General features: G+C 47.7%; 8 protein-coding genes, 1 long non-coding RNA gene and 2 pseudogenes across 18 annotated transcripts; 4 read left to right on the top strand and 7 right to left on the bottom strand.

Moving 5' to 3' along the window:
• The first annotated feature begins 12,878 nt into the window (after nucleotides 1–12,878).
• Nucleotides 12,879–18,080, top strand: STX4 (syntaxin 4). The gene is made up of 11 exons (XM_045849314.1): nucleotides 12,879–13,167; nucleotides 13,368–13,469; nucleotides 13,581–13,680; nucleotides 13,801–13,875; nucleotides 14,414–14,484; nucleotides 15,893–16,001; nucleotides 16,074–16,150; nucleotides 16,385–16,522; nucleotides 17,461–17,571; nucleotides 17,647–17,745; nucleotides 17,841–18,080. The coding sequence occupies exons 1-10, from the start codon at nucleotides 13,138–13,140 to the stop codon at nucleotides 17,725–17,727; spliced, it is 894 nt and encodes a 297-aa protein (XP_045705270.1). The 5' UTR covers nucleotides 12,879–13,137; the 3' UTR covers nucleotides 17,728–17,745; nucleotides 17,841–18,080.
• Nucleotides 18,081–36,693: 18,613 nt separating this feature from the next.
• On the bottom strand, nucleotides 36,694–48,966 carry ZNF668 (zinc finger protein 668). The gene is made up of 3 exons (XM_045849247.1): nucleotides 48,867–48,966; nucleotides 42,642–43,310; nucleotides 36,694–42,090 (listed from the first exon to the last, which is right to left on the bottom strand). The coding sequence occupies exons 2-3, from the start codon at nucleotides 43,286–43,288 to the stop codon at nucleotides 40,875–40,877; spliced, it is 1,863 nt and encodes a 620-aa protein (XP_045705203.1). The 5' UTR covers nucleotides 43,289–43,310; nucleotides 48,867–48,966; the 3' UTR covers nucleotides 36,694–40,874.
• A 66-nt stretch (nucleotides 48,967–49,032) lies between these two features.
• Nucleotides 49,033–58,561, top strand: ZNF646 (zinc finger protein 646). 4 transcript variants are annotated; one of them, XM_045849316.1, is made up of 4 exons: nucleotides 49,033–49,438; nucleotides 51,284–56,652; nucleotides 57,507–57,656; nucleotides 57,967–58,561. In XM_045849316.1, the coding sequence occupies exons 2-4, from the start codon at nucleotides 51,366–51,368 to the stop codon at nucleotides 58,077–58,079; spliced, it is 5,550 nt and encodes a 1,849-aa protein (XP_045705272.1). In that variant the 5' UTR covers nucleotides 49,033–49,438; nucleotides 51,284–51,365; the 3' UTR covers nucleotides 58,080–58,561. The 4 variants fall into 4 exon arrangements, with proteins under 4 accessions (XP_045705272.1, XP_045705271.1, XP_045705274.1 ...); XM_045849315.1 differs by lacking the exon at nucleotides 49,033–49,438 and adding an exon at nucleotides 49,615–49,919; XM_045849318.1 differs by lacking the exons at nucleotides 49,033–49,438; nucleotides 57,507–57,656 and adding an exon at nucleotides 49,615–49,919.
• Nucleotides 58,562–58,685: 124 nt separating this feature from the next.
• On the bottom strand, nucleotides 58,686–64,879 carry PRSS53 (serine protease 53). Its single transcript, XM_045849320.1, has 11 exons — nucleotides 63,514–64,879; nucleotides 62,529–62,549; nucleotides 62,260–62,422; nucleotides 61,676–61,941; nucleotides 61,381–61,535; nucleotides 61,007–61,226; nucleotides 60,134–60,284; nucleotides 59,817–60,061; nucleotides 59,589–59,734; nucleotides 59,140–59,356; nucleotides 58,686–58,899 (listed from the first exon to the last, which is right to left on the bottom strand). The coding sequence occupies exons 1-11, from the start codon at nucleotides 63,569–63,571 to the stop codon at nucleotides 58,850–58,852; spliced, it is 1,692 nt and encodes a 563-aa protein (XP_045705276.1). The 5' UTR covers nucleotides 63,572–64,879; the 3' UTR covers nucleotides 58,686–58,849.
• Nucleotides 64,880–65,022: 143 nt separating this feature from the next.
• On the bottom strand, nucleotides 65,023–67,352 carry VKORC1 (vitamin K epoxide reductase complex subunit 1). 2 transcript variants are annotated; one of them, XM_045849321.1, is made up of 3 exons: nucleotides 66,998–67,257; nucleotides 65,958–66,067; nucleotides 65,023–65,486 (listed from the first exon to the last, which is right to left on the bottom strand). In XM_045849321.1, exons 1-3 carry the CDS (start codon nucleotides 67,168–67,170, stop codon nucleotides 65,278–65,280), a joined length of 492 nt encoding a protein of 163 aa, XP_045705277.1. In that variant the 5' UTR covers nucleotides 67,171–67,257; the 3' UTR covers nucleotides 65,023–65,277. The 2 variants fall into 2 exon arrangements, with proteins under 2 accessions (XP_045705277.1, XP_045705278.1); XM_045849322.1 differs by lacking the exon at nucleotides 65,958–66,067 and having other exon boundaries at nucleotides 65,381–65,486; nucleotides 66,998–67,352.
• Nucleotides 67,353–70,058: 2,706 nt separating this feature from the next.
• LOC123825480 lies at nucleotides 70,059–79,675 on the bottom strand. Of its 3 annotated transcripts, XR_006786916.1 has the most exons (4): nucleotides 74,026–74,217; nucleotides 73,424–73,552; nucleotides 72,678–73,005; nucleotides 70,059–70,939 (listed from the first exon to the last, which is right to left on the bottom strand). It is a non-coding gene; the product is annotated as an uncharacterized LOC123825480 (long non-coding RNA). The 3 variants fall into 3 exon arrangements; XR_006786917.1 differs by lacking the exons at nucleotides 70,059–70,939; nucleotides 74,026–74,217 and adding an exon at nucleotides 78,998–79,675 and having other exon boundaries at nucleotides 72,573–73,005; XR_006786915.1 differs by lacking the exon at nucleotides 70,059–70,939 and having other exon boundaries at nucleotides 72,573–73,005.
• Nucleotides 72,439–76,766, top strand: BCKDK (branched chain keto acid dehydrogenase kinase). Of its 3 annotated transcripts, XM_045848889.1 has the most exons (13): nucleotides 72,465–72,565; nucleotides 72,941–72,998; nucleotides 73,159–73,504; nucleotides 73,629–73,697; nucleotides 73,792–73,902; nucleotides 74,227–74,274; nucleotides 74,355–74,474; nucleotides 74,551–74,649; nucleotides 74,850–74,923; nucleotides 75,282–75,410; nucleotides 75,504–75,593; nucleotides 76,066–76,224; nucleotides 76,317–76,766. In XM_045848889.1, the coding sequence occupies exons 3-13, from the start codon at nucleotides 73,310–73,312 to the stop codon at nucleotides 76,459–76,461; spliced, it is 1,239 nt and encodes a 412-aa protein (XP_045704845.1). In that variant the 5' UTR covers nucleotides 72,465–72,565; nucleotides 72,941–72,998; nucleotides 73,159–73,309; the 3' UTR covers nucleotides 76,462–76,766. The 3 variants fall into 3 exon arrangements, with proteins under 3 accessions (XP_045704844.1, XP_045704845.1, XP_045704846.1); XM_045848888.1 differs by lacking the exon at nucleotides 72,941–72,998 and having other exon boundaries at nucleotides 72,439–72,565; XM_045848890.1 differs by lacking the exon at nucleotides 72,465–72,565 and having other exon boundaries at nucleotides 72,971–72,989.
• Nucleotides 79,613–89,078, top strand: KAT8 (lysine acetyltransferase 8). 2 transcript variants are annotated; one of them, XM_045848886.1, is made up of 11 exons: nucleotides 79,613–79,903; nucleotides 81,237–81,311; nucleotides 81,390–81,565; nucleotides 85,032–85,085; nucleotides 85,180–85,344; nucleotides 86,097–86,186; nucleotides 87,709–87,849; nucleotides 87,947–88,040; nucleotides 88,139–88,289; nucleotides 88,438–88,640; nucleotides 88,905–89,078. In XM_045848886.1, the coding sequence occupies exons 1-11, from the start codon at nucleotides 79,693–79,695 to the stop codon at nucleotides 88,967–88,969; spliced, it is 1,425 nt and encodes a 474-aa protein (XP_045704842.1). In that variant the 5' UTR covers nucleotides 79,613–79,692; the 3' UTR covers nucleotides 88,970–89,078. The 2 variants fall into 2 exon arrangements, with proteins under 2 accessions (XP_045704842.1, XP_045704843.1); XM_045848887.1 differs by having other exon boundaries at nucleotides 79,615–79,903; nucleotides 88,486–88,640.
• A 71-nt stretch (nucleotides 89,079–89,149) lies between these two features.
• PRSS36 (serine protease 36) lies at nucleotides 89,150–105,416 on the bottom strand. Its single transcript, XM_045848816.1, has 22 exons — nucleotides 105,380–105,416; nucleotides 105,053–105,088; nucleotides 104,803–104,838; nucleotides 104,394–104,556; nucleotides 103,718–103,998; nucleotides 101,131–101,297; nucleotides 99,271–99,520; nucleotides 99,033–99,162; nucleotides 98,417–98,673; nucleotides 98,171–98,334; nucleotides 97,493–97,730; nucleotides 97,241–97,382; nucleotides 96,694–96,959; nucleotides 96,495–96,616; nucleotides 95,954–96,226; nucleotides 94,321–94,366; nucleotides 93,018–93,305; nucleotides 92,783–92,806; nucleotides 91,045–91,207; nucleotides 90,474–90,745; nucleotides 90,221–90,387; nucleotides 89,150–90,094 (listed from the first exon to the last, which is right to left on the bottom strand). The coding sequence occupies exons 1-22, from the start codon at nucleotides 105,414–105,416 to the stop codon at nucleotides 89,783–89,785; spliced, it is 3,834 nt and encodes a 1,277-aa protein (XP_045704772.1). The 3' UTR covers nucleotides 89,150–89,782.
• Nucleotides 105,417–116,368: 10,952 nt separating this feature from the next.
• On the bottom strand, nucleotides 116,369–119,652 carry LOC123825440 (annotated as a pseudogene).
• Nucleotides 119,653–129,162: 9,510 nt separating this feature from the next.
• On the bottom strand, nucleotides 129,163–129,653 carry LOC123825596 (annotated as a pseudogene).
• Nucleotides 129,654–132,828: the final 3,175 nt, after the last annotated feature.

The following is a 132,828-nucleotide window of genomic DNA, read 5'->3' as shown; positions in this document are numbered from 1 at the left end:
CACATCAACTCCTCCACTCCTGCAGTGGGGCCCCAACAGGCCTTTAACCTGTTTTTGCCGAGTAACCAGTGACCTCTTTGATATCAAATCCATCAACATTTGTCTGTCCTTATCCTCCATGATATGTCAGGGACATATGACTCTAATGACCTCTCTCTTCTTTAAATCCTTCCTTCCTTGGTTCCCAATCTGCCTCCTGTCTCTACACCCCACCCCCCAAAATCCTCTGGATGTTGTTTCCCAGTTCCTTACAGACCCCCTCCCTTTACCCACAACCCCTCAACAGCAGGGTTCCCTGGGCCTGATCCCGGTTTCTCTTCTTTCTTTACCCTCTTGTTTCCCCAGGTTCGGCCGTGTGTACATGTCTGTGATATTCACACCTATACCTGCAACTCAAAGGCAGCACCTACTGTGTGCCTGAGTGCCAAGCTGGGCGCCAACGGCACAGAGACAAAAGATGTGATCAGAGACGTAAGTAGATCCATGACTGTAGTGAGTGAGGCCAAGGCTTTGATGTTGGAACTGCCACAACTGTGGGGGCCTCACCTTCCCCCACAGCGCTCCTTCCTGTATTCTCTGCCAGAGACGGCACCTCCATCCACCCTGACACTCAACGCAAACACAAAGCTGTTCTTGCCGCCTTCCCATATCCATGAGCATCCAGTGTGTCCAGGTGCAATGCTAAGCAGTTTACATAATCCTCCCAGCTCCGGAGCAGCTACTGCTGCTGTCTGGACTGCACAGATTAGGAAACTGAGGTTTAGGATGGTTACGTAATGAATCCAAGTTCGCAAGGTTAGTAAAGAGTAGGGCTTGGGCTCTCACTTGCCTTAATTGATTTTAAAGCCCATTTTTATAAAACCACAATGTTATAGCTCCTCCCTCAGTGGCCAGATCCAGAGATGCCTCCTGGGTCCTTCCCATCCCCACCACCTTGGGTCAGTTTAGGCCCTCATCTGCTTTTGCCTGGAGCATCAGAACAGCCTCCTGTCTGGTTTTTTCAACTGTAGCACCTTTCCTTCATGTCTCCCTTTCTCCACAACCGCTAGGGTGACTGCCCCCTAAACTAGTGTGATATCAGTTCACTGCAGTATGCCCCAAATGCCTCCTGACTGCACTCAGTAGCTGCTCTGGCATTTGAATCACAACACCATGAGCTCGTTTCCCTTACTGCTGCCTTCCCTGTGCCGCCAACACGAGGCCCTAACCACACTGAAGATTCACAGATCCCAAACACCTTGGAGTCTTTCATTGAGCCATTTCCTCTGCCTGGTACATTGTTTCATCCCTTCTCTGAAGGTCATTTTCAAGGCCCAGTTCAGGCCTCTCCCGGAAGTCCAGGCAGACAATGTTCCAAGGTGTGGGCTGAGTCTACTTCCCCACTAGACCAGATTGGGTCTGATTCATGTCTGCTTCTCCCCAGCAACCAGCATGAGGTCAGGTACAAAGAACATGTTCAGTAAAAATCTAAGTGTCTAGCCCTGGCTGGTGTGGCTCAGTGGACTGAGCACTGGTCTATGAACCAAAGGGTCACCAGTTTGATTCCCAGTCAGGACTCATGCCTGGGTTGTGGGCCAGGTCCCTAGTAGGGAGCACATGAGAGGCCACCACACATTGATATTTCTTTCCCTCTGTTTCTCCTTCCCTTCCCCTCTCTAAAAATAAATAAATACAATGTTTTTTTAAAAATCTAAATGACTAAATGAGTAAGCAAATGCCATATTCCCTCACACTTTTACCCAGGAATAAAGACAAAACAATCTCCATGAAGGTGAGGATTTAAATTTTTTAAAAAACACATGTTTATTGATTTTAGAGAGAGAGAGACAGAGACAGAGAAACATTGATGTGAGAGAGAAACATTGATCAGTTGCCTCCCATATGCACCCCCACTGGTGACACAACCCACTGTACACAACCTAGGTATGTGCCCTGACTGGGCATCGAACCTCTAATCTTTTTGGTGTACAGGACAGTGCTCCAACCAACTGAGCCATACCAGCCAGGGCAAAGGTTGGGATTTTTGTTTGTTTTGTTTAATCCTGGTTCTCCAGTATCAATATGACACTTGGCACACGGTAGGTATTCAATAAATGCATACTTGTTGAATGAATGTGTGAGTGAAAGGTGTGAACTCAAATCTGGCTATGGTTCTAAAGGTGGACACAGATGCACAACACATGATGCAGCAACAATGGTAACTCATCTCATTGCTCAGTGATTTTGAGCTCACCACATCCATGATCACTTGAACTATACCCCGTAGCTCTATGAGGTGAGTTGCCTGAACCACACACCCACCTCCTGGGCAGTCTCCTTTCCTGAGTGGTCTTTCTAAAACATCGGTATAACCAGCCTGGCCTCTGCTCTAAACCTCCGCAGTTCCCTCGGCTCTGACTTCCTAATCTGACTCCACGCTTTTGCCACACCATCATCCCTCATACTCTCTGATTCCAGCCCCGAGCTAGTCCCTGCGTTTTCCCACTTCCATGTGTTTCCTCAAGTTGTTCCTGATCCCTGAACACCCTATCCTCTCATATTCCGAAGTGCAACACCTACTCTTCTTTTTATTGATTACTTTTAGAGAGAGAAGGAGGGGGTGAGAGAGAGCCAGCAGGAGAGAGAGAAACACTGATTTGTTGTTCTACTTATTTAAGCATTCATTGGTTGCTTCTTACAAGTGCCCTGACCGAGGATTGAACCTGCAACCTTGGCATATCAGGACAACGCTCTAACCAACTGAGCCACACAGCCAGGCCCAAGGTGAAATCTCGGTTTTTAACAATCACCTCAGGCAATTCTTTTTTTAAAAAGTTTCATTTATTTTTTAGAGAGAGGGGAAGGGAGGGAAAAAGAGAGGGAGGGAATCATTTATGTGTGAGAGAAACATTGATAAATTGCCTCTCACACACCTCCAACTGGGGACCTGGCCCGCAACCCAGACATGTGCCCTGACTGGGAATTAAACCTGTGACTTTTGGTTCACAGGCCAGCGCTCAATTCACTGAGCCACACCAGCTGGGGCTCACCTCTGGCAATTTATATCTTCAGTCAAGTATGGGAGCCACAGTTTATCAGGTAGGCAAGGCTAAGGCTAGGTTATGCTGTGTAAGAAACATCCTTCTAATCTCAGTGACTCAACACAGCAAAGCTCTATTTTTGCCACAGCTGGGGTTACCTTCCAGAGCACCTGTCCTTCAAAGAAGCTCAGTGCTTCAGACAGAGAAATTTATACACAGCTTATTAACATGCTAGACTTTGAGTGCCTCATATTCAAGGACCCCATCTCATTAATCTTCACCTCCTCATGGCACCTGGCACAGGACCTATGACCCTCGCTGTGCTCAGGAACAAAATAAAGAATACCCATGTGACTTATTCATCCATTAACTAGCATTTATTGAGGCCCTACTCTTTGTACCAGGATTATGCGCTAGTGCTAGAGACACAGTGGTGAGCAAAACAGACATCAACCTGCCCCATGGAGCCAGTAACCTAATTTCTCTAAGCCCTAATTTCCAAATCTGTAAAATGAGCTACATTTCTCACCCCTCAGGCACAATGTGAGAGGATTTACTGAGAAAACAAGCATGGCCCTGGCTGGTGGGGCTCAGTGGACTGAGTGCCAGCCTGTCAACCAAAGGGTCTCTGGTTCAATTCCCAGCCAGGGCACACGCCTGGGCCAGGTCCCTGGTTGGGGGCGTGTGAGAGGGAACCAATCAATGTATCCCTCACACACTGATGTTTCTCTCTCTTTCTCCCTCCCGTTCTCTCTTTCTAAAAGCAAATAAATAAAATCTTTAAAATATATTAAAATGAAGAAAACAAGCATGGAAGCCATTTGTTACTTGGAAATCTCACTCTAAGCAGAGGTGAGTGAGAGCTGTTATTCTGGTGGGTGCCTCTATCTGCTCTTCCGCCCCTTCCATCCAGTTTTCAGGTTTTATTCCATAAGCCCCTGGAATTTGGTAGCATGTCCCTGTCCTATTTCCACTGTCCTTTCAACTCATCACAAACCTGTAGGGTGAATGTAATAATAATAATAATAATATCTAATTCTTCTATATCTATATCTAATATAGTATCTATCATGTGCAAAGCTCTATTTTAATTGTTTTATATCTATAATTTATTTAATCCTTACAATGGTTATCTGAAATTACTGCTATCATCTCCATCCATAAATAAGGGAACTCAAGCACAAAGAGTTCAAGTAGTTTATTCAGTGCAGGGGCTGGGATCCAATCCAGGCAGAAACCCTGGACCATTGAAACATTCTCCTGGGAAACTGGTCGTCTGCCTCCTGGGAGGCTCAGCCCAGCCCTTCTCACCAAAACCAGATTCGACGTCAGGCAGCAGAGCCTGGACCGTGGCACTGACTTTGTAGATATATTGATGCCATTACAATATTGAGTCTCTTATCCATTTACATGGCTATCTGTCCATTAGTTTAAGACCTCTTTAAAATCTTTCAATAAAAATTTAAAATTTTCTCTCATCAAGGATATTAACATCTTTTTAAAAGATTTACTTAGGTACTATATATTTTTGTCAATGGTGTTTTTTACATTTCTTGTCTGTTGCTTCCATATATTTGTTTGTTTGTTTGTTTGTTTGTTTGTTTAATTCCCTCCATCCCTGTTACTGTGATTTATAAAGGAAATTTATTTTTGAGATATTTCTCTTATCAGCAAACTTGCCTAAGCCAGAGCCAGAGTCCTGGGAGTGATCTAGGACCCTCCTGCATCTCCTCACCATGCCTTCCAATCTGCAGCTGTCTGATAGACTGCCTCTTTAGTGCAATTCCATCTCCACCTCCAGGCCTCAGTTTAGGTCTCATTTTTTGGCCTAGGGTGATTTTTTAAAAGATTTTATTTATTTATTTTTAGAGAGAGGGGAAAGGAGGGAGAAAGAAAGAGAGAGAGAGAGAAACATCAATGTGTGGTTGCCTCTCACATGGCCTCCACTGGGGACCTGGTCTGCAACCCAGGCATGTGCCCTGACTAAGAATCGAACTGGCGACACTTTGGTTTGCAGCCTGTGCTCAATCCACTGAGCTACACTAGCCAGGGCTCTGGCCTAGGCTGATTTTTAACTGATCTGCCAATCAACCTTAACATAGCCAGGCTACTGACAACTCTTACTGTATCCATGTATAAATAGAAAAAGTGTCCCTTCCTCATGACACTCTGTCAGATAATTGTTATAATAAATATTCAAATATATGGTGTCTTCAATGTAATTGGTGCCCTTCCTGTGCTGTGTCCTGTATAGTGCAAATAGGCACAGCCATCGGTGGTGGCCCTGTACATGGCCACCAGAGGGACCTTTGTAAAATAAAAGTTTGTCCATAGCATTCTGTTATGGGCTGAATACCCATCCTCCCACCCCCAATACGAGTATTCATACGAGTTTGTCGAAGCCCTAACCCCCAAAGTAATGGTATCAGAAGGTGGGGCTTTTGGGGAGGTGATTAGGTTTAGATGAGGACACTAGGGTGGAGCCCCTGATGGGATTAGTGACTTTATAAGAAAAGAAAGAGACACTAGAGCCGTTTCTTTCTGCCACATGAAGAGACAACAAGAAGATGGTCATCCACAAGCAAGGAAGAAAACCCTTACCAAGAATTGATCTTGGAATTCTCAGTCTCCAGAGCTGTGAGAAATAAATATTTGTTGTTTAAGGCACCCAGCCCAGGGTAGTTTGTTACAGCAGCTTGAGCTGATTAAGACATATTCCTTTTCTTAAAGTTATTCAAAGGTACCTCTGCCCTGATCGGTGTGTCTTAGCTGGTTGAACATCATCTTGCAAAGTGAAAGGTCACCAGTTCAATTCCTGGTCAAGGCACATGCCTGGGTTGTGGGTTCAGCCCCTGGTAGGGGCATGTTGGAGAAGCAACCCATCAATGATTTTCTCTCACATCGATGCTACTCTCCCTCTTTTTCTCCTTCCCTTCTCCTCTCTCTTGAATTAAATAAATAAAATCTTTAAAAAATGTAGCTCTCTACAATTCTTTCTTTGATATAGTAACTTAAAATAGGCAATACTTTAACATGATTCAAAAATCTAAGTAACACAAAAAGTTTAGTGAAAACTCTTACTCTAACAACTCACCACCTTGTTTTCATGAGTCACCGATAGGGAACCACTTTTATTAGTTTCTTATGTACTTTCCAGGATTTCTTTATGACAATACAAGCAAACACACACACACACACACACACACACACACACAATTTTCTTCTAGGACTGTAGCATGACACACTCCTTCTACACCTTGACATTTAAGCAATAATATATTTTAAAGTGCTTTCACATTTATATATAATGAGCATTCTCATTCTTTTTGACAGCTGTATACTTGCTGATGGACAAACTTCTGATCTATTGCAGATAATATTTAATGAAGAACATTAATGTATGTGTCATTGCATAATGTGAATTAAAATTCTATTTCTTCACCCTTTGCAGTGTGTGTGGACTTGTGACATGCTTTGACGAATACAATATGGCAGCAGTAATGTGTAACTTCTCAGCAGTGCCTCAAGAGACCCTGTAGCTTCTACGTTCACACTCTTGAGGCCATTATGCTATGAAGAAAACCAGGATGAAATACCACAGAGAGAGAGAGGCTCAGCTGTCCCTCTCACCTAGCCATTAGAGCTAAGGTCCCAGACATGGTATTGTGAGAGAGATTATCATGGGTCATCCAGCTGCAGCAGAGGTGCCAGCTGACTGTCACCACCTGAGTAATCTAAGGTAAGACCAGCAGAAAAACCACCCAGCCATCCCTAGAATCTGGAGAAATAATAAATCATTGTTTTATGCCTGTGAGTATTGAGGTGCTTCCTTATGGAGCAGTAGCTAACTGATACAGCAGGAATACTTTTCAGATGAATCCAGAAGAGGGATTGCTGGTTCAAACTGTATGCATTTATAATTTTTTAAAATTTAATTTAATTTTATTTATTTATTTTTTAAAGAAATGGTGTTCTTTTGTGTTTTTTTTTAAGATTTTATTTATTTATTTTTAGAGAGGGAAGGGAGGGAGATAGAGAGAGAGAGAGAGAGAAACATCAATGTGCGGTTGCTGGGGGTCATGGCCTGCAACCCAGGCATGTACCCTGACTGGGAATTGAACCTGCGACACTTTGGTTCACAGCCCGTGCTCAATCCACTGAGCTATGCCAGCCAGGGCAATTTTTTAATAATGATTAGTATATTATTCTTTTTTTAAAGATTTTATTTATTTATTTTTAGAGAGGGAAGGGAGGGAGGAAGAGAGAGAGAGAGAAACATCAATGTGTGGTTGCTGGGGGCTGTGGCCTGCAACCCAGGCATGTGCCCTGACTGGGAATTGAACCTGTGACACTTTGGTTTGCAGCCTGTGCTCAATCCACTGAGCTACGCCAGCCAGGGCCATTTACAATTTTGATAAATATTGTCTGGGTTCTTATTTTGCTTTCCTACCAACAATGGGTGAAAGTCCCTGTTTCCCTCACAATCCTACTAAAAGAGTGTTTTATCAAACATAGGGGGTTTTGCTAATGCGATAAAAAATGTTATTTCAGTTTTTCCTTGATTGCCATTTCTCTTATTATATGTGAAGTTGAACATCTGAATATGTTCAAATCCTTATGATTGTTCTGTGATCTTGTTATGTTTTTCACATAACACTTGGGGGCTCTTTAATTTTTTTAAAGATTTTTATTTATTTTTAGAGAGGGAAGGGAGGGAGAAAGAGAGAGAGAGAAACATCAATGTGCGGTTGCTGGAGGTCATGGCCTGCAACCCAGACATGTACCCTGACTGGGAATCGAACCTGCGACACTTTGGTTTGCATCCCGCGCTCAATCCATTGAGCTATGCCAGCCAGGGCTACTTGGGGGCTCTTTAATTAGCCCTTTGTATATGATAAAAATTATGAATGTTTTTTCCAGTTTGATATCTTTCAATTTTGCTTTGATGTTTTTGCCAAGCAGAATTTGTTCATGTAGACAAATGTAGTTTTTATTTTACAGCTTCTAAAGTTTTTGTTTTAATTTTTTAGCCCCACCCAAAGACATTTTTATTTTCATTACTTTTAGAGAGAGAGAAACATCAATTGGTTGCCTCTTGTATCTGCCTGGACCAGGGACTGAACCTGCAACCTTTAGGTTATGAGACAATGCTCCAACCAACCGAGTCACACCAGCCAGGCCTACAGCTTCTAAATTTTAAATGTTGCAGTAGAATCGCCTTTCTCATTGCAAGAGTTATAAAATATTTTACCCATAGTTTCTTCTAGTATATTTTGGAGTATATCCTGACAATTGTTTGATCCATCACCTTTAGAATGAAGTTTAAGGCCAAGGTTATGGCATGGGTGCCCTTCTGTCACCCATGTAGACAGGAAACAGGAAAAATCAGAAGCTGGGTTAGGAAATCCTCAGGGATGGAGGGAATGATGCATACTCTTTGGGATACGTTGAATTCAAGATGCCTGTGGGACCTCCAGAATGTCTAGGAGGCAAGTAGATTCTGGGATCTGGAACTCAAGAGAAAATTTTGAGTTGGAGATGTGGATTTGGGAACTAACACGTGGATGTCAGTTAAAGCTGTGTGAATATATGTGGAGTGTGAAGAGGAGAGGTTCTCAGGTGAAGCTGTAGGGGGTGATCAAGGTTAGGCCCAAAGCACATCATGAGGAAAGAGTTGTGGGGGCTTCATCTCTGTGGCCCTTGGGGCTTGGCACAAAAACAGCCTCATACACACTTGTGGGGTGAACAGAGGACCTTTACTTGAGACAAGTATGACACGTATCTTTGCCCTTGGCACACACAGCTAACCGTGAGCAAGAAAAGGACCACAACCTCCCTGGCTGTCAGCCCCAACTGACAAGATAGACCTTGTGTCAGGGGAGGGGTGAAGGTTCAGTCTTGCAGGCAGTCTACCCCCTCCTCCCCTCAGATGATCCAAAGCAGGGCATCAACTGGCAGCAAGTCCCCAGGGGTGGATGCAACACCAGGAGCCATCTCTAGTTAGTATTTTCCTTGGGTCATAGTGTAATGGTTAAGACCACAGACTGTGGAGCTCACTCCGAGGTTGAAATTCTGGCTCTCTTATTTACTAATGTGTAACTTTGGGCCAGGTACTTAATATCTCTGTGCTTTAGTTTCTATCTATCTCACAGAATTGATATGAAGATTAAATGAGTAAATATTTATAAAGTACTTATATTGGTGCCTGGTACATAGTAAATGCTATATAAATTTTATATTAAAATAATAAATGATATATAAATTTTATATTAAAATTAAATTGTATTCATTTATGAATATTTAACGATCAGCTACTATGTTCCAGGCACAATTGTAGGTGCTGGGGACACGGCAGTGAATAATGCAGGTGAAAATCCCTGTCCTCATGGAGTTTACATTCTAGTAGGGAGCGGAGAGGGGATAAAGGCAGGCAATATATAAAATAAATAAGCCAAGCCCTGGCTGGTGTAGGTCAATGGATTGAGCATTTGGGCTGTGAACCAAAGGGTCGCCAGTTCGATTCCTAATCAGGGCACATGCCTGGGTTGCAGGCCAGGTCCCCAGTGGAGGCCATGTGAGAGGCAACCACACATTGATGTTTCTCTCTCTCCCTCTCTTTCTCCCTCCCTTCCTCTTTCTCTAAAAATAAATAAATAAAATATTTAAAAAATAAATAAGCCAAATATATGGTGTATGAGATCCAAGTCAAAGCATGAGAGACCTGCAGGTGTTAACAAGGCCACTAGCCAGGATGTGGCACACAGTGGGGATCAGGAGATGAAAAGGGGGAGGAGACCCTGGACAAGCAGCAGAATGGGGTCTCTGGCAGAGACATCAGGGCTGCTGACATCCTCAGCGTAACAATCGTCATTACACTGGCATATAAAGCAACAAACATTTATATTGCACTTATTCTGTACCAGGCATTGTTCTATTCACTTTATTTATATCACCTTATTTAATCCTTACAACAGCCCTATGAGGTTGATACTGTTACTGATCCCATTATTTAAATGAAGAAACTGAGGCATAGAGAGGTTAAGTAACTTGCCTTAAAGGGTTATATAGTAGGTGAATGAGCTGGGATTCTAAACCAGGTCATCTATCTCCAGTGTTGGTAGGATGGACCTACATGTGGAAGAAACAGGGCAGGCTGCCACGCCTCAGGATCGGGTAGGACCTGACCTTTATACATACTGAAAGAAAAATACTTATACATCACCGATACCCACACATCCAAGACCCAATATATTTAATACACACTTCACAGTTTCTCATAGGGCCTGAGTAACAAAGGACCATGAAACAAAGAAAAGGGTTCAACTCTGGAAAGCCCCATCCCCAGAGCCATTTTCCCTAGATGGTTCCTACTCCTCATTCCCTCCACAAGCCTTTGAGCCCAGTCTCCTGGGACTTTAAGTCAACATCCCAAAGCTCTGTGATCCTACCTAGAGACCAGAAACAAAATGATGAATATCAGCCCAGGCTGGTGTGGCTCAGTGGATTGAGTGCCAGCCTGTGAACCAAAGGGTCGTTGGTTTGATTCCCAGTCAGAGCACGTGCCTGGGTTGTAGGACAGGTCCCCAGTGGGTGGCATTTGAGAGGCAACCACACACTGATGTTTCTCTCTCTCTCTTTCTCCCTCCCTTCCCCTCTAAGTAAATAAAAATCTTTTACAAAATTGTGAATATCATACTCAGGGCTATTTAACAAAGGAAGCAACAATTTCAAGTCACAGCTGGGAACCAAAAAGGCAAGTCATCAAAAGGCTAATAAGCAGAGAAAGGCAGGTAGTACTGCTGGGCCCAGAGAGTGCTGAACTTGCAGCAGTAAAAGCCCACAGAGGGGAAACACTCAACATGTTCCAAGACCCTCTCATATCTTCCTGACCTCACTGAATATTGTTCAATTTTTTTTTACCTTAAGCAACACAGAAATTACCTGACCAAGTTGTCCAATGGACCAAGTGAGTCCCAAAGAGGAGCAATGAATTACTCAAGATAACACCCAGGACTAAGAGTCAGAAGTCCAAAATCCCTTCCACTGTACCACACAGATAGAGTATAAAGGAGACAGAGACAGAAAAGGGAAGAGGGGCAGGGAGGTGAGGCTGATATAGAAGACCCAAGAGCAGAGAAATCCTTCCTTGTGATCTCCAGGAGATCCTGCAAGACAGGGCTTGGCCTCCTGAAACCCCTCCCACTTTTCAGTTCCCCTGTGATCAGAGGAATCCTGATCACAGCATCCTCATCTCTTCATTCTTGACTACAGGTAAGCTAGGTTCTAAAGGGAAGAGGAGAAGGTACAAAGCCCCTCATATAGAATCAGACAGCATTGGACAGTTTCCAAACTCAAACCATTGAACTTCACGGCAGGGAATACCCATAAAGATTATCCCCCCACCCCTGTACTGCCACCCATGGTATATAGATGGGAGATTGAGGCCCAGAGACAAACGGCTTTCTAGAAGGCCACACTAACTCAGTCATAGGAATCTAGGTTTCCTTACCAGGGCATACTACAGAGGGGTCATTCCTTCTCTTGCTTGAACCTTCATATAAACTCCCTGCAAAGAGATGCGGGATCCAGGAGACTCGTTCATTCCAGGTATGCCCATACTCAATCAGTGGCTTTGGGACTCCTATTGAATGTAAGTTCCACAAGTGCAAGGCATTTTAATCTGTTAGGCCTTGATGTATAACTTATCCCTAGAACAGTGGCCCATAGTAAGTGCCCGATAAATACTGAATTAATGAACATCTAGAGGACCAGGATTATAGAGAGGTGTCATTGTGAAAGCCTGAAGCGTAAAAGAGAAAACCAAGGAACCATGAGTTTTATCTTCAGACATACGAAAGGCTGAAATTCTGCCTACAAATATTACTGTGGGCCCATTGGGTACGGAACTAGGGGCTGGGGATTCAGGTAAAACAAGACAGTCATTACGCGACTTCAAGAGCTCACAGTCCACTATAATGTGGAATGTGTGCAGATTTTGGTGGGGTGCGGGGGGCTCCGGAGGGTAGAGCCCGGTGCAAGGCAAACTGCTCAGTATGATTCAGACACTCTTCTGAATCTGAGCTGCCCTGAAATGGTCTCGTTGCTCATCAGGTGGTGAGTACAGCGGGACTGCAGTGTTCAAGCAGGGCGCCCGCCGCCCACCTGTCAGCGGCTGCGCCAGAAGTATGCGGGAGAAGAGATTTCTGCCTCGGATGAGGTCATTTCCCACCCCCAGATTCTCAGCCTTCAAAACCCTGCAATTCTGACGCTGGATCTTATTATTTCCTTAATTTCAAGGTCCCATGATGCTGACAGCCCCAAATTCCGTCTTCAGTCTGCCCACGCCCCTGGACCCAAAAGAAGTAAGAGCCGAATTCATCAAGGGTCCTACCACCCACTGCCTCAAAAAGTCTCTGGCGTTAGTCAGCGCCCTCTTCCGCCCCGTGAGAGCTGGAGGGGCGTAGCTCGGGCACCCGGCACCTCTTGGAGAGAGGGGTGCTCCGGAGACGGAGTTGACAGAAACCAGGACACGTGACAGTCATGGCGTCACGTTCCGTGGTCCGGAAGGCCAGGACAGGGCCCTGCACGGTCCGTCACGTGACGCGAGGGTGCACCATGGGGTGATGTGAGATGCAGGGCATCTCAGATTACGTAAAATGACGCATTCCCACCCCTTTTGGCAACGAGATTGCTGTTGAAAGATACGACAGTTCCGGTAGAGGGGGCGGGCTCTCACATCCTTGCAGTTTTGCTTCTGGTGCGGACGCTGCAACTTCCGACCTCCGCCTTTCTCTCGGGCGGGGAAGAGACGCGAACTCGTGCGCATGCCCGGAATCATCCAAAAGGGGGAGGGCCTAGGTTGCGGGAGCGGGAGGGGGGGGGAAAGAAAAGGGAATTCCAACCTGTGGAATCTTGGGGGGGTCCCAATTGCTAGCTCCTTTCCAGTGATTGTGGATGGTGTCAGGGACGGAGCCTCTCGCAGCTTGTGGGGTATTTAGGGGCCCGCAGGGTGAAGGCGGAGTGGAGTGTCAGGGTGTGAGGGGAGTTCGGGAGTTCCAAACTTAGGATCTTGAGGCCCTCGGGGCTCAGGTGCTGGGGAGAGGGAGCCCGGGCCGCCATGCGGGACAGGACCCAAGAGCTGAGGCAGGTGAGAAGTCGGGGCAGCAGGGTTGGGACGGGAGGACGGGGTGGGATCTGACTGGAACGCCGGATTCCTGGTCTTCGGGGCAGGGAGGGGTGGCTGAAGTCTAGAAAGGGAAGACCCGGAAGCCAGTAAGTCCTGCCAGTAAGTCCTGCGGGGAGATAGCGACAGCAAGGAAGTGATGCCAATGACCCCGACCCTGGCAGGGGGATGACAGCTCGGATGATGAGGACAAGGAGCGGGTCGCGCTGGTGGTACACCCGGGCACGGCACGGTTGGGGAGCCCAGACGAGGAGTTCTTCCAGAAGGTATGAGGCTGGGTCTCTGCCTGGATTCACGAGGGGGCTGGAGGACCTGAGGAGCAGCGCAGTCTGGAGTACCCTCGTATCTCCTTCAGCCGTCTCGGTCACCCTCCCCAGGTTCGGACAATTCGGCAGACTATTGTCAAGCTGGAGAATAAAGTCCGGGAATTGGAGAAACAGCAGGTCACCATCCTGGCCACGCCCCTTCCTGAGGAGAGTGAGTTGAAACCTGGGTGCAGAACGCATGCTCAATCAAAGGGATTTTTGGGTATTGTAGTTCCAAGCAGGTGGTAGCAAGGGAGATTTGTTGATGTAGGGACTGCTTTCTCTTGTTTAGGCATGAAGCAGGACCTGCAGAATCTGCGCGACGAGATCAAACAGCTAGGGAGGGAGATCCGAGCGCAGTTGAAGGGTGAGCTCCTAGGACCTGAGAGAGATTCTTCCCTCTGTCCCTGCCAAGCTCCTGATATATCTGGGGAGTGTGCGGCCTAGAGAGGCCGGTGATATATCCAGGTTACACAGCAGTCTAGAATCTCCATCTCCAGGCTTCCAAAAGTCCATAGCACTTTCCACAGCACATGCCTGCCCCCCCGCCCCCGGCCCACACACCCCCGGGTTCTTTTTTGAACTATGAAACCATCCAGTCCTAAAATTCTTGCTGCCCAGTGTGCATTCTTTCGTCAGGTATTTGGGGGTTTTGTTAGGAGGCCTCTGCATACTTGTGGGAATTATCTGATGTATTGTAAAGAAAAATATACTATCTCCTGTCAGAGGCTTAGAATTAGTCATTTAATGATCAGTTGTATTTCCTCCCGAAATCGTATGGAGATAAGCACCTCTGTATTGTATGGCTGGGGTATGGCCCTGTCCGGATGCCCTGATCTCCAAACAGTTTTCAGAAGCCACAGGTCAGTCCCCCTCCCCCGCATTACCCTTGTGTCTTCCCACAGCCATAGAGCCCCAGAAGGAGGAAGCTGATGAGAACTGTAATTCAGTCAACACGAGGATGAGAAAAACCCAGGTGGGTTTGTTATTCCCAGAACTAGGACATTTCAGCAAGTATTTTATAGATTATTTGATGACAAAAGTAAGAAGGGGGGAACTTGGAGATCATCCAAATGGGGAAACTGAGGCACAGAAAGAGAAAGGACTTACTCAAGATCAAGAATTCAGGTCTCCTGGTTCCCAATCCATTATAACTCCCCACCTTCTTTTGCATTCAGTGAGAAGTTGCTGAGTCCCCAGATATGACCTGGGCTCAGCTCTGGGAGACAGGTGACAAAGACCTTACTGAGGTGGGACTTGTTACCTAGTGGCTCTGCCCAAAGAATAAGAGGGAGCAGTTGTAAATGACTGGGAGGTTTCCTTCCCAGATGAGGTGGACATCCTCTACCCCAGGGGCAGAATTCGAGAAGTCAGGAGGTGGAACTTCCCTGGAGGGAAGGTCACTGAATCAACATTTCAGGAAGGGGATTTGAGGTAATCTGACCAGCCCACTCTAGGTGCCCAAAGAGGAGGGGTTTGGAATTCTTGGAGGTCAGAATTGGAGTGGGTGGTCCCAGAGCTCAGCGAAGAGCCCAGATTGGAGATGGAGCAGTTTGGGCATCTTGAAAGGGTACAGCTGAAACCAAGAGAACAGTTGTGTCTCTGAGGAAAGTACTCCAAGGAATAAGGCATCAGGGAAATGGACACGGCCAGAGGGCATTTCAAAGGGAGCCTGAAGTAGTCCTCAGTGTAAGAGGCCTAGGGCCCAGCTGGACCTGTAAAATCTGGCAATAGACTGAACTCCAGGCACATCTCTAGTCTAAGCAGTGAGGCAAGCATTCAGCAAGTATGTATTGAGTGCCAGCTGTTTGGGCTACAGCAGTGAACCGAAGATCCCTGTCCTTATGGAGCTTACATAAGTAAATTATTTCAGAACATCGTTAAGTATTAAGGAAGAAGGTGCAGGAGAAGAGGGATTGAGAGTGCTCAGAAAAGGCAGGTTGCAATTTCAATGAAGCGGAGAACACTGCATTTGAAAGGTAATATTGAGGGGGGAAAGGTAATATTGGAACAAAGACTTAAAGACCTTTGTGTGGCAGGAGCATTCTAGGCGGAAGGAGCTGTGAGTGCAAAGACCTGTGATGAGAGTGTGCTTTGGTCAGGGAGGAGGAGAAGCCCACTGTGGTTGGAAGAAATAAGGGAGGGGGAGTGGGAGGAGGTGAGGTCAGAGGGAAATTGGGGAGGGGCAGGTCACATAGGGCCTTGTAGGCCCTGGTAAGGGCTTTGGCTTTTACTTTGAGAGAATGGGGAAGATTTCATGGTGGTAAAACAGCAGGCACCTATAAGAGCTCATGTTTTTTGCTCATTGTACTGATGGGGATGCTGAGGCCCAGACTGGGCAGGGATCCTCCCAGGGGTGCCCAGCCTGTGTTCTCTATCTGTAGCATGGGATCCTGTCCCAGCAATTTGTGGAACTCATCAACAAGTGCAACTTGATGCAGTCCGAATACCGGGAGAAGAATGTGGAGCGGATTCGGAGACAGCTGAAGATTAGTGAGTTGTGGTGCCTGGCCCACAGGGTTGGGTAACCTGACCCAGCTCTGAACCTGGCCTTTTCCTTCACAGCAAATGCTGGAACGGTATCTGATGAGGAGTTAGAGCAGATGCTGGACAGCGGGCAGAGCGAGGTGTTTGTATCCAATGTGAGTGGCCACAGCCAGCCTCCCTCTGCTGGGCCTTCCATCTTCTCCAAGCTCTGGCCCTCTTTGATTGAGGGGATACTGAGGCCCAGAAGGGAATGAATTTGCATGCCTGGAGTCACTCAGCCTAGTCCTGGCCCAGTTCTAGACCCAAGGGCTGCCCCCAAATCAACGGGAACTTCTGACCTGCTGCTGGTTTCCCTGTTACCTATCCTTTTATTCCTGTCCACTCCCCAGATACTGAAGGACACTCAGGTGACTCGACAGGCCCTAAATGAGATCTCCGCCCGGCACAGTGAGATCCAGCAGCTTGAACGCAGTATTCGTGAACTTCACGAGATCTTCACTTTTCTGGCTACTGAGGTGGAGATGCAGGTGGGCACCTCAGGGAGCTGGCTGAGCTTGACCCAGACCCCAAATGTGAAACTATGTTCAGTCAGAACCCTAGCCGTACCTGTTAGTCCATCTCCATCCTTAACCTCTCTTCCCGATCCATTCTGGGCCATTTCCTCAAGTTTGGCCCTACTTCTACCCTTAGCTGTGCCCCAGAATTGCATTCACCTCTACAGCTACTAAGATGGCCACTCTTTTATACATAGTATTCCCAGCCCTGCACTTGAGCCCACCCCAAGTATAGCCCCAACCCTGGCTCCCCCTCCATCAATAGAATCTACCTGTACACATCTAAGAGCTCTAGTCAAACTTGCCCCCTAAAGGGCCTGCCTCCTAAAATCTGTACAAGGTTGGGGTGGGAAGTGTTATTCTTGCCCTGGCCCTGGTTGTGTGGGGGTGAAGTGAGCTTTTAGCCCTGTCCTGGAGGAGCTGACCCACTAGTCCTGTGGCCAATACCCTTTTATAGCTGGGAGCCATGGGGAAGGGGTTTCACTCAGGACTGCCAGAATCTGCACGCTGGTGATGCCATGAGGAGGCGGGAGTAGGAAGAGCTTTACAGCTGGGAGACAGGCCTGGGAGAATGGGTAAATTCAGACAATTTTGTGAGGGGACAAACGTTCACACTCTGTGAAAACGTATGAGCTGTTTAAGGCACTTGGCTCCAAGAAACTGCTACAAGTAAAGGTTGTGTGGGGTAAGGGGGCAGGGAGGAAGGCACCACATGATAGAACAGGGCCTGGAAGCCACCCTTGGCGTGTGAACTGTGTCAGATATGGTCCAGTCTCCATGCCTTTGTTAGTGCAGTGTTTTCTGCCAGGAATGTCCTTTGGTCATTTGGGACCGGGGTGGCCAGAGTGGACTGCTGGGACCTCCTGCCCCACTCACTCCTACCTGCCTGAACTTCCACCTTCTCTGAACAGGGGGAGATGATCAACCGGATTGAAAAGAACATCCTGAGCTCAGCAGACTATGTGGAACGTGGGCAGGAACATGTCAAGATCACCCTGGAGCACCAGAAGAAAGCTCGAAAGGTGATCCTCTCCTCCCCTCCCCTGGGTAGCCCTCCCTCCTCTCCTGAGTTTCCCTGATCCTCTCCTCTCTCACAGAAGAAAGTATTGATTGCCATCTGTGTGTCCATCACTGTCCTCATTCTGGCGGTCATCATTTGCGTCGCCATACTGGCTTGATAGCATCGTGCATTCTCGGTGAGATATTGTGGGCCTGCCCCCCAGCCTGCCCCTTCCCTGGCCCCCACCTTGTTTCGTCCCCTTAGACCCTCTTCTCCCTCCTTCCCTTGCAGGCACTAAGAGCACCAGGGACCCAGGGTCTGCCTTCTCTGCCTGCAGCTGGGGCAGGGGCAGCACAGTGCCTCCAACCAACCCCCCTTTCTCACACTGGCCCTGTGCAGAGGGGCAGGTGGTTCTTCTGGGGTTGGCAGCCACTTGTTCATGGGGACCTCTCTCCTTGGGCCACAATGCCTGGCGGAGGGCCTGTAGTGTCCTGTTTGGATGGGACACGTGGTTTTGTAAGAAATTAAAAAGAGGTTGGAGACTTCCCTGTGCATGTGTGTTCCTGGAAGGGCTGGCACAGGGCCTCCAGGAATCCAGCCTTCCCACCTCCTGGCCATCCTGCCAGGCCCAGCCTAGACAAGCTTAAGTCAGATTGTTCTAGGCACTGTGACCACAGCAGGCTGGCACTACAGGAACATGTCTGTCTCTCACAGGAACATGTGGGGTTGGGAGGGATAATACCCATGCCTGGCTCAGTTCTGTCCCTGGGGAAAGACCACTGTGGCTACGTAACCCTGAAGCAGTGAGGCTGGCCAGGCTAGTCTGGGACATAGGTGAGATGTGTGTGTGGGAGGGCGAGGCATCTGTGGGCATTCCTGCAGCCAAGAAGAGGCATTGTGAGTAACTGAGGCTGTTTTTTGGATACAGTGGTCACGGAAGGGCCTGTTCCAGAGGGGGTGACATTTGAGTGGAATGTTACATGAGGAGCCAGTTATGGGAGAGGTTGCAGGCAGTGTCTCACAGGCCAGGCCCTGTGCCCAGAAAAGCGCACTGCCTTTTACCCAAGCGTTCAGCCTGAAGACTAAGCCATTTGTGATCAAGCATGCCATTTCTAAGGGGTTATGTGGCTGAAGCAGGTAGAGGAAGCAGAGGAGCCTGATCTTGGCACTTGAGCTCCAGGCCCTAACTCTGTATTTCTGGGAATTCTGAGAGCAGGTGCCTGGTTTCTTGGAGCCGGGTGTGGCGCCTGTCCTCTGTCACCTGGTTTCAGGATGAGGGTGGCCCCTGGTTCTGAAGCTTGGTTGGTGTGGGGTGGTGCCTGACCCCATCCAAGATCTAGTGGCCTGGTTCTGGCTGTCCTGTCCCATCCCACTTCCGATCCCACAGGCCCCTGCTGCCGCTTCTGGCTGCCCAGCCTGTCTGGCCACAGAACCAGTTGCATCAGCCACCAAATGGGGGGCACACAAGTGGGTGCCGTGGAGGGCTCAATGTGATACCCTTGGTGCTGTTTCCTGGACCTAGGATGGGGGAGGGGCCAGAGGGTGGACTGGGTCCCCAAAACAGGACCCTTGCCTTCTCTGCCTCCATCTGTGGCTGGACATCCACCTGTGGAGCCTTCCAGTGGCCCTGGAGCCACAGTTGAGGTGGCTGTGCCTATGAGGAGCAGTGTATGAGATGTTGAGATGGTGGCTGTGACTGGAAAACAGCTAGTGAACCTGAATGGTGTTCCTGAACAGCATTGGGATTGGTCTATAGGGCAACCTGGAACTGAGCATGTCAGTATTAAACCCCAGTTAGATATAAGGACACTGTTATGGGTGGGGCCTCTGACTCCACAGTTACACCCAAAAGTGATTGGATCACAGAGCACAGGGGGCATGATCAAACCCGAAAAAAGAGAAGTTTGTGGGCTTTGCAGAGACTGGCAGGAATGGCGATTCAAACCCTTCATAAGAGAAGTCATGTCTGAGTTCCGCTCCCTTGCCGCTGAGCTCGTACCTGCCCATGTCTGGGAGAGTACCCATGCCTTCGTCTTGCCTGAGATTATGTGCTGTTTATAGAGATGATATTCTAGACCCCTACAGGAAAGAGCTCATTCTCAGCAGTGTGCGAGAAACCTGATATCCACCCGATGGAAAACTGCAGGGCCACCAGATTCTGTCCCAGTAGAAGACTGATTGGGACAGGGGGTCTCTGGGTTTCCCTGATTCTACATCTCTTCCCCTGCAGTGGAATACTGTCCTGCTGGTGTGCTTCTTCTACACTTTCACGTTTCTGCCTTCAGAATAAAACTGCATCACTTGTGACACCTACTGGGACCCGATAAAGACTGTCAGACCTATGCAGACATTATGCTACATTTATGCAGCCAGGTGTCCATGTGGGGCATGTGACTTCTGCCTGGCCATTTGGACAGTGCCAGTCCTGAAAGGCTGCTTACCTGTCTCACTCAGGAAACTGTCTAGAACCTCTTGAAAGAGGTGGCTAGGTGGCCAAGTCGAGGCCTGGAGGCCAAACTCAGTAGTTTAAATTTGTCCTGTGGGCTAGGAGACCCATGGAAGGTTTTTGAACAGGTGAATGGCAAGTCTCAAGCAGACCTAGCAGACAAGCGGACATATGCACTTGAGATTTCACAGGCCCCCTTGTGTATACCCCTTTCTTGTGGGAAACTGACCTGAGTAAGGAGCTAAGGGAAAGTTTTGGACTGAAATCCTATCAGCTCAACTTTCAGAAATCAGGGTCTTGGTTAGTTGTGGCTTATCCAAATCCATCTTGCATCACAAACTTTCATCTGCATCTCTCTCTACCTATTGCCTCGTTCACTCAGTGTTCATGGTTCAAATTCCTAAGCAAAGTAACCTGATTGGTCTAGGTCAGGCTACATTGACCTGCCTATGATTTGTCTGTCTTGAGTCAAGGCACTTTATCCTTGGCCAAGATGTGAGGTTACATGATATAAAATGCTGTAGCAGAGTATATATGAGCTCAGTAATTGACATTTCTGGTACAGCTCTGTGGTGTGTGGTGGTGGTGGTGGTGGTGGTGGTGGTGTGTGTGTGTGTGTATGCTATCATTCCTACTAGGTTCCTCACTGTAGGAGAGCTATATATTCATGTTCCGTTTACAATAGGCTTGGCTATATGATTTGGTTTGACCAATGGAATGTGAATAGAAATGTAAATATTGGGTGGGCCAAAAAGTTTGTTTTTTTTTTTTCTGCAGAATTGCTCTAGTAGCACTTAGTTGTCTTTAACTTTATTCAGAACAGTTTTGTTAGATTGTATTGTGACCAATTGTCAGATCAGTGTGCCACAATACAGTTTTTTTGAAACAAAAAACTTATCAAAATTGCTGAATTTTTGTGTAGCCATTTTAATACTGAAGATGGAAGAAAATATGCAACATTTTCAGCATATTATACTTTATAATTTCAAGAAAGGTAAAAATGTAGCTAAGATGCAAAAAAAGATTTGTGCAGTGTATGGAGAAGGTGCTGTGACTGATCGAACATGTCAAAAGTGGTTTGTGAAGTTTCATGCTAGAGATTTCTCAATGCATGATGCTGCACAATCAGGTAGACCAGTTGAAGTTGATAGCAGTCAAATCGAGACATTAATTGAAAACAATATTCTACCATGTGGGACATAGCCAACATACTCAAAATATTCAAATCAATAAAATTATTGGTGAAAATGAAAAATGTGCTTTTTATTTTACAGAAAAAACTAAATGGATTTTTTGGCCTACCCAATAGAAACTTTAAGCACCAATGAGTAGTCTGGCAGCTTCCCTTCTTTTTTCCATCTGCCACAAGCCTGGTAATTGCTAGATGAAGACTTCCTCGGCCTAGATCACAGGAGAGTTCATTGGAGAGACCCATAGGGTCCTAGAACATATACAAACCCACCCACCTGGGAGTAAGCACCAGAAAGGCCCAATTTGATTGTGGGTAGTGGAGGAAGTAACTGAAAACCAGGAGAGAGTGGAGCAAGTAGCACTGTTCCCTCTCGGACCCCTCCCTGACGTAACAGCATAACAGTGCAGCTGCATGGGTTGCCCCACCCTGGTGAACACCTAAGGTACCACCCCTTACTACATAACAGGCGGGCTGAGATTAAAAAAATGGTCCAAATGAAAGAACAGATCAAAGCTCCAGAAAAACTACAACTAAGTGACAAAGAAATAGTCAACCTATCAGATACACAGTTCAAAACACTGGTTATCAGAATGCTTCAGGAACTCACTGGGTACTTCAACAGCATAAAAAAGACCCAGGCAGTGATGAAGGTTGCATTATGTGAAATAAAGAAAAAACTATAGGGAACCAACAGTGACAGGAAGGAAACCAGGACTCAAATAAATGGTTTGGATGAGAAGGAAGGAAGAAAGAAACATTCAACCAGAACAGAATAAAGAAGCAAGAATTCAAAAAAAAATGAGAGGATCAGGAACCTCTAGGACATCTTTAAATGTTCCAATATCTGAATTATAGGGGTGTCAGCAGGAGAAGAGGAAGACCAAGAAATTGAAAACTTACTTGAACAAATGATGAAGGAGAACTTCCCCAATCTGGCAAAGGAAATACACTTCCAGGAAGTCCAGGAAGCTCAGAGAGTCCCAAAGAAGCTGGATCCAAGGAGGAACACACCAAGGCACATCATAATTACATTGCCCAAGATTAAAGATAAGGAGAGAATCTTAAAAGCAGCAAGAGAAAAGGAGAAAGTTACTTACAAAGGAGTTCCCATAAGACTGTCAGCTGATTTCTGAAAAGAAACCTTGCAGGCAAGAAGGGGCTGGAAAGGAGTATTTGAAGTCATGAAAGGCAAGGACCTACATCCAAGATTACTCTATCCAGCAAAGCTATCATTTATAATAGAAGAGCAGATAAAGTGCTTCCCAGATAAGGTCAAGTTAAAGGAGTTCATCGTCACCCAGCCCTTACATGAAATGTTAAAGGGATTTATCTAAGAAAAAGAAGATAAAAAATATGAACACTAAAATGACAAGAAACTCACAGTTATTAACAACCACACCTAAAACAAAAACATAAACAAACTAAGCAAACAACTAGAACAAGAACAGAATCACAGAAACGGAGATCACATGGAGGGTTATCAGCGGGGGAGTGGGAGGGGGAGAGAGGGGGGAAAGGTACAGAGAATAAGTAGCATAAATGGTAGGCAGAAAATAGGGGGAGGTTAAGAATAGTATAGGAAATGGAGAAGACAAAGAACTTATATGAATGACCCATAGACATGAACTATAGGCAGGGAATGTGGGTGGGAGAGGGTGTGTGGGGTGGAGGGGAACAAAGAGTGGAAAACGAGACAACTGTAATAGCATAATCAATAAAACATATTAAAAAAAAGACTTCTTCAGCCTAGAACCCAGAATTAAGATGACATGAAGCCACCTGTAAAGTGATGTGTAATGTAAATGAGAAATACTTTTGCAGTGAGCCACTGATAGTTGGAGATTGGTTGTTACCACATCATAATAAGTGTAAACCAACTGTTACAGAACTAGTACCCAGAAGCAGGGTACTGCTACAATAAAAAATAAACCTGAATTATGTGACTTTGACCTTGGATCTGGACAGTAGCTGCTGAGGAAACTATTACTGGAAGTTGGAAAGATGGTGATAGGTGTTGTGCAGTGGTGAAGCACTTGGTTAAACTGTAAGCTGGAAATAACTAAGAATATAAATTCTGTCCAAATGAGCTTAGGGCTTTAGGCAAAGACTTAGGGAAAGAGAATATTAGTAGCATGCTTTGGTTGCTATTGGGTGTTATTGATAAGTTACTATATTAAAGAGTTGCTTCAGAAAATAATTGGCCAGTTTTTAAGCAGAAATGGAAGAGAATATAGAAACTCCAGGCAAGTCATCTGCATTTTAACCAATGAAAGATACAACTTACCAGGCTCTTAAGTCACAAAGTTTGATTAAAACTCATCTTTGTGACAAGGACCATATCAAGTGTATGGTTCTCATACCTTTTATTTAAAAAAAGCCCTATAGATCAGTTAGAGTGGTTCCCAATAAATCCTTCCAGTTAAGATGGTTCAAAGAAAAAAAATAAAAAGTAACTCCCCCAAAGAAGTCTGTAAGACTCATCTGCCTACAATTAAGTCTAAAAGGAGACATGTCTGAAAAGAATTGTGGATTTATCAATAGATGTTGGCCCATGGGACTGACAGGAACCAAACAGGTAAAAAGCTCTCCCCAGAGTTTCGGCCAATATGGAGGTATAGGTAGATATGCTTTTCCTCCTCCCACAATAAAAAAAAAAGGAACAACGAATTTAAAAACAACCAGAACTGCCAGAAAATTAAACTGTATGGAAGTCTGACAACTAAGGAGTTAAAAAAGAAATATTCATCCAGACTGGTGTGCCAAGACAAAGAAATATGGCCCAAATGAAAGAATAGCTCAAAACTCCAGAAAAATGTCCTGGCTGGTATAGCTCAGTGGATTAAGTGTGGGCCTGTGAACCAAAGAGTTGCTGGTTCAATTCCCAGTCTGGGCACATGCCTGGGTTGCAGGCCAGGTCCCTGTGGGCAGCGCGTGGGAGGCAATTACTCATTGATGTTTCTCTCCCTCTCTTTCTCCTTCCCTTCCCCTCTCTCTAAAAATAAATAAATAAAATGTAGACAAACAAACACACAAACAAACAAAAACCCTCCAGAAAAACAACTAAGCAAAATGGAGATAGCCAACCTATCAGATGCAGAGTTCAAAACACTGGTGGTAAGGATGCTCAGAGAAATGATTGAATACAGCTACAAAATAAAGAAAGAAATGAAAGCTATACAAAGTGAAATGAAGCAAAATATACAAGGAACCAACAGTGAAGGGAAGGACTCAAATCAACAATTCGGAACAAAAGGAAGAAATAAATATTCAGCCAGAACAGAATGAAGAAATGAAGTTTCAAAAAAAAATGTGGACAGGCTTAGGAATCTCTGGGATAACTTTAAATGTTCTGATATCCAAATCATACGGGTGCCAGAATGAGAAGAAGAATAGCAAGAAATTGAAAGCTTATCTGAAAATATAATGAAAGAAAACTTCCCCAATCTGGCCAAGGAAATAGACATACAAGTCCAGGAAGCTCAGAGAGTCCCAAAGAAGTAGGACCTAAAGAGGAGCACACCAGGATACATAATAATTAAAATGCCAAAAGTTAGCCCTGGCTGGTGTGGCTCAGTGGATTGAGCACCAGCTTGGTAACCAAAAGGTTTGCCACTGGTTTGAGTTCCAGGTAGGGCACAAGCCTGGGTTGTGGGCCAGGTCCCCACCTGAGGGAGTGTGAGAGGCAAACATTTGATATATCTCTCACACATCAATGTTTCTCTTTCTCTCTCCCCCTCCCTCCCTTCTCTCTAAAAATAAAAAATATTTAAAAAAGAAAATAAAAATAAATAAAATATTTTTAAAAATAAAATGCCAAAGATTAAAGATAAACAGAATCTTCAAAGCAGCAAGAGAAAAGGAGAGAGTTACCTACAAAGGAGTTCCTATAAGACTATCAGTTGATTTCTCAAAAGAAACCTTATAGGCAAGAAGGGGCAGGAAAGAAATATTCAAAGTCATGAAAAGTAAGGACCTCCATCCAAGATTACTCTATCCAGCAAAACTATCATTTAGAATGGAAGAGCAGCCCTGGCTGGTGTGGCTCAATAGATTGAGCACCAGCCTGAGAATCAAAGGGTTGCTGGTTTGATTCCCAGTCAGGGCACATACCGGGATTGCAGGCCAGGTCCCTTGTGGGGGCTGCATGAGAGGCAACCACACATTGATGTTTCTCTCCCTCTCTCCCTTACCCTCTCTCCAAAAATAAATAAATAAAATATTTAAAAATTAAAAAAGAAGAATGGAAGGACAGATAAAGTACTTTCCAGATAATGTTAAGTTAAAGGAGTTCATCATCACCAAACCCTTATTATATGACATGTTAAGAAAAGAAGATCAAAACTATGAACAGTAAAAGGACAACAAACTCACAACTATCAACAATTGAACCTCAAAAACAAAAACTAAGCAAACAACTAGAACAGCAACAGAATCATAGAAAAGGAGATTACATGGAGGGTTATTCCCTAGGGAGGGGGAGGGGGAGAATGGGAGAAAAGGTACAGGGAATAAGAAGCATAAATGGTAGGTACAAAACAGACAAGGGGAGGTTAAGAATAGTATAGAAAATGGAGAAGTCAAAGAACTTATATGGACATGAATGAAGGAAGGGGGATGCTGGAGGCAAGGGGGGGTACAAGGCAGAGGGGGATAAAGTGGAGAAAAATGTGACTACTGTAATAGCATAATCAATAAAATATACTTAAAAAACAAAAGGCTCCCCCCACCAAAAGCCATTAGCGTGGATTTTTAAAAGTGGTTCTCTCCACCATCTTTCCATGGCGCCATAATGGCGCACATGAAAGTCCTGCCTGTTGCTCTTGAAAGTATTGACAATGCTGAAAAGAGAAGCAATGTCAGGTTCTTAATAGGCTGTGCTTCCAAGTCATTGTCTGCTTTATAACTGTGATGACAAAGTATGGTTACATTGGTGAAGTTGATATTATTGATGGTCAGAGAGCTGGAAAAACTGTAGTGAACCTCACAGGCAGGTTAGACAGGTATGGAGTAATCAGCCCCAATTTGATGTGCAACTCAAACTGAGTTGCACAAAATAGGAAAATGGAAGAGCAACCTGCTCTTATCCTGCCCATTTGGTTTCATTGTACGGACAACCTCAGTGGGCATCATGGATCATGAAGAAGCAAGATGAAAACACACAGGAGGGAAAATCCCGGGATTCTTTTTCCAGGGATGTAATACATACATGCAGATAAAATGCCTCAATGGAACCCCCCCCCAAAAAAAAAAAGACCATGACTGTTCAAAACTTAGTATGTCCTTGAGGGCTCCCAAATTTGTAGGAGCAAGAAGGAGATTGAGAAAGCTGTTCCACCTCAGAAAGCCATAACCTCCAATATCTTCTCAAATGTGGCCAAAGAGAGTAAGTGGAAAAGGAAGGGCCACTCTAAGGGCAGAGCAATGACATGGAGTAAAATGAAACAGGGAACTGGCTCTAGAAAGTAGTCCCAGTCCCAGGGAAAGGTGGGGAGGCCTTCTCAATGTCTGCCCAGCAAGATTTTAGAATTACTATGGACCAGTAAATGGTGTATGTCTCCCATTCTTCTTTCTGAATGAGAGTATTTACTACTATTATTCTGTCCTTGTTCCACCTCATATGTTGGGTGGGGAGACCAGAGAAAACTTGTTTTACTTATTTATTCTGGGGATGGGCTTCATATGTCTCTGGATCAAAAGAGCCACACTTGGACTCGATATAGAGACTATTAGAAGTCCTGGATTCAAGTTTGATGCCATAACTCACTGGTTCATTTGGGTGGTCTCTCTTGGGAAGGAAATGCATTTATTTTGCATGTGGGGGAAAAACACAGACAGTCTTTGTGGCAAAGAGGACAGACTGGCAAAGATTGTACAATTCTTTAAAAATATTCATTGGCCCTCCCTACAGGGTTCCACCATATCCATATATATATATATATATATATATATATATATATATATATATACCCACAATCCACTAAAATCAGCTCTGGGCATGTAGCTTGCTGTAAGCAATGAAACTTGAGTATGACTAACATGTTCCACTTCTGAGTTTTTAAAAAGTATATTTTATTGATTATGCTATTACAGTTGTCCCATTTTCCCCCCTTTGCCTCCCTCTGCCCAGTACCCCCATTCCCTCCAGCCACCCCCCACCCTTTATTTAATGTTCATGGTTCATGCATATAAGTTCTTTGGCTTCTTTATCTCCTATATTATTTTTAACATCCCCCTGTCTATTTGTAGCTACCAATTGTGCTTCTTAATCCCTACACTTTACCCCCCATTTCCCCCCTTCCCCCTCCCAGCTGATAACACTCTATGTGATCTCCCTTTCTATGATTCTGTTCCTGTCCTAGTTGTTTGCTTAGTTTGTTTTTGGTTTTTTTTTAGACTCATTGTTGATAGTTGTGAGTTTGTTGTCATTTTACTCTTCATAGCTTTTTATCTTATTTTTCTTGGTAAGTCCCTTTAACATTTCATATAATAAGGGTTTGGTAATGACGATTCCCTCTAGCTTTACCTTATCTGGAAAGCACTTTATCTGCCCTTCTATTTGAAATGGTAGCTTTGCTGGACAGAGTATTCTTATTTGTAAGTTCTTGCTTTTCATCACTTTGAATACTTCCTGCCAGTTCTGTCTTGCCTGCAAAGTGTCTTTTGAGAAATCAGCTGGTAGTCTTATGGGAACTCCTTTGTACGTAACTCTCTACTTTTCTCTTGCTGCTTTTAAGATTTTCTCTTTAACTCTAAACTTTGGCGTTTTAATTATGATGTGTCTTGGTGTTGTCCTCTTTGGATCCAACTTCTTTGGGACTTTCTATGCTTTCTGGACTTGTATGTCTATTTCCTTCACCAAATTAAGGAAATTTTCTTTCACTATTTTTTCAAATAAGTTTTCAATTTCTTGCTCTTCCTCTTCTCCTTCTGGCATCCCTGTGATTCGGATGTTGTCATGTTTGGTGATGTCCCAGAGTCTTCTTATTATTTCCTCATTTTTCTGAATACTTATTTCTTCATTCTGTACTAGTTGAATGTTTATTTCTTCCTTATATTCCAAATTGTTGATCTGAACCCCAGTTTCCTTCCCTTCACTCCTGGTTCCCTGTGGATTTTTCTTTATTTCACTTGGTATAGCCTTCATTTCTTCCTTTATCATTTGCTGTACTCAGTGAGCTCTCTAAGCATCCTTACCACCAGTGTTTTGAACTCTGCATCTAATAGGTTGGCTATCTCCATTTCGCTTAGTTGTTTTTCTGGAGTTTTGATTTGTTCTTTTATTTAGGCCATATTTCTTTGTCTCCTCAATTTGGCAGCCTCCCTGTGTTTGTTTCTGTGTATTAGGTAGAGCTGCTTTGACTCCATCTTGTGCACCTGTTACATCATAAGTAGTGGAGCCTTAGGTATTCGTGTGGCAAACTGCTTCACAACTTTGTGGCAGTGTATGTGGGAGATGGCTCAGTGAAGGAACAATACCACTTGTTAGGCTCTTGCCCCATTTCCAGTCATTTCCCTGTATGCAGCTGGCACCTTTCTAGCTGCTGTCATGGTGCTGCATCCCAGAGTAGGTGGGTTTATATACATTCTGGGGCCATGTGGGTCCTTTAAATGGACTCTCCTGAGAAACTGGCAGTGTCTTCCACTGACCTAACCCCTACTGGTTTTTACAGCTAGAAGTTACAAGGCTTTATTTTCCTGGGGCTGGAAGCATGGGTTGCATAGTCTGGCCTGGCACTGGGATGGCTTGCTCCCCAGGTGTCCCTCCTGGTTTTTATCTGCCACACATGAATGTGGGACCACCTGTTCTGCTGGTCACTGCTGCCACACCACATCCTTCCTCTCTGTCTTGGCTTCCCGCCTCCACCCCTCCTACCTGTCTGAATATTTCTTCTTTAAATCTTTGATTGTTGGACTTCCATACAGTTCAATTTTCTAACAGTTCTGGTTGTATTTTGTTTTGAGATTAGTTGTGAACCTTCCTGTGGTTGTGCAAAGAGGTGAAGCATGTTACCTACACTTTCATCTTGGCCAAAAGTCCACCACTTCCAAGAACTTTTAAGAGCTGTTGTCTGGTCTGCCAACTTTCCTCCCTCTTATATCTTGAGATTGAACATTCCAGATTCAGGCTGTCTTTTCAGACGGGATTCTGGAATGGAGATGATGCAGCACAGAGCCACAGCTGTCCCGTGGACAATATGGGTTATGACTGAGAAACACAAATGTGTTATTGTGAGCCACTGAGATTTTGGGGTTGTTACTGCAGCATAACTTGATCATAGCTGACTGATAAAAGTTCCCTCCAACAAGTGCCCTATCACCTTTGCCCTGAGAAACTCACCAGCAAGGCTGAGTGCATGGCTGAAGAGTGCCCAGGGCTCTTTGTCAGTGAAGTCTTTCTGAGAGTTTGACTCTGGAAGATGGCAGGACCTTCATTCCAGGGCAGGGAAACAATGCCTATTTGTTCCCTGGAGTGGCTCTGGGAGTCACCACCAGTGTGATCCAGCACATCCTAGATGAGATCTTCCTTCTGAGAGCAGAGAAACTTTCCCAGGAGGTCACTGAGCAGCACCTGTCCCAGGGGAGACTATACCCACCACCCACCACCATCTGAGACATGTCTCTGAGAATTGCCATCAAAGTTCCTTTTTTTTAAATCCTCACCCAAGGATATGTTTTTATTGATGAGAGAGAGAGAGAGAGAGAGAGAGAGAGAGAGAGAGAGAGAGAGGCGGGAGAGAGGGAAGGAGGGAGGGAGAGGTGAATATGAGAGAGAAACATCAATTGGATGCCTTCTGTACACACCCCAACTGGGTATTGAACCCACTAAGGTATGTGCCCTGGTCAGGAATTGAACCTACAACCTTTTGGTGTATCGGACAATGCTCCAACTGAGACACCCAGCCAGAGTGTCATCAAAGTTCTTAACTTTGCCTACAAACACAACCTGGCCTCCTACTACCTAGAGTCTATGGACAGGGAAGCTTTTGTAAGATCCCTGGTCTACACTCCAGACTATGACTCTACACTGGACAGCTACACCTGGCCCAGGGAAGCCATTAGTGTTCAGATGATCTGATGCAGCCCCAGAGGCTAGTGTGGGGCTGGGTGAAGCCCAGAGTAAAGTAATGCTGACAATATAAATGGATTCCAAAATAGTAAAAACAAAACAAAAGAATCCCTGCCTCCCTATATGTTGCAGAAGCTGTCTAATCTATTCATTCCTCTCTTCCTATCACCATGACAGTTGGTATATCAGAATGAGCTGTGGTGACACTGTGAGTTCTGAGCCTTTGCTTTACATTCAGAAATACTTACCCTCAGGTCCAGTGAGCCTTCTTGATTCTTGCTGGTTCTTGGCAATTAGTAGTAGCTGCTCATGAAAACCAGAAAAAAAAACACCTATGAGGGGGATGGGGCCCAAGAACTCCTAGCACCAAGTTGATGCCTACCAAAGGTCAATTTCACATACATCCTAAGACCACAATGGCACCATTACAAAGGAATTGCCCAAAAGGAAAAAAAGAGATAAAAAATTAAGCCCAAACTTGCCTTAATTGAATGTATGTCCACACTTCCAAGAAGCCCCAATTTAAGGATAGATAATACCCCTGGCAGGTGTGACTCTGTGGATTGAGTGCTGGCCTGCGAACCAAAAGGTCACCAGTTCAGTTCCCACTCAGGGCATATGCCTGGGTTGCAGGCCAGGACCCCCCTGGGGGTGTGCGGGAGGCAACCAATCAAAGTATCTCTTGCACATTGATGTTTCTCTCCCTCTCTTTCTCCCTCTTTTCCCTTCTCTCTAAAAATAAATAAATAAAATGTTTTTTAAAAATGAAACATAAAGGATAGACAGTAATTGGAAATTCTGCATTAGTTAATGTGTGGACATACATTAACTAATGTGTGGACATACACTAACTACAGCTGCATGAAACAGAGACCAAACTAATAATTTATTAAACAACATAGAAGTTTATTTTTCTGTTATAAAAAAGTCTTAGTTAGCTCTGGCTGCATAGCTAAGTTGGTTAGAGTGTCATCCCGATGCACCAAGGTTGCAGGTTCCATCCCCAGTAAGGGCACATAAAAGAAACAACCAAACAGACAAACAAAAAGAATCACCCAATGAATGCATAAATAGAATGGAACAACAAATCTATGTTTCTCTCTCTCCCCATTCCTCTCTCTAAAATCAATGAATTAAAAAAAATTTAAAGCCCAAGATTTTATGGTGGGTCTTTGCTTAAGCCATCAGGACCCATGAATAATGAAATTATTTTATCTTGTTGTGGTTCCATCCCTGGGGTATTACCCTCACACACATGGCCCAAGATGGTCCACCACCACTTCCACAGTCAAGCCCCTGTGAAGCAAAAATGAAGAGGGTGCTTACCCTTTTCCCTAAATTGTAGTAGTTGTGCAGATAATTTTTGATCTTCTGCTCTAATCCTATTGGCCAGAATGTAGTCACATGGCCACATCCAGCTGAAGGGGATGCTGAGAGATATAATCTTTAAAAACCTGGGAAGGTTTTTGCCCAGATAACAATTCTAGAACTAGAGATCTATTCCCAGGAAGCACTCCCACTCTGGAGGAATAAATATTGAGGAGCTTCCAGCAATTGCAGCTACATGCTATGAATGTTAACCCAGCTCAACTGGACTGATTTCCTATTATGGCTGTCACAAAAATGCCACAAACTTAGTGTCTTAAAACAACACACATTTATTCCTTTAGAATTCTGGAGGACAGAAATCCAAAATTAGTTCCACTGGGCTAAAGTCAAGGATCTGATAGGAGTGGTTCCTTTTAGGAAGAACCATTTGCTTAAACTTTTCAGCTTCTGATGGATGCCTGCATTCCTTGGCTAGTTGCCCTCTCCTCCATTTCAAAGCACATCATTTCATGTCTGCTTCCATCATCACATTACCCTCTCCTCTGACTGCTCTTTCTGTCTCCTTCTTATAAGGACTCTTGTGACTACCTTGGGCCCATCCAGACACTCCAAGATAATCTTCCATCTCAAGATCCCTACCTTAATCATATCTGCAAAGTCCCTTTTGCCATATAAGGCAACATTCTCAGGTTCTAGAAATTAGGACATAGACATATGTAGGGGGCCATTTTTCAGCCTACCATGCCACCCCATTCTTCACTTAATTAATTCACTAATTTATTCATAAAATATTTATAGAGTAAGACATGCTCCAGGCATGATGGCAGGTGCTAGAGAAATACATGGTAAAAATACAGACAAGTTCTCTGCTTTCATGGGTATATGTTGTGGTGGAAAGGATAAGTAAAGAAATAGCTAAGATATTCCAAAGCCATGACCATATATATATATTTATATTTGACTCCAGAGAGATAGGAAGGGAGTGAGAGAAACATTGACTGATTGCCTCTCCCTCCAACTAGGGATAGAAACTATAACCCAGGCATGTGCTCTGACCTGGAATTGAACCCACAACCTTTTGGTTTACAGGACAATGCTCCAACCAACTGAGCCATACCAGTCAGGGCAATATATATTATTAAAAGTTAAGCAGCATGATGTGACAAAAAATGACGTGTTGGAGATGGCTGTTTTATTTTATTTTTAAAAAATTTTTATTTATTGATTTGAGGGATGGGGGAAGGAGAGAGAGGAACATCAATCTGTTGTTCTACTTAGTTATACATTCATCAGTTAATTCTTGTATGTGCCCTCACCATGGATCAAATCTGCAACCTTGGTGTATCAGGTTGATGCTCTAACCAACAGAACTACCTGGCCAGGGCAAAGATAGTTGTTTTTATTAGTATTCAGGAATGTCTTCTTAGGTAAAGTGACTGATCCAAAGATTAGAACTGAGAGCTCAGAGAGCACAACACAGCCATGGAGGATTATTTCTAGGACTGGAAACCTAAGGGAATTTACACAGCTGGATTTTAAAATTGCTTTGGACTACTGACTCCTTTTTACCTTCTATTTTGCCCCTTTTTGAACCAGAATGTCTGTAACTATTATTTTGTGCCTGTCTCACTATTGCATGTTGGGAGAACATGACATGTTTCTTTAGTTTCACAGGTCCACAGATGAGAATTGTGCTCCAGGATGGGTTATACCCAGAGCCTCATTTGCATCTGACTTACATAATAAGATTTGGGCATTTTGGTTTGATGAGATTTATGAGATTTTTGGACTGATTTGATGCTGTAATGGGATGGGACTTTTAGGGACCTTGGGAGGAAGTGAATGTACTTTCCATATGGGACAGATGTGAATTTTTGAGGGCTAGAGGATAAACTATAGTAAAGAGAAAAATAGCCCCCAAAGATTCCATGCCCTAATCTCTAAGAATATGTTACTTTACATGGCAAAAGGAATTGTGCAGATGTAATTAAGTTTAGTAATCAGTTGACCTTAAAATAGGGAGATTATTCTAAATTATTCAGGTAGGCTTAGTGTAATTAACATAAGTTCTCTCTCTCTTTTTTTAGATTTTATTTATTTATTTTCAGAGAGAGTGGAAGGGAGAAAGAAAAACATCTATGTGTGAAGAGATACATAGATCTGTCAGCTGTCCCTTGCATATCTCCAACTTAGGACCTGGCATGTGCCATGACCAGGAATTGAACTGGTAACCCTTTGGCTTGCAGGCCAGTGCTCAATCCACTGAGCCACACCAACCAGGGTTAACAGAAGATCTTAAAGGTAGATAAGTTTCTCTAGCTAGAGGAAGACAGAACAAATAGAAATTTGAAGCAGGAGGATTTGCTGTGCTATTGCTGACTTTGAAGATGGAGTCGCCTCCAGGAGGAGTGGCCTACATCAAGGAATGTAGATGGCATCTAGAAGCTGAGAACAACTTATGGCTGAGAACCAGCAAAGAATTGGGAATTTTGGTCCTATAGCCAAATGGAACTGAATTCAGGAATAACCTGGATGAGTCTAGAAGTGAATTCTACACCAGAGGCTCCTGAATAGAAGTCAGGCTGGCCAAGACTTTGACTTTGGCCTTGTGAGATCCTAAGAAGGGGACCGAGCTGAATCAGCCTGGACTTCTGACCTACAGAACTATAAGATAATAAATGGGTATTGTTTTTCAGATGATAAGTTTGTGACCATTTATCATGCAGCAGTAGAAATCACATATAGTAAGATTTGAGCTGAGACTTAAAGAGAAAGAGTATCACGAGCAAACCTAGGGCTCTGGGTTCCAGCTCCAGGGAAGAGCAAGTGCAAAGGTCACAAGACTGGGAAGAAACAAACAGAAGGCCAACATGGATGGAGCCTGCTGAGTGGAAGGAGTAGATTACAGATGAGGTCAGAGCTGGGGTAAGGACTGAAAGGAAGGCAAGCTGAAGGGTAAGGATTTCTGTTGAGAGTGGGCTGTGTGAATGTAATTGAGAATGAACCTCTAAAATTCTTGCTGAATCCAGAATGACTGCCACCCCTACGAAGCCTGCTGCCTTGCCCTACGTCCACCTCAGCCCTCGTTCTATAGCATTCTCCTACAAGGAACTCCAATTTATCCAGCCATTTGTCTGAGGAGGAGATGACGACTGCAGTCCACAGCATAGATTGAGGTGTGATGCCAGGTATTGCCCCAGCAGCAGGGCCTACGATTTTGGCATACCTAGGATGCATCCACTGCCTGGGACAGTCCTGATAGACAGCCAGGGAAGTAAAGGAAATTGGAGAAGAAGAAGAGTGAGAGGTAGAAGTCAGACTGTCTAGGCATTATCCAGATAACAAAACTGGACACAGATATCACAAGAAAAAGTACGGAGCACTATTTCATATGAATACAGATGTAAAAATCCTCAACAAAATTCTGTTTTCCTTGGCAAACCAAATTCAGCAATATATAAAAATGTTTACACAGCATAACCAAGTGGGATTTATCTCAGGAATGCAATGTTGGTTTAACATCCAAAATCCATTAATGTAATACAGAAAATAAAGTAAAGAACAAAAATATGATTATCTCAATAGACACAGAAAATACATTTGACAAAACCCAACATTCTTTCTTAATAATATTTTTTAAAAACTTAAGAAACTAGGAATAAAAGGGAACATCCCTAACTTGCTAATTATCAAAGAGCATCTAAGAAAATTTCACAGCTAACATCATACTTAAATGATGAAAAACTGGATGTTTTGTCCCTGAGATCAGGGTGTCTGCTCCCACCCCTTCTATTTAGAATTGTACTGAAAGTTCTAGCCTGGGCAATAGGAAAGAAAAGGAAATAAAAGTCACCATACTGGAAAAGAAGCAAATTATCTCTATTTACCAATGGCATGATCTTGTATATAGAAAATCCTTAGCAATACACACACACAAACTATTAGAGATAATAAACTAGTTCAATAAGGTTGGAGAATACAAGAAGGTACAAAAATCTGCTGTATTTCTCATCACCAGCAATGAACAATCCACAAATGATACAAAGAAAACAATTCTATTTAAAATAGCAAAAAAAAAGAGAATAAAATACTTAGATATAAATTTAACAAAAGAATTGAAAACTATAAAACACTGTTGAGAGAAATTAAAAATCTAGATTAAATTTTAAGACATCCCATGTTCATAGGTCAGAAGATTTAATATAATTAAGATAGTAATGCTCCTCAAAGTAATCTATAGATTCAATGCAATCCCTATAAAAATCCCAGCTACCTTCTTTTTCTTTTCTGTTTCATTTTTTTGCAAATGTTGACAAGCTAATCCTACAATTCATATTGAAATGCCAGGGATCCAGAAAAACAAAAATAATCTTGAAATAGAAGAATGAGATTAAAGGTCTCACAAGTCCTGATTTTAAATTTTACTACAAAGCTGCAATAAGTGAAACAATGTGGTGCTGGCATAAAGATATACAGGTATATCCAGAGGATAAAATTGAGAGTCCAGAAATAAACCCTCATATTTACAGTTTGCTTATTTCCAACATGGGTGTCAAGACAATTCAATGGAGAAAGAAGAGTCTTTTCAACCAGTGGTTCAGGGACAGCTGAATATCCACATGTAAAAGTTGGACCCCCCCATCACAAACCACATACAAAGACTAATTCAAAATGGATCAAAGACCTAAATCTAAGAGTTTTTAGTCATAAACCATTTATAGTTTATTTAAAAGTTTATAACTTTTGCCTGGCTGGTGTAGCTCAGTGGATTAGAATGCCAGCCTGCGAACCAAAGGATTGCTAGTTTGATTCCCAGTCAGGGCACGTGCCTGGGTTGCAGGCCAGGTGCCCAGTAGGGGTTATTCAAGAGGCAACCACACATTGATGTTTCTCTTCCTCTCTTTCTCCCTCCCCTCTCCTCTCTCTAAAATAAGTAAATAAATAAAATCTTTTTAAAAAAGTGTCTTCATTCAAAAAAGTTTATAATTTTTAAACTTGCAAGTTTATAAAACTCTTAGATGAAAACGTAGTAAGACATCTTCATGACCTCGGATTAGGAAATGATTTCTGAGATATGGCTGTAAAAGCACAAGCAACAAAAGAAAAAAATAGATAATTGGACATCATCAAAATTAAATTTTTTTCACTTCAAAAGACACAATGAAGAAAGTGAAGAGACAATGGGAGAGAACTCTTGTAAATCCTAAGGAACTTGTATCTGAAACTCTTAATATACAACAGCAAAAAGTCAAAGAACACAAAAAACAGGCAAAGGACTTGAATAGACATTTACTCAAAGATGATATACCAACAGCCAATAAGCACACAAAAAGATGTTCAATATTACTTGTCATCAGGGAAATGCAAATTAAAACCATAAATTCACACCAACTAGGATGGCTATAATAAAAAAGACAGATAACAACACCATTGGTGAAGATGTGGAGAAATCCAAGCAATCATACCCTGTTGGCGGGAATGTAAAATGGTGCAGCCACTTCAGAAAACAGTCTGACAGTTCCTGAAATGGTTAAACAATAGTTACCTATGACCCAGCATTTCCACTCCTAGATATATACACAGAGAATTGAAAAACATGTCCACACAAAAACTTGTACATGAATGTTCATAGCATTATTCACAATAGACAAAAATGGAAACCCAAATGCCCATCACTAATAAATGGATAAACAAAAGTGGTATACCCATAAAATGAAATATTATTTGATAATAAAGAGGAATGACATACTAATCAATCTACAACATGAATAAACCTTGAGAATGTTATGGTAAGAATATTAAGAAGCCAGTAACAAAAGACTAGATATTGCATGACTGCTACATGAAATGTCCACAATAGACAAATCCTTAGAGACAGATAAGATTAATGGTTGACTAGGGCTGAGGAAAAGGCATTGGGGGCAGGAGAAGATCAATAGGCGTTGACAGCTAATGGCTATGGAATTTCTTTTAGGGAGATGAAAATATTCTAAAATTAGATTGTGATGGTTGCATAACCCTGTGAGTGTTCTAAAACCCAACGAATTGTACACTTCAGATGTATTAAGCACATGGTATACAAAGTACGTCTTAATGTAGCTGTTAATTTTTTAAGAAGTCAACTTGTTTGAGTCCTCTGGGGTTAGGGTTGTCTGAAGTGTCAGAGAAGGTGAAGGAATGAGTGTGTTGCTGGGCTCAGAAAGGGAGCAGGAGTTGTGGATCCCTTCTGAACATCCATAGGACTCACTTCTTCCTTCATTGTAAATACCCAAGTATATCTGTTGATTAGTGTATATGGAATCTTTATATCAATTTCTTTTTTTAAAGATTTTATTTACTTATTTTTAGAGAGGGGGAAGGGAAGGAGAAAGAGGGAGAGAAATATCAGTGTGTGGTTGCCTCTCATGTGGCCCCCACTGGGTACCTGGTCTGCAACCCAGGCATGTGCCCTGACTGGGAATTGAACTGGTTAACCCTTTGGTTCAAAACCCGCACTCAATCCACTGAGCTACACCAGCCAGGGCTGTATCAATTTCTTGCTCATGGTCACAAATCAAGTCAGTAGTAACCAAAGTCCCCCTGTTGCAACCCCAGTTTGGTCTGCTCCTTTCTTGGACCCCTTCTTTCAGACTTTGGTCTTAGCCTGAACAGGCAGGAGCCCTGACATCAGTGTTGTCCTGCTCTGCAGGCACGGGGATGGGTAGTGAGTATCCTTGGCCAAACAGGTACCCTCATCCTGTAGCCATGACACCCTGGTGCCTGCTGTTGCTGCATGCTCCCCCTTGTCTGCTATGGAGAACAGGAATGAGGGCCTGTTCCAAAGCCTGGGCATGACAATGCTGAGTTAGGCCCCTGACATCAAGGGAATTCCTACTACTCATGCTCCTGGTGCTGCCTGGTATACCAGTCCTGGTGTAGGGCCAGCTGCTGCAAGGCCCTCTTGACTGGCACATGGGTCTGGAGATAGGCCACACACTTACGTCCTGAATCTGCTAACTTGGTAACCCCCAAGTCTAGAAATAAAAAGGCATGGAAAAGAGGATCTGGTCCATTCTGACCTTTGGCTTTGTTTTGGCTTATAAATGGGGAAAACCCTAATGGCTGGAATTTATAGTTCAGAATCAGTTCTTAAGTATCCTTCTAGAAATATTCTATATTAATATCAATAACTTGAGTACGTATGCATAATGTGTTCCAAATAGGAGCATACTAACCACACAGCTTTGGACTTTTATTTCACTTGACCTATATTTTGGATATTGTTTAACAATAGATTGGTATGCCTCATTTTTGAAATAGCTGCATTATGTATTTTATAGTGGCTAATGGTAGTCCTTTGCTAATTGACATTTAGGGTGTTCCCAGTATCACAAATTTTGCTGTATTAATATTATCTTCAATTTTACCATTTAAGTGGGAAGAAATGAGGTGTAGGTTCTTTGAGGTATATTTGCTGAGCCAAAGGGTATGTCCATTTCATTTCTTGATAAATATAATCAAATCACCTTCCCAAGAGGCCATACTAATTTACACCTAATGTGAGCCTTTTTTATTTTTTCATTTTGGTCTTTAAAAAATTACTTAAAAAGATGTGTAATCTTTCAGAGTACAGATATAACTGTAAAGCTACTTAACAGCTCATCCTTTTCCCACTGATTTGAATAACCATACTTATCACAAACTAACTTCCCTCAAGTGGTTGGGGCTCTTTCTGAACCCTCTCCCCGACTCCACTGATTAATTTATTTTTGTGCCAAAATATCCTGTTTTTCCTCTAGTGCTTTGTTGTCTGATTACCCAGTATGTAAGTACATTGCCCCCACTGTTTTTAAAAAATGTATTGTATAGGAACTTTGGGTTTTCAAGTTCTGTTAAAAAATCCTTTATGGGTAGCACTGAATTTAAGTATGAAGCTGGGAGAATCAACAGCTTTTAATAGTGTCTTTCCATTTAGCTAGGTCTTATATTCTTCAGGATAGAGAGATCATTTTCTTCATGTAAATTCTGCATATTTCTTGTGAGGTTTACATTTTGTAGTTTGTGGGTTTTGTTATTGTGAATGGGACCCCCTTTTCAAGTATATCTTCTAATTTGTTACTGCAGTATACAGGAAATATAAGGGGGACCCCCCCAAAACCCAATTTTTTAAATAAAAAATTGTATTTATTCGTACATGTTTAAATTCCAGTCACCTTCAGAGTGCTCTCCATTTGATGAAATACACATATTGAGACCTTTTTTCCACTGCTCAAAACATTTTTGAACATGTTGATTTTGATGCCTTTTAGTGCTCATGCTGTTTTTTGTTTCACCTCTTCCATGTCAGCAAAATGTTTCCCTTTGAGGACATTTTTCATCCGGGGAAACAACAAAAAAAAGTTGCTTAGGGCGAAATGAGGTGAATAGGGAGGGTAGTGTGTGGGAAGGTGTGCTCTCAAATCACCTACCATGAAATGGGCAAAGGGGTTGAAGGAGTCTTCAAAAACAATTTCACTGATGCTGAAGGCAGCCTCTCACAACACCACCAACTGGCACACTGATACAGATGGGTTCCTAGAACACTCACCTAGCAGGGGAAGCCTGTACTACAAGGGGCCTGCCCTCCAGAAGATAATTCCAGTTTTTTGGAGGTCATATACTAACTTTGGGTCTCAGTTTATTCTCTATAAAAGGACAGAAGTAGAACTACTCAATAAAAAGTCTCCATACTTAAATAAGTATGGGATAAACAAAGCTAAATAGATTTGTCTGTTGCAGGACTTATAAATGAATTTAATACACTTTTGATCAAGAATCCACAAGAAAGGCACAGGGAATTTCCTCTACTTAATTGATCATGAAACCCTATCACAAAACATTTGGACACATAGCTTGAAAAAAATGCACCCAATAGCATAATCAACAAAATATAATTTAAAAAAATAAAGCAGAACAAAAAAGTACCCAAAGACCCTTCTAGTTTCTAATCTGTCAATCTAGGGGGTCTCCAATGAACCTTACTTATCTGATGCCCACACCCCCTCCCTTGCCCCCAGCCACAACACAGAAGACAACCCAGTGTCAAAGCGAATGCTTTAATGAGTGTTACTCAGAGAGCCATGTCTCTCAACAGTGGGTGCCAGCCCCCACTGCTCCAGACCTTTTTGTTGGGAAGGTAAATGGGCAACCCAGTGGTGGGTGGGGGGAGGGGGGGCAGGGATCTGGAGTCTAAAGAGTAAGCTGGGGCCAAGGGAGGTTTGGGAGGCACCCTATGGGGGGCTGAGCTGCTAGAAGTTCAAAGGGGCATGGCCCTCAGGCTGGCCCCTCTTCAGGCATTCCTAGCAAAGCCACAAGGGGCTCAAGGGGTGTGGGGGTGCTGATAGGCACAGGGTGGGTGCGTTCGTGCTTGCGTAGGTCACTGGCACTCAAGAAGGCCTTGGGACAATGGGGGCAGGTGTAGGGGCGCACAGAGCTGTGTGTACGGCTGTGCTTGCGTAGCCCAGCCCGGTCTGAAAAGCTCTTGCCACACTGGGTACAGGGAAAGGGCCGGAGCTCTGGGTGTGAGCGCTCATGCCGTCGCAGCAACGTCAGAGTGGTGAACGTCTCCTTGCACTCCCGGCACACAAACTGTGGTGGCTTCTCATCAACCTCCTCACCCCCCACCTCGCCTGTCCCCTCCAAGGGACCAGAAGGAGCCTCCCCAACCCCAGCATCTTGGCACTCCACATGCTCCACCGTCATGCCTACCACTTGCCACTGGGTGGCCATCACACCGCCCGATTCCGGGGGCAGCCCTAGCAGCCCTGCTGGAGGATCCGCTAGCCCTGCACCTGCTGCTGGGGCCACTGAGCCCTCGCCTGCCATGCTGACAGGTAGAGCTAGCCCCACTACCAGCTCCTGTTGTGGGGGAGCCCCTGTGGCCTCGCTATTTCGGTGGGTCCGCTCGTGCTTCCTCAGGCTTGACGATACCACAAAGGATTTTCCGCAGGCGTTACAATGGAAGGGGCGCTCACCCGAATGCACCCGGCTGTGTTTAGTGAGACTGGCTCTCTCGGCGAAGGCTCGCCCACACTCCTCACAACGGAAGGGCCGCTGGCCTGAGTGCACCAACGCGTGGCGTTTGAGGTCCCAGGAAGCCACGAACGTCTTGTCACACTGCAGGCACTTGAACGGCCGGTCGCCCGTGTGCACCCTCCGGTGCATGGCCAGATCCGCTGGCTGCCGGAAGTCTTTGCCACACTTCTCACAACGGTAAGGCTTCACGCCCTCGTGCGCCCGTTGGTGGCGCCGGAAGCTCGAGGGGTCAGAGAACATGCGGCCGCAGCGGGGGCACAGAAAGGGCTTTTCACCAGAGTGAGTGCGCTCATGGCTCTGGTAGGAGCTGAGCTGTGTGAAGCCCTTGCCACAGGCTGGGCAGCGATAGGGCTTCTGTGCGGCATGGATCCTCTGGTGGCACGTGAGCGAGGATGAACGGGAGAAGCTTTTCCCGCACTCTGAGCAGAGGAAGGGGCGCTCACCAGTGTGGGACCTGTAGGAGTGTGGGGGAACCCGGCATGAAGGTGAAGGCCCATCACCTGACCCCTGCTGCCTGTCTGCACTGTAAGTTAGAAGACCTTAACACCCTGGAGGTCTTGGCCCAAACCCTTAAGAGCCACAGAGCTATACCCCAGAGTAAGGGGCGTCTAGATTCCAGAAAAGACCCCTTTCTGCTCTCCAAAGACTTAAACAAATCAGGCCCCACTCACACTTCCTGTGCACCACCAGAGACCCTCTGAGTAGCCCAACTTTAAGCCCTGACCCTTTCCTGCTGTCCAGGAACCCTGGCCAATCAGACCCCACTTACATGGGCCCCATCCCAAACCAGTATGCCCCACCCCATCAAGCCACCAACCAACCAGGATCACTAGCTTCCCCCACATACACACTACCCACTACCCACAGCTCCACCCCACTCACCTTCCCATTGGCTCATTTCGCTCCTTAAGACCCAAGCCCAGGCCACCCTGGTAATAGAGCAGCCACTGTTGTCCCACCTCCACCCCACTGACCTGCTCTTCCTAACCCTTCAAGCGCCCTCACCGCTCATGGTTGCGCAGGTCCTTGAGCTCGGCATAGGCCTTGCCACAGCGCTCACAGCCATAGGGCCGCAGGCCAGCATGTGTGCGCCGGTGCTTGCGAAAAACAGAAGGGTCAGCAAAGCTCTTGCCACAGTCTGCGCAGGTATAGGGCCGCTCACCCGTGTGACCACGCTGGTGGATCTTGAGCTTGGAGAGCGCGCCATAGGCTTTGGGGCAATGCGCGCAGCGGAAGGGCAGCTCACCAGCGTGTGAGGCCAGGTGCACACGCAGACACACAGGCTGCATGAAGCGGCGGCCACACTCGGGGCAAGGGAAGGGCTTTTCGCCTGTGTGGCTGCGTCCATGACTGCGCAGCTCTGGAGCTGTTTTGTAGGCCTTGGGGCACAGCGGGCATGCATAAGGCCGAGGCTTAGCCGCTGCACCTGACACTTTGTCCCCACTGGCATCCTCTGCTTTAGGTTCTGTCTCTGGCTTCAGCTTCACCTCTGCCACCTCCTCTGTGCAGTCTACAGGCCCATGTGTGGCAGCGTGGCGCGCTGCCCTGGGCGCATTTGGAAATGTCTTGGTACAAGACAGGCACTTGTAGCGGCGGCCGGATCGCTTGTAGCCGGGACCTGGGGACCGGGCCTCCGCAGACTCCACCTCCATGGTCTCGATGCACAAAGCTCCTCTGCGAGAGAAGCAGAGTTAGACAGAAGCCACATTCCTTTGCCATTCTCCAAGGACTCTCCCCTCATCAAGGCCTTCGTGAGGCCTCAGTAGGATCCCTAACTTCGCTGCATTCCCCACCCAGGACCTCCACATCCTTCCTTTTATTCCTGGCTCTAACACTCTGCTCAGGTTTCCTCTCTGGTCTGTTCTCTGATAAAAGGAGTTGGACTGGGTGACTTCAGAGGGCCTAAGGGAGGAGGTTGAGGTCATCAAAATGTCCACCTGCACTTCCCTCCACAGCCTGAACTTTTCCAGACCCTGTGGCATTCCTAGAAGGCCCTGGTTCCATCCATCTCACCATCTTCCTTCTTCAGCTCAGCATCCAAGGCCTGTGCCAGGATCCAGGGTCCTATGCAAAGCTGCAGACATAGAGGTACCCAGATGTGGGTCTGGCCTGAAGGTCTCTAAGTTCCCAGGGAAGACAGAGGTGGGTCCGGAGGACGGTAGAACCAGTGGACTAAACATGGTGATTGGTATCATCTGTCTGGAAGTGATAGGTCCCCAGCATATTTATTTTGTTTTTCCCCTGTTTGGTTAGCTTTCAGAGGCAGCAACTGTTCACACAGATTTCTGGACTTGCACAGCTGTAAGGAACTCCACTCCAGACAGGAATCTTGGTCTACCCTCTACTCTGGAATCATTGTGGGCTCCTGCTCCCAATAGGTCTGGTAATGGGAAAGCTCAGTCACTCTCAAGGCAGTTTGAACCACTGCTAGCAGTTAGAAGCCTCTGAGTCATAATCAATGATTCTGACCTAGCCTGGCCTCCTGAGACACCCACTCTGGTGGAGGCCCCTTCATTCTCAGTTCAGAGCCCAGACACCCTCCACACAGCTGTTCTTATGGATCGTGGTTGGAAGGAAATAGGATTAACAGCTGTATTAGTTTTAACACCAGCTCATCCCCCACAGGGGATGAAGGGAAGAGGATTATGGCACATCCACTTAAGGAGTGCTCAGCAGCAGCTGCTGGGGTGGTCTGGGAGGGGGTGAAGATATGCTACAGAGAAGGGAGGGAAGCCTGGTGTGCCCAGAAGCTAGGTTGGGGGGTAGGAAGCCTAAGTTCTCCTGCTCCTTTCTAAGTCTGTTTCCCCATCTGTACACCTCAGGGGTTGATGGCTTCTAAGTTATGACCCAGGGACCAACCCCTTGAGCGAGTGGTAGAGGCTCATCTTTAGTGTCAGTATCCTTCTGCCTGGTGGACCTGCCTCAGGCCCCCACCCCTACACATACAATCTAACATGCACAGGCAGCCAGCGTATTCTTCTTCAAGTACCAAGTGGCACTCAAGAACTTTCCATGCCTTCCATCATACCATGCAAGTGCCCAGGTCCTTCCTGGCTGTTACAAATCCCACCAATCCTTCTTTTGAGCCTCACTCCCCCCAGGAAGTTCTTCCTGCATCTCCCCTTTGGTTTTTTGGCCACAATGCCACATATCTCTGTTTCACTCTCAGCTTGTTCCCCGCCCCCCCGCCCACTTTTCCCACTAAATCCTGAGGCTGGAAAGTGAGTTAGAGGGCTTAAGGACCAACTTTCTCCAAGGCTCCAATTATCCCTAGAGTTTCCAGGGGATCCCTCCCTGTCTCTGAATAAGGCATTCACTATCTCCCTTCCAGATTATCTTTGGACAGTCTGACTGATAAAGTTTCTCTTTTAAAAAAAAATTTTATTTTAATCATTGCAAAGTTTCTCTTTAATAAAATATGATAACTCATATTTACAGAGCACTTGCTAAATAATAGGCAGTATTCTAAGTTCTTTTTTTTTAAAAAATTTTACTTATTTATTTTTAGAGAGAGGGGAAGGGAAGGAGACAGAGAGGGAGAAACACCATTGTGTGAGAAACAGTTGCCTCTCACATGCCCCCAACCGGGGACCTGGCCCACAACCCAGGCACATGTCCTAACTGGGAATCAAACAGGAGACCATTCAGTTCGCAGGCTGGCGCTCAATCCGCTGTGCCACACCAGACAGGGCAGCAGCCTAAGCTCTTTACATATATTAACTCACTTAAATTTTGTGTTGATACCAAAGTGCTATTATTAACTATTCCCTTTCACAGATAAGGGAACTGAGGCCCAGCAAAGCAATATGGTATTGTGCTTAATAACCAGCCCATGGTCACACAGCTAGCAACTTTGCAGTTGGGAGCTGAATGCAGCTGTTTAACTTGCCTTGAGTTGCTGGGCACTTGCTCAGTGATCTGGGCCCTCCCAGACTTATCTACTGCCCTGGCCAGCCCCACAGTGGCCAGACTCTGAGCTCAAGTCACACCTTCGTTTTCTCTCATCCCTGCAGAGCTACCTTGAGACCTGAGCCAGCACCCTTTATGTCTGTTTCCCTCTCAGGGGTCTGGACCCTTGGGTTTTGAGCTCTGGGCTTCAGTCTTCCTATCCGTGAACTAGAAACCAGATAGCTAGATTGGTAAATCTCTCCAAAGGTACTTCCCAAGGGAAAAGTTGGGTGTACCCAACTTTTGGGTTGAGTTGATTCCAGCAGGCACCCAGCTCCATGAAAAGCAGAGGGCCACACAGGCTCGGCGCCCGTCTAAAATTGCACCATTATCTCCTCACTTCACAGTTCAGTGAGGACCCTTCCACCACCACTTCCTATGTTTCTCCGTCAGGCCTGTGAACCCCACACATGAGAACAATCATGCAGGGAGTGTGGCGCAGGACTCAGAAATCTTTACTGTGAGCATGCTCTGGCTCATTCCAACCAACATTCAGTGCTTAGGAATAAAAGACACATCCTTAGGGTCTTCCCAAGTTTCTAGGAGAGAGGCATTTTTACTACACCCTGTGCAGACTAAGCTCTATAAGGGAAACAACCTGCACAAGAACATAGTCAAGGAGTTAAGGCTATGGTTAAGGCATTCATTTAGTTAAGGCTTATTAGCCAAATCATTAGATTTTCTACTGCTCCCACGACAGACCAGTATCTTTTTCATGGCCAGCAAGGTCCTGAATCATCTAACTCCCTCCTACCTTAACTCCCACTCTTCTTCCCTGGCTCATTAGGCTCCAACCACACAGGCTCCCTGTCTTTTCCTCAAAGAGCTAAACTCCTTCCCACTTAAGGGCCTTTGCACGCAGTTCCCTCTGCCAGAACCACTGTTCCACCAAGGATCTTTGTGAAGCTATCTCTTTGATTTTATTTGCACTTCAGATCCCTGTCACTTTCTCAAAGAGGGTTTTCCAGACCACCTTTCTTAATGCTATCTGGACCCCTGCTAATCACTTCCTATCCTCCCCTCTCTTTAAAATTTATTTATTTATTTTTAGAGAGCAGGAAAGAGAGGGAGGAAACATGGGTGTGTCAGAGAAACATCAATTGGTTCTCTTGCACACCCTCAGCCCCCAACCAGGGACCTGGCCTGCAACCCAGGTGTGTGCCCTGATTGGGAATCAAACTGGTGACCTTTTGGTTTGCAGGACTATTCTCCACCCACTGAGCCACATCAGTCAGGGCCTCCCCTCTTTTTAGTTTCCTTTATGCTGCTCATATGGCTAACATTCCTTGCAAGCTTACCATGGGCCAGGTATCATTGTAAGAATTTTATGGGTACTACTCAAGCTAAGCTTTGTAACTGCCTAGAAGTTTGTTATAGACTGAATGTGTATCTGCACAGAGGAAAGGCCATGTGAGGACATAGCCAGAAGGTGTCTGTCCACAAGCCAGGAAAAGAGTCCTCACCAGGAACTGAAATGGCCAGCATCTTGATTGTGGACTTCCTAGCCTCTAGCACTGTGAGAAATAAATTTCTGTTGTTTAAGCCCCTAGCAGGTGTTTTTTTCTGTTACGGTAGCCTGAATAGGCTACATTAAATGGTATTATTTCCCCCATATTACAGACAAGGACACTGAGGCACACAGAAATGAAGTAGTCATGGTCATAGCCCATATTCAAAGCCAGGTGGGCTGCCCCCCAAACTTCTGCTCTCTGTCTCTTGATTATTGCTTTGGTAGCACTTATATATTTTATGGCTTGATTATTAATTCTCTGTCTCCAGTGCAAGGGTCCATGCTAGTGAAGAGCCAGCAGGAACCTTTATTATTCGTATCCACTATACCTAGAACTGTGACTGGTATCCCAAAACAAATGGAAAGAATCGACCTCTGAGACGGAATTCAAACCCAGGCCTATAACCTCTGCCTCCCCCACAGTAAGCATTTGTGAGAATGTCCATCAACAACTATTGAGTAACTGAATTTCTCTGCCTGTCCAAGTTCTCAATGTCCAAATATCACCCCTATTTCCCACAATGGCTTAATTGCTCTAGTGAGGGAGGCTTGTCTTTGCTTCATTACCGTTTAGAAGAGGGATGGAGTCCTGCTGTCTGAACAGGCTCTTTAGCCAGGGATGGAGAGATTTAATTCCCAGAGAGTGTAAGCTAGAACCCTGCAAGCAGGGATGAGGTGAAAAAGGAGCCACTATTTATCCACTGCACTTTAATTTCCCATGTCTAAACAAGTAGTCACCCACAGGCCTCAAAGACTTGGTGAGATGGTGGATGGGGAACTGTAAACCGTGCAGAGGTGAGAGTTAATTATCTCCTAAACCTCCAATCTGGTCAGTTCACAACCTAATCCTAATCTATTTTTCCAGCCTCAGCTCCAGCAAGTTTCCCCGCCCTAGAGCAACCTAAGCTTCAGCCACAATTCTCAAACTCCCCCACCTAAATGCATCTCCACATGTACTGCCCTCTGTCTCAGTTGCCTGCCTTCTCCAATGGGAAAACTCTTTTGCATCCAAATACCGGCTTTCCCAGTGCTCTCAGGAACTGGCAGAAGTAAGGGCACTACCGTGATCTAGGCCCCAATTTTCTCATCAGTAAAATGGGGCCTCTCAGGTGTGTGGGAGTTTGAAGAGCGTTAGGGCCTATCACACACACTGAGGAGGGCCCAAGAGTCGCGAAAACACTGCGCTTCTCGCTCCCCGCAACCAAGACGTATCTGCGCTCCTACCACACAGCCCCGCAGAGCGAGACTCTGAGCGGACGCGTCTTGGAATAAGCCCTGGAAAAACGTGGTAAGGAGTGAACGAAGAATCAGAGAATGAATAAATGAATGGGCCGAGGGCCGCGGCTGGACAAAGACCTGCAAAAATGGCGTTCTTTAGGACCGCGGAAGGGGTGGCTAGGACCTCCGCCGGGGAGGGGGGCCGTAGGCTCCGGGTCCCTAGCTGGGCGGGCCGCGCGCCTGGGACAAAAGCTCTCAACATGGAGGACTCTAGGACCCCTGGGCCCGCACCGCACGAGGCGGGCAGCTGCGCCGGCAGAGTCCAGGTGTCCGCAGCAGCCGGCCCGCGCGGACGGTCGGCGGGTTCTAGGACCCGCTGGGCCTGGAGCGCACCCGCGCCTTCCCGGGGCCGCACTCCTCCTGCCCCGCCCGCGCTGATCGCGCCAGGCCAACCCCATCCGCTCTCGGCACCCACAGGAGAATAGGTTCGCTCGGATTTCGTCGGTTCTGGGGGCGCCCGGGGGTTCCCGCGCCTTCCTGACGGTGTTTCCTACCTGAACGGACTTGGGTTGGCTCCGCAGCGTCAGCGACAGCTCCTCTCACCAGCAGAGCCCCGGACACTGCCAGGGAGAGGCAGGCACTAGGACCCAGAGTGGGGGAAGGGGGAGGGTGGGGAGGCGTGGCCGGAAGGCGGAAGTGGAAGGGAGCTTCCGCGGATAAGAAGAAAAGCAAAGTTTACCAGAGTACCCCTGGCAGAAGGTGGCGGAGAAATAAATTGCTGGGGGTTTCTGTGGGTGCTAAAGACAGGAGACGCCGGACAGTCTTACTGTGTACACCGGGCTCTTAACTTGGGGCCAGATCACCAAGAACTATAAGACGGGAGGACAGAAAGGCCATACTCAAGCTGTGTAATGCCTACATCCTATTACATTCCACAGCATTTCCCTTAACAGGGAGGAGTGCATGAAGCTCCCTCCATCTGTCTTGAGAAGTTTTGCAGGGAGCGTCACGAAAACTGTCACCAAAGTACGGAAACTATGGGTTCAGAACCCTTTTCCCCCTCTTCTGCGCTCAGCCAAAGTGCGCTACATTAATTCTAGCTGCTCTTGCCGGAAGTGTGGCTAAGGTTAGTACTAAATGACGTCGCGCTTTGACCTATGTGGGCGGGGTCAGAGTCGCGTTTTAGCTACTTCTGGCTTAGCGCCGGAAGTGTGTTTATGTAGAACGGGTGCTTGAAGGTTGGTCAGGAAGTGTTCTCTAGGAGGAGGTTTCACCGGGAAGCTTTTGCGGCTAGAACACTTCCTGTTTCCTAGTAACAATAGGAAGTGTCCGCGAAGCTGGGGGTAGACTCCTGGCTCTTGCCAGCTGCGCCCAGTCTGCTCTACCTCCTTCCCTCTCCCCCTTCGTCTTTCCTTCTTCCCCACCTCCCACATCCTGGGAGCCCTGGCGGAGTGTGCGTGTGTGGGAGCGCGAGAGCTCCAGCACAGCCACCCCTTGGGGCGCGCGGCAGCAGTTAGGGTGAGGGTCCCAGTGCGCAGGCGCGCTCCCGTTCGCGGTCCTCAACTGACGCACCCGCGGCGGGAACGAGAAGGGGCCAACTGTGCGAGGTAGGGGTCCTAAGAGGAAATTGGCCTAGGAGATAAGTGAGACGAGAGGACTCAGTTGGTCAGGAGATCGTACGATCAATAGAAGGAATTCAGTCTTGAGGGACGGGCTTTGTGAAGTGAGAGTTCGGGGAGCAGGTTCAATGAGGGGGTTTAGTCGGGGATGGTTGTTATTGGGGTCCGATGGAAGTGAAGAATCAGTCCGAAGAATCAGTCATAAAGCCAAGGTGATTTAGAAGGCACAGGGTCCTGCTATGGAGAGGGCAAAGGCTTTTGGAAAGATTACCTCAATCAGTGGTTTTGCTCGTGTGTATACTGGAACAACAGGCTTTGCTGTGTTGCAGAGACTAAGTGACACAATGAATATTCTTTATTTAGTACAGTGCCCAGCACATGGTAGTGCTCAATTAGCATGCATTGCTGTCATCGTCAGTATTATGAGAGGATATAGAGAACTGAGAAAGGGTCAGTGGTGAGGCTATAGTGAGGAGGTGTGGGAAAGAAAAGGTGGGGGATAAAGAACAACCAGAAATGGGATGGAATTTCCATGATGGAAGATAGTTTGGGTTCAGGGGAAGTAGGTGAAGGGAGTGGCCAATAAAATCTTTTAGGAAGGAGACTTTGTGACTCTAAAAGGAATAGGGGATGTGGGAAAACTAGCCGGCCCCTTTTCTGGAGGGGACCCCTAATTTCATCTCTCAGGCCTTCATCTGTCAACTGGAGAAAGGCTGCTTTTTCACTGCCTCTAGGCTACTCTGTTTAGTTCAGGGGTGAAGGAGGGAGGATTGGACACCTCTTATTGAAAATTCTAGAAAATGTTCAGGTTTCCTTTAAACATGTCACAGGAGATAGATGGTTTATTTGTTTCAGAATGATAGAGAGCTTTGGCTTGGTAGCTCAGTCAGTTAGAGAGTTGACCCGATGCCTCAAGGTTGTGGGTTCAGTTCCCAGTCAGGGCACATATGAAAACCAACCAATTAATACATAAATAAGTGGAACAACAAATTGATGTTTCTCTCCTTTTCACTAAAGTCTTTTTTTCTTTTTAATTATAGAGAGAAGAGAGGTAGGGGCAGTAGAACTTTTTAGGTCTGGTCTGAAGAACAGGTTAATAAGTCTGTGATCAGGGGTCGGTTACATTCCTCCAGACTGTCCTCATCTATACCTATAGGGAAGCTCCCATATTTGGGGAACTTATGTACAGGGTGTCCTTAAATGATGGTACTCCTAGATTAGATCCAGTAGAAAGCGGGTCCCTGGGCATTGTTGTTTGGGGAACCTCTCTGTGACCTCTGGTGAACTTGTTACTTATAGAACCAAGAGGCAAAGTTAATTCAGGCCTTCTAACCACTGCTCCTTCTTCCTAGGCCGTGGCCCCACCACCAGAGGAAGATGCTGCTATCACCTGCCTGTTCTTCCTGAACCTCCAGGTTTCTGCCACACTGCTCCATGGAGGATGTGCCCACCTCACTCAGCTGCTGTGACTGTCAGCGCCACTTTTCTAGCCTCCTGGAACTGTCAAGGCACCGCGAACTGCTCCATTCATCCTCCAACCAGGAGAGTGAGGAGGCTGATAGCATCCCTCTGCCCTATCACTGTCAGCAGTGTGGAACGGGCTACCATCACCCAGGGAGCTTGGTCAACCACTGCTGTACCCACGAGAGTGGCCTTTTCCTCTGTACCACCTGTGGCAAGGGCTTCACCAACCCTATGGCCCTCAAGAGCCACATGAGGAGTCATGCTCCTGAGGGCCACCCCAATGAAGCCACTCCACAGCTCCAGGGGGAGACAGTGTCCACTGACTCCTGGGGCGAGAGGGTTGGCCATGGGGAAAGCTGGGAAAATCAAAAAACTCATGCTGAAGAGACATTGGCTCATGCGTCTGAGCCTGACCACAAGGCAGCTCTGCACACCTGGGAAAACCCACGCACCAGACTAAGAGAGGACTGGGAAAGCCAGCCAAATCCTGAGGAGGCTGCAGAGGGCTGGGGGCTCACCACCAACTCTTCCAGAGCCCCACCGCTCCCCACTCCAGCCAACAGCCTCCTTAGCAATTTGGAACAGTACTTGGCTGAATCAATGGTAAATTTCACAGGGACCCAGGAATCCACTCAGTCCCCTCCTGCTGAGGAAGAGCGGCGGTACAAGTGTAGTCAATGTGGCAAGACTTATAAGCATGCTGGGAGCCTTACCAACCACCGCCAGAGCCACACTCTGGGCATCTACCCTTGTGCCATCTGCTTCAAGGAGTTCTCTAACCTCATGGCTCTGAAGAACCACTCCCGACTCCATGCTCAATATCGGCCGTACCAGTGTCCCCACTGCCCCCGCGCATTTCGGCTTCCCCAGGAGCTGCTGGAACACCAGCAATCCCATGAGGGAGAAAGGCAGGAGCAGCTGGAGGAAGAGAAAGGATTGCCCACTACCAATGGGCACACAGATGAGAGCAGCTGGGACCAGCTTCCTAGTACACTGATGCTGAATGGCTCTGGGGAACTGGAGGATAGTGGCCTGGAGGAGTACCGACCTTTCCGCTGTGGAGACTGTGGCCGTACTTACCGCCATGCTGGGAGCCTTATCAACCATCGCAAGAGCCACCAGACAGGTGTCTATCCCTGCTCCATCTGTTCCAAGCAGCTATACAATGCAGCTGCTCTCAAAAACCATGTGCGGGCTCATCACAGACCCCGGCAAGGACCTGTGGAGGATGGGCAGCCATCTGAACCATCAGCTCTCATGCCTTTGGCTGAGACCACCCACAAAGAGAGAGAGGTCCCCACTACCACCCTGGACTACCGCCCCTATAAGTGCAATGAATGTGGTCGGGCTTACCGCCACCGGGGGAGCCTGGTGAATCACCGCCACAGCCATCAGACAGGAGAGTACCAGTGCTCACTCTGTCCTCGCAAATACCCCAACCTTATGGCCCTGCGCAACCATGTGCGGGTTCATTGCAAGTCTGCTCGCCGCAGCACAGGCTCAGGGGCTGAAGGTCCCTCCAGCCACCTCAAGGTGGAGCCTGACCCAGTGGGAGCAGAGGCAGCCCCATGTACAGATCAGGGGAATAGGTGGAAACATAAAGAGGAGGCCACTGATGTCTCTCCAGTAGCAGACAGGACAGCACCACAGATAAGTAGCATGTATGGGATGCTCTTTGAAGACCGCGAGAGCCTTAAACAACATGGCCAGACCCATGGGGCAGGGGAAAACAGCAGAACAAAGACCAAGGTGTCACCTCCTCGGACATTTGCTTGCCGAGACTGTGGAAAGAGCTATCGCCACTCAGGCAGCCTTATCAACCACAGGCAGACCCACCAGACCGGGGACTTCAGCTGTGGGGCCTGTGCCAAGCACTTCCACACCATGGCTGCCATGAAGAACCATTTGAGACGCCACAGTCGACGGCGGAGCAGGCGGCACTGGAGGCGGGCTGGCCGTGCTGGGGGTAGCGGAGAAGCCAAACTCCCATTAGATGGGAACTGGGCCCAGGAGTTGGTAGAAGACAGTGAGGGCTCGGACTGTCCCCAGGACCCTTCAAGGGGAAGTCCTAGTCGAGCAGAAAAGAACTTAGAAAGTGACATGGGCTGTTTGCAGGCTCAAGCTGAAAGAGACAAATGTGGGCTTGAGAGGGATGAGACCTGTTTCCAGAGTGTTAAAGAGAGTAGCGGTCCTGAGAAAGGACTGGAAAAGGCCTGTTTCCTTGACAACTTGGACATCCCAGGTGATAGGGAAAGCAATGAGACACGCTCCTGTGATGGCCTCACTGGGGTGGATGAAGACCAGAAACTGGTCACTGGCCAGCTCAGTTCCTCTTCCCACTCTGTTGAAGATGCCACTAGCTGGCAGGCTAAAGTCTCCCACACATGTTCTGACTGTGGGCATTCTTTCCCCCATGCCACCGGCCTGCTGAGCCACAGGCCCTGCCAACCACCAGACATCTATCAGTGCTCTCTATGCCCAAAGGAGTTTGACTCTCTACCTGCCCTGCGTAGCCACTTCCAGAACCATAGGCCTGGGGAGGCAGCCCCAGCACAGCCTTTCCTTTGCTGCCTCTGTGGCATGATCTTCCCTGGGCGTGCTGACTACAGGCTTCACCAGCGCCAGGCTCATGACTCCTCTGGCATGATGGAGGGCTCAGAGGAGGAGGGGGAAGATGAAGGATCAGCAGTGGTGGCCTCCACTCATGGTGCCCCACTGCAGCTCTCGGAAGCAGAGCTGTTGAATCAGCTGCAGCGAGAGGTGGAGGCGCTGGATGGAGCTGGTTATGGGCACATCTGTGGCTGCTGTGGTCAGACCTATGATGACCTGGGGAGCCTGGAGCGGCACCACCAAAGTCAGAGTTCTGGGAACACCACAGACAAGACTCCCAACCACTTGGGAGAATCAGGTGATGCCACAGAAATGGTTGCAGGTGGTGTGTTTGAGGGCACAGTGACCTCTCTCTCTGCAGAACGTGGAGTCACAGAGTCTGGAGAGGGAGTAGGTTCCCAGGTTACAGACAGCCTCTGCGTGCAGGTTGGGGAAAGTTCTCCGGAGGACCAGCCCCGCCCCTTCCGCTGCAACCAGTGTGGCAAAACCTATCGCCATGGGGGCAGCCTAGTGAACCATCGCAAGATCCACCAGACTGGAGACTACATCTGCCCTGTCTGCTCCCGCTGCTATCCCAACCTGGCTGCCTACCGCAATCATCTGCGAAACCACCCACGCTGCAAAGGCTCTGAGCCCCAGGTGCGGCCCATCCCAGAAGCAGGAGGCAGCAGTGAGCCCCAGAACACGGCAGAGGAGCGGCTGGGGCAGGCAGAAGTGGGGAAGTTCCAAGAGGAACTTAAAGTAGAGCCCTCAGAGGAGGTGTCAAGGGTGAAAGAAGAGGCATGGGAGGATACCACTGTGAAGGGGGAGGCGATGGAGCTGAGGTTGGAGACTGCAGAGAAGGGCTGCCAGACTGAGGCTAGCTCTGAACGGCCCTTCAGCTGTGAGGTGTGCGGCCGGTCATACAAGCATGCTGGCAGCCTCATTAATCACCGGCAGAGCCACCAGACTGGCCACTTTGGCTGCCAGGCCTGCTCCAAAGGTTTCTCAAACCTCATGTCCCTCAAGAACCACCGGCGCATCCATGCAGATCCCCGGCGTTTCCGCTGCAGTGAGTGTGGGAAGGCATTTCGCCTGCGGAAACAGCTGGCTAGTCACCAGCGGATCCACATCGAGCGGGACAGGGGTGAGGGCACCCGAAAACGGACTCGGGAAGATTGGCCCTTCCGGTGTGGGCAGTGTGGGCGGAACTATCGCCATGCAGGCAGCCTCCTGAACCACCAGTGCGGCCATGAGACAGGCCAGTATAGCTGTCCTACCTGCCCCAAGACCTACACCAACCTCATGGCCTTGAAGGACCATCAGAAGCTACACTCGGAGAACCGGCGGCGGCGAGCAGGGCGATCCCGGCGGGCAGCTGTCCGCTGTGCCCTCTGTGGCCGGGGCTTCCCTGGCCGGGGTTCTCTGGAGCGGCACCTACGAGAGCATGAGGAGGAGACCAAAAGTGGTCAGGAAGGTCTTGGTGGCACAGAGGGCAGCAAGGGGAACCTGGCTGATGACAAGGGACTAGAGGACAGATCAGGTGTTACTGAGTTAGTATCCCAGTTGGAGCATGGAGCCATGAGGCCAGGGGAACAGAGTCATAGCCCCATCAGGACAGCAGGTTCAGAAGCCACAGAGCCAGTATCCTTGGGCCTGGGGCAAGTAGATGGGTGGCAAGGAGATGGGAGACCAGTGAATCATATTGGAGATTGGGTCCCTCAAGGTCATGTACTGACCAAACCAGAAGACGAGTCAGGGGACAGTGTTCCCATAAGCCCTTGCCACCTTGGCAACAGCCAATGCAATGGACCTAGTCTGAGTCACGTGGATAGCTGGGACAAAAGAGATAGTAGCCCTCAGCTCCAACCAGAGATCCACCCCTTTTCCTGCTGCCATTGTGGTAAAACTTGCTGCCAATCAGAAGGCCCCTCGAACCACCACACCCATAAGACAGACAACCATTATTGCCTGCTTTGCTCCAAGGAATTCTTGAATTCTGTGGCCACTAAGAGTCACAGCCACAACCACATAGATGCCCAGACCTCTTTTTGCCCTGACTGTGGCAAGGCCTTTCAGTCCCAACATGAACTAGTCAGCCACCTGCCAACTCATGCCAGGGGCCTCAGTCAGGTGCCACCCCAGATAGAGGACACCAGAGGTCCTGAAGCTGGGACTGTGGAGGATGAGGTGGATCTCCCTCAAGGGAAAGCCCAGAAGTCCCCATCAGATCCCCCCAGGGCCCCAGGAGAGAGTACGCAGAGACCTAACGGGGGACAGAGAGTAAAGTCCACAGTGACTGAAGACGAAGAGCGGCCCTTCCGGTGTGCCCAGTGTGGGCGTTCCTACCGCCATGCTGGTAGCCTGCTAAACCACCAGAAGGCCCACACCACTGGACTCTATCCTTGTTCCCTCTGCCCCAAACTTCTACCCAACCTACTTTCCCTCAAAAATCATGGCAGGACCCACACGGACCCCAAGCGCCATCGCTGCAGCATCTGTGGCAAGGCCTTCCGGACAGCTGCCCGGTTGGAGGGCCATGGGCGGGTCCATGCACCCCAGGAGGGGCCTTTCACTTGTCCCCATTGTCCCCGCCACTTCCGCCGCCGCATCAGCTTTCTGCAGCATCAGCAGCAGCACCAGGAAGAATGGACAGTGGCCAACTCTGGTACGTGGGTATGAATGGGCAGAGGACTGAAGGACCCCAGAGGAGGTAGGCATATGATGGAGGGCAAAATCTGGCCCCAAGGTGATGGGAGAGCAAGGAGTGAGAAGGGAGGGTCGCATGGATTCCAAGAGGTGGTCAGGAGGTTGCGTATAGAATGAGAAAAGTGTGAGGATGCTGCCTTTTGGGTGGTCTAGATCTGAGCCCCTGAGCTGGGTAAATAAATAGCATGGTGGGGTGGGGTGAGGAGTGGTCATGGGTAGAAGCAGCCATCTAGGCTCCTCTGCTGTACCAGAGCCAAAGAATAGTCTTTGTTTTGGAAGTGGAGGCAACTGGGTACCATCTGGCTACTACATTTGGAAATCCTCCTGATCCAACCACTAATGATTCCCAGAGACAGGTAATCTACGTTCTGCGCTTTCCTAGAGTAGGCAGGGAGGCGGGGAATGAGGAATGGGGTGTGGGAGGCACCCCCCCCAACCTCGGCTGGACTTTGTGGTTTCAGTGCAGAGAAGCTGGGTCATTGATTGGTTCCCAGCTTCCTGCCCCTCTTTCCCTACATCTTGTCTCTGCTCCCCCTCCTCTTTTCTTGGAAACTAGACCTTTGGTCCTTTCCTACCAATATTGCCTCACATCACTTCCCCTTCCCTTTATTCAACCCTTTTCTTCTTCCTTTGCTGGGTATGTCCTTTTTAGGATCCAACCAAACCACCCTTTCTACCCGCACACCCCCTAGCACACCCCCTACGACCAGCACACCTTCAACTAGAGGACTGAGTCACAGATAATTGTTTCTTTGAAACCAGGCCCAGCTGCAGCAATAACAGTCATTAGCCCCTATCTCCCTTCTCTATCAGGAAATCTCCAGAGTCACCTCCACCCAGCTGAGCTGGAAGATGAGGCTGTGGAGGAGTGGGACAGCCTGTTTCTTCAACAAGCACTGGGCTTGTTTGCTTCACCTCCTCTTGAGATCTCCCAGGACCCATTCCATTTAGTGGCCACCAAGGGTGGGTGTCCTGAGATGGGAGGCCCTTGACCAGAGATTGTTAGGGAAGGAGGGGTTGGTGGGTGAGATTCCCCTGAGAGAGCTAGTGCGATGGCTTTCAGAATAAAAGATTTCTTGTGACCTCAAGGGAATGAGTAAGGAGCCAGTTAGCCAAGTCTGGGAAAATAATTGGAAGTCCTAGGATTCTCTGGTTCTCATGCAAGTTCCTGGGGACATGGACAGGGCTAGGAAGGGAAGTACAAGCTGTGTGGAGTGGCTCCCTCAGTAACCTACCTCTCTCTCTCTCTCTCTCTCCCCCCGCCTCCCGCCAGAAGCGTCAAAGGCACCAGCGGTGGGCCAGTCATTGCCCCCTCCACCCACCTCCACAACTCCACTCCTGGACCCTTCACCCCAGTGGCCTGCAGATCTCAGCTTCTCCCTCTGAACTTCAGGTCTCCAAAGATGAGAGTATAGGGCAAGAGTATGGGTTGCAGGGAAAGGCTTGATCTCCGTGTTCTACTCAGGAGTAGTTTGGGCATCCCCATCCGTTCTCCTCTCCCTTTGCAAAAAAGACCCAGATCTGACTTCTTTCCCAAGCAGGGGGTGAGGTGTTCCTCATGTCCCTGTCCTTGAAGGACCTCTTTCCCCAGCCTTTGTCACTGTGCTATTCATTATGACCAGTTCTGCAAGAAACCTGGTGCCAGGGTCTGCCATGATGTCAGGCTACCTTCACCAGCCAGATTCCAACACTAGGGACAGGCAGATTCAGAAAGACCAGGGGGTAGGAACGTTACCTGTGGAAGGGGGGCCTTTTGCTACAATTTGTAACTTATTTTCTAAAGTCTATTTTGTAACAATTTATTTAAGTTTAAAAAAAGGAAAATTACACGCCCCCCCATCCCTGCCAAAAAAAAATTTTTCAAAGTATGTGGCTGGTGTGATTATATTTGAGGGGATGGAGAACAGGGAAAGCTGGGACATCTGCATCAGAGAGCAGAGGTGAGAGTGGGGAGTATCCACAGGCAACATCTCCCTGTCCTGCAGGGTTAGGAAACGGCAACTGATGATCCAGGCAGGCTCCTTCCCAAAACCCACTGGGCTGTTGGGCCTGCCCCAGTGTCTGGAACTGTGTGGTTGAGGAATGGAGAGGGGCTGAAGCAGTGATGTGTTTGCAGCATCCCAGAGCCACCTGTCAACAGCCAGCTGGTTGGCCTGTCAGGGAGAGGGAGTGGGGGCGGTGGCTTCATCTTCACAAATCTCCCTCCCTGGAAGGAAGAGGGAAGAGGTGCTACTTAGCCCCCATGATGGATGAGAAAACAGGTGCCGAGAGGTTGGGAGATCTGTTCCAAGTCACAATGATGGAGAGCCAGAATTTGAATCCAGATCGATCTATTGTTCCACACCACCCAGGGCAGCTAGAGGGGACTCAGAACAGATCTTTCCCTAGACAGAGAGAAGGGGTCTGGAGAGGGAAGTGTCAGCAGGAAGGCCCCAGGGCCACATACTTATATTGGCCAGGCAGCTTCCAGTCTCAGCCTCGGGCTGTGGCTCCTCAGTGAAGTACACCTGCCAGTCCAAACTGCTGATCCATTTCTCATAGGTGGGGAGTGCTGTGAAGACCGCAGGCCGTGCGGGGCCTTGGCAGGCATCTCCAAAGCTGTGTAGCCCAGCCAGGAACCATGTGCCCCTCACCTTATGCACCAGTGGTGCCCCAGACAGGCCCTGTCAGAGATCAGGCGGCACTAGGTGACTTCCTCTTACCCCTAGGCAGCTGCAAGGGGCAGAAGGGGCTAGGGGCTGGCCTGAGCCTCTGGCTCTTTGAGTGCCAGTTGGCAGAAAGGCTGAATTTCAGGTAAGAGGCAAGTCTGGAGGCCAAGCCTGGCAGGTCTTGTATATGAGGTGCAGGGTGAGGATGATGGGTCTGTGGGATAAGGTTTGGAGGACTGGGGCTTACCTCACAGCGGGGTGGCTCACCCACAACACTGGTACACACCATCCCTGGCAGAATGGGGATACTATTGCTCCCAAGGGTAGTTTGTAGCCGGCTGCAGGCTCTGGGCCCCAGGAAAGTGACAGGCACTGTCTGAGGGGAGCTGGTGCCTGTGGTGAGGGGGCAAAGACCTGGCTGCCCCAGTGGCCTCTAGGCTGGATGGACAGCTGGTGGTGGCCCCACCCTACATACCTGCTCCTTGGTGAGCCAGCCCCAAGACCCAGCCACGTTCCCCATCAGGCAGGTGGTGGTTAGCGTAGGGCAGGCAGAGGGGCCGCAGGCTGGGGCCTAATGTCACGGGCTGGGCCAGCAGCAGGAGGGCCACGTCATAGCCTCCCTCTGGGTGGGTGTAAGCCCCATGCAAGATGAGTTGCTTGAGGTTGTGTTCCTCTGGTCCAGTGCCCAGCCTTACGCTCCATTCCTCTGGGCTCTGACGCCTGTGCAGAGACAGCACTGAAAGCATTGGGTGGCAGGTTGCCGGTCACAAAGGTGAGGGAGACAGGGCTTACCCAATGAAGCAGTGGGCAGCAGTCAGCACCACCTTCTCTGATACCAGGGCTCCACCACAGGCCAACTTCCCCTGGTGCTTCAGCCTGGCGTCCCAGGGCCATGGGGAAGGGGATTCTGCTTGGGCCCCTTCTCTCCCCAAGGTTCCGCAGGCTGAAACAGATTACACCATCTGTCTTCTTGCAAAGTGTTCACTGCATGCCAGAACCTGTGCTAAGCGCTTCCCATGTACTATCAGATCTTCACAACAGCCTTTTAAGTTGAATTTTGCTAGCCTTGTAACCAAAGTTCTAGAGAGGTTAAGTGACTTTCTAGCTCAGTAACTAGAGGTAGATAGTAGATTTGATATTCAAAGCCAGGGCCTAAGCTCTTAACCTTGATGGTCCAGCCTGTTCATCATTCCTCCACTCCATCAGTCTGCACCCCTCCAGGCTTGGACTGGCCCCAGAATTCCTGGCTCACTAGTGCTTCTCTTCCCATCAAGACAACTTCCGTCCAAGAAATTATTTTGTATGCAATTTGCATGTTAGTCACTTTATTCTAGAATTCTGAGTGGGAGCCATGCCCTGTCCAGTCTCACTGGGTTCCTGCTTGGAAATTTGCAGCTAACCTCAAAAACCTTCAGCCAGATCAGAGAGATCCCTCTTCTTACCTAAACTCCAAACCCATAAAGTTTTGAATCGTTTATGCCACTCAGCCCTAAATAGGGCTGTTCCCATTGTAAGTGCTCAAAGGGACGGGCCTTAAAAGCCTCCTAGTTAGCAGGTGGATGCCCTGTGCCAATTATTTCAAGTGGCTTCTACCAGTTGCCCAGAAGTCCTCATGCAGGCCTGGGTATCCCCACATGTCACACTCTTAACAGCCTCTGCTCTTACCTATGCAGCTGTCCTCATCACTGATCTCCAGGGTCTCTGGGTTCTGGGTCAGAAAGGCTGCCCCCCAAGCTCGAGCCTGCAGCCAGGAGCTGTGAGCAGCCATGTTGGTCAGCAGCACAGGAGTGTCTTCCTGGGCACAGCTTGATGTGAAGCTGATGATCCCAGCCTGAACCCAGTGTCCATCAGGCTCATGGCACAGCACAGGACCCCCAGAATCTCCCTGGAGCAGGCAACGGAGCCAAGGAGAGACCCTGAACCCCAGCCCTGGGCAGACACCCTCTGCAGCCCTTCCACCCATCCCTGTGGATTAAGGACCCAGCCTGAAGCCAGAACCCCTCCCTTTCTGCTCCCTTCCCCTCTCCTCCCCCTCAGACCTGACAGGGCCCCTGCACCCCAGGCTGGGCACCCCCACACAGCATCCCAGGCCGGGCTGGGCTGGCCAGAAGCCGCTGGTGCAGCCTGTTGTAGAGACAGTTACACGTGGGGCGGCTGATTAGACGCAGGCGCAGATTCCGTAGGGTCCTGGGAGCTGGCAAAAGACAGGAGATTGGGGCCAGAGTCTGGGCTCTGGGGAGCAAGGGAGACTAGAAGCAGGGACAATTGGCAACTGAGTCTGTGTGACAGGCAAATGGAGTGCCTCTTCAGGCTTTAGTCTGGGACAGCACTTACCATCATTGGTGTCCTGATCCCAGCCAGTGGCCCAGCAAGAGGTCCCAAAGTGGAAGCGATGGGCAGGTCGGGGCAAGCAGAGGGGTGTGTGGGCTGTAGGGTGGGCGAGCTGTAGCAGGGCCAGGTCTGAGCCCTGGCTATAATGGTTATAGGCCCTGGGAAGCTGCAGAGCAGTCACCCTTACCTCCTCAGCGCCTGGGCTCAGCCCCTCACGCTGCAGGGAGCCCAGGACAACTGACCAGGAGTTCAGTTCTGTCACTGCGGCCCTGGAAGGAGAGGGACAAGGCCCAGTCATGGAACGCAAAGGGAGACAGTGACACCAAAGAAGACAACAAGCAGGTGAAAAATGGATGAGTATCAGCCCATGGCTTTAAGCAAGGTCCTTCTCCCAAGCTGTTCTCATTTGTAAGGCTTCTACCACGAAGGTTGTTAAGCTTAACTTGATAATAAGTACCTGGCACATAGCATAGTCTCAATAAATGCTACTTTGTTATTGTAGGGGCAGGGATCCATCTTACAGAGTTTGGGGACAAATCACCCACCCGCAAAACCAGAAACCTCGTCTGACCCCAGCCACAACTCACTTTTCAAAACAGTGGGCAGCGGTGAGGACCCAGGTGTCTGCCACTAGGGATCCACTGCAGATGTGGATGCCCTGCCGCCTCACACTGGCCTGCCACGGCCACTCGCCAGGCCCTGTGTTGCCCTCCTGAGGTTCAGGGGGGCCAGGGCCACGCTGCCCACAAGCTGTAGAGAGGGGTGGGTCAGGCTAACAGCAGGCCCCTATCCTGCCCTCTCCCAGGGTCCAACCCAGACCCAAGTGAGAACCAGGCCCCATCTGTCCAGAGCTTACCATGCTGAGCTGCTTGAAGACCTAGGAAGACAGAGACACAGGTGAGACGTGGGGACACAAGCCTTACCTGCCTGGCCCAGCTTTGGTGGAGGTGACAGGTTGGGGGACAGACCCTGCCTGGGCCCTTGAGTATGACTCTGGCTACCTCACCAGCCCCTCCCAGAATGAAAATATTTATATGAGGTCAAGAAACAGCTTTTATTAGAACCTATTCAGAACATATGCTCCGTAATTAATTATCCTTCCTCAGCTGCGCTCAGCACTCCAGGGCCCAAGGAACAGGGCCCAGGGTTCAGACTGGGACTAGGCCATCTCTCCTCCAGGCTTCAGAACCCCCAACTCCTGCCCCTGCCACTGAGTCAGGGAGGCAGCCTGTGTAAGTGGAGAACATTAGCTTAATTGTGCCCTCAGCCAAGGAAGCCTAAGAGGAAGGATTAGAGGCCTGTGTCATGTCCAAATGAGGAAGGGCTCTGAGGGATTGAGGCTCACCCCACCCATTCAAACGACTCAGACTCCTCCACCTTTCCAGAAACTGCCATGCTCAACTAAGGAGTCCCCTGCCCTGACTCTTCCCTGTAATAGGCATACACAAACACACCCATTGAGCATCTGAGCCAGGAGAGATGGGACATATGTAAAGACCAGGGAACTGAGGCTAAAGGGCCTCAGAACTTGCCTAGGGTCTTCCTGGAAGTAGAGACGCAAATGGGCACAGGGTACATACACAGGGTACAGGCACTGTGACAGTTCCTGCAGACATAGGCTGTAATCCAGCTCAAGAAAATCACCCATTTTTAAACACAGGCAGCCACATCCATCTCCCCACACACATAGGCAGACACAGTTATGTCACTACAGGTAGACTGTCACTGTGCAGGCAGTCTTTCTCACACACACACCAAGCTGCGGAGGCTGCTGCGGCAGAAGGTGTCTCCTGAACCTTCACCATACCACTTCCCCACCCACTCAGTCACAAGTGGCTCACCCTCTATGAAGACCACAGCTCCCAGGATAAGCAGCCCTGGTCCCCAGCTCTGCTTCATTGCTGCTCCATGCCGCTCTGCTGCCTGTGCTGTGGTTCTCCGGCCACCTGGGTCTTCATAGCTCCACCTCTGCTCCACCCCCAGTTGGCTAGGAGTCAGGTGTCATTGCTTTTCCTAGGCTGGCAGGGAGCCAGTGGCTCCTAGTTCTTGGGCTGTAGCTGTGTGACCCTGGGCTATTTATTCACCAACACTCGCTGGGCCTTAGCCATGGCTAGACTACCTGGGTTCAAATGCCAGTTCCCCCACTCACTTGAGTAACCTTGGACAGTTAGCCTGTCTGTGCCTTGTCTGAAAAAACTCAAGACTTTTTTAATGTAAAAATACTTATACCAGAGCCTGGCATAAAGTAAACCTGCTCCCAGCATGGAAGCTATCCTCCTGTAGCTACAAAGGGTACAATGGGCAGGCCCTCCCTGTTCTCACTTTTCATTTCAGCTTCTCCAGCTCTCTCCCAGGCTCAGGTCCAGGTGGATTTCATATACCTTCTCACATCTTGCTTCAGATAGTGTGTTCAGGGCTGGCTGTCAAGAGGCCAGGGCTCTTGGCTACTTGCCAGCTATGAGACTGGTCCGTCTCAATACCTCTCTGGGCCTGCTGCCTTTCCGGCATTCAGGGTTACAGTGGTGCCCACCTTTCTTGCTGGTGTTGGAAGACTCAGTCAGGAGGGGAAAACAGGGTGTATCATTTTTCTCTTCCTGACTTCTACCTCGGGCCAGCCCAGACTGTTCAGGAACCCTAATGCCAACACAGAGGCAGCCGTGGATAGGGTGAAGAGCACTGACACTGGAGCCAGAGGGCTCTGGTGAATTAAAATCCTAAGGGCTCTCTAACTCCCCATCTGGGTAGTAGCTGTGTGATCTTAGGAAAATTGCTTAGCCTTCCTATACCTCAGTTTTCTCATCAAACTAGGGATAATAATGGTACCAACATCATACCATTGCTATAAGAATTAAGTGAGTTCACACATGTCATGTTGTTAAACAGTGTTTGGCGTACAGGTAAGTGTTCAGTAGATATTAGGAAAAACAAATCTAAAACACAACCTGTCTCTGGCCCTTCAGGCCACCAAGACTATCTTGGGGTGGTAGAAAAGGCAGCCAGAAGGGTTAAGGTTATGCTGTAAGAACTTCCCAGCAAGCATGTATAGAACCAGAAGGGCAGCTTGCCATTGTAAGTGCATTCTTGGCCCTTATAGGAGAGGAGGCCTGGCTCCATGGGCAGCAGGGACAAGCTGCCAGCCTATTTCCTGGGGGTGGGGGCTGGTGGCACCCCAGGTCTTGCTGACTCCACATGCTGGAGACGGAACTAAGGGTTCCTGGGAAGGGTTTCCTAACCCTTCCCAGGCAGGCCCTCCACTATCCTTCTGACTCATATCCTTCCAGTCCCAGAGGAGGCAAGACTCAGGGAGGCCCAACACTTAGGATCCCTGGCAGACAGGTGGCTCAGACTTGGCCAGTTTAAGAAATTTTATTGCTCAGAACCTTCCCTCCTTGGGCAGTGGCAGGAGCTTTGGAAACCAATCCTTGGGGACAGAGCCAGAGGCAATAGGTGGAGGAAAGAGTGTGGCACATTTGGTCCATTGTCCTGTTTTGGGAGTACGGTGGAGGTGGGTTGTAGACTCTTATACGGACCCAGACATGTCCCCCTTGGGCAAGGTTGACATGCCAAAGCAGACCATAAGAGGTCAGCCTGGCTTGGGGTAAGGACTAGTGCCCCTTGACCTTGTCCTGGGGTCCCTGGACCTCCCAGAAGCTGAGCACCATCAGGCCCACATTGACGGCATAGGTAGTGATGCAAACAATGCAGAAATCATAGAGCACGAAGAACAGGATCCAGGCCAGGTAGACAGAACCAGCAAGAGACACTAGGGAACTCAGCAGCAGCAGGATAGATACCCAGCGGCCCCGGAGGCAACCTGCAAGGGAAAAAAGGGTCAAACATGGGCTTCAGGGATTGGTCACCTCTAGAACATTACCATGACTTCATGGTGCCACCCAGACAGCAGAGGCTGCAGGAGAAGAGTCTAAAATAAGAGGGTCTGACAGTCCCCACCAAGGCCTTCACTTTCCTATCTGTTTAATGATCCCCGGAGCCCAAATAGTGAACTTCGCTGCTGACATTTCATCTACATGAGATGAAAGATAATCTGTTAAGATTCCTGCCTCCCCACTGATGCTGTCCGAAAAGAATTTCTGAGTCTTTCCTACAAAACTGGTGTTGAAAGGCTCCTATCAGTTACCACCCTTAGAGTGCTCAGTGATGAGCAACTCCCTGTCAGCTAGCTGTATGAATCCCCCAAATTGCAAGGGAAGGGGCTGGGCTGGCCAAGGAAGGAAGGGCTGTCATGAAGGGGTGGGGCCTGCAAGGAAGGGGCAGGGAGAGTTACCTAATAGCAACTGTAGTGTATAGAAGATGCAACCGAATATGCTGTTGGATTGATTGAAGACACTGTCTGGCCCCAGTACTTGTTCCACCAGTCCGAAGCCCTGACCCCACCTGGTGTGTGTAGGGGGAGAAGCCCAGGTAAGGAGCGTCAATCCAGTGCCTTGGGCCGTCCTGGAAGGGTGATTTCCAAAAAGCCACCTATGCTGGCCTCCTTCCCATTGTTGCCATTTCTTGCAATCCTAGCTTCAGGTCCAGGGTCGATGACCGCCTGATGAAGCTTCCCTTTGGCCACGTCAGGCATCCGTGTGTTAGCTCCTATGTTCCCCTATTCCCAGGCCCAGTCTGGACATGGTTCCCCCTTAGGCCCCTCTTTTCACCCTAGACCTTCAATAATTTATTAAAAATTTGTATTGATTTGAGAGAGAGAAGCATCATTTTGTTGTTTCAATTACTTATGCATTCACTGGTTGATTTTTGTATATGCCCTAACTGGGATCAAGCCCACAAGATGGCAAGGTGGGAAATAATGGTTGACCTTGCTTAGTCACCAGAGACTGGGAATCTGGAGCAGAGTTCTGTCTGCCTTGGACCTCTTAATTCTCCAGCTCCCTGGCCACCCGTTCCCTTCCTCTGTATTCAGTCATCTCAATAACCCCAGGCCCTCAAGCACAGCCACACACGGCCACCTTATCCCCAGGCACAGCCATACTCAAGACCACCATCGTTTATTCTGCGTTACCCATCCTGCCTGGTAACCGTTATTCCCTGGAATCCAGATCCACATGTTACTCCCCAGAATAACTGCAGTCCCCAGCACTATCTGCCTCCCACCCCGCCCAGCATTCCTATCTCTGACACACCCACACCCCATTCACAAGGCAATGCCCCCTTAAGAAGCCCAGCCCCCCATGCATCCGCTTGCTGACACGCCAATCCCAGACTCCAGAACCATTTGGCAACCTGGCCGCCATGCACACCTGGTCCCCATGCACTGCTCCCATGAGCAGTCTGATGCCCCAAGCCTTCCACTCCCGCGCGCACCTGGAGGAGAAGACGCGCGAACAGCTGATGGCCGTGCCCACATCGCAGAGAGCACGGTAATCCCGGTCCCGGGCGCGAGCCGCCTTCACATGCAGCGCGTAGAGCGAGAGCACTAAACCCGTGAGGCACAGTGCCAGCCTCACCCAACCGGGGCTCCCCCAGGTAGCGCCCATATCTCCGGGTCAGGCCAGAAGCGCCAGCCGCAGGAAAACCAGCCACGGAGCAGGGGCGGGGCAGGGTATGGCCACGCCCTCTCCCTCCCCTCAGGGTGAGGGACATCCTGGTCTCCCACTCCCTGATCCAATTGGGTTTTCTTGGGACTTGGTAGGCGTGCTGGTGAGGTAGCGAAACAGCAAGAAATGCTGTTACGTGAAAATCAGATGAAAGGTGGTGGGTGGGTAATTACGGACCAGGGGTCATGGCAGGCATTATGGGACTTGTAGTCCGAGCGGCCGCTATGCCTCAAGGGAAATGGAGTCTCTGGAGTTTTAAAAATTACCTATGTATGTTAATTATAGCTAAGAGTATATAGAGGAGAGCCCCCACCACCACAAAAGGAATTATCCTCTGGAGGGCAGGCATCTTGTAGTACAGGCTTCCCCTGCTAGATGAGTGTTCCAGGAACCCATCTGTATCAGTGTACCCGCTGGCATTGCTGTGAGAGCCTGCATTTGGCTTCCCCCAAGCTTTTTTGAAGACTCTTTAAACTCTTCGCCCATTCATAGTGGGTGACTTATGAACGCACCTGCCCACACTGTGCTGAGTGTTCAGAAGTTTTTAACCAAAAAACGGCATGACCTCCGGTGCCCCGTCTTCCCTATTCACCCTATCTCCCCAGAGTGACTTTCTCTCCACCCCACTCCATGAAAAAAGTCTTCAAAGGGAAACGTTTTGCTGATGTTGAAGAGGTGAAACAAAAAAACGGCAGGAGCACTAAAAGGCATCAAAATCGAGTTCAAAAACTGTTCTTTTTAAAAAAAGATTTTAATTTATTTTTAAAGAGAGGGGAAGGGAGGGAGGGAGAGAGACATCAATGCGTAGTTGCCTGTCATGCGCCCCCTACTGGGGACCTAACCTGCAACCCAGGTATGTGCCCTGGACTGGGAATTGAATCAGGGGCACTTTGGTTGCTGTTGGGCACTCAATCCACTGAGCCACACCAGCCAGGGAAAGTTCAAAAACTGTTTTTGAGCAGTGGAAAAAACCTCTTAATAGGTGTATTGCATCAAATGGAGAGAACTTTGAAGGTGACTAAAATTTAAACATGTTAGAATAAATACATAATATTTTATACATAAATTCATGTTTTTTGGGTCCCTCCTCCCTTTCCCTCCCCCTCCCCTCCCTTCCCCTTCCCCTTCCCCTTCTTCTCTCCCCTTCCTTTTCTCTTTCTCCTCTTCCTCTCTCTCTCCCTCTCTCCTTTATTTCCATCTCTATCACCTCAGCCACAACCTGACAGTATCCTAACCTCATTTCTATTGTGGCACCTGCCCGGCTAAACCTGAGCCTGGGTCAATCCAACGGTCACTCCTTTCGAAGTTTACTGTGGGCTAGGTGAATTCTCTCCTTCCTTCCCACCTGCATTGAAATTTGCTTCTCTTTCCTGTTTTTAGAAACAGCAACAAATCTCCCTTTACAATAAAGTTTTTGGGAAGATTTTATAATCTTAGTCTCTACTTCTCCTTCCTTGCCCAGGACTTATTGCTGTTCAACAAATCACTATAAAATAGCTGCTGTCCCCAACACTACCCCAATTAATGGTTGGTGTCATCAGGACACTAAATCCAATGGACATTTTTCAGTTTTTATCAGGCTTGACTTCCCAACAGTATTAGTCACTGTAATGCACTCCTTCCTGGGAACTCTCTTCTTTGGTGTCTGTGATATGTCACTCTCCTGTTAGCCCATGTCCTTTCTCTGGCTGCCCCCTCTCAGGCCCACTTCTCTTATTCCAGAGAGCAGGGTTGGCAGACTAATGGTCTCCACAAACATCCATATACTAATTCCTGGGACCTGTGAATATGTTAGGTTACATGGCAAATGGGAATTAAAGTTGCAGATGGAATTAAGGTCACTAATATGCTGATTTTAAAAGACAGATTATCCTGTGGGTCCAATGTAATCACAAGGGTCCTTAAAAGTGAAAAAGGGCCATAGAACAAGAGAGTCAGAGGGAGGTGTGACTACAGAAGAAAGGCACAGTGAGATGCAATATCGCTGACTTTGAAGATGAAGGAAGGGGTCATGGGCTAAAGAATGCATGTGACTCCCAGAAGTAGGAAAGGGCAAAGAAATAGATTCTCCCCTAGATTCTCCAAAAAGGAACTGCTGACATCTTGGTTTTAGCCCTGTGAGACTCCTGTCTGACTTTTGAACTATAGAACTGTAAGGCAATAAGCTCATGTGGAAAGAGACTTCAGAGTGGTATAAATACCAGGAGTTGGGAATTTTAGAGGACTTATTGCTGTTCAACAAATCACTATAAAAATAATGGCATAAAGCAATAACAATTATTATTTTCTCTCATAGTTTTTATGGGTTATGAATTTGGGGAGAGAATTGTGGCTGGGTAGTCCTGGCTCACATAATTGCAGTCAGATGATGGCTAACACTGGAACAATGAGAGATTAAAGCAGCTGAGGGATAATCTAGCAGCGCTTGCTCTCTCTCTCTCTCTTTCTCCTCGTAGTCTCAGGGTCTACTTGTGTATCCATATAGTCTCTCTGTAGGGGCTACTTTAGGCTTTTGCATAGCCTAGCAGCCTCCAGGCTTAATAGCCAGCTTTCAAAATTGTCCTCAATGATTTCCACCTCCTGGTATCTCCTATACCATTGTATAGTCTTTCTCCACACTAAATAGGGCTGACCTGACCCAAGAGGGTAATACAGAAATGACTATGTCACTTTTAAGGCTATCACAGAGATATTGCGGCTCCCGTCTTGCTTCCTCTTAGATCACTCATTCTGAGGGAAGCCAGCCATAGATCATAAGAACACTAAATTTCAATATCTCAGAGAATAAATTTCTTTCATTTTTTTAAACAAATGTTTATTGAGCACTGTTATGTATCAGGATTAGGGGCTGGAGATAAGTCAGTACAGCAGACAAATATTCATGCTCTGGTCTTACATTTTATAAGAAGAGAAGAAAATGAGCAAAATAATAACTACATAAAGTATATAGTATGTTGGTGGTGCTAAAAGCTATGGATAAAATAAAAAGTAGGGCACAGGGAGAGGGATGGGGATGATTGCAATTTTAAATATAACAGTTGGGGTGTGCTTCATTCAGTTGACATTTGGGCCAAAGCTTGAAGGATATGAGGGAGTAAGCTATGTAGATATCTGGGGGGTGCTCCAGGTAGAGTTCAGCTCCAGGTAGAGAACAGCTTGTGAGAGGCTCCGAGAGGTATGTTTAGGGAACAACAAGGAGGCCAGTGTGGCTGGAGCCAGTGAGTGTGTGTGTGTGTAACCAAAAGAAAGCAGGGGTTGGTGGGCGGGCTCTCTGGGCCTCAGTTCTCTCACTGTAAAATGAGTAGAGTAATATCAGAGTGTTGTTATGAAGATAAAATTAGTACACATAAGGCTCTAGAGTATTCTGAAGAGGGATCGTGGAGTGCATGTGCAGTCTACACCGCCAGGAGGCAGCAGAGTGTTCGGACCGGCGCTCTTTCAGGCGGAGTCAAACTGGGTGAGGTCGTTCCCAGGCACCTCCCTCAACTGTGGCAGCCAAGGCTGCCAGCTAGCATACCGGGTCCACGTGGCCGCCACGTGAACGCCGAGTGAGTTCCGGCACACGGCAAGCACTCAGTCCCTGCGTCTCTGCTCAGGCTGTCCTCCCGTCTGGAGCAACCTTCTCTCTCCCTTCTTCCATTGGCTCAAGCAGTGCCTGCTTCAGGAGCTGAGGGGCCTCCTGGCTTTACTCCTGGGTATTGCCAATTTGCTGGAAAAGAAAGGGTGGGGAGGGGTTGGAGGGCGAAGAGGAACTCCAGAGACTCAGCAAGCCCCTTCCTCATGGTCTTTGCAGATCTTTCCCCAGTTCCTCAGGTGCCAGTTCTGGCAAAGGGCCCTAACTCTGCTAAAGGTTCAAGACAGCCTTCCGGCTCCAAAGATACCACACGCCTCATTTAACCTTTTTCTTTAAAAACTTAAAAATTTTTTATTTAAACATTTTTTAAAATATTTTGTTTATTTTTAGAGACGGAAAGGGAAGAAAGGAAGGAGAGAAGGAGAGAAACATCAAGGTGTGGTTGCCTCTCAAGTGCCCTCTACTGGGGACCTGGCCCACAACCCAAGCATGTACCCTGACTGGGAATTGAACTGGCGACCTTTTGGTTCTCAGGCCAGCACTCAATCCACTGAGCCACACCAGACAGGGCTAATTTAAAAACTTACAAAATATTTATAAAATACATAATCACGGTAAAGAAAAATCCAATCAGTACAAGTAAACACATACTGAAAAGTCTCCCATCATCTCTTGCTTGGAAAAAGTAATTGTCTTTTCACTGGTTTCTCTGCCTTTGATCTCACTAATCCCACCCTCAAGTTAAAAATTTTCAGTGGCTTTTTACTACTTCAGGACAAGTGCAGACTCTTTTCCCTTCATGACCTGACTGGACACCCCATTCAGCTCCTCTCCTTCCCAGTCTCCATATGGCTACAGCCATATCCTCAGACTATCCAGGTTATTCTCTATCTTGCCATCATGCCCTTCCCACCCCAGCTCCCTTACCTGGCTATGTCCTACACACGCTGCACCCTATCTGATGCTCTCACAGTCTCCTGTGCAGCCCTCATCATAGCTGATGACACTGAAATTGTTTTCAGGACAGGGAAATTTTTTGTTTGTTTGTTTTTTAAATTTGATTCAGCATCCAATCTCCTCTCTTGGCACAGACAAGTCATCCAATCAGTGTTAGTTGCAGGCATGAATGAATGAAAATTAATGATAATACCTAAGACACAGTGCTAATTCTGTGCCTGACATTGTTCCAGGCACATTACATATATAAATTACATATGTAAAGCACACAACAACCCCAAGGTTGCTACATCCTCATTTTACCAATACAGCACTTAAAAGCATTGAGCAGTTTAAGTAACTTGCCCTAAATAGTTAGTGGCAGAGCTGGGGTTTGAACTAGGCAGTCTGTTTTCCAATAAATAAACCAAGAACTGGAAGGAGAAAATCAGATTTAGGGAAGGAATCCAGGTAGGGCTTGATCAATGCTCTTTATATCTAAGGATCTTATTGCCCTCTGGTGTTTCTCCCCCAGGGAGCCCATTTTATTAGACTATGAAACAGAAGGCCAGGGAGACCACAGATAACTCCGGGAATCCTATGGAGGGAACCGTGGTATTTATTTGTGGTTTCGGGAGCAGGGACAGAGCCAGGATGGGCTGACAGGTTGCCAGTCCGCCGCTCTAAACTACAACTCCCAGGAGGCACCGGGCGCCCATTGCCCACGTGACGTCACAGCGGCCGAGGCGAGAGCTGCTTCGCTAGCCCGGCCCGTCGAGTGCTAGGCGATTCCGCTCGGACTACGGCGCTGGCTCGGGCCTCACGGTAAGTGGAGCAACAGGCGGACCCTGAACGCGGAGGCTTCGTAGTGCGTGCGCGCAACCTCCGCCATTGGGCTGGACCGCGGGAGTGCGCGGGACGCGGGGCTGGCACCTACCATATAGGGGGATCCAGGCCGAACCAAGTGACCTGAGGAGAGGGTACCCAGATGGGGACTCCGGTTCGCAGCTTCGATGCAGCCTGCCCTCGGGCGCACTACGCTTTGTGGAGCACGCACGCACGGCAGGCGGGTGTAGGGAGGTGAGAGGTGGCGGTTGTGCCTGGTCTGGAGATCCTGGATAGGGGTCACCCCGACCCTTGAACGAGGGTGCCTGGGCGAGGTTTTGAGCTGGACAGGTCTGAGGATCTTCTTCGCTCTAGACCACCAAATAGAGCCTCAGATTGAAGAATAGAAGCCCCGGAAAGCAAGGTTGTCCAGGTTTGGCCTATATGTGTGTATTTGGGGAGGTGGTTGAATGGGTTAGGGTTAGAGAGATTGCCCAGAGGTCTTAGGATATACCAGTGCTTACGTGGAGAGATGTTCGGGTGGTACCGACCCTATCCTTACAATTCTCCCCCCCCCCCCCCCGTCCCGATAGATGGGAGCTGCTTCCTAGGTCTGAGCTTGTCAGCATCCTCCAACAGCCCTCGCTCCTGAAGTCAAGAGAAGAGCCCTTGCCTACCCATTAGAGCCCTCCCTAACCCCATTTGGGGGTCGCCTTCGTCTATCCAGTCCAACAAAGGAGGACGATGATACTGGCGTCGGTGCTGGGAAGTGGCCCCCGGGGCGGGCCTCCACTCCGGCCCTTCCTTGGGCCTGCACTCTTGCTACGGGCCCTCTCCACATCAGCCACTGATACTCACCACATGGAGATGGCAAGGGAGCGCTCCAAGACTGTTACCTCCTTTTACAACCAGTCCGCCATTGATGTGGCAGCAGAGAAGGTGGGCAGCTGGGGCAGCGAGGCCCGGGTCCGAAGCTGGAGTGGGTGTCTAGGGAAGGGGTGGAGCTATTATGGCAGGGCGAAGTATTGGAGATCCAGTGCTCAAGCCCCATCTGCCCCTCCAGCCCTCAGTCCGCCTCACTCCCACCATGATGCTCTATTCTGGCCGCTCTCAGGATGGCAGCCACCTTCTGGTAAGAATCCTGCTCACTGTTTTTCTGTCCGTCCCTGGAGCTATGGCCCAGCCACTCAGACCCCAGCCCTGCCTTCTGCCTTTTTTTCTTCTAGAAAAGTGCTCGGTACTTGCAGCAAGAGCTGCCAGTGAGGATTGCTCACCGCATTAAGGGCTTCCGTAGCCTTCCTTTCATCATTGGCTGCAACCCCACCATACTACATGTGGTAAGGTGGCCCGTCGGTGGGGGGGGGGGGGCATGGGTTTCCCTAGTAGAGGGGACCTTAGATCAGAGTGGCTACCACCCAAGGGGCAAATGGGGCAATGGGCCTAGAGCGGCAGAGACTTACCAGCCAAAAGATTTGAGGATTGATCATAGAGGACTCAGACCTTCAGGCCAAGGCTGCGTGTTCATGGGGGCTTGAAAGGCCCCATGGTGGTTTGAACCTAGTGAATTGGGGTGGTGGCAGTCCCCTTGGGTTAACATAGGTAGTTATTCTCTACCTAGAGTCCACAGCATCCTTGTGAATTCTGACACCTCTTCCTTGCAGCATGAGCTGTACATCCGTGCCTTCCAGAAGCTGACAGACTTCCCTCCGGTGAGGGCTGGGTCAGGACAGGGTGAGGGGTTGAGAGGTCAGGGCTGAATCATCCATGCTTATGACTCTGTGGCCCGCAGATCAAGGACCAGACAGATGAGGCCCAATATTGCCAGCTGGTGCGTCAGCTGCTGGACGACCACAAAGATGTGGTGACCCTCTTAGCTGAGGGCCTACGTGAAAGCCGGAAGCACATAGAGGTCAGCAGCCGAGCAGTGGGGTCCTGTTGGGGGCCCTGGGAAGGACATAGCATTTCTGAGGCCCCGCTGTTTATAGGATGAGAAGCTTGTCCGCTACTTCTTGGATAAGACACTGACTTCTAGGCTTGGGATCCGCATGTTGGCCACACATCATCTGGCACTGCATGAGGACAAGGTGGGGCACTGGGACCTGAGACCTACCTGGGAATGTCAAATGAGGCAGGGGGGACTGAGCCAGGGGCCCATTGGGCTGGGGACCTGGGTAAGGACCTGGGGAGGGGCTTGGGCCACTTCACCAGGCCAGAGGTTGCAAGCATTTGGTGACTGAAGTGCGGGTGGAGGGCTGCCTAGTCCTGACCTTCTTTCTCCTGTCAGCCTGACTTTGTCGGCATCATCTGCACTCGCCTCTCACCAAAGAAGATTATTGAAAAGTGGGTGGACTTTGCCAGGTGAGGCTAGAACAGCTAAGGGCGGGGGGGGGCGTGGGGGGGGGGACGGGACGTGGATGTCTTTGGGCAGGGAAGGCTTGGCTCTGAGCCCTTCCCTGTGGTATGGTCTGGATAGGGTTTCTCAACCATGGCACTATTAACATTTTGGGTTAGATAATTTTGTTTTGTGAGGGGTTGTCCTGTGCTTGTTAGGATGTTTAGAAGGATCCCTGCCCTCTACTCACTTGATGTCAATAGTACTCCCCAGTTGTGACAAAAATGTCTTAATTTCCCTGGGTGGGGGGGCCAGGCATGAGGAAGGAAGCACCTCCAGTTGAGAACCACTGGTCTAGGTCTGAACCCTTGCTCCTACCCACAGACGCTTGTGTGAGCACAAGTACGGCAATGCCCCCCGAGTCCGCATCAATGGACATGTGGCTGCCCGATTCCCCTTCATCCCTATGCCGCTGGACTACATCCTGCCCGAGCTGCTCAAGAATGCCATGAGGTGGGCTTGCTGGATATGTTGAAAGAGGTCAGACAGGGACTGGAGTGAGGCTGGGATACCACCACCGACTACTGGTCTTTCTCCCCCGTATAGAGCCACAATGGAGAGTCACCTAGACACTCCCTACAATGTCCCAGATGTGGTTATTACCATTGCCAACAACGATATTGATCTCGTCATCAGGTTTGCCCTGAGTGGGAGTTGGGTTGGGGTAGACAAGGGGTTCCAGGCTATATGACTTGATATATGAACTCAAGCCAGTACCAGCCACACTCTGAGACTTGGTCTCTGGTCAGACAAACTATTCCATGGTCCTGAGATTGCCATGAGCTGGATAAGAATGAATCTGGGGCTAGCTGCAGGTTCCAGGGCCCCGTTCTTGTTAGCACCTGATGGGCCTAGAATGGGGAAAGAGGAGTAGCCAGTCTGTGATGCTGGGCTAAGAATAAGTGTGAAATCCCATGAGAAGTTATAAGCAGTCAGTGGCCCAGGCAGAGGAGGATAGAGAAATGCAGCTTTAAAAGAAATAAGGTCCAAGGGTCTAGGTGGACCTTGCCACCTTTGGGTAGAAGGGACAGGATGATACTGTCTGCCTGGGAGGTAGTGAGCACCCCTATCAAGCTGAGCCAAGCTCGTATTATTGACATTCTGCCAGGATTTCAGACAGAGGCGGGGGAATCGCTCACAAAGACCTGGATCGGGTTATGGATTACCACTTCACTACAGCTGAGTCCAGCACTCAGGATCCCCGGATCAACCCACTCTTTGGCCACTTGGACATGCACAGTGGTGGCCAGTCAGGACCCATGCATGGGTGAGACCCCACCTGGCCATTCTGGAGGGGTGTGGGGCTCTAGGAGATTTAAGCCTCTGAAGCCCCTATCCTGTCCCCTACTCCCACCTCAGCTTTGGCTTCGGGCTGCCCACATCACGGGCCTACGCAGAGTACCTTGGTGGTTCCCTTCGGCTGCAGTCCCTGCAGGGCATTGGCACAGATGTCTATCTGCGGCTCCGTCATATCGATGGCCGGGAAGAAAGCTTCCGCATCTGACCCCACCACCCTTGGTCTGCTCACCTGCCAAGCTTGGGCCAAACACCCTGCCAGGAGCTTCTGGGAAGACAGGGTGCCACCCTGCTCCACACGCTGCTGCATCTTGGGTCTTAGGACCCCAAACAGATGGACTTACATGGAGCCTGGTCCCAACCCTCAATAGAGTCCACTGCTTCCTTGTCTCCAGGTCTTGGAGGGAGGAAGTGGGGACCCTTGAGGCCTCCAGCACCAGCTTCATCTTTCTCGTTCCTGGGGAACCCCATTTTGACCTGCTGTTTGTTATTAAAGTTCACATTTTGAATGCCCTCTTGGGCCCCATGAGGGGAGGGCAGGTGAGCTTTTGTTTCTGATCCCATTCAGGTTTCCTGAGCCCTTGGGTGCAACTAATTCATACCCAGTCTCTTAATTGTCCTGACAGCCTGGCAGACCAGCAGTAGAATTGGCCCCAAGTCTCTTGCACATTTGATTTGGTGGGAGTAGGGGAGACTCAGTCAGTTTGTGCAAAGACTTTTCATTCATTTCATTTAACAAATGTGTCTGCTTCCCAGACAATGTGACCCAGCTTCAGGCCTCAGTTCTGACTCCTTGGCAGTCACAGGTTCTCCCTTTTGGCAGTCACAAGAGGTGAAGGTCACCAGACTGGGAAACCTCCTAAGCCACCTGATTCCTGAGCCTGAGTGAGGTTAAAAATATTGCCCACCACCTGTGCCTATTGCCTCCAAAGAAAGGAACACTCCAGATTGTGCCCGGGCATGCCCTGAGGATGGGGCCCTGGCAGGGAGGCAAAGGGGCTCCACAGAGCAGTGGGGCCTTCCTGCCCATCTTGCCAGAGAAAGAGAAGAAAGGTACAAGAGCCTGCTTGGTGGGACTGCTGATGGAGGTGGGGGATTGAGGGGGATATAGGCAACCAGGGACTTGCTGGGCTGAAAATCCTGCTGGCTGCAGTGCAGGTGGGTGAGGCTGGAGAGGTAAGCAGCAGCAGTCAGGGTGTAGGGCCTTGACTGTACAGCCAAGGACCATGAGCTTTATCCTGGAGGCAGCAGGGGTCCATGCATGTGTTTTAAGCTGGGAAAGGATGTATCAGGTTGAGTTCCCTAGAAGCAGACCCTGAGATGGAGATTTGCATCCAAGTGATTGGTTGAGGAATGTTCCTGGAAGGGAGTAGGGGAAGCAGGAAAGGGAAGGGCAGGAGGCCAGGCAAGATTCTCAGACAAAAGTCCAGAGTCAGTAAGTTCTTCTACAGAGTTGGAGGCAAGAGAGCTAAGCTCCACAGACACTGGGTAATGTCTGTGTTGGGAGGTACTTGAAACAGTTTTCAGCTATCTTAGGCAAAACATCTCTTAGCCAGAGGGGCAGTTCACCAAAGAACCTCTGATGCTGTATTTTGAAAGCATATAGAACATAATCTGGGCACACAGAAGCACGAAAAAGAGATTCCAGGAGATCTGGGTGCGACATCTACATAGTTCTCGAAGCAAGGGCAGATGTGCGCATCAGAACTACCGCTGGTGGCTGGTGGATATGAGGGAGAACAGTGAGGAGGTCAGTGGAGTGACCCTGATCAGGGATTTATAAAGCCTAGAGTAATCCTTAACTATCCTTATTTGAAGATACCAGGTTAAGTCAAAAGTTAGGCACCAGATCCCTGGGCAGAAAGAATAACAATCTTGAAGATGGGGGTGAGGTGGAGAAGGGGAGAAGACATTACTATTTTAATTTTGTATTCCTTCTGTTATTTAATACTGCCAGACATCTGGCATTCACTTCCCCTCCTCTCAAACTCCATTTCCCCAAAAGCCAAGTTACCAGCATTTAAACTGCCAACCCCCAGAAAACCCTAACTTGGATATTTTTCTTTTTAAACTTTTTAAAATTTATTTTTAGAGAGAGGAGAAGGGAAAGAGACAGGAAAAGAAACATCATTGTGTGAGAATGAAAAGAGTCACCTCTCACACCCCTCCAACCAGGGACCTGGCTCACAAACCAGGCATATGCCCTGACTGGGAATACAAACTGGCCAACCTCTCAGCTCGCAGGCTGGTGCTTAATCCACTGAGCCACATCAGCCAGGGCTCTTCTTTATTTTTTAAAAAAAGATTCTTCAGAGAAAGGGAGAGAAATGTTGATGTGCGAGGGAAATATTGATGGGTTGCCTTTCGCACACCCCCAACAGGGAACTAGGCTTGAAACCAAGGCGTGTGCTCTGACCAGGAATCCAACTGGGGACCTTTCACCTATCCCCGCGATGCCTTGCCAACCGAGCTACACGGGTCAGGGTAGACATTTCTTTATCTGTAATAGCCCTGAGTGCCATGCTTAGGCCCTGAGCATTTCACCACTCTTAGAATTGTTTCTTTCTGGGTCTAATAACCAAATTATAAATAATAAAAAGAGACTCAGAGAGTGGCGAAAAGGAATGTATAGAGAATCTACCCTGTCTGGCACTGTGCAGTGCACTTGCTTTATAACCATACATAAGAGGTATAACAGTTTGACCCGCACCAACTCTCAGAATGGACACACTTGTACAACTTACCCAGAGTTGGGTCAGAACCCAGGATTCCTCACTCGCTAAGCCCAAGTCTTTTCCATTATGTCCACTGCCTCTGGCTAGTTTCTGTTCAGAGGATGTCTGGTTTGGGAGTCCTGGTCCATTCTTTAGAAAGGCTTGATTCTGTTAGTGATTTACTGGCTGTCCCTGGACACACTCTTGCCGCTTCCCCTACCCCAACTGTATCCTTTAACCGCCCTGACCAAGGAAGGCCTTTTCTTCAATATTCAAAAAAAGGGATGACCGGTATAAAGTTGGCGAAAGTGGCGACGCAGGGGTGTTAATTCCAGGCCCACAGGCCTAAAATCGGGCAGCCACGGAGTTGTTCTGGCTCCGCCTGGTTAAAGTGGAAACAGCGCCCCCTGAGAACTGGCACGTTTTGGCTTCCTCAGGCACCAGGGCCTTTAGAAAGATCAAGCTGAATCATCACATCGGGAAAGTCCTTTCTTCGGTTCTAGGGCGCAGCCATTCTTCCATCCGGAAAGAAAGGAACTCCAGGGCAGTTGGCAAGTAAACGTCAAGCTCGTCCCGACACTGCCGAGACGGCCACACCAACCAATGGGAATTTGCCACATAACAGACCCCACCCCTAGGCCAGCTGCGGCCTCCACCGCGCTACGCAGACCCGGAGCCAAATACACTGCGCGGCGCTGGATTCTGGCGTCATTTCCAATACAGCGATGGCGGCCCAGGGAGCAGCCGCTGCGGTTGCAGCGGCGACTTCAGGGGTCGCCGTGGAGGGCGAGCCCGGGCCCGGGGAGAATGCGGCGGTTGAGGGGACCGCCCCGTCCCCGGGTCGCCTTTCCCCGCAGACTCCGGCACGCGGCGAGCCGGAAGTGACCGTGGAGATCGGAGAGACTTACCTGTGCCGACGGCCGGATAGCACCTGGCGTGAGGGCAAAGTCCAGGGCCGGAGGAGGGGTCTTCACTGGGCGGGGTCCGGGCAGAGAGGGTTCTGTGAAGGGCTGGGAGGAGTGAGGGGCGGAGCTTGGGGAAAGAACGCGGAGTTTCTGGACTTACTGCTAGCCCTGCCAGTCAGGGGTTTGTCACCAAACTCATGTTTGTAGAGCTCCCATTTCACTTCCCTTGCCCATCCTAGGCTTCATTCTCTTGTTAACCTTGCTTCCTTACTAGTCTCTCTGCGACTTCCCCTTCCACTTGTCCCATACAGCCACTGGCGGAGAGGACCTCCCAGAACTCCAAAAACGACCTGGCTCCCCTCCCTTCCCCACTCTTCCCTTCCCCTCCCCTTTCCCTCCCTCCTCTCTCCTCCCCACTCCTCCCTTCAAAATTGCATAGAATGGCATTCATCCTTGTGACCCCTCTAGTTTCTAGCCACCCCTAGCAAAGGCCGTTACCAGGCCAGACCACGCTATACCCTTCGAAGATCTTTTGCTGCCTGTGCCCTCTGCATGGAATGCCCTTTCTTCCCTTTCTCCTTGCTCACCTGCCCAGCTCCTTACTCATCCGTTTAACACTGAATCCCCCTGTGATGCCATTCCTGATTCCCTTCAGGCAAAGTGAATCATTCCCTTCTGTGTATTTCTGCAATAGTCATACCTCAGCTATGGTATGTAACATTCTTGTCATTGTCTGTGTCCTCCCCTGTCAAAGTGGGAATTTCTGGAGGGCAGGAGTGCTTATGATTCATTGCCATGCCCTCTGTATCCACCAACAACACAGCATCGGGCCAGACATGCTGTGGTTGTCTTCTTCATTTAATGCATGGTCTGCTAGTTGTCAGTCACTACTAAAAGCTTGAGAGGCATTAACTCACCCTTTGAAGTGGGCACTATTATCTCTTATTTTACAAATGAAGAAACTGAGGCTCAGAAAGTCAAAATAACTTGCTCAGTTAAAAGAGCTACGAAATGGGGAGCTGGAATTACATATAAACCCAGACTGTCTGACTCCAGAACCAGCCCTCATGACCTCTGAGCAAATAAACAACTAAATATAGTAAGCCAAGCATTAAGTTTGAGTCAGGTTTAAGCTCAGTTAAGTATTAGCTCTTAACACTTTTTAAATCTGTGAGCCTTGGTAAACCTCAGTTTTCTCAAATGTAAAATAAGGATAACAGTCCCGACATGGTGTACCTCACAGGCAGTGATTGAGGTGAATGGCAGATGGGGACAGGTGAAGTTAGCTTACATGTGAAATCTGGAAACAGCCTCTCAGTGTTCCAGCTTTGCCTTCCTGATAATTCTAGCCTTTGTCCTTACAGATTCTGCTGAAGTGATCCAGTCTCGAGTGAATGATCAGGAGGGCCGAGAGGAATTCTATGTACACTATGTGGGCTGTGAGTGACTTGGGGTATTTGGGCCTGGGTGGGGGGAGAAGGGTGGAAGGGCAGCACCCTCATGGCATGTCCTCACAGTTAACCGGCGACTAGATGAATGGGTAGACAAGAATCGACTGGCGCTGACCAAGACAGTGAAGGATGCTGTGCAGAAGAACTCAGAGAAGTACCTGAGCGAGCTGGCTGAGCAGCCTGAGCGCAAGATCACTCGAAACCAAAAGCGCAAGCATGATGAGATCAACCACGTGCAGAAGGTCTGGGCTCTCTCCCCTTCCCCACAGCCCCATTAGGTTCAGCTGCCTCTGTCAACTCCTTTGGGTCCCTGTGCCAGAACTACAACAGCTCCCATTTCTTAAGCTCCTGTAGTGTGTCAGAGACTTTACCTACCTCTTCTCTTGTACTCTTCTCAGATGAGAAAACTGAGGTTCAGAGAGGGCAAGGGCTTGGCTACAGTCTCACAGCAAGGAAATGGCACAGCTGGTACTGGAACTCAGGCCTCCTGAACCGATAGCCTGTTTTGCCATGTTAGTTTTTGCCATGTTAGTTTTGCCATGTTAGACAAGCCAACTTGCATTTCAAAGAGAAGGAAGAGAGTGAATGATAATTGGGCATTTGCCATTGCTCAGAACCGTGTTGAGTACTGTACGCGTAAAAACTCATTAAGTCCTCAACGGCTAAATACTGTGGGGCAAAAGTAGGTTTACAGTTGTTTGTATGGAAAATAATGCAATAATTAATAAATAATAATACAAGCATAAACTCTGTGTTTCACATACAACCGGAAACCTATTTTTCTCCCACCCTGTATATATTTTTTGTAGATTAAAAACAGGCTCAGAGAGATTAGGTAATATACCTAAGATCACACAGCTATTAAAAGGATGGGCTGGAATTAGCATAATAATGGCAAACATTTATTGGCTTGTGACCCAAAGTCTAAAGGAGGTACAGATAGGTTTAGAGGCCCAGTCAGGAATGAGATTTGCGGTTGCCCTACTTCAGGGCACAAATCCTTAACCATGACTTTGACAGATCCTAGCGACTCAGGCCACTTGCTTCCAAAACCCGGATTCTTTTCATCAAGCTGCTTGCCCCTGGTGGGTTACTTTTCTGCCACTCTGAGCTATAGTTTCTTGATTTGTAAAATGGAGAATGGAAGAGAACTGGATTTATTGCGCTCTCAAGGCACACACACATTCGTTAGTTTTGACTGATGCAGTTTCTTCTAAGTGCTCATGTGCTTTGCAGCAAAGCTTTTCACTTGTGGCACAGCTGTTAATAGATTACCAAATTAGTTCAGTGGGTTGTGACCAACATTTAAATTTTCAAAATGGAAGAAAAAAATAGGATAAACTAGAAAATATCAGCATGCGTTGTACTTTATTAAAGGTGTTATTTTGAGAAGTTTTTATTTCACCTGCAAATACATGTATGAATATACATGAACATTAACTAATTTATAGTGCTAACTGTACTTCTTACTGTGGTTTGTGATAAAAAAAAAAACATTTGAAAGACCCCTCAAGGTCTAAGGCAGCACTGTCCAACTGAACGTCCTGTGATACATGGAAATGTTTTATAGCTGTACTGTCCATTAGTGTAGCCAGTAGCCACATGTGGTAATTAAGAACTTGAAATGCGTGTAGTGTACTAAGAATTAAATTTTATTTAATTAATGGCTAGTGGCTACTCATTGGACAGCACAGGTCTGGGTTCTCTCAGCTCCTCAACGCATTCACACTGGCCAGTTAAGGCTTGGTGGTGGGTCTGTGCCCTGGCAGGCAGCTCAGCAGGTGACAATGGGCCTGTGGTGATAAAATCAAAGACTATGGATACTCATGGAGTTAAAGGTAGCAAGATTCTTCAGAAGCTGATTAAAGTTTAATTCTAAATAAACAGCAGCATTTAAGAAAAGTGGTGTTTTTATAACTCTTTCATGCATTTGCTGCAGAGGATTGTGTTTTGTGAGAGTTGGGAAATGTGTTTTAAGGTGGTATATAAGGAAGAAAATCTTCCCTCATCTTTACAGGGGTTCAACTCAGGAGTTGGGCATACCACGGTTCTACGCACAGCTGTGCTCAGGACCTTTTCTGTGACCTCGGGCAAATGAGGTCACCTCTTTGTGCCTCAGTTTCCTCTCTTGTGCAGTGTAGATAATGAGCAATCTTGTCTATGGCTTATTGTGAGGACTGAATGAAATAATGCCTGTGGAGTGCTTGGCACTTGGAATAATGGCATGTAGCTCATGCCCAAGGGCAAATGACCTCACCTCTCTCTGCCTGTTTACTTCTCCATAAAATAAAAATGAGTGCTGTATATATAAGGCCATATAGGCAAAGTGCTTTGTGGAAGGGGCTTCTGAGTAAAACATTGGCTCCTTTCTCCCTTCTCAACTAGAGGATAAGGCTGCTGTCTACTCTGGTATAGGTTGTAGGCCTTCTTGGGTCCCCACTCCATTTCAGGCTGTACTTACTTCCTCCTACAGAGTCTGGTCTAGGAACAGGATGTGCTGTGTGTGGGACATGACTCTTAGTCTCTTTCTAAGAATGTGGAAAATAGGGGAAGCCAGGTGGGGCACTTGGAGGTTATTGTCGGTCACTGTGTTCCTGACTTGGAAAGGGGAGGGTATATTCTGCATCAGAAGAATCCAGTCAGGCCTCCTACAGAGAATGGGAGTGATGATGAGCCTTGAGGGACAGGAAAGAGCATGGTAAAAACAGTTACACCTGATCGCTTACAGACTTCTGCCTTATCACTCAGTCATCTGGCTCACCCTCTGTCCTAGGTTGAGTAAGCATTTTCTGGCAGCAGTAGGATGAGAAAGGGTATTGAGGTGGAAGTGACTTTCTGTGCAAAGGCACAAAGCCTGGAAAAAGAAGAGTTGGTAGCAGTGTAGGTTTGAAGGGGCTGAGGCTGGACTGGGAATGTAAGGAGACCCAGTCAGTTGTCCAGACCTGAGATGGTGGCAGTGGCTATTTGGAGTAGGACAGAGAAGAGAATTCCAGAGAGGGACTGATTCCAAAATTTCAAGAAAGTAGTGTTGACAGGACTTGGCCATTCATTGAATACCAGGCTGAGAGAGGCAGGAATCTTAAGACAGGTCTATTATTGCAGAGACCTGGTCTCAGGTATTTGAACTGACGGTGATGCTCCCATTGAAATGGGAGCCCAGCAGGAGGAACAAGTTTATATGGAGGAAAGAATGAGTTCCTTTGTGGACACTTTGAGTCTGATATGCCTGTGGGAAGGAACTCTGGGAGCAGTCCCACGGGCAGGTAGCTCCTCAGATGTTCAGGAACGAGGTCCAGGCATATTGGGGAGTGAGCAACAGTTTCTGCTATGAGTGTGGAAGACAAGATCCATTATTTCATCTGTCTCACAGATGTGGCTGAGGTGGATTGATCCCATTGTAAAGCTGAAGCTCTTAACAACCAAAGGACTATAACCAGGTCTCCTGATCCTAGTCCTGTTTGTCTGGCAAAAGGTCCAAACTTGTGGAATCAGGGATGTCTGAGATACATGGGTGGTCAGGCAGACAGGAAAAGAGCTTGGACAGGCCACTCTCAGAGCCAGGTAAAACAAGTCAGCTATTATAGTTATTGTCATTCAGGATGTGAGGTCTGGAAGATAGATGGGAAGCACTGTGGGTTCTGTGACAGGGGAAGGATGTCCTGACCACCATTTCTATTCACCTCTGTCCACTGCTCTTTTCTTGCCCAGACCTATGCAGAGATGGACCCCACAACAGCGGCCTTGGAGAAGGAACATGAGGCGGTAAGTGGGGCAGGGATTCTTTCTGCAGGCCGCCCCCCCTCCCCCACCCACTCTGCTTTCTTTGCTTTGACTGACCATCCACTGCCCTCTACAGATCACCAAAGTGAAGTATGTGGACAAGATCCACATCGGGAACTACGAAATCGATGCCTGGTACTTCTCACCATTTCCCGAAGACTATGGGAAGCAGCCCAAGCTCTGGCTGTGCGAGTACTGCCTCAAGTACATGAAGTACGAGAAGAGCTACCGCTTCCACCTGGTGAGACCACTGGGAGGGTGCTGAGACTACAGCACTGGGAGACAGAGATGGTTTCAGAGGAGTGGAGCACAAGGAAGAGCTGACTGTGGGTCAAGGGACCTGATTCCTGCCTGGCTCCGTCTTTGTTGGAGCGACTTAGGCCAACTTGCCCCTCTGCAGACCTGTTTCCTCCTCTGCGCAATGAGGACAGTAATCCCTACTCTTACACCTTCCTTGGGTCCCTCGCCCTTCACCACGTGTGTATCGAAGGCAGCCCGGTGCCAGTTTCCTCAGTGCAAAAGCAGAAGCAAACACAGTCCCCAGGCGATAGGACTGGAAGTTGTGGACAGATGGGAGGCATTGGTACACAGGAGCTGCCAGGGTGGGGGCCTCTCAGCACCCATGCAGCAGGGTGTTTCTCAAAGGGTGGAATCTGAGGAAACTGTATGCAGTTTAGGAAACAGCGTTGTCATGGATCACAGCCCTCTGGAATCCTCTAGAGCCAGGTCGACCCGGACTCGTGTCTTCTAGCTATGTGATATTCAAGCCAGTTACCTAGTCCCACTGTGCATTGGTTTCTTCATCTGTAAAATAAGCTGTGTTTCTCAGGTGGTTGGGAGGATTACTTGATGTGGGTGAAATGCTGAGCCCAGGATCTGCCCCGGAAACTGAGAGAAGCAGAGATTTGCTTCAGGTCACACTGGGCAGGATGAAGGGCAGCTGGCAGAGAACCTCGGGGTCTAAAGCCTCTGTCTCTCCACCTCCATCCCCAGGGCCAGTGTCAGTGGCGGCAGCCCCCAGGAAAAGAGATCTATCGCAAGAGCAACATCTCTGTGTATGAAGTGGATGGCAAAGACCACAAGGTGACCTGGGTGACCAAGGTGCTTCATGGGGGGCAAGGGGGACTGGTCAGAGCACTGGCATCTGCTGGACAGTGTTCCCTGTCATCAAAGGATAGAGGCCAGCCTTAGGGTGAACAGCCCACCCAGGCAAAGGCCCGTGGGATCATGCTTAGCCTATTACTTGGCCTGTGGCTGGTGCATAGTAAACACATGGGCTTTGGTGCCAGCCTTGGGGATGGTTTTCCTTCTTTCTCTGAGGACTTTTCTCCTGATGGGGTAGTTTAGGTTTGGGCAGTTCTGGAACCTGGAATGGAGATTGTCATGCTTGAGGCTGTTTCTGGAAGGGCTTTCTCTTTCTGCCTGAAGACAAGGTTTGTTTTTCCCTGGGAGGGACTTGCTTTGTGTAAGAGTTCCTGCCAGAGAGCTCTGTGGCTCTGATGGCTGACTTCCTTGTTCCTGGCAAAAAGACTTTAATAGGGTAGGGTGGGGCATTTGGGGTCTACTTCACTGTTATTGAAAACCTGGCCTTTGCCTGGTCAGTCTGGGAAGGTGTCATTAAATGTCCCCATTTCCTGTGGAAGGGCAGTTAAGAGTAAGATGAAGAGGGCAGGTTTCCGAGTGTCTCCTGGCTTGACATCACCCCGTCACTTCCCAGCTGACCTTAGACAAGTTACTTAATGTTGTTTGTTCCTATTTCCTCATCTGTAAGATAGGAGTCATGATAATATTTACCTATCAGGTTGTTAGTGGAATAACTGAGATAGCAGTATTACATACTTAGCATGGTGCCTGGCATCAAATAGGTGCTTAGTAATGGGCCTTTGTTAATACTGGTGACCTGTCGGTCAGCCTTGTGATAAATATGTTGGGGAAGGAACATCCACTGTGAGCCTGGCCCTTGCCCGCTGCTCTGCCTTTTTGAGCATCAAAAGAAGGAGGGGAAGAAAGGGCCCTAACAGGAGACGGGGGTATTTTTGCTGGCTCTGCCTTCTGCCAGCTTTGAGGTCTCAGGCAAGCGCTTTCCCTCCCAGAGCTTCAGTTTTCTTTTAAGTAAACGGGACTAGCAGTGCTGGGCTTACACTGTTGGGTCAAATGAGAGTGAATACAAAAGGTATCATACACCAGAGGGACTCTTGAGGGACCCACAGGGTGCCATGAAGCCAACTGTGAGGTCCCATTGTTCCTCCCTACAGTCTCTGCCCTGGGTGGGTGTCTGGGCCTGCGGCAGGTGAGTCTCAGCGACAAATACAGCCAAGTGGGCAGACTGTTCAGGCTTTGGAGTCAGGCTCAGGGCATTTGACAACTAGTTAACAAGTACCTAGCTTCATGCTTAGCCTTGTGCTAGGTGCTGGGGACATAGCCTTGAACAACACAGGTTTGAACTGAGCAGATCTACTTGCATGTGGAAATCCTGTGCTACTGTTCTGGTAGGGAGCTGCTTCTCACCAGCCTGGCACTTGCAGAGCAGGCTGGCAGCTCCTGCCCGAGCCTCAGTGGGCTCACTGTACTTGCTTCCTGAGCCTGCTTCCACCACTCCCCTCAGATCTACTGTCAGAACCTGTGTTTGCTGGCCAAGCTTTTCCTGGACCACAAGACACTGTACTTCGATGTGGAGCCCTTCGTCTTTTACATCTTGACTGAGGTGGACAGGCAGGGGGCCCACATTGTTGGCTACTTCTCTAAGGTACTGGTTCAGGAAGCCAAAGTTGAGGGAGGGCAGTGAGTATGAGCTGGAGGAGGGGCTGAGCTTCCCCAGAGGTCCCGACCTCTCCCTGCTGCAGGAGAAAGAGTCTCCAGATGGGAATAATGTGGCCTGTATCCTGACCCTGCCTCCCTACCAGCGCCGTGGCTACGGGAAGTTCCTCATTGCTTTCAGTGAGTAGCTCCTATTCTGTCCAGGAAGGGGCACCTGTGGTGCAGTTAGAGTGCCAGGTGGGGCTGGGTTTGCAGGCCCTCATTTCTCCCACTGCCAGGTTATGAGCTATCCAAACTAGAGAGCACAGTAGGCTCCCCTGAGAAGCCGCTGTCTGACCTGGGCAAGCTCAGCTACCGCAGTTACTGGTCTTGGGTCCTGCTGGAGATTCTGCGTGACTTCCGGGGCACACTGTCCATCAAGGACCTCAGGTGAGGACCCTGGGCCCCAACCCTGTCCTGGGCATGCCATCCATCAAGGACCTTGTGAAGGAGGTTTCCTGGAATTCTCCAAGAGGGAAGGGTTCTTCTAAGATTGGCCATGATCTTGTCTCCTTGTCCCCTTTGCTGTCCCAGCCAGACCCCACAAGGGAACTCTCCCAGCATCTGCTCCAATCCCTTTCTGCAGCCAGATGACCAGCATCACCCAGAATGACATCATCAGCACACTACAGTCCCTCAACATGGTCAAGTACTGGAAAGGCCAGCATGTCATATGTGTCACACCCAAGCTGGTAGAGGAACACCTCAAAAGTGCTCAGTATAAAAAACCACCCATAACAGGTAAGTGAGGGGCTATGAGGGTATGCGGTAGTGGGTAGGTATTTAGGTGTTAAGGACTACCGGGAGCCACAGCTTCCTTTTTGCTGTCACATGATCCTAAACCAGTCTGACCAGTTCCCAGGACTAAAGCCTGGGGCAGGCTACTCATGCCTGGGCCTCCCTGCCCCCTCCCCAGGACTCAGTCTACCCTTGTGCTCACCTAGAAGCGAAACGTGGCCCCGGGCCAGCCCAGCCCAGCCTCTCTCATGCCTCTTCTCCCCACAGTGGACTCTGTCTGCCTCAAGTGGGCACCCCCCAAACACAAGCAAGTCAAACTTTCCAAGAAGTAAGTGACCCGTGTCCCTGCTGCTGGACCTGCACCTCCTTGGCCCCTCACCTGTAAATATGTACAGACTGTTGTACCATTTTTTTTAAAAAATAAAGTAAGTTCTGCCAGTGGCTCTGGACTTTGGAGGTGGGAGGAAGAGGCCAAGGGCTGATGTTCTTCATGGCACGTCACACACAGCCAGTTGTGCTCAAAACATTTTACTCCTTGCTCCTTCTACCCTCCACCCCGGGCCCAAGCCCAAGCCCAGTTCCGGTGGGGGCTCAGTCCTCCGGAGTCCGGGGATCAGGGCTCAAGGGGGGCATGGCAGCCAGTGGGCACGGTTGAGTCTTTAAAAACATGCTGCTCAGAGGCAGCCCTAACCCAGAAGACAGCAAGAGGGTGAAGCTGTGGGGCTCATCAGGCAGAACAGGTTGGGCCCTGGAGCCAGCCCTTCAGCAGCAATCAGCAGGGCAGTTGCCCAGTTTTCTAGAAACATAAGAGCCAGGGCACAATTTCTTAACTAAGGCTCCTTGGGGCTCCATAGGAGCCCCACCAATAGGCTTGTACACAGCAGGTGGCCAGAAGTTCTAGCCAGTACCACTCCTGGCTTTGAGTTGTAGCTCCAAAGAACAAGCCCAGCCCAGAAGAGTGGGCTCAAAAGTCAGTATGGTGCCTGAACTTCTGAACGGTCCTGGGAGGAAGGAATGACTCAAATGCCCGAAGCATATGAAGGAGTGGCAAGGTCCATTCCTAGGAATGGGCATCTGTCCTTGGGTACAACATGGAGATCCTGGAAGCAAAGGTTGACTCCTAGGGCGAGTCACTCAGGGCTCTGTCATGGGTAGAGGAGGCCCAGGGTCAGAGCTAGTGGCAGCAAAATGATGCGCCCCAACAAACCCTGGCCTGGAGCAGAGTTGAAGGGCAGATGATTCCTGCAGAGGTGGATATCGGGCTGGGACTCCTGGATTTGGGGAACCACCCGAGGCTGGAGCTCTGCTACATGGTAGTGAATCCAGGAGGCATAGCTGGAGGTCATCGTATACACACCAGGTCTGTTGGGGGCCCCACAGGCATCACCCCAGCTCACGATGCCTGCCAGGTACCAGAGGCCACCAACGGAGCAGGAGAGTGGGCCCCCAGAGTCACCCTGAGGAGAAAAGCCATACAGCAGCTGTCAGGACCAGGCCCCAGGCCTCCAGTTGCCCATGCCAACCCTCAGTTCCCAAGATGCCCTTGTTTCATGTGTTCCCCTGGACCCTCTCCCTGCATTTACCTGGCAGGCATCCTTGCCCCCCTCTACATAGCCAGCACACACCATGTCCTGCTGGATAGAGTGGGGCTCATTAGGCTTGGCGTCGATGTTGTACAAGCAGTTACAAGTTTCACGACTGATCAGTGGCACCTCAAGTTGCTGCAGTTGCCTGGGGGCCTGGAGGCTCACTGTGGGGGCAAAAGATGCTTAGCCAGGGCCTCCTACCCTGAGTCAGGCTCCCTCCATGCCTCTAGACGTCAGCGCCCCACCTCACCTGAGGGGGCCACATGGCCCCATCCAGTGACAGTACATTGGAGGCCATTGGGGAAGGAGGCGTTGGCTGCAGGGAGGCAGATGGGCCGGATGTAGCGAGAGAAGGCAATGGGGCTGTTGAGACGGAGGAGTGCAATGTCCCCCTGGGAACCCTCATGGCGGTAACTGGTGTGGGAAATTATCTGTGCCACGGTGCGGACTTCGGCCGAAGGGGTGTAGGAGTCCAGCTGGTGGGCCCCTAGCTTTACCTCGTACTCTTCCTTGAGGTGCTCCCTGTAAGCAGTGGGGCAAAGGTTGGGACCCAGACCTATTCTGGTTCCTTGATCCCTGTTGCCTTTCGGCATCCAACCCAATTGTGATCCCAGGCAAAGGACTTTTCTGGACCCACACTGCCCTAGTTTTACCCTGTGACCTGTGACCTCTGGCCTTCACTCCTGACTGGTCTTTCAGACTTTATTGATACCCCCTAGACCTAGCCCAAGAATGCCAACCTCTCATCTAAATTGATCCCTGAACTTTGACCTCCAGCCCACTTTTGACTTCCCCTACCTTGCACCCAACCCATTTGGTACCTTGGAAAGCAGTGAGCAGCCGAGAGCACCCACTGATCAGACACGAGAGAACCACCACACACATGGATGCCATCGTAGATGATGCTGACCTGCCAGGGCCACTGGCCAGGGGTTGCACTGTTACCACCTGTGATGCGCGCTTGGGAGGCCACACCGCAAAAGGCTGCTCAGGGAGGAAGGACAGGGGGTCAGGCCCTTCTGGAGCCCTCATACAATGTCCTTAGCCCTGCCACTCCTGAGAGAGCCCAGGAGATCTGTTTCAGAGCTTAGGAAGTGAGTTCACAGAAGTCAGCTACCCGTTTCTCCCCATCCCACTACTAACAGGCACGGTCAGTTTTGCCACCTTGTCATCCTTGACCCATCTGTTACCTCATTCAGTTTTCATATAGCTTCCTTTGTCCCAGGCCTTCCTGCCTTCCATCCCATCCACCCCTTCCAAGTCTGAAGACCTTTATAAATGAGAAATCTGGCCAGGTGACACCCCTGCTTAAATCCTTCCCTGGTTTTACACTGCCCTTAAGATACAGTCCAGATCTTCCATGACACTGCCATCTACTCCACCCATCCATCTGGACACTTCCTGTCACAGACGTGGGGCCACACACTTATTCACTTTTAGATCCTGGCTTGTCGAGGTCACTGCCTGGGATACCTTTCCTCATCCCTACTTTGTGGGGCAAACTTCGCTCTGCTCCTCCTTAGCCTGCCCTGACCTGCTGAGTCAGGCAATGCACCAGAGCTCCCAGGGCCTGTGTCTCACATGACCACTCTGTGTCTGCTTCAACCACACAACCTGGGCACTCCCAGGGCAGGGGCCAGAGTAGAGCCCCATGTACCTGGTGCCCAGCATGGGGATGGGCACAAAGAGGGAGTCAGGGATGTGTGTGTGGAACAAAGGAACAACAGAGCTGGGCTCCCACAGTGTGAGGGCCACCCTACCCCCACTGAGGATAGCTGTTTGGAATAGGGCCCAACTGCCTTCACAAAGTCACCTTCCCAGGAGCAGAGAAAACTGCCCAACCCTGCTCCTCCTCCTCTCCTCATAACAACAATAGCCACTATTTAGTGACTACAAACAATGCAAGGCCCTGAAGGGGCTTTCACTTCCTCTTTGTTCAGGACTCCCCATACAGCCCGAGGAGATAAACATAGTTGACTTCATTTAAAAGGGGGACTGGCCAACCACACAGCTAGTAGGTGGTGAAGCCAGGACTGAGCACCTTGCCTCAGAGTCTAGTGGTGTGCCTTTGAAGAAAGGAGACCTCAGAACAACCCACATTAGGACAGAGACCTGGGTTTAAATCCCAGCTCTGCCACACACTGGCTGTGTGCCTTTGGGCAAGTCACTTCTCTGGACTTTGGTTTCTTTATTTGTAGGACGAGGGCTACAATCCCTGTCTCACAGAGCTATTGGGGAACTCCAGTAAAACAACTACGTGTGAGGCCCTGGGTGGATAGCTCAGTTGGTTAGATGGTCGTCCCAGATATGCTGAGGTTGTGGGGTTAGATCCTTGGTCAGAGCACATAACAAAAGCAGCCAATGAATGTGTAAATGAGTGGAACAACAAATAAATGTTTCTCGAATCAATAAAAGAAAAGTATTTAAAAAAAAAATTATGGGGAAGGGGTGAGACAGCCCGGCAGAGGGAGTGTCAGGCACTCATTACGCACTCCATGGGAACCGGAACCTGTGTCCCTTCTTTTTCCCCTCCTCCATTCCCCTTTCCGCAAGCCTTACCTTCGGACCCGGCCCCTACAGCTCCTGGAAGACAAGGGGGAACAGGGAAGAGTAAGCAAAGTTCCCAGACTTCCTGGCAGCTGCCCCTCCCCCCAGAAGCCAAAGCTGACGAGCTAGGGAGCTGGGAGTTCTTGAGCCCAGGATAAGGGACAAGCTCCAGGAATGGGTTAAACCCTGGCCCCGTGCATCACGCCGCCCCCCCCCCCCCCCCCGCTACCCGCACATGCTCACTCACCCAACCCGGTCCGGAATAGTCCAAGCAAAAGCAGAATTGCCATAGTCTCCAGCTGCCTAGGCCCCAGGCTTGCCCTCTGGGCCATGGCCCAGGATGAGGGCCCCTGGGGAGACACCAGGCACCAGGCACTCAAGGGAAGGCACCAAGGACTGGTTTCGAAGGCAAGATTCAGGTGTTGGGCCCAGAGAGAAGGGATGTTGGAATCCGTGCTGGGAAGATTGGCGCAGCTGTCCAAGGCTGGCTTTGAAGGCAGCAGGCACAAGGGGAGACGATGGAATCTCAGCAACCCTCAGTGAGGACACGTCTCCAGCACTGCCTGGCTCCACAGAAAACTTCAGAGTGGCAGCTCCTTGGAGAAAAGCACCTACCTGCCCGCCCATCCCTTGGCCCCGCCCTCCCTACGCAGCTCTGCCAGCTTCTTACTTCATCAACGTCCGGAATCCTCCCAGACCCCCAGGTGTAGGTGGCGGGAGGGGGGAGGGCGCCTGCGCACAGGCGTGCGGGGGTGGGGTGGGGGTGGCGGTGGTCAACCAGAGAGCAGCCCGGGGCAGGGCTGGAAATTGGAATGTCCGATGGTCCAGCTCCCCCGAGGGCCACCCAGCTTCTTGGCCCTAGGTCTTTCAGGTCTCCCAAACCAGTTATGCCTCCCAGGGGTTGGCTCGGCCAAAGACGCTCTTCCCCTCCTCCCTTCTTAGGTCTCGTGTCTGAGCCTAGGACACCTGGGTCTGCCCCAGGCTAGGGACGGTTCAGGGCCTTCTATAGAGCCTGCAGCCTCATTTGTGTATGATGAGGTGAGGTGAGCGTGTCTGGCAGTGCCAATCATCTCCCAAATATTTACTGGGTGCCTCCTCTGTTCCAGGCACAGGAGTAAAAACAGACAGCATCCCTGCCTCCTGTGAGCTCACCCTGAAGTAGGGATGACACCTTGCCTCAAATAACCACAGAAGCAATTACGGCATAATTTCAAATTAGGAACTGTGATAAAGAAAGGATAATGGGGGTTCTGGGAGCCATTTACAGGAGCATGACATAGGGTGGCATCAATAAGGGCTCCTCGAGGAAGTGCCTTCAGAACTGAGAACTAAAGAGGTTATGGAAAACTGTTGACAAGACAAAGGTGGGGGAAGAGTGGTTTAAGTGAAGCATTTTCAGGTGGAGGGCACAGGTGGCACAAACTCAGGAAAAGAAGACCCGAGTGACTAGGTCAGGGTTTGGGTACTTCCTTGGTGAGCCTGAGTCTGTGGGGCAGTTGCAAATGTGTATTGGCTTCAAGGTTCAGAAAAACAGAGCCCTACTTCCTTACCTACCTTCCTCAGGTTAGGTGTCCGGACCTCTAAACCAGGCCCAGGCTGGAGTGGGTGAGAGGACAGAATGAAGGCTGACTCTGAAGTGGTCTAAGTTGGGGAGGAGGGGCAAGCCCCTGAACACTGTGGGTGTGTTTGGGCGGAAGATGGGGTGTATTAAATGTTTGTGAGGGGTGGCATATGGGTGACTGGGTACGGGGAGGAAGTAGGCACATATGTCGCTGTGGAGATTCAGGGGAATACTCTATTTGGGATACGGCAGCTAAATGTAAGCCTAGACCTTTAAGGGCCTCTGCCCATCTCCTCAGTCCCCCAGAAAGATCTTCCAGCTACTCTTAGATGTCCCTGTCCCTATCCTCTGCCTATTTGACCCATAGATTTGACTACAGCCCCAGAGGTGACCCCTCTACCACCTTCCTCAGCTGGCTTCCATCCCAAGCACCTCCGCTCCCTAGGTCCCCATTCACTCTTTTTTCTGTGTTCAAACATCACTTCTATGACCCTTTCCTGACCCCCAGCCTGGGTTGTCCATATAGTTCCCCACCACATAGGGACCACTTCATGGGCTTATCCCTCAGACCCTGGATGTGCCATGACTTAGTAGTTAGCAGAAAACATGCTTGAATTAATGCAGGGAGATGAACCAAGAAGTGGTGATGGGACTCAAACCCTAGGGGCACTGGGCAGGATGTGAAAGTCATGGACCCTTGAAGAGTACAAATGTCATGTGTGTACTGGGGACACTGGAGGTATATACTTTGAGACATCATTCGTCAGGGTGTGTAGATGGGGGCAGTGGCTCCCTGTGGGTATAGTAGATTGTAGACAGACCCTGGACTCTCAGACTTCTGGACCCTTCCTTCTATGACCCTCACCCTCAGTTCTTCTTACTTTGGGGAGATGGGCAGCAGGATCAAAGCTAGGGCTGAGGCCCTGGCTGGTATAGCTCAGTGTATTGAGCATGGGCCTGTGAACCAAAGGTTCAGTGGTTCGATTCCCAGTCAGGGTACATGCCTGGGTTGCAGGCCAGGTCCCCAGTAGGGGGTGCATGAGAGGCAACCACACTTTGATGTTTCTCTCTCTCTCTCCCTCTCTCCCTTCCCCTCTCTGTAAAAGTAAATAAATTATTAAAATAAAAAAGCTAAGGCTGAGGTGTCCAGCAGGTGCTGGGGATGATAATTCCACTGGGGAGGTGACACACACCCAGCTGGCCACCCAACCTCCCCCACCCTTGGGCAGGAATGAGGGACAGCTGCCACGTTATCAGGGACACATTTCCTGGGAGCCCAAGGCCTGACTCACAGAGGCCCAGGAGGGAGGGGTTCTACCCCTTGTGCTTCCTTCTAGCCCCCCTGCCTGCCCTCAGCAATTCCATAAGGCTGTGTGTTTTTGTTTACACCTTTATTGTCCACTCCTGCTGCCCCCAAAGATTCCAGGGCACAAAATATCCAGGCACTGAGGCCAATTATCTGAAGCCACTGCACTCTAGGTGGGTGGGGGAGCTCTGGAGGTTCTGGCAAAGGGACTGAAAGCCGGTTAAGTCACATTCCAACCCCACTGGAAGGGAAATGGAAGACTGGAGGGGGTGGGGAAGGAGAAGGAGAGGTGGTCCAGGACCCAGACCCCTCAGACATAGATTAGGGGGGTCAGTAGCAGCAGGAATAGAGAAGCAGGAGGGAAGCCTGAGGCCCCAGCCATGTCCAGGGGACAGAGATTGCTGCCTTCAGGGGGCCAGTAGAGGGAGCCACTGGGGGACAGGAAATGGGCCTCTCCCACCGTCTGGGAGATCCAGGCCTCTTCAGCGCCAATAGAGGCAAACAGCTCCTGGCTCCCTCTAACAGCCATGCCCACGAGGACCCAGGAGCCTCCTTCACCCTGGCACAGCAGTGGAGGTGCTGAGGCCACCTGCATAATAAAAGCCAAGGCCAAAAGGGTCTCTTACCCTTCTTCCTGATCCCTTGCACCTTCTCCTAGGGTACAGCTACAAAGTAGTGCTTGTCTCCATCCTTAGGCATCCGGGCCCCTGGTTGCTTTCCAAGGTCCGACCAGGAAGCACTGCTTCTTCCCATCTGGGGCCCAGCACTCAGGAATTTTAACCCTGTTTTCTCTCCAGTGTCTAGCTGCCCAGTACTGCCTTTCCCCTCCCTGGACCAGGATGCCCAGGCACCTGTACCTCACACCTGTCTTCCTGCCCCTCTGCATACAGGACGCAGAGAGTCCCAGGAGGCAGAATACCCTGATAGAGGCAGTGACAAAGTTGTGGTGTCAAGATGGAGACAGCAGCAGCCACAGGGACTAGAGAGAGGAAAGAGGGATGTCCAAGGGATTCTGGCCTCCAATCACTTCTCATCCCTAGGACCCAGGGTTCTCACCTCGGTCCTGGGGGTCCTTCCAGCCCAACACCCAGCAGCTGCCCCCCAGGGGGATTCCCCCTGGGTGAAGGCAGATGGACAAGGCTGAAGGGGAGGGCTCCACCCGGGAGCTCAGCTCTAGGAGGGCCAGGGGAGGCCGAAGTCCCAGGTGCCGGGGCAGCCGGATGCTGATGACCAACCGGGATACCTGGTGGCCCTGTGGGAGGGGGCTGGCCCCTGTTCGGCCCAGGTACACTTCAATATAAGGCACTGTTGTAGAGCCTGGCCTGTTGGAACAAGGCCCAATATTATCTCCTGCCCACCCTCCACCCTCATCCCTTGGTGGTAAAGTCCTTCCCAGCCCAAGGGAAAGGCTGGAATGAATCTCTAGAGTCATTCCACTAACTCCTTTATTATTGCTCCTTCCTAATCTCTTCCTTTTCAAAACACTTCACACAAGTTTCCCTGTGCTCTAAGAGCCCTTAAGGGAGAATACCCCACTATTGCAAGAGTTCTTCCACCCATCTCCGAAATTTTCCCTCCTGCCCAGGAGATGGGTGAGACCCACCTGAGTATACAATGAGTGGCTGCCAGGACCCAGCCTGGGGCCACGAGGATCCCAGTGCAGACTCGATCACCAGCCACGTGCACCTCTGCCAGCCATGGCCACAGGAGCCCCATCGGAGCAGGCTCTGGCCGCAGGCCGCAGGCTAGGGAGAGGAGGTGACCACCTCAGTGGGGGTCTCACAGCTAACCCCTGAAGCCCCTGCCACGGATTTAAGCACCCCTAAGAACTAAGCCCCAGAGGCCCGCTCCTCACCACCATGTTCTGTGTGGGGAGGACAAGTTTGTGTCTCAGTCTCCTCCCCCTCAGGGCCCCAGTCCCAGGTCAGCTGGTCCTCTAGGTAGGCTTCCCGAGTCACATGGCTGATCCATGGGCCATGGGTCTGAAGAGGGTAGAAGGCTCTGGGACGTAGGCAGCCACTGGAGAGGTCTCTGATTCCAGCCAGGAACCAGGTCCCTTCCTCCCGGCACAAAAGGCTCCAACTGGAGTAGTTCTGCAGCAAGAGAGGCTGTTACCAACCCTTGCGTTTGCGTGTGTGTGTGTGTGTGTGCGTGTGTGTGCGCGCGTGTGTGTGTGTAAGTTGACGAGAGGATATCAAAGATCCTGGGGTTTTCCCAGACCCCACATTCCTCCTTTCTCAGACATAAGTCCCACTTCCTCCAAGTCAGGTTCCATTAATAATCTGCATAAGGATGCCAATTAAACCCAAAGGTAGAGAGAAAGCCCGACAGAGCCTAGAGTTGCCTCAGTCCCCTCCCAAAAGTACCCCCGAGCCAGGCTCCGCCCCCAGGGTGTTCTGGGCCCACCTAACGCCCATCCCTGCCGCCCCCGGAGCGCTCAGCCTTTCTGTCAGCCCCTCAGGACCTGTCCACAACCTCCTCGGCCTCTTTCTGAGTCCCAATCAGGCCCTCAGGCTCCGCCCCCGCCACTAACCCAACAACGGGCCGACTCTTCCTCCTCCTGGTAGGCAGGGCAAAGCGCGTGTGGTGGGTCTCCCGGCGGTGGTACGGTCGCCCCCTGGCGGCCGTACAAGCAGTGACACCACCAGCCGCTCAAGAGCTCCGCCTCAAGCAGCGTGTTAGGGCCGGGAGCAGGTTCTGGGAGAGAAAAGGGAGTCCGCGCGCAGTGAGGTTGGGCCTGGTGCCACCCGGCCCTGCCGGGTGCTGGGCCCCTGCTCACCGCCACGGCCCCAGCGAGCTAGGCGGCATCGGCTTCCGGGCAGGAAATAGTGTTCTGGGTGAGGTAGGCACACCGCCCGTGGGGCCACGCTCAGGTTCACGGGCGCGTGCAGCTGCAGTAGCACCAGGTCCGAGGCGTGGTCCCAGGAAGCGTTCTCGTGAGGCACAAGGCCTATCACCTGCTCCGCGCCCAGGCGCGAGGGCAGCAGCACGCGCCAGCTGTCCAGGTCTCGGGGCTGGCGGTCTGGGCGGCTGCGGCTGCGGAATGAGAAGATTGGGGACGTGGACTGCATTCCGCATCCTGGGCTGGAAACCTCTCACCCCTGACTGACTTAGGCTCCATATCCCAGGCTAGGATTCTGTTTCTGGGGCCAGAGAACTGTGCACTCAGAGTCCTGCATCCTGGATCGAATTTATACTACCTCTCTACTCGCCCCCAATAGACCAAAACCTTGCTTTGCGATTCGATCCTACATCTCCCAAGGAGACCCCTCCCCCACCCCACCCCCACTTCAGACTGAGGGACACCACCCACCCAGGGGTGGGGCCAAGTAGATAGTGTCTCAGGCCAACCGGGGAAGAGCAGGAATCCGTCTGAGATGTGGGTTTTCACTCACTCCAGAAAACAGCTGGCAGGTGCCAAGACCCAGGTTTCAGACACCAGCACCCCATGGCAGGGTCTGGATCCTGGCACTATCACTTGAGCTTCCCAAGGCCAGGCCCCTGGCCTCTGGGCCTTCCCGCACTCTGAGGGGTGAGAGGCCTAGGTCAGTGGGCCTCTTGAACCCCCAGCACTTTCCACCCCAACTCAAATATCCCACATTTACCAGACATCCAGGGGTCCTATCCCCTCACCTGGCAGGGCGATTGTGCAGTTTTCATCCATGGGCTCCCATGGGCCTGACTGGGGTCCCTGGGACTGGGTGGGAAAGGCAGGCCCAGGCTCGGAGCCCATCACCTGTTCCCGGATCCATGCCTCATAGGGAGCTACAGCAGTGAAGACTCCCGGGCGGTTCCTTCGTCCACAGCCAAAGCCAAAGCTGGTGATTCCTGCCTGGAACCATCGTCCATGTTCCTCACAGACTAGGGGTCCACCAGAGTCTCCCTGAAGATAAATGATTCAGTGTCAGGGGATCAGCCCAGGGATCCACCCCATTATACTGGGCCATGTTCCAAAGTTTCTACACCTCTTCTTGTTGGCCCAGCACACAGCCACCTTCTCCTAGGAACCTGCCTTGGCTGTGTTAACTTCTGTATTCCCTAAAACTCTAGAGAGAAGAAAGACATGTAAAGCAGAAAGGCTGGTGATGAACAGACAAGCTAAGAGAACCAAACTAATGCATTAAAAGCCATACCAGAGAGGCCTGAAGGTCTCACTCACAGCCAAATAATTCTTGTTCAATGAATAGTTCAAATAAATTCTGTCTTGGGTTTCTAAGTTCATCCAATTGTTAAAGTAAATCAGAGGTGCCAGCATTTAGAAGGCTGTTAAAAATAGGAAATCTAAAAGCAGCAAGAATAGACAAGAGGAAGAACTACAATGAACAGACACTAAAACAATGGTTCTGGACTATTTCATGCTTAGAGGCATCGTCCCTCAGATATCTCTGTAGTCCAGATCAGGCATTTCTGTGACCTGAACTGGGTCACAAAGAAGGCTCAGAATCATCTAGAATGTGCTGTCCAATAGGGTAGACACTAAATAAAATAAAAAAATTAACTCTTAAGTTACACTAACTACATTTCAGATGTTTTTCAAATGTTCAGTAGACAATGTGGCTAGTGCCTACTATCCTGGACAGTGCAGATATAGAACATTTCCATCACTATAGGAAGTTCTGTTGGACCGCGCTGGTCTAGAGCAATTTGAATTGCCCACAATCCTGTTCAAGAAGACAGAAGATTATGTCCATAGGTCCTGGAACCTCATAACTGGGAGGGACCCTGAAGACCATCTAGCTTGAATCCCCATCACCACCATGCATCTGAGTACTGGAAGAATGTGTGTCACTTGAGGAAGGTTTCTGGGAAAAATGATTAAAATATACCATATTTTGGCCTGTAGCAGATTATCTGGAAAATTCCCTTCTGTGAAGGATTAATTCATTTTTAAAGATGAGTATTTATTAATTATCTATTAACAAGTTCTGTGCTGTCCTTCTTCTACATCCTCATATCAGGGATGGCCCCAATAGGCACCCAGTGAGAGCTGGGAAGTAGGGTTATAATAATATTAATAGCTAATGCTTATTTAGCTTTTACTAAGGACCACACACTGTTCCAAGTGTTCTTACATATACAAATTCATTTAATCATCATTACCACCCTATGATCTCCACCTGCCAGATGAGAAAGTCTGGACATAAGGAGGTTAAATATCTTGGCCAAGGTTACACAGCTAATAATTATTACACAGCTAGTAATTATTACACAGTTAATAATAAGTGGGAGTGCCAAGCCTCAAACTAGGCAGACTCACTCTAGAGTCTGGTGTGTAACCACTGCACTATACTGCCACAAATAACAGTTGTTGAGCCCCCAGTTCTATCCATTTATAATCTTCACATCTCTCCTATCCATTGGCCATCTAGTCCTCTTTCTGCAGATAAAGTTCAGAGATATGAAAGAGAGGGGATTTTCCTGTTTCTCACACTGCTTTCTATTGGTTATGGCTCTGCCTGGCCCTGTCAGGCAGGTGCAGGGGCGTCCCCTCACCTGGCAGGTGTCCCTGCGGCCCTCTCGGTAGCCAGCACACAGCATCCCTGGTAACAGCTGAAAGGTGAGGTTGAAGGGGCCAGGCCGGCTGTAGAGACATTGACAGGCAGCTTCTCCAAGCAGCCTTAGCTCCACTTCTTGCAGCACCCAGGGGAGAGGCAGGGGGTCTGAGGGAAGAACCAGAGAGCTAATGCTGTGAGGCAGGCATGGAGTCCCCTGTTCCTCAGAGCTCTGCTTTTTCCCCTCTGGCTGCCTCCTGGCCATCTCTATCTAGATGCCTCATGGCACTGCAGCCCACTGCTTCCAAAACCAAACATCATCTCCTCCTGCTCCTCTGTCCTTCCTACATCCTCCTCTCAAGAATGATCCCATCAAGCACCCAGTGAGAGCTGCCATGTATGATTTTGTCCTGCACAAAGGTCTCCAGCCAAAAAAGGATGACTGTGGGAGCTAAAATCACTAAGCTCTGCTTCCTGACACGGGCTGTGTCAGTCCTAAGAGGGTCCTCTTCAACAAAGATGCCACATACACTACATGCAGTCTTGTGCCAAGTTGCTATGTATGGAATCTGGTGTCATTCCTGATCCATATCTCAATTTCCCCTCCCCAATAAGTTCCCAAGTCCAGAAAACTTCTCATTTTCGACCTCTTGGCATTTTTATGGCAACTGTCCTAGATCAGGAGGCATAACCTTGGGCCTGGAGGAGTGGCCCGGCCTCCTCACTGATCTGTTCCACAACCCACCTTTTGCTTGTTGATGCCAGAGAAATGTTTTTAAAAGCTCCGCTCTGATCTTACCGACGAATATCAAATGGATCCCACTGTCTAAACCTGAGGCCTCAATCCTTTCCTGAGGTGAACCGGCTTTTAATGGAGACAGAGTCTCAGGACCCAGAAAGGGTAAGGGAGAGTGTGGGCAAAGCTCCTTCCCTCCCCACCCAGAATCCTGAGAGGTCAGGAGACGGCTGAGGCTAAATTTGAAGGTCAACCAGGGAAGTTCAGGAATTGTCCTGGTGATCCCTGCAGCTGGTGGGGTACACTGGCCCTCAGTCTGACCTTAAGGCCTTCATGGTCCAGCACTAGGAGCTTTTGTAGCCTCTGCCTCCTCCACTTCAGCCTGGCAGCCTGACTCTTCTCCATCTACTCCTGGGTCTGCAGGGTGGCCTCCATCTTCCCCTGCCTTCCTGTTATGCCCACTTATGTCCTGATTTCACACAACCTCACCAGAAATCTCCTGCTGTGGGTGCCAACTGTCAGGATGGCCTGTCCCCATCCACGCAGACTTCCTAAGGGCTCAGACTGGCCTTTTCTTGTTATGTCCTGCCCTGATGGGGCCCCTGCAAGCAGAGGCTGTGGCATCTCCTCTCCAAGTACCCTCTCTAAAGCTCCAGGCATTGCAAGGGACTGATCACAAATGTGGAATTATCATGGGGGATCTTGCTAATATGGAAAGATAACATTGGATAGTGGGGATGATGGGGAATGGAAAAGTTATTTATTTCTCCCTATACTTTCTAACATAAGTGTTTGCTTATTTAGCTAAATAAATATTATTATTTACACATTAGAATGCAGACTCTGAGAAGGCAGAAATTTTTGCTTGTTATGTTCATTGGTGTATCACTAATGCCTAACACAGTGCCTGGCACAAGAATGTGCTCAGAAAATATCTGTTGAGTAAATGAAAGGTGGACTACATGAATGAGAGTGATGAGGGTGGGTAGGGAAAAGACAGAAGGTGGGGGGTAGAGAGATGAGTAGGGGGAGAATAGGGTGGGGGGGAGAGAGGTGGGAGGAAGGGGGTAGGAAGAGAGGAGGACAGAAGATGACATTTGCTGAAAGCCTGCTGTACACCAGGCGCTGTGCTTTAGTGCTGGGATCCTAGGCAGGGTGACCAGCCCGCAGCCTGTGGGGCCAAGTGGGGCCCAGGATGGCTAGGAATGTGGCCCAGTGCAAAATCGTAAATTTACTTAAAACCTTTTTTTTCTTTGCTCATTAGTTTTCGTTATTGTTTGTACATTTAATGTGTGGCCCAAGGCAACTCTTCTTCTTCCACTGTGGCCCAGAGACTCCTAAAGGTTGGACACCTCTGAAAAATATCTAAAATGTATTAATTAGTGCTATGCTATTCATTCTGTTGGAAGCTTTATGCATTTTCTCATTTAATCCACTCAGCAACCCTGAGAAATGGGCCCTATTTTCCTCAGTTTTCAGAGGAAGAAATGGACTGGGTGTAATGCTTTGTCTGAAATAGCGGACTGGGATGAGAACTCTAGTCTGAACCTAAAGCAGGAAAGACAAAACTGGAAGGAGAGGTGAGGAGGGAATGGAATGGGGGTTATGAATCCGTCCTAAAGAGCCCTTGGGGAGGATGACTGATGGAGCTTGGCAAGGCACTCAACCTTGGCTGAGCAAGCCTGGCCCCAGGCCCCGCCCCGTGGGGCCCCATCTCCCCAGGGCCTGCCCCTGGGCCCGCCCACCTCGGGGCCCGGCTCTTCGGACTCGCCCGTGAGATCCCGCCCAGAGGACCCTTCGGTAGGCTCCACCTCTCCGAAAACCCGTCCAGGGCTCTGACCGTCTCGCTCACCGGCCTCCTGTACATCCCCCCAGCCGGTGGCCCAGCAGGCCGTGCCGTGAGCGAAGCGGTGTGAGGCGCGGGGCAGGCAGACAGGCTTCACGGCGGGGCCCAGCCTGGCGGGCGAAGCCAGGCGCAGGAGGGCCAAGTCGGCTCCCAGTTCCACGCTGCTGTAGTTGTCCGGCACCAGGATGGCCGCCACTGCCCGAACGTGCGCGGCGTCCAGGGGCCCGTCCTGGGAATGCACGCCCAGCAGTACCGACCACTCGGCCGCGGGCTCCAAGGTCCCGTTGCTGCGCCAAGGCCGAGGCGGGAGGGGGTTAAACTAACCCTAATGGAGGGCAGATTCTCGTGGGGGTGGGGGCTCAGAACTTGGGAGGAGGTAGGGATAGCGGGAACCCAGGACGGGCGGAGTCGGGTTCACTTTGGGGGCTGGGGCAACCGAAGTTAAGATGGCCTGGAGGCAGTTGATTGGGGGTATGGGAACGATGGAATTCAGACTTGGATACTTAGCAGCCTTAACACTCAGAACCGGGATACCTCGCAGAGCACCTGGCTTCCGGTTAGGGCAGGGAGGCGGGGGTGGGGTGGGGCAGCTAGTCTCCAAATTAGCTGAGTACACGGGGTCAAAGCTGCGAGGCAGGTTTGGCTTTTGAAGGAGAGGAGCTGGGCACGGGTGAATACTCACTCTACGAAACAGTGAGCAGCTGAGAGGACCCACGAAGGGGCGATGAGGGAGCCCCCGCAGATGTGGCCCCCATTCTGGTGCAGGCTCACCTGCCACGGCCAGCTGCCCGGCTGTGCGTCTGAGCCCCCCATGATTCTGGTAGAGGACTCAGGGCGACCACAGTCTGCAGTGGGGTACCGTGGAGGTCATATCCCATCCCTGTCCCTCACCGCAGAGGCCCAGGTTACTGAGGACAAAGCTTCGTCCCCAACTCGCTTCAGTTTGCCCGCCCCCTTACCCCAAACAAAAAACAAAGTAGATCTACCCACTTCTAAGTTTCTGGTCATTTCCATCTCTCTCATTGCCTAAGCCAGCCTTAACCTCCTTTTAGATCTCGGCCACCCCCTTCCCACTCCCATTCCCCTCTTACCCAGATCTTCAGATTCTTCCTGAGTAGGACTGAGAGCTGGGAGTCAGAGGGTAAAAAGAGGAAAATATTGATTTCTAGCCCCTGATACTGCCCAGCCCTCACCTTCCTTCTCCATCCTCCACACCCTACCTTCCTTTTCCCTGCCCTTTCAGCACTGCTCCCCCCCCCCCGCCGCCCACCTCAGTACCCGTGCTACCCCTCCGATCTGCTGTGCCTTTGCACCTGACTTTCCCCAGTCCAGCTGCCTTACCTGAGTCCTGGAAGGCTCCTGGGATGGGGCTGATGACTGGAAAGAGGGAGGCAGGAAGAGACTGGAGAACTACACTTACAACCTGCCCTCCCTGAGGCCCTCCCCCCAGGCTTTACAACTACTCCCTCTCCCCACTGCGACCAGGCCTCCGTTCTCCCTCCTCTCATAGGCTGTTTCTCTCCCTCATGACACCTCGCCCCTTCCTTCTTCTCCTGGCCCCCTCCCCTTCTTCTGACACCCAACTCAACAGAGCTCAAAAGTCCTGCTTCCCAGCTGAGATGCTAGGACCCAGGCCCCTTGCAGCCATCTTCTGTCTCCTGAGGTTACCGAGGGTCACAAGTGGGAGAAGCAGGTGCTGTAACATGGCACATTTGAGTCAGCTGGAGCCACAGAGATGAGTGAAGGTCTGCTCCCTGCCACAGCTCTGTCACTGTCTAAGCAGTGTGTGACTCCTGATGGTCCCAGAAGCAGCCCCACCCTCCCTGGCTAGAGCCCATCTCTGGGAATCTGAGAAGATCTGGGCTTGGAAGGGGGAAGTAGGGAGCCTGAAGGCCCAACCCAGAGCCCTGTCCCATCTCACATCTCTGGAGGCCCAGGGTGGGGGTGGGAGGCAGATGTCCTAGTTCCAGGACACCTGTTGGGTGGGGCAGGGAGGAGAGGATAGCCAGGGGCTGGGAGACCAATGTCAGTGAGGCAGGGCTATAGGTGAGCAGTAGCCCTTGGACAGGGAAGGTGGCTTCTCATTGGCTTGCTTCACCTGGGACCTCACCTCTCTTTGGGGTGCGGCTACCCCAGTGGCTTGGGCTCTCACACAGCTCTGGTTACTGAAGTTGCGGCCAGGTCGGGGAAGGGAGCCCTAGGGAATACGATTCCATCCCAACAAAAGGATCACAGATTCCAGCAGGTTGGGCAAGGTACAAGATTCTGGGAGGAGGCTGGGCAGGCTGGCCAAACCAGGAAAAGGCTCCATCCTTCTCTGTTAGAAGGAGTACTTTCAGGGGTTCTGTCACTTATGCTTTGTGTGACCTTGGGAAAGTCACTCAACCCCCTCAGTGTATTTCAATACAAGCCCACTTAAGAAACATATGACATCTCAAAGAGAAATTGAGGAGAGTTTAATGAAGAACTATTTACAGCAGGGTTAAGGAAAACCAGCAAGGGACAGTGAAGCACCCCGGGGGCTAGCAATAATGGAGAGCCCCACCTGAAGAGACAAAGAGAGGAAGAAGTTACTGAAACCAAGAGAGAGAGCTGCAGATGTAGGCAAGGGCCAGCCAAACATGAGTGCCTTCAGTGGAATGCAACCTCTATCAACCTGTGGCTCAGCAGGGAGGGAGCTGGGAAACAAAAATCCCCATCTCACTCTCCTCCTACCCTCTGATCACCTGCCAGCTCCTTTCATGTGTGAAACCTACCAGAAGCAAGGGAGCCCATGATGTGGCCCATAAACGTCACCCTCTGGGGGAACGAATCAGGAAGCAGAAGGGTGGAGAATGAAAATGGAGGGTGAAGAATAGAGTGAAGAAATAAAATGAGTGTCTGTGGTCAAGCTGCTAAATTATTAACTTCAGATGGGTTGAAGCACAAGAAAAAGATAATTTTTGTTTTAACTGACTCTGAGAACTGAAGGTCTTGAAATTTCCAGTCCTACATCAACACCTGGATGCACATCAGTGTGTCATGTGTTAGTCCCTGGACAGACATCAGGCCTTCAGTTAGCCATCGGAATGGCCTCAAAAAGAAAATTTTCCATTGCCTAGACCACTGGACATCTGATGAATACTATCTTGGACCAATTCAAGGCTAAGAAGGCAGAACGGATTCTTCTCAAGAACGTACTTTTTCCTATAAAAGTCTCAGACTCTTCTTTCTCCTTTGGAACACTCTGGGTATTGCTTTAGTAGTATTTCTGGTTTTCAAACCCTAAGACGCTTGAATAAATCTTTGCCATTTCTTTCTAGCAAAGCCTCCTGACCCTTCTTGAGTATGTTTGACTAGGGGTAAACAAAGAATATCCACACATATATATCTATTTTCTTACCAATAATATAATATAATAATAATATTCTATTAGTCCAGTTTCCCTAAAAGCAGAGACTGAGGCAAAGCCTACATGCTTGTGCTTTATTGGGAGATAACATCCTAGGGAAGCAGGAGAGAGGGGAAATGAGAAGTCACATGGGAGTGAAGCAGCGTCAACACAGGAGCCCAACAATTGACTGGATTCCATTGCTTATCTTGCTAGCCTTAGCTAGTGCATGGTGGACAACGAAGGTAAACTTGGTGGTAACAACTTCAGACTAGTTAACACAATCTTGGAGCTTCTAAGTCTCCTCAGTCACTCATTGCTGGCATTTGTCCCTCCAAGGATAAAGAATCGGTAATTTATCCAACAAACAGAAAAATGAGACAACTGGCATTGTTCAAAGGTAGGAAAGACAAGGTGCATAGGGTGTCTCCCTAGAGGAAAATTTTCCCGATTCCTTCCACAAGGTTCATTGCTTTGGCAATCCACTGTGCTATTTAAAGGAGCAAGTCCTATTCCTCAGGTCTGTTAGGGTGGGAAAGGAGTTAAGGATTATTGTCTTACAGTAGCAGTTCTCAGATATGGTCTGAGAACTCCTGGAGGGTTCCCCAAGACTCTTTCAAGGAGTGCCCAAAGCCAAAACTATTTCCATAATGTCAAGTGTGCAATGTAGGTTTACAAAGGCTACTTGATACATGATATCCCAAAAGGCTGCGTGCAGATGCAGGTATGAAAAACACACGTAGGTTTTCATGAACATATAACAGATTTATTATTTTTAAATGGATTAATAAATATTTCCATTATTTCTCAGTTTTAACTTCAAATGCAGTAAATATTGATAGATACAATCTACATAAGCAAAAGCTCTTTTGATTCCTCAACAATTTTTAAGAGTGTAAGAAGGGCCCTGTCTGGTGTGGGTCAGTGGATTGAATGCTGGCCTGTGAACCAAAGGGTTGCCAGTTTGATTCCCAGTCAGGGCACATGCCTGGGTTGCGGGCCAGGTCCCCATTAGGGGGCATGCAAGAGGCAACCACACATCGATGTTTCTGTCCCTCTCTTTCTCCTTCCCTTCTCTCTCTAAAAATAAGTAAATGAAATCTTAAAAAAAAAGAAAGAAAGAAAGAAAGAGCCTAAAGAGGGCCCTGGCCAGTGTGGTTTTGTTGGCTGGGTATCTTACTGCAAACCAAAAGGTTGCTGGTTCAATCACTGGTCAGGACACATGCCTAGGTTGCAAGTCTGCCCCCTTTCAGGGCAGGTATGGAAGGCAACCCATCGATATTTCTCTCTTGCATCAATGTTTCTCTTGGAGAGAGAGTGAGGGAGAGAGAGTGAGTGTCTAAGGAGGTCCTGAGACCAAAATGTTTGAAAATTACTGAATTGGAGCAAGCTGTTTGTAGGCGAGGGTCTTCATGGCATGCGTGTTTTGCTTTAACCATTCTACACTCTCTCTCTCTGCCTTTTCTACCTTTGAACCATGCCAGTTTGAAGAGCTACCCTGGTGGTTCTGATAGTTCCTCCATCCCAAGATACCCTTGTTTGAGAATCACTGATTTAAGCTTCCTAACATCCAAAACAAAGAGATCCAAGCAAGAGTCTCTCTTGTCCAGAGGAACACATGAAGAGGACACTTCGGTGTAATGAAATCTTTTCCCACGTATAATAGTGTTGGGGACCACTTTGTGTGGTATCAGAGACTGTAGCCCCACGCAAGAAAGGCCTTGAAAGAGGCCTGTAAGTCTTGACCAGAATGCTGGGAATGCTGGAGGCAGGCATTCCCAATACTAGCATCGAGGGTTCCTGTGGGAAATCAGGCCCAAAGAATGCATTATACCTCTTGAGGCTTGCTTTGCGTTGCATAGCCTTGTTGCCATGAATCAGATATCTAAGTCCAAAGGCAGAAGGAGTGAACTCCTAATCATGAAACACGCTTTAACGACCATCTGGCGTCAGCCTGTCTAACAGACCCTGACCTGAGGCAGATCTCTGTTACCTATAAACAATATCTGTTTTCTGTAACTATGGCCCTTAGACATTGATTGATGAGCTTTGCATGCATACTGTATACCCCCGTGCATACCAATCCCAATAAAAGCTATTTCAGAGCAGGGCTCAGGGTTTTCTCCACTAGAGGGAATCGCCACCCTCTTTCCTTCCAGAACAACAGATTGTGTCTGGGATGACTCCAAGGGATGGAATTCCCCACATAATATGGCAAAAGCAGCAAAGAGTTTCATAAGGTTGATTTTTTATAGTTCTTCTTAATGTCAGCCAGTAACACTGCAATCAAACCACAGTCAATAGAATACTTATATGGGGGATTCCTCTGGGTAAGAGAGGACAATACATAGATACACAGTTCTCTGCTAGTCTGATTAGTGGAAGGGGAAATGTATTGGTTTTCTATTGCTGACACAACAAATTATCATACACATAGTGGGTTAAAACAACACAGATTTATTATCTTACAATTCTGAGGGTTAGAAGTTTGACAACGGTCTTGCTGGGCTAAAATGATGGTATCATTGGACTGTGTTCCTTCCTGGAGGCTCTAAGGGAGAATTCGTTTCCTTGCCTTTTCCAGCTTCCAGAGACTGCTCTTATGCTTTGGCTATGGCCCCTTTCCTCCATCTTCAGAGGCAGCAACATTGCATCTCTCTGACTCATTTTCTGTCTTCATACTCTTATCTTTGACCAAAACCAGGAAAGGCTCTCTCCCTGTGGTTACTCTACATGGTGTTGGTTTGAAAATTGGTCTCCATACATGGAGTGCAAAGAGAGACTGAAGAAAGAGGTAGACCACTCCAGATTGGTAGGTGGCAGGTTTAAAAGGCCAGGGAACTTGCAGGGAACATGCAAGGCTTGTCTTGGGTGAACGAAAAGATTAGCTATCTGCTCTGCCCACCAAAATTTCAGAAGTTTATATAGAGGGCTGCACTGTGTTCAGTCACGTATACCATCCAGCTGGTGTCAACAACCCATTGCTCTCAAGACTTCGTCCTTTAACATGGCTCTTGCTGTGGGACTAGTGGACAGAACATACAATCCAAGAATAGGGGAGGGGATGAGGAGTCTCTGATTGCTGGAGTCCAGTTCTAGGGTCAGTTAGGGGTGATGTCCTCTCAATGACCTCTTCCAACACATGGTCTCTCCAGTAAGGTAGCTGGATTTCTTGCTGATGGCTCAGACTCCAGAGAGCTCCAAAGCTGAAGCTGCCATGCCTTCTGAAGGCTTAGGGCCAGAACTGGCACAGCACCATTTCTGGAGCAATCTATTGGCTAGAGTGAGTCACAGCCCAGCTCAGATTCAATGAAGGAAGGGACAACTACAAAGGCCATGAATACTAATACCAGGGACATGGATCACTGGGAGGTCATCTTTGGATGCGAGTTACAATAGACTTTAACAGGTGCTTCACAAAAAGAGAATGGCCAATTGCCAGTGTACATATGTGAAGTGGTGCAACATCACTTGAGAGGAACAAGTTTAAATCACCAAGAGATACCACCATACACCCACCAGAATAGCTAAAATTAAGAAGGTGGACAATACTGCTATTTGCTGAGGGTGTGGAACAACTGAAATTCTCATACATTGCTGCGGGGGTGGGAGGGTGGGTAGAAAATTGTTTGGTCATATTGACTACAGCTAAACGTACACCTTACATTATGATCCAATAATAATACTTCTATGATTAGATGCAAGAGAAATGAGTGCACCAAAAGACATAAGTATAGCATAATGTTGATAGCAGCTTTATTCACAAGAGCCAAAACCCCATAATGGCATAAATGTCCAGGGAACTTGACAAATAAATTATGGTATATTCCTACAGTGGAATAATATGTGGCGATAAAAAAGATGAATTACCAATATGTGCCACAACATGGATGAATCTCACAGAAATTATGTTCACTGAATACATGTCATACTGTATGATTCCAATTATATGAAAGTTAAGGACAAACAAAACTAATGAATGGTGACAAATTCAGAATAGTGGTTACCTTTGTAGGAAGTATTGATTGGGAAAGAGCACAAAGGAATTTGCTGAGTGCAGAAAAGTTCTGTATCTTGATTAGGTGGTAGCTAGTCAGGTGTATATAAATGCAAAGTTTCATTGAGCTGTACCATTGATATTAACACTTTAGCCCTGACTGGTGTGGTGCATTGGTTGGGCATTGTCCAGGAAAGTGAAAGGTTGTCGGTTTAATCCCCAGTCAGGGCAGATGCCTGGGTTTCTGGTTCAGTCCCTGGTCAGGGTGTGTATGAGGGTGTCTATGAAACAACCCATAGATGTTTCTCTCTCACGTTGGTGTTTCCCCAACCAAAATTTATTTATTTTGTCTAAAAATAAATAAATAAATAAATAAATAAAAATCTTTTTCTTTTTTGCCATTGGGTTTTATTTTTATTTTTTAGATTTTATTTATTTACAGAGAGCAGGGTGCAGGAGAGAGAAAGAGAGGGAGAGAAACATTGATGTGTGAGAGAAATATGGATTGGTTGCCTTTCACATGCCCCAACTGGGGACCTGGCCCCCAACCCAGGAATGTGCCCTGACTGGAATGGAACCAGCAACATTTTGGTTCACAGGGCAGTGCTCAATCCACTGAGCCACACCAGCCAGGGCAAATAAATAAAATCTTAAAAAGAGATTAGTATACTTTATGCACTTTATTGTATGGTCATTATGCCTGAATAAAAACACAAAACACTTTTTGCAGTTAAGTGGATAATAGGGTCAGTTAAGGAAAAACTAACTGAACCAGCTCCAAAAATGCTTTTCTAGACCACAAACTTTGGTAAAAGGTAGAGCATTACATCAGATATACCAGGGCATGCATGTTTTGAAGTTTCTGAAAGTTTAGGCAAAATAATGAAACCCTTTAGCAACTGGAGAAACGACAAAAGCATGCTTAAACAAAAGTTGTTGATATTACATTTCTGATTAAAAAAAGATACTTTCTTCTTTTGCAAACTCGGTAACAGGTTACTTTTTCCTGAATTAGCCTACTCACTAAAAAGGTTGATTACCACTGACCTAGAAAAAAAGACATTCTTCAGATAATCCTTAAAAAATATTGTTTCTCTCAGCCAACCTTTTGAAGGTGCTGAACGGAGGGAGCAGGAGACTGCTTCAGAGGTTGAAGGCAGAGCCACTTCTGTTCCACATCAGCCAAGCAGGGCACTACTGCGTCTCCTTGTGAAAGGAGGGTGCACGGAAATCAGAAGTCATTCCACTTCTGGTCAGGGCTGCTCTGGGGAGATCTTGTGGGCAGAACCATATGTTTCCTCATGAAAGAATCTGGATGTCTGCTCTAATGCACACCAGAGCAGATGCCATCAAGGCTGCAAATATTTCAGTTTGGAAAACTTAAAACAGATCTAACCCTCAGTAACTTTGTCAGACAGAATAGACGTTGAGCCCTGTCTTATGTTGGCCAGTTGGTTGGAGCATTGTTCTATACACCAAAAGTTTGAGGGTTTGATTCTCTATCAGGGCCCATACATAGGTTGTGGGTTCCATCCCTGGGGATGTATTGGGAGACACCCAAGTGATGTTTCTCTCACATTGATGTTTCTCTTTCTCTCTCTCCCTTCCTTCCTCTTTAAAAGCAGGAAACATATTTTGAAAAAAATCGATTTTAGTTAAATCTGTATTTCCAATAATCAACAAGTATTTTTGATATAATTATGTGCCATGAAATATTTGAGGGGAACACTAAACATTTTTTTGTTTTTATCTGAAATTCAGATTTAATTGAGTGTCCTGTATTTAAAAAAAGATTTTCTTTCTTTATTTTTAGACAGAGGGGAAGGGAAGGAGAAAGAGAGAGCAAGAAACATCAACGTGTAGTTGCCTCTTGTGCATCCCCTACTGGGGATCTGGCCTGCAACCGAGGCATGTGCGCTGATTGGGAATCAAACCAGCGACCCTTTGGTTCACAGGCTGGCACTCAATCCACTGAGTCACACCAACCAGGGCAAGTGTCTTGTATTTTTATTTGCTAATTCTGTCAACCCTCTTCCCTTGGCCATAGTCTTGCTAGGTTACTGTGAATTCTCTGGAAGACTTTCTGGAATGTATTCCAAAAACACTTGAAGTGGGGTCTAAAATGCACACTCTACATTACTAAATGGACTGATCCTCAAAATGGGCATATTTGAGAGACCCTTGATAAAAGTTGAGGTCATACTGACTGCAATCTTTTTTTTAAAGATTTTTTCTTTTATGGGGACTTCCGGCAAGATGGAGGAATAGGTGGACGCACCGTGCCTCCTCGCACAACCAAGATTAGAACAACAATTTACAGACAGAATATCACTCAGAACTGACAGGATTTATCTGAATGGAAGTCGGACAGCCAAGAAGTTGAAGTAGACCCGTACATCCAGACCGGTAGGAGACGATGAGCCGGGCGGGCGCGGGGCTGGCGCGGGTCGGAGGCGCGCGGAGGTCGGGGAAAATTTGGCGCCAAATCAGCGTGACAGCCATCCGGGGCGCAAGAACACAGTGGTGATCCCTGAGAACGCAAGCTGCGGCTGGCGGACCCTGTGGGGCAGCGACTGTGGACCAGGGCAGAGCTCGAAGCCCAGGATCCCAGGGAAGGGCCTGAGCCCAGGAGAATGGAACTATCGCCATTGTCCCCTCCCGCTCCCGCCCCCGCCCACACATATAACATCACAATCTAGCGACCAGGGTGCCCAGCCCGGGTGAACACCTAAGGCTCTGCCCCCCCACCGTAACAAGAGTGACCAGAGACAGGGAAAGACATAAGACATGTTTCCAACAGAACAGATCAGTCCCCCAGGACTCATCCTTTTGAGCGACCAAGAAATAGCCAATCTATCAGATGCGCAGTACAAAACACTGGTGATCAGAAAGCTCACGGAATTGGTTGATTTTGGGTGCAATTTAGATGAAAGGATGGAGGTTACCATAAAAGAGATGCAGGAAGATACGCGGAGGAGAGCCAATAGTGAAAGGAAGGAATCTGAGTGTCAAAACAATACAGTGGACCAGAAGGAAGATAGAATCAACCAAGCAGGAAAGCATGATGAAATAAGAATTCAAAAAATTGAGGAAAAGCTTAAGAGCATCCAGGACACCTTTAAACGTTCTAACATCCGAATTATAGGGGTACCAGAACAGGAAGGAGAAAAGCAACAGATGGAGCACGTATTTGAACAAATAATAAAGGAGAACTTCCCCAATCTGGCAAAAGGAACAGTCTTCCAAGAAATCCAAGAAGCTCAGAGAGCCCCAAAGAAGTCGGACGCAAGAAGAAACACACCAAGGCACATCATAATTACATTAGCCAAGGTAAAAACGAAGGAGAGAATCCTAGAAGCAGCAAGAGATAAGGGGAGAGTAACCTACAAAGGAGTTCCCATCAGACTGCCAGCTGATTTCTCCAAAGAGACCTTACAGGCAAGAAGGGGCTGGCAAGAAATATTCCAAGTCATGAAAGACAAGGACCTACATCCCAGATTGGTCTATCCAGCAAAGCTCTCATTTAGAATGGAAGGGAAGATAAAGTGCTTTTCAGATAAGGTCAAGTTAAAGGAGTTCATCATCACCAAGCCCTTATTTTATGAAATGCTAAAGGGACTTGTCTAAGAAAAGAAGATAAAGAAAAGACATGTATAGGAAAAGGACAGCAAACTCACAATTATGAACAACCACACGTAAAGCAAAACCAAAAGAAACTAAGTAAACAACCAGAACAGGAACAGAGCCACAGAAATGGAGGGCACATGGAGGGCTAGCAGCAGGGGGGTGGGAGGAGGAGAGGGGGAAAAAGGTATAGAGAATAAGTAGCATAGAATGTAGGTTGAAAATAGATAGGGGGAGGGCAAGAATAGTATGGGAAATGTAGAAGCTAAAGAACTCATAAGATTGACACATGGACATGAACTAAAGGGGGGGAACGTGGGTGGGAGAGGGGGTACAGGGTGGAGGGGAGAGAAGGGGGGAAATGGGACAACTGTAATAGCATAATCAATAAAATACATTTAAAAAAGATTTTTTCTTTCTTTATTTTTAGAGAGAAGGGAAAGAGAAAGAGGAGAGAAACATGATGTGTTTTGACCAGTTGCCTGTCTCACACACCCAACTGCGGACTTGGCCTGCAACCTAGCCATATGCCCTTAGTGGGAATCAAACCAGAAACCTTTCAGTCTACACGTCAGTACTCAATCCACTGAGCCACACCAGCCAAGGATGACTACAATCTATATAAGAAACCTAATTAATTGGTTTGATCAAGATATTCCCCCTGGTGCTCCCTCTTGTGGCAGGAAGAGTAACAGCTCCTCCTTCCATTTCCGCAGCTAGATACCCACCCCTTGCCTGTATCACCAGATCTCCAGGGACCACGCTGATACAGGTCACCACCATCCCTTCCCTCGATACAGGCCCCAAGCAACTAAAGCCTAATGAAGTCAGAAATTGTCCCAGGACTCAGCACTTTGGTCTCAAATGAGCATCCCTACTTCAAAAGTACCTCAATTTAGTGAGATGGACTATATGCCATTTGGAGGGTTGTTGCTGAGAAACAGGGAATGATCTGGGTTAGGGTCTGGGGTATAGACTCTGTACCTCTGAAGAGAGCAGGTTGGGGGCTCTCATACAAAAACTGGACAGGTGTGGCTCAGTCTGGTGCAGCCCTAGGGTGTGAGAAAGGATTCCAGGAGAGGATAGGAGTGAGGCAAGAGTTTTTAGAAGTGTTTGGAGGCAATACAGCCCTGACTTGGAGGACTGTGTTCAGGAAGCTTTCTGGACCTCTGTGAGAAACATGGGGCATGATGTATGGTGGGACCTCAGGTACTCATACCATAGCAGATGTTAAACAGAAAACTTCACAACTGAAAGTTTTTCTGAAAGAAAGGTTTATTGAGCCATATGCTAGGCAGGAAAGGACCATGTCCTGGGTCATGAAGTCTAAACCACCAGCAGCAGGACTAGGTGGAAAAGAACAATGTGTCCTGGAATTGATGAGCAATTTTTTTCCCCAGGCTTTGGTACGTTTTATTAGAGCAAAACTTCCATGAATGGTGGCTTTTATTTGTAGACTTTAATGGGGGTGGGGACTGTCTAGCCTACACAGACACAAGTGAAGATAACCATAAGCCTATTTATGTATTTCTCATTTTCAGTTGCATACAAAAATTTGTTTGCTTCACATTCATAAAAATCTCAATAATTAAATAACAAACCCTCCCTTACCTATCCCTTAAGTAAATATAAAACAACTTCAAAACCACATACAATTTAGAATGGCTTAATCTACATTGAAATGTAATCCAATAAGACTAAAAACTGAACATTATAGATGCTATACCAAATTGTAAAATACTCAAAGGCCTTCAGGGTCCTTTGACTGATTCTCATCAATAAGAGAATCTATTTTTTAAAATGACTTCACTGTCACTTTTCTACACTAATTGTCTTTTCTTTTTACATTTTTATTCGTTGATTTATAAGAGAGAGAGGGGGAGATAGAGAAGCATTGATTTGTTGTTCCAACTTATTTATGCATTCATGGTTGATTCTTGTATGTGTCTGGACCAGGGGATCAAATCTGCAACCTTGGCGTATTGGGATGATGCTCTAACCAACTCTGCTACTGGGCCAGCAGCCTGAAAACCCATTTTTGATGTAGTAAAAGAAATGTGTTCATCTCCAATTACAATTTCAAGCTCCTGTCAGGGGGAAGCCACAAAGCATCGTCTTATTTTGTAATTTCACTGTTGTCAAGAATTCTCTTCAGTTCTTTCAATACACTCTTGTGTACATAAACTACTTTTCTTTTTTAAAATATATTTTGATTATGCTATTATAGTTGTCCCAATTTTTACACGTTTGCCCACCTCCGCCTGGCATTGGGGACTGCTCGTGTGGCTTTGGAGATTGTAGTCTTATGAGAGCACGCTCTGAAAGGGGCTGGCAAGTCTCCCTGGAAAACCAGGTCATAACGCAGGTGGCAGGCATGACTCGATTCTAACACCGGGGGTTCTATGGGAATCAGGCCTAAAATGTACATTTTTGTCCTCTGAAGCCAGCTCTGCTCAGTGATAAGCCCTGTTAGTATAACCCAGATGCTTTAGTTCACGGCATAAGGAGTGAAACTCCCAACTTCATGAAATATGTCTTTACAGCCATCTGGTGCCTGCATGTCTCGCAGACCACAACCTGAAAAGGTTTCTGTATTTCTTTAATTGTCATGTATAGACAGTGTTAGTTTTTTATGATTATGGCTTTTTGGACATTGATTGATCAGCTATGCACATGTGCTGTGTCCCCCTGCACTTCCCAACCCTAATAAAAGCTGTGTCTGAGAAGGGCTTGGGCATTCTCCACTAGAGGGAATTGCACTCCCTTTCCCACTGGAACACCAAGATTGTGTCCAGGACGACTTAGTTCTCATCCTCGGCGGCTGAGAGGAGCATGCTGCTGGATGGAGTTCCTCCTACAGCCTGGTATCCGCCACCCTGCCAGCAATTCCCCCCACCTTTAGCTCTTGTCCATGGGTCATACATATAAGTTCTTTGGCTTCTCCATTTCCTATGCTATTCTTAACATCCTTCTGTCTATTTTGTACCTACCAATTATGCTTCTTAATTTCTTCACCTTTACCCCCGTTCTCCCCCTTTCCCCACCCAGCTGATAATTCTCCAAATGATCTCTGTTATCTGTGATTCTGTTCTTGTTCTGGTTGCTCGCTTAGTTTGTTTTTTTAGATTCACTTGTGGATAGTTGTGACTTTTTTTTTACCCTTTTAATGTTCACAGTTTTGATCTTATTTTTCTTAAACAAGCCCCTTTTACATTTCATGTAATAAGGGCTTGGTGATGATGAACTCCTTTAACTTGGCCTTATCTGGGAAGCACTTTATCTGCCCTTCCATTCTAAATGAGAGCTTTGCTGGATAGAGTGATCTTGGTTGTCGGTCCTTGCTTTTCATCACTTTGAATACTTCTTGCCATCCCTTCTTGCTGGCAAAGTTTCTTTTGAGAAATCAGCTGACAGTCTCATGGAAACTCCTTTGTAGGTAACTCTCTGCTTTTCTCTTGTGGCTTTTAAGATTCTCTCTTTATCTTTAACCTTTGGCATTTTAATTATGATGTGTATTGGTGTTGCTCTTTGGGTCCAAATTGTTTGGGACTCTCTGTGCTTCCTGAAATTGTATGTCTATTTCTTTTACCAAATTAGGGAAGTTTTCTTTCATTATTTGTTCAAATAAGTTTTCAATTTCTTGCTCTTCCTCTTCTCCTTCTGGCATCTCTATGATGTGGATGTTGGTTGGTTTGAAGATGTCCCAGAGAGTCCTTATACTATCCTCATTTTTTGAATTCTTTTTCTTCTTGCTGTTCTGGTTGAATGCTTATTTCTTCCTTATGATCCAAGTCCTTGATTTGAATCCCAGCTTCCTCTCCTCCACTAGTGGTTCCCTGTAGATTTTTCACTTTGTATAACCTTCATTTCTTCCTTTATGTTGTTACTGTAATCAGTGAGTTCTTTGAGCATCCTGATGGTTAGTGTTTTGACCTCTGCATCTGATAGGTTGGCTACCTCCATTTCATTTAGTTCTTTTTCTGTTGTTTTTTTTTTTTTTTCATTTGGCAACATTTTTTTTTGTCTCTTCAACTTGGCAGCATCCCTGTGGTTGTTTCTGTGTGTTAGGTAGAGCTGCTTTAACTCCCTGTCTTAGTAGTATGGCCTATTGTAGAAAAGGCATCTGTAAATTCTGTGGGGTGGAGCCTTAGGTAATTTCCAGGGTGGGGCAACCCACCTTCCTGTTTTGTGGCTCTGTCTGCGGGGAGGGCTCAGAGAGGGGACAATGCTGCTGCCTGGCTTCTGGAGGTTTGCGTGGCACTTGCCCTGTTTCCAGTCACTTCATCCACTTCCCATATCTTGAAAATCCAGCAGTTTTGTTCACCGCCCCAACCCCCACTGGTTTTTACAGCCGTAAGTTATGGGAATTTATCTACCTGGTGCTGGAACCCTGGGCTGTGCTGTCTGTCTCAGGGCTGGGATTGCTTGCTCCCAAGGTATCCCTTTTAATCCCAAGGTATCTCTCCCAATTTTTATCCACCATACATAAATGTGGGACCATCTGTTCCACTGCTGCCACTGCCTCTCAGTGCCACACTGCATCTCCACACCTCTCTGCCCATCTCTGGGACTCCTCCTCTCCTCACCATCTGGATGAATGTGGCTTCTTTAAATCTTTGGTTGTCAGACTTCCACACAGCTTGATTTTTTGATGGTCCTGGGTGTTACTTGTTTTAAGATCCAGTCATAAATCTTTCTGTGGTTGTGTGAGGTGAAGCATGTCTACTTACACCTCCACCTTGACCAGAAGTCTAAATCACTTCTCTGATCATGACACAATTTTTATAAGTGATGTTGTTGGCATATCTAACCTCTCCTGTGGGGAGTGGAAAAAATTCAGTCAATAACTGCAAAAACTGCATTGGCCAAAACTTGAACTCCAAAACTTTGTGCAAACTTATCCTTGTGCTCTACATTGTAGCACAGGTAGAAATTGCTGGCTATAGCCATTTTTGTTCCATGATGAGCACTTTTATACATTGTTTTTGGGAAGGAAGGTATAAGTTGTTTTGAAAGAATTTACACTAGCTACAGATAAAGGGGGTGCAAAAAAGTGAAAGGGAGCAGTTCCAGTATAGGTGCACAATCCATAATGAAGGAATATTTATGACTCTTGATTGGTTACAGGCAACAGCCTGAAAGTTCATGCATATTCATGCTGGGTGTCTGTGGTGGGCTAATGCATGCCTGGAGCTTAATCCAAAGCTCTAACACACACCCAGGAATGTGACTAGTCTTTTGCTCATTGGCCCACAGCTATTAGCTGGTTAATTATTCTTGCCTCTTTCTTTTACTTTACTGCCCACTGTAATTTAATTTAGTACATCTCAGAAACTTTTTCTTGTCTCAGATATTTCTCCTGTATCTTGTTTGCATTTTCTGAATTCTAAACATCTCAGTGAGAGTGTGTATGAGGAGGGAAGCTGTAGTTAGAAAAACCCTTTCAGAATATCTATATCTATATCTATATCTTCTGAAATATATATATATATATATATATATATATATATATATATATATATATATATATAAATTCTCACCTGAGGATATGTTAATTGATTTTAAAGAGGGGTGAGGAGGGAGAGAGAGACACAGAGAGACACAGAGAGATAGAGAGAGAGAGAGGAAGAAAGAGAGAAAAGAGAAACATCGATGATTGCCCCCCTACATGCCCTGACCGGGGATTGAACTTGCAACCCAGGTATATGCCCTGGCAGGGGTAGAACCTTTAACCTTTTGGTGCATAGGATGACGCTCTAACCAACCAAGCCACCCGGGCAGATTATCTTAATAAAAGTTATCTTTGAGATTATCTTAATAAAAAATATGTACACTGTCCTAATGGTGTGGTTCAATTGGTTGGAGTGTTGTCCTGTACACTGAAAGGTTGTGGGTTCAGTTCCTATTTAGGGCACATATCTAGGCTGCAAGAAGCAACTGATCAATATTTCTCTCCTACATAGATGTTTCTTTCCCTTTTTCTCTCCCTCCTTTTCCCTCTCTCTAAAAATAAGGATATTGAGAACTTCTGGCCAAGATAGAGGCAATAGGTAAATATGCTTTGCTTTCTTGTGCAACCAAAAGAAGGACAACAACAAATTTAAAAACAAAAAACAACCAGAACTGCCAGAAAACTGAGCTGTATGGAAGTCTGACAACCAAGGAGTTAAAGGAGAAATATTCATTGAGACTGGTAGGAGGGGCGGAGATGGGCAGCTGGAGTGGAGAGGATGCACTGCAAGGTGGTAGCTGGTGGACCAGGTTATCCCACATTTGTTTGCAGATAAACCAGGAGGAACAACTGGGGAGCAAGACAAACTATGCAATGCAGGGTTCCAATGCAGGGAAACTAAAGCCTTGAAACCTGTGGCAATAAAAAAGTATAGGGGTGCAGTGGTGGGAGAAACTCCAGGCCTCACTGGAGAGGCCGACAAGGTCCTAGAATGTACACAAACCCACCCACCTGGGAATCAGCCCCACAAGGGCCCAATTTCCTTGTGGGTAGTGGGGAAAGTGACTGAAAGTGGGCAAGAATCCAGCAACTGGCATTGCTCCCTCTGTGATCCCTCCCCTACATACAGCCCCACAAGATAAAGCCAAGTGGGTTACCCCACCCTGGTGAATATCTAAGGCCCCTTACAATGTAACAAGTGCACTGAGATTAAGAAATATGGCCCAAATGAAAGAACAGATCAAAACACCAGAAAGAGAACTAAGCAACAAGGAGATAACCACCTTATCAGATACAGAGTTCAAAACAATGGTAATCAGGATGCTCACAGAAATGATTGAGTAGAGATGCAAAATAGAGGAAGAAGTGAAGGCTATGAAAAGTGAAAAAAGAAAATACACAGGGAACCAACAGTGAAAGGAAGGAAACTGGGACTCAAGTCAATGATTTGGAATAGAGGGAAGAAATAAACATTCAACCAGAACAGAATAAAGAAACAAGAATTCAAAAAAAAAAATGAGGAGAGGCTTAAGAACCTCTGGGACAACTTTAAACATTCCAACATCCGAATCATACGGGTGCCAGAAGGAGAAGAGGAAGAGCAAGAAATTGAAAACTTATTTAAAAAATAATGAAGGAGAACTTCCCCAATCTGGCAAAGGAAATAGACTTCCAGGTAGTTCAGGAAGCTCAGAGAGTCCCAAGGAAGTTGGACCCAAAGAGGAACACACCAAGGCACATCATCATTAAGTGACCCAAGATTAAAGATAAGGAATTTGAAAAGCAGCAAGAGAAAAGGAGACAGTTACTTACAAACGAGTGCCCACTAGACTATCATCTGATTTCTCAATAAAAACCTCACAGGAAAGAAAGGGCTGGAATGAAGTATTCCAAGTCATGAAATGCAAGTATCTACATCCAAGATTACTCTAATACAGCAAAGCTATGATTTAGAATGAAAGGGCAGATAAAGTGCTTCCCAGATAAGGTCAAGTTAAAAGAGTTCATCATCACCAAGCCCTTATTATATGAAATATTAAAGGGACTTATCTAAGAAAAAGAAGAAGATCAAAACTATGAACAGTAAAATGACAACAAACTCACAGCTATCAACAATTGAACCTGAAAAAGAAAAACTAAGCAAACAACTAGAATAGGAATGGAATCACAGAAATGGAGATCACATGGAGGGTTATCAGTGGGGAGGAGGAGGGAAGAGAATGGGGGAAAAGCTACAGAAAATAAGAAGCATAAATGGTAAGTACAAAATAGACAGGGGGAGGTCAAGAATAGTATAGGAAATGGAGGAGCCAAAGAACTTATATATATGACCCATGGACATGAACTGAGCTGGTTGGAATGCTGGAGGGAAAGGGAGTACAGGGTGAGGAGGATCAAAGGGAGGAAAAAATGGGATTACTATAATAGCATAGTCAATAAAATATATTTAAAATAAAAAACAAAAACACACACACAAAATAAAAATAAATAAAAATAAGAATATTGAGGATTTCTCATTGAATCCCAAGAGCTCCCAAGGGACAAGAGCTACATGTGCTGGACTTCTAGACCTGTACCGTCCACTCTAGAAGTCACTAACCACATGTGGCTACTAAAATGATAATTGCAATTAATTAAAATTTACTAGATTTTAAAATTCAGTACCTTAGTCTTACTAAGCACATTTCAAATGCTCAGTACCACGTGTGGCTAGTCGCTACCATGCTTGACAGCATTTTCCATCACTACAGAAACTCTTGAGGTTGGATAGCCACTATTCTAGATTATTTGTCCAGTTTACAATGACCATTCCTTCCATCTGCTCTCCTGATCCACAGGAGTAGGGCCTTAGCTGCTCATAAGTTAAATTTTAAAACTGTTTGCTACTGTTTGAAAATTTTCTGTGGCTAAACAAAACTGGGGACAAAAACCTTCTGTGGCTGCTCAAGGCTCTTATACATAACAAGCCAACTCCTCGGTATGGCCTAAAATTCCCCAAAGAAACAGGTTCCTGACTACTTTTCCCAATTTAATAGTATCAGTTATTTTGAAGGACACAACCTTGACTCCCTGGCCAGTTCCAGGTCCAGGACAGCCGACTCAAACTAGCCCACTCAGGGGGTAGGGTGGTTGGCTGGTGACTCTGACGGGAGCTGCCATCTGGAAGATTGGTATTTCTCAGTTACCTACAGAGGGGCACCCACTTTGTATCTTAGTTTTGGAATTGAGTTGGATTCCTTGATTCCTGACCTTTGCTATAACTGGTCTTAAATTTCTGATCCCTAAAGGTCACTGTGTAGGATATGACAGGCCAATTTGTACTTAGCCTCAGTCAGCTCATAGAAAAAACTATGTGGCTTTCTGATCCCTTTTAGCTTGGGGTCATTGTGTAGAGACTATATCTTGGGAGATTTGACTACAGCTAGGCATCTGCAACTTCATTTCTACCTTGTTTTTACATTGATTTTTAAAAAAGCTTTTATTTATTTATGTTTAGAGAGAGGGAAAGGGAGGGAGAAAGAGAGGGAGAGAAATATCACTGTGTGAGATACATTGATCAGTTGCCTCCCACATGCCCCTTAGTGGGGACCTGACCCGCAACCCAGGCATCTGCCCTGACTGGGAATCAAACCACAGTCCCTTTGGTTTGCAGGCTGGCACTCAATCCACTGAGCCACACCAGCCAGGGCTACATTGATAATAGGGCTACTATTGATAATAATTGATAATAATAGGGCTACCATTTTTTACAATAGACCATAGTTTAGTGGCTTTAATTCTAGTTCAGGAGTTGGCTAATTATGCCCCCTGAAGCCAAATCCAGCCATCAGCCTGGCCAGGTGCCTGGCTTTGTAAATGAAGTTTTATTTGAACACAGTCGCTCCCATTCATTCATGTATCATCTATGGCTGCTTTTGTGGTATAAAAACGGAGTTGAGTACTTATAGCAGAGACCTTTACAAAGTGTAAACTATTTATTATCTGCCCTTTACAGAAAAAGTTTAACAACTCTTTTTCTAGATGGTAATATTGTAGATCAAATTCCCATTTAAAACTATTTTTAAAGGTAAAATTTGGTCATTTCTAAAGATTATGAATGAATAAAACAAAAGTCATCAAAGTTTAAAAAAGAAAAGGGCTGAATGTAATTGACAGGCCAGGAAACTCAGGCGTGAAGAAGAAATTCACTAGGAGGGTTGCTGAGAGGGAGAAGTCAAGAGAGTTTTGAGCATTAGGAAGGTGTTTTCATGGTAATATACTAACTACTAATTAAAAACTAATGCTTTGGTTAGAATGGAATGAATTGATAGGTCTTACCCAATTGTTTAAAACAAGTCCCATTGTTTATTGGTTAGGAAGGAGTCTTCAGTAATAAGGTCTAATAAGGGTCTGGCATCCAGGAGTTATTGAAAGTCCACACCTGTTTATTAGCTTCAGCTTGTTAGAACAAGTTGTGATGGAATACAATATTGTTTTGGTATCTCTCAGGCAAGTGTTGCTGTAAAGGGAAATCTTGCCTTTTAAGATATATAGTTTCTTATATGTATGTTTCTTGTCTATTTCAATACACTGTGATTACTAGTGTGAGAGCAGACCAAACAAAAAATGAGAGGGAAAGGTTGTGAAGCCACCTTTCTCTTTTTTCTTGCTAACTAGACCCCAATTTTCTTCAGCTGTTGGTTTGGTTGCAGTTGTTCAAAGATGTAAGTCCCCTAATCCCTGCCGGAGGGTGGGGCGGGGTGTATGGTGATGGGTCTGAGCCTTTCAGATTGACATTACTCTTCTTTACCAAAGATTGGTCAAATTCTTTTTTTAAAAGATTTAATTAATTTATTTTTAGACAGAGGAGAAGTGGGGGAGAAAGAGAAGGGGAGAAACATCAATGTGTGGTTGCCTCTCGTGCTCCACACACCAGGGAACCTGGCCTGAAACCCAGGCCAGTGCCCTGACTGGGAGTGGAACCAGCTACCTTTTGATTTGCAGTCCAGTGTTCAATCCACTGAGCCACACCAGCCAGGGCCAAAGACTGGTCAAATTCTGACTCATGGAAAGTCTGCTGGGGCTTCTAAGAAAGACATTTTTTTTCCCAATTAAAAAGAAAAATCTCTTCAAGGAGAAAAGATTGTTTTTTTCTTGGGTGGGATTATACTTCCTGGCCCCCTTGTGGTGCGGGAGAGCCATACGATTAGATCTGGTCAATGAGCTGTGATTGGAGATGACATGTACAGCTACTAGGCCAAAGTTTTTAATCTGAGACATTCTAGCGCCTGCTTTCCCCCTTGACTTATAACCAGCAACGTTCCAGCCTGGCTCAAGAATAAGAATGATGCATTTCCGGCCCAGATGGAGGTGTAGGCAGACACACTGTGCCTCCTCACACAACCAAAAGAAGGACACCAACAATTTAAAAACAAACAAAAAAAACCCCAACCAGAACTGACAGAAAATTGAACTGTATGGAAGTCTGACAACCAAGGAGTTATAGAAGACACAGTCATCCAGACCGGTAGGAGGGGCGGAGACAGGCAGCTGGGCAGAGAGGACCCGGCAAGGCAGCGGCTGGCGGATCCAGTGAGGGGGCAGATTGTGGAGTGGGGCGCACAATGCTGCAGCTGACCAGCAAGGCAGCCTTGGGTGGACCCGGTGAGGTGGTGGATTGTGGACTAAGCGGTCCCACAACTGCGTGCAGATAAACCCAGAGGAGCAACTGGGGAGCGAGACAGATAGTGGAACCCAAGGCCCCAGCGTGGGGAAACAAACCACTGGTTGAAAACAACTGTGGGGGTTGAGGCAGGGGACAAACTCCCAGCCTCACAGGAGATTTCACTGGAGAGACCCACAGGGTCCTAAATGTACACAAACCCACCCACAAAGGAATCAGCACCAGAAGGGCCCAATTTGCTGGTGGGGAGTGGGGGAAGTGACTGAAATCTGGCAGAGAGCGAAGCAAGTGTCATTGTTCCCTCTCAGAACTCTTCCCCACATACAGCTTCAGAGTGCAGTGAAGTGGGTTGCCCCACTCTGGTGAACACCTAAGGCTCCACCTCTCATTATGTAATAGGAGCATCAAGACAAAAAAAAAAATGGCCCAAATGAAAGAACAGATCAAAGATCCAGAGCAAATACAACTAAGTGATGAAGAGATAGCCAACCTATCAGATACACAGTTCAAAACACTGGTAATCAGGATGCTCACAGAATTGTTTGAATTTGGTTGCAAATTAGATGAAAAAATGAAGGCTATGCTAAGTGAAATAAAGGGAAATGTACAAGGAACCAATAGTGATGGGAAGGAAACTGGGACTCAAATCAATGGTGTGGGCCAGAAGGAAGAAATCCAACCAGAAAAGAATGAAGAAACAAGAATTCAAAAAAAAAAAAATGAGGAGAGGCTTAGGAATGCCCAGAACATCATTAAACATTCCAACATTCGAATTATAGGGGCACCAGAAGGAGAAGAGGAAGAGCAACAAGTGGAAAAGTTATTTGAACAAATAATAAAGGAGAACTTCCCCAATCTGGCCAAGGAAATAGACTTCCCGGAAGTCCAGGAAGCTCAGACAGTCCCAAAGAAGTTGGACCCAAGGAGGAACACACCAAGGCACATCATAATTACATTAGCCAAGATTAAAATGAAAGACAGAATCCTAGGAGCAGCAAGAGATAAGGAGACAGTTACCTACAAAGGAGTTCCCATCAGACTGTCAGCTGATTTTTCAAAAGAAACTTTGCAGGGAAGAAGGGGCTAGAAAGAAGTATTCCAAGCCATGAAAAGCAAGGACCTACATCCAAGATTGGTCTATCCAGCAAAGCTTTCATTTAGAATGGAAGGGCAGATAAAGTGCTTCTCAGACAAGGTCAACTTAAAGGAGTTCATCATCACCAAGCCCTTATTATATGAAATATTAAAGGGATTTATCTAAGAAAAAGAAGATAAAAATATGAATGGTAAAATGACAGCAAGCTCACAATTATTAACAACCACACCTAAAATAAAAACAAAAGCAAAGTAAGCAAACAACTAGAACAGGAACATAACCACAGAACTGGAGATCACATGGAGAGTTATCAACCGGGGAGTAGGAGGGGTAAAAGGTACAGAGAATAAGTAGCATAGACGGTAGGTAGAAAATAGATTGGGGGAGGTCAAGAATAGTATAGGAAATGTAGAAGCCAAAGAACTTACATGTATGACCCATGGACGTGAACTAAAGGGAGGAATGTGGGTTGGAGGGGGTGTGCAGGGCAGAGGGGAGTAAACGGGGAAAATGGGACAACTGTAATAGCATAATCAATAACATATATTTTTAAAAAAAGGATGATGCAGAGCAAAGCCCTCAGTCAGCCCTCAGAGGACATGAAATCTAAGTAGGAAGTAAACCGTGTGTGTTAAACTGAAATTCTGGGGTTGTTTATTATAACCCCAGATCCTTGACTAGATCCTTCCCTCCCTTCATCCATTATCCCTCATCCCTGCCCCTCTGGTCGCTGTCAGTATGTTCTTTATTTCCATGTCTCTGGTTCTGTTTTGCTCATTTGTTTTGTTCATGAAGTTACACTTATAGGTGAGATCATATGGTATTTGTCTTTTGCCAGCTGGCTTATTTCGCTTAGCATTAATACTCTCCAGCTCCATCCATGCTGTCATGAAGGGTGGGAGTTCCTTCTTTCTTTCTGCTGCATAGTAGTATTTCATTGTGTGAATGTACCACAGTCTTTTGATCCACTCATTTACTGATGGGCACTGAGGCTCTCTCCAGCACTTGGATATTGCAAATTGTGCTGCTATGAACATTGGAGTGCGTAGGTTCTTATGGATTGGTGTTTCAGGATTCTTAGGATATAATCCTAGCAGTGGGATCACTGGATCAAAAGGCAGTTCCATTTTTAGTTTTTTGAGGAAATTCCATACTGTTTTCCACAGTGGCTGCATCAGTCTGCATTCCCACCAATAAAAATTAAAGGTTTTATTGCTCAGCAATTTTAGAGGTTAAAGTAATAGTTTGTACTATTGAGAATTGCTAGGTAAAGCAGATCATGTACATCTATGTGCTTTTGATAATAATAGCTTAGACCAGGGGTGTCCAGCCTTTTGGCATTTCTGGGCCACACTGGAAGAAGAAGAGTTGTCTTGGGCCACACATTATATATACAAACACTAGCTCTGGCTGGTGTGGCTCAGTGGATTGAATGCCAGCCTGCAGCCTGGTGGTTTGATTCCCATTCTAGGGCATACGCTTGGGTTGTGGGTCAGGTCCCTGCTCCGGCATCCCCCCCGCACAGTGGAGGGTGTGGGAGAGACAACTACACATTGATATTTCTCTATTTATCTCCCTCTTTTTCTCTCCTTCCCTTACCCTCTCTAAAAATAAATAAAGCTTTAAAAATAAATAAATACACAAACACTAACAAAAATTGTTGAGCAAAAAAAGGCCCATGCATAATTTTTGTGATATTAGCTCCACAGATAAGCAAAAAAGTGCTCACATAATAACCCTAATTATGCAAAATCTCTTTTGATAATCTTTTAAAACTGTCAAGCAGGTCCCAAGTTTGTGAAGACTAATATAGAAAATGTACATATCTAAATAATAAAACATCATTAATTTTTTGAAAATATTTTTTATTATAAAAGGAAAAGAAGGCAACATCAAACTAGTGCGATGTTTAACATTGTATTGAGAGACTAGTGCATCAATATCTGATTTGATAGAAGTAGTTCCAATTCTCATTGAGGTCTCAAGGTGCTCATCAGATATTTTTGGTTCTAATTTTACTCTTAATGTGTTTCATTCCTTTTTTTTTGTTTAGTTTTTATTTCATAATCATAAACTTAACTCTGCAAACCAGCTAGACTTGGAAGGGGTAAGGAAGGCATGGAACCCAATGAACTGCATTGAGAGCATGAAGATTATAATATGTTCCAAGCAGATGGAGGTGAAGGGGTGCTCTCCTGAACTACAGAAGGAATGCTTGGGTGATGAAGATAAAAATGGAAGTCAAATTTATTAGAGTTGTCCGCAGTCAGTAATGGTGATTTTCTTGCTGGTCTTGCCATTCCTGGACCCATGGCGCTCCATGGCTGTCACAGTATCCATGCTGCCTTTCACCTGGCCAGAGACCACATATTTGCCATCCAGCCACTCGGTCTTGGCAGTGCAGATGAACAACTGGGAACCCTTTGTATTGGGTCCAGCATTTGCCATGGACAAGAGGCCAGGACCTGTGTGCTTCAGGACAAAATTCTCACTATCAAATTTCTCCCCGGAGATGGACTTTCCACCTGTGCCATTGTGGTGTGTGAAGTCACCACCCTGGCACATAAATCCTGGAATAATTCTGTGAAAGCAGGAGCCTTTATAACCAAATCCTTTCTCTCCTGTGCTCAGAGCATGAAAGTTTTCTGCTGTCTTTGGAACTTTTCAAACAGCTCGAAGGAGACACGGCCCAAAGGCTTGCTGTCAGCAGTGATGTTGAAGAACACAGTGGAGTTGACCATGGTTGGACATGGGAAGGTCCCAGGTGGAGGCAGTATCTGTAAGGCAGCCTTAATGTGTTTCATTTTTTAAAATAGTTGCTTGCAAATGTAGGTACTGCAAGATAGCAAGGACATTAATAAGGCACAATTGTGAAGCATGGGATATTTGTCTCTGAGAAGATAGGAGCTAAAGAGTCCAGTAAAGAGACACAATCAAATTTTTCTTTGAGTTGAATGTCAGATTGCAGCTCTATACATTCCATTTGAAAATTGGAAAGTAACGTATTTATGTCTACCGGAAATGGAGTCGTAAATATAAGAAAATATTGATTATTTTCCCTGAAATCTTGAATTCTGTTTTCTTTTACCAAATTGAAAAGCAAGGCTGCATTTTGTTCACAGGACTGTGTTTAGCCAATGTGTCGAATTGCATAAAATTGTTTGCCTTGATTTGAGTTTGCCATGATTTTAGTTTCATTTGGAACGCTGTTATGGTTTGAAACATGGTATCGATAAGTTGGTTTTCACCTTGAAGACACATGTTTAACTCATTTAAATGCACAGTTAAATCCACTAAAAATGCTAAATTTGTAAGCCAGTGTTCATTGTCAAGTTCTGGCACAAATTTGTTTTTTGATACCATAAACAACTTGATAACATGTCACAAATCATAAAATCTTTACAATATTTGGCCTTAACTTAGCCATCTTCCTCCCAAAAAGTAAATGATGTTGCCATAGTCAGCATCAATATTTTTAAGGAATTCCTGGAATTGGTGATGATTCAATCCCTTGGCTCTTATGATGCACAGTCTTGGTGATGATTTGCATGATGTTATCCATTTTTAAAGCTTTTGTGCATAAATTTTCTTGGTGTACTATGCAATGATACTTCATCAAACATGAGTTTTGGGCAGCAGTTTTATCATCTTCTATTAATTTTACAAGTCTCTCTCTTTTACCTACTATCACTGGGGCACCATTAGTAGCTATACTAGATATTTTGACAATGTACAAAGAAAATCACTGTAACATATTTTTTTACTCTTTCGTATAAATCTCTTGATTTATTTGTGTCTTTTTATTTATTTTTTCCCCATTTTTCTGCCTTTATCCTCCTTCCACCCTCCCATCCCTCCATTATCCCCCCCTTAGTTCATGTCCATAGGTTGTAAATATAAGTTCTTTGAGTTCTCTGTTTCCTATACCATTTTGACCTCTCTGCATCTATTTAATGCCTACCAATTATGCTTCTTCCCTATACCTTTTCCCCACTATTCCTACCTTCCCCCTCCCCACTGAAGACCCTCCATGTGATGTCCATTTCTCTGATTCTGTTCCTATTCTAGTTGTTTGCTTGTTTTTTGTTTTCATTTTTTTTCTTGTGGTTTTTTTTTGGGGGGAGTTCATTTGTTGATAGTTGTGAGTTTGTTATCATTCTATTGTTCATAGTTTTGATCTTCTTTTTCTTACATAAGTCTCTGTAACATTCCATATAATAATGTCTTGGTGATGATGAACTCCTTTAACTTGACCTTGTCGGGGTAGCACTTTATCTGCCCTTCCATTCTAAATGATAATTTTGCTGGGTAGAGTATTCTTGGATGTAGATATTGCTTTTCATGACTGCAAATACTTCTTTCCAGCCCCTACTTGCTTGCAAGATTTCTTTTGAGAAATCAGCTGATAGCCTTATGGGAACTCCTTTGTAGGTAACTCTTCTCTTTCCTTTCCTCTTGCTGCTTTTAAGATTCTCCCTTTGTCTTTAATCCTGGGTAACTTAATGATGATGTGCCTTGGTGTGTTTCTCTTTGGGTCCAACTTCTTTGGGACTCTCTGGGCTTCCTGGACTTCCTGAAAACCTATTTCCTTTGCCAGATTGGGGAAGTTTTCCTCCATTATTTGTTCAAATAAGTTTTCAGTTTCTCGCTGTTGTTCTTTCCCTTCTGGCACCCCTATAATTCAGATATTGGAATGTTTCAGGTTGTCCCAGAGGTTCAAAAGTCTCTCTTTGTTTTTCTGAATTCTTGTTTCTTCATTCTGGTCTGGTTGGATATTTATTTCTTCCTTTTGTTCCAAATCATTGATTTGAGTCCCAGTTTCTTTCCTGTCACTGTTGGTTCCCTGAATATTTTGCTTTATTTCATTTTGGGTATCTTTCATTTGTTTTTTCATTTCTTGAGCAAGCTCAGTCAGATCTTTGAGCATTTTGATTACCAGGGCTTTAAATTCTCCATCAGATAGGTTGCCTATTTCCTCATTGCTTAGCTCTCTTTCTGAAGTTTTGCTTTGTTCTTTCATTTTGGCCCTATTTTTTTGTTTGGAGCACCTGTTAAGTTGTAAGGCTGTGGGGCCTTAGGTATTCACCCAGGCAGGGCAACCTTCCTTGCTGTGCTGCAGCGCTGCTTGTGGGGGAGGAGTCAGAGAGGAAACAATGCAGCTCCTCTGGTCGTCTCTAGCCCACTTTCCAACAAACTCTCATGTGAGACTGGGAGTTTCTCCCACCGTGGCAACCGCCATAGTCCACAGTCAGCTCTGAGTCTCAGTTTTCCCTTAAGTCAGCCCTGCCCAAACAGCCCAAGGCCTCGCCTCAGGTTCTCTCTGTCTGCTGCCTTACTGGTCTGGTTGTTCTGTTTGACTATTTCTTTAATTCCATGTTTGTTGGAGTTCCATGTAGTTTGATTTTCTGACACTCATGGTTTTTTACTGATTTTAGATTGGTCTCCTCCCTTTGGTTGTGTGAGGAAGTGAAGGATTTTTACCTGTGCCACAATCTTGGCTGCAACTTTCAAAGGCATTCATAGTCCTTATTTCATCTCTCACAGGGCATAGGAATGTGGTACTAAGGAAAAGAAGGAGTCAGGAACTTAGCCATCTGAGGGATCAGTGTGACCTCATCAGCATCATGGAAAACTGGAGCTTTAAGTCAAGTGTGTAAGTTTTATTTATTAATTTTTAGAGAGGGAAAGGGAGAGAGAGGGAGAGAAACATCAGTGTGTTGTTGTCTCTTGAGCACCCCCCACTGGGGACCTGACCTGCAACCCAGTCATGTGCCCCAACTGGGAATTGAACCTGCGATCCTTTGGTTCACAGTCCAGTACTAAACCCACTAAGCCACACCAGCTAGGGCTCCTTTCTCTATTTTCTTGAGATCTTCTTGTATAGGCCATGTATTGCAAGTCTATGTTTGGGTTCAT

Source organism: Phyllostomus hastatus, unplaced genomic scaffold (assembly GCF_019186645.2).
Source record: "Phyllostomus hastatus isolate PE091 unplaced genomic scaffold, TTU_PhHast_1.1 phas_contig_64, whole genome shotgun sequence".
Lineage (NCBI taxonomy): Eukaryota > Metazoa > Chordata > Mammalia > Chiroptera > Phyllostomidae > Phyllostomus > Phyllostomus hastatus.
The sequence above is the reverse complement of the archived record's forward strand: the minus strand, read 5'-3'. Positions and strand labels throughout refer to the sequence as shown.

Excerpts from the sequence above, each read along its gene's own strand:
- STX4 (XM_045849314.1), top strand. The coding sequence starts at position 13,138 with ATGCGGGACAGGACCCAAGAGCTGAGGCAG. Across the intron at positions 14,485-15,892 it reads CGAGGATGAGAAAAACCCAG|CATGGGATCCTGTCCCAGCA; the intron begins GTGGGTTTGTTA and ends CTCTATCTGTAG. Across the intron at positions 16,002-16,073 it reads TCGGAGACAGCTGAAGATTA|CAAATGCTGGAACGGTATCT; the intron begins GTGAGTTGTGGT and ends TTTCCTTCACAG.
- ZNF668 (XM_045849247.1), bottom strand. The coding sequence starts at position 43,288 with ATGGAGGTGGAGTCTGCGGAGGCCCGGTCCCCAGGTCCCGGCTACAAG. Across the intron at positions 42,091-42,641 it reads GACCTGCGCAACCATGAGCG|GTCCCACACTGGTGAGCGCC; the intron begins GTGAGGGCGCTT and ends ACACTCCTACAG.
- ZNF646 (XM_045849316.1), top strand. The coding sequence starts at position 51,366 with ATGGAGGATGTGCCCACCTCACTCAGCTGCTGTGACTGTCAGCGCCAC. Across the intron at positions 56,653-57,506 it reads ATGGACAGTGGCCAACTCTG|GAAATCTCCAGAGTCACCTC; the intron begins GTACGTGGGTAT and ends CTTCTCTATCAG. Across the intron at positions 57,657-57,966 it reads CCATTTAGTGGCCACCAAGG|AAGCGTCAAAGGCACCAGCG; the intron begins GTGGGTGTCCTG and ends GCCTCCCGCCAG.
- PRSS53 (XM_045849320.1), bottom strand. The coding sequence starts at position 63,571 with ATGAAGCAGAGCTGGGGACCAGGGCTGCTTATCCTGGGAGCTGTGGTC. Across the intron at positions 61,536-61,675 it reads GGATCAGGACACCAATGATG|CTCCCAGGACCCTACGGAAT; the intron begins GTAAGTGCTGTC and ends GTCTTTTGCCAG. Across the intron at positions 60,062-60,133 it reads GCTGCCCACTGCTTCATTGG|GCGTCAGAGCCCAGAGGAAT; the intron begins GTAAGCCCTGTC and ends GTCTCTGCACAG.
- VKORC1 (XM_045849321.1), bottom strand. The coding sequence starts at position 67,170 with ATGGGCGCTACCTGGGGGAGCCCCGGTTGGGTGAGGCTGGCACTGTGC. Across the intron at positions 66,068-66,997 it reads TCGCGCGTCTTCTCCTCCAG|GTGGGGTCAGGGCTTCGGAC; the intron begins GTGCGCGCGGGA and ends TACACACACCAG. Across the intron at positions 65,487-65,957 it reads TACACTACAGTTGCTATTAG|GTTGCCTCCGGGGCCGCTGG; the intron begins GTAACTCTCCCT and ends TTTCCCTTGCAG.
- BCKDK (XM_045848888.1), top strand. The coding sequence starts at position 73,310 with ATGATACTGGCGTCGGTGCTGGGAAGTGGCCCCCGGGGCGGGCCTCCA. Across the intron at positions 74,475-74,550 it reads AAAGCCGGAAGCACATAGAG|GATGAGAAGCTTGTCCGCTA; the intron begins GTCAGCAGCCGA and ends CGCTGTTTATAG. Across the intron at positions 74,650-74,849 it reads TGGCACTGCATGAGGACAAG|CCTGACTTTGTCGGCATCAT; the intron begins GTGGGGCACTGG and ends TTCTCCTGTCAG.
- KAT8 (XM_045848886.1), top strand. The coding sequence starts at position 79,693 with ATGGCGGCCCAGGGAGCAGCCGCTGCGGTTGCAGCGGCGACTTCAGGG. Across the intron at positions 85,086-85,179 it reads TGGAGAAGGAACATGAGGCG|ATCACCAAAGTGAAGTATGT; the intron begins GTAAGTGGGGCA and ends TGCCCTCTACAG. Across the intron at positions 85,345-86,096 it reads AGAGCTACCGCTTCCACCTG|GGCCAGTGTCAGTGGCGGCA; the intron begins GTGAGACCACTG and ends CTCCATCCCCAG.
- PRSS36 (XM_045848816.1), bottom strand. The coding sequence starts at position 105,416 with ATGTTACAGCACCTGCTTCTCCCACTTGTGACCCTCG. Across the intron at positions 103,999-104,393 it reads GCTGCTCACTGTTTCGTAGA|CAACGGGACCTTGGAGCCCG; the intron begins GTGAGTATTCAC and ends GCCTTGGCGCAG. Across the intron at positions 99,521-101,130 it reads GCCGCAGGGACACCTGCCAG|GGAGACTCTGGTGGACCCCT; the intron begins GTGAGGGGACGC and ends ATTTATCTTCAG.